The sequence below is a fragment of the Eublepharis macularius genome, chromosome 6 (assembly GCF_028583425.1).
Source record: "Eublepharis macularius isolate TG4126 chromosome 6, MPM_Emac_v1.0, whole genome shotgun sequence".
In the NCBI taxonomy this organism is placed as follows: domain Eukaryota; kingdom Metazoa; phylum Chordata; class Lepidosauria; order Squamata; family Eublepharidae; genus Eublepharis; species Eublepharis macularius.
Genome location: NC_072795.1, coordinates 127846388 through 127970702, shown reverse-complemented (window position 1 = coordinate 127970702; position 124315 = coordinate 127846388). Strand labels below are relative to the sequence as shown.

The following is a 124315-nucleotide window of genomic DNA, read 5'->3' as shown; positions in this document are numbered from 1 at the left end:
CATCACGCAAAAAATGCGGAAGATCGCGTTTTCTCGCGCGAGATTTGCGCGATGTCGCTCCACAGCGCCTCAAAATGGGCCCGATCCATGGCAGAACGGGCCCATTTTGGGAGCTGTGGAGTGCAGGAGCGTCCCTGTGCTCTACAGCGCCTCAAAAATAGGCCCAATCCACGCCGAAATGGGCCCATTTGGGGCACTGTGGAGCATAGGAGCATTCCTGTGCTCCGCAGTGCCTCAAAACGGGCCTGATCCGTGGCAGAACGGGCCCATTTTGGGTGCTGCGGAGTGCAGGAGCATTCCTGCGCTCCACAGCACCTCAAAACGGACCCAATCCGTGCTGAAATGTGCCCATTTTGGGGCGCTGCGGAGCGCCGGAGCACTCCTGCGCTCTGCAGCTGCTGAAAACAGGCTGGTTTGCCATGGATCGGGCCTGTTTCGAGCACTGCAGATCAGTTTTTTGACGTTGAAAAAAATGGAAGCCGAACAGCCTGCAAGACGTCTGAAGTAGAAAAGCCACCTGTGTTCGGTGAGTGGGCCATCCCTTTAAGGACGTGCAGAAATGGCCTAAATCTCAAGATGGTGCATTCCAGTTACAAGCCATGCTGCTGATCTTGGAGAAGTTCACTGTTTCTGCCTAAGTCACTAAGGAAACTGCGAAATGAACTGAATAGTTGGGAGAATGTAGAAGAAAACGACGGAAGCTTTGGGTCCCTACTGAGGAGAAAAGTAGGGTACAAATGAAGTAAATAAATTAAAAAATTAAATAATGTTCAATGTAGAAAAGAATGCTTCTTTAAATGCATATAATTTTATAAAAAATAGACACATATAAGAGCATTATCTTATTGTTTTGGCGGCCTTTTGAGGCTCTGTTACCTACAACTTGCAACTATAGAATAAGCAACTCCTGATAAACTGTTTAGGTGGCCTTTATGTCAATCAAAGGCCATATGGTTGAAGCAAAAAGACACATCTCAGGGCCAAGCTACACGTGACAAATGACACTTGAACAGCAAGTGTATTTCTCCCTCTTCACTTGCCCTCCACACGATCCACTTGCCGTTCAAGTGTCATTCGTCACTTGTAGCTTGGCCCTCAGGCTCAAGTAGACCCAGTCCCAAGGGCCAGCACCAAACTTCTACCCCTTTCCTGTTTCCTTCCCTCATGCTTGGGAAATGTAATAATAATATTCGATTTATATACCGCCCTTCAGGACAACTAACAGTGCAATCCTAGGAAGATATACTCCAGTCCAAGCCCATTGAAATCAATGGGCTTAGACTGGAGTAACTCTTCTTAGGATTACACTGTTAATGCCCAAGCAGAGCTGTGTGTTATTATCCTCACAACAATCACCCTGTGAGGTGGGTGGAGCTGAGAGAGCTCTGAGAGAACTGTGACTGACTCAAGGTCACCCAGCTGGCCTCAAGTGGAGGAGTGGGGCTTGGGAATCAAACCCGGATCTCCAGATAAGAGTCCTGCCGCTCTTAACCACTACACCAAACTGATTACACAAACGACACTACACAAACATAGGAGACCTCAGATATCATGTGGCTTCCTGAGCAGTCAGGGTAGTAATAAAATTAATTTCCTCAGGAGATAAAACTCAACTTTTGTGTGATGGTAGGGAAACATGATCCCCAAACCTAATTTAGATTAGAATAACAGGCATGCTTGGTTAACACTTCAAAGAAAGGAATGGAGGACCCTTCAAGATAAGCCAGGAGGAATCTTCACAACCAGACGTTCATTTACATTTGATAAGCACCTCTCAAAATCCCCAAACAAATGATATCCCAGGAAAAGGAAAGTTGGTAATTACCTGGACAGAGCAACGTTTTTAAGAGGTCTGTTTGGCTCAAATCCAGCAAGCTTTCTGTGGTTTTAGTTTCCTTGTACAGAGAAAACAGCCATTTTGATTTGGTTTCACGATGCCACCATTTATACGAATCAACGTGTGATCTAGACAAGCAGACATGGATGCAATTTGAACACTATCTACTTTCTTTATGCAGTCCTTTTTGAAGACAAGATTGGGGACATGGGCAGAACCTTGTATATATCTCGATAGGCATAGTCTCCAGGTCTGAGGTTCAGGCAATCTGCCTTCCATTGCCAAGGGTTTATGATGAGATTCTTTGGGGTCTGACTCCAAACAAGGATACTCTGATACTGCTTTGGATTATCCAGAAGGGGAATGTGAGTGTTTATCCCTGGATACATCCAGGACAAAGATAGAAAGAGCAGAAATTACATTTCTGTCTCAATGAATATAAAAGGCAGCAGCCACCAGCAGTGGATGAAAAACTGCTTTGTATTCTGCATCATCTCGTCCAATTTAGTCTGCGGCAATGTAATCCTGTTTACTGTTTTATGAGTACAATCGCATCCTGTGGGCTTTGTATGCCTGGAAATGACTTTATTTTCTCTCCCCACCCCACCTCGTTTTTGGTACTGGCCATTCAGCCCGATGAAGTGCCAGAGAACTCCAAACACTGTTTTGTGGCACATACTAGTTTTGGAATATATTTGGTTGGTCCTAATGGATGGTATTACAGACGTCTTTGGGGAATTTATCTATGGACCACTACTTGAGATTTATTTATGCAGTGTATATAAATGAAATTTTAACCAAGGGAAGGGTGGCTTTTAAACACACCACTGTGTACATAGCCAATCAATTTAAGGGGGTTAGAGATACGATAGTCTGGGGAGAATATGGAAAATAATGGGATAAATCCACACACACCCCAATTTTTTCCAACAGAACAACTGGACATTTTCAGGAGCATTGGAAAAAAAGGATTATCTCATTTTAAATTAAGGAAATCTTTTTTTAGACAAAGTTTTGCCTGCTCAGAATGTGTAGTATAAAGATTTGTATGTAAGACAATCTCCTTTAGAGAATGATAATTAATTATAATAAATATATTTTCAAGGAGATGCTGCAATATGTATGATGATAACACTGTTGAAGAATTCAGTGTTTTCAGTGTTATAACGGCTATTTGCACATAGGTTATCTCCCACAAGTTCAATGTGTTTGGGTAGTGCCCCCCTATTCTTCCCCACAGCATGGTGCATTAGTGTATCTCTGTGGGGATGGGGGGGTCCCCCTAAATCTTCTCCGATCTTTCACAAACCTGGGCCGTTTCCGCACGGCTTACCTCAACCCGGAACACTGCGCAGCATGCTGGAAAAAACGTGGATCATGTTTTCTCGCACGAGTTTTGTGCGATGGACATCGCACAAAACTCACGCGAGAAAACGCGATCTTCCACGTTTTTTCCGGCATGTTGCGCAGCGTTCCAGGTTGAGGTAAGCCGTGCGGAAACGGCCCTGCTTTGCTGCAAAGTTTTGGGAAAGTTCATAGTAAATCTCGGGTGGTGGCTCTGTGGGTGGGAAAATTTGGATTTTCTGGCCCACATGGCAGCCATTTCCCCTGACCCTGAATTAGCCATTTCCTTCCTGCGGCAGGCTTTTAATTTTTTAAATTGACACAAAAATATTATTATGTCAATATACCATTGTAACAATAGGTGCAGCAGGTTCTGTAACTTCTCAGACTTTTTTTTATTTTAAGCAAGCCTCTATTCCCTTTCTTTGTGGAGAGAAAAGAAAAGAAAAAAGGCATATCTTTGCAAAAGAAGGAGCAGACTTTTTTTTTGTAATGAAAGCTGGGAATTCAGACAACCTGCTACACCTGATGGAATTATTTTTATTTATTTTTATTTTATCATATTTGTATTCTGCCCTCCCCGCAAGCAAGCTCAGGGTGGATAACAGCATTAAAAACGTTTAAAACATTCCATATAAAAACATTTAAAAGCATCATACAAAAATATAAAAATAGCAGCACTCTTTTTCTTGATGGCGGCAATACAGTTAATAACAGTGCAACAGTACATGAAGAATGAAGTGCATTAGACGTTTCTCAGATTTCATCTCAATTTCTTGACCGCAAGGAAGCCCTTGCTCCTGGGGGTCTGGCACCATAGCAGCTACTTTGGACCCAATATGATCAACTTGCTTTCATGGGCATTCAGCCACCTCAAGACACGATGGTGGAAGCCCTGTGAAGAATCTCCCATCTACTCATCTGTTCTTTTCATGGTGCGATTTGGATTGAGACTGCAACATGAAAAGCTACTCCCTGAGCGGAGGGACAAATAGTAGCTTCATTGGGCCGTGTCAGATTAGGAAAATTAGGGAAATGGTTTACACACACACATCATTCCCAATCCAAATGGGGGAGGGCATGTGTTTCCTTTTGGAAAGAAGATAACCCTATGGAACTCAATCATAGATCACATGTCTACTTTGAGTTATTGAGAGAGTGACAAATACACAGGTTGCTCACCGTATGCTTTAGAGCTTTATGAAGATTGCTTTGTGATGGACACAGCCGCAGGGAATGAGAACTTTACTACAGGGCAGGCAGAGATGTCAATCTGTGACGGGCAAGGCAGCAGAAATGCAGTTGGCAGCAACCAGTTTGGCTTATCCAGCACTGTGGAGTCCCACTTCACAAGCTAGGGTTGCCAACTCTGGGTTGGGAAATTCCTAAAAATTTGGAGGGAGCAGGGTTTGGAGAGAGGGAGGATCGAATCTCGGAAGTCTGTAATGCCGCACAGTCCATCCTCTGACACTGCCATTTTCTCCAGGGGATCCAATCTCTATAGCCCACAGAACAGTTGTAATTCCAGATCTCCAGGCCTCATCTGGAGGCTGGCAACCTGAGCACCAGCCCATTGCAAGATAGTCAGGTGTTGGGGTTGGTAGCCCCTGCAAAATTTCCATTTCCATTCATTAAGGGAAGAGAGCCAGGATCAGCAATGCTGCTTGACCCTGTTATGTCAAAGTGGCATTTCTAATAACCCTGGCGGTGGCAGGGTGGTGGCAGGGAAGGGGGGTGGCAGGGAAGGCAGGGGAAGAGAGAGTGCTTAAAACTTTATATTTGCGGGTAAAGGTAAACTGTTAGCTGATCTCCACTTAGGGAGCATGGCAGCATGACACGGCATGCTCTATTTCCTAGCCTTGTTGCGGCACACGGGGCTTCCCGTTCCTCTGGCTGGTTTCCCCCTCCTTTCAGAAACAAAATCCATCTCACCTCAGAGAGGCATTACTTGCGGGGCTCTGTGCATTAGACAAAGAACGTGGCAACGGAGCACAAGTTCCCTCCACCTTCTTCCTCCTCCCCCTTTCCTCTTTGGGAGGCCCATTGCAAGAGGGGTAAAGGAGGCAGTGCTCAATGGGGCTCTTCCACACCCTTTGGTATGCAGACAGGCCAAGCCTTCCGCCAATGGGAGCCCACTCTTTCCCAGCCAGTGTTATTCTTTCCTGGCACAATGGCTGCCTTGGGGCTCTCTGGCCCACCAGTGGCCGCCATTCAGTAGAGTGACACCTGTTGGCGAGGGGCTGCACTGGTCCCCTCCGGGCCGATGACAAGCCGCCCGCCCGCTGGGAGCTTTGCCGCCAGCCCGCCCGACCCTTCCACCCACTCCTTTCTGTGCCACAAATGCCAGCACTACAGCTGCAAAACACGCTGACCTTCACAGCAGGCCCAGGCCAGGCTGGGGTCTGCTGGAGCAACAGGCTTCCCGGTGGCGAAGGCCGCGGGCCATTGTGTGCCGGTATTGGATGCTTCCCCATATTCATTTCCTCTTAATGAAGGTGCATTCCTGCGAGGAGAAATATTTACATTTGACTTCCCAGGTGGTCACCCCCATACAAGACGACACAGAACCAGCTGCCTCCCAATCAAAACCTCTTTAACGGGCCCCGAGAAGGGAGGGCGAAGCGAGGGAACAAAAGTCTAATACCCGAGACACCAAACGGCCTCTCCCCCTCCCTTCGGGGGAGTCAATGGAAAGTCCATTTCACATGCTAATCCCCACGGCTCTCTTCACAACACCTTTTCCCAAAGTGTTTGGGAAAAATCCTTGTGGCGGGTACACAGCGCCCTGCGGCTTGGCTTCCCCCTTGTTTAGGGCTGTGGGTCTCTCCCTCCAGCAGGGCCATTTACAAGGGGGAGAGAAAAAAAAATTAAACAAAGACTTTGGAGTTCATCAACCTCCCACTGAAATTCACAGCTGCTGAACAAACTAATCCCCTCTTCAGGCCTTTCTTTCTTTCAATGGGTTCTTGGCTTCAAAGACACTTTGGGAAAGGACTTTCTGGGGACTCGCACTGTTTCCTCAATAGAAGTTAGTGCAAGTATTATGCTCAGAGCAAGTGCCTTTACAAACAAATACAGCCGAACACTCCAGTCCCCCCCTCCACGACATCCAACACACACACACACACCAATCTCTCCCAAAGACATTGAGCTATCTCCCAGACACTTATACAGTGGATGTGGTATGTTCACACACGCACCGCTGCTGGCTCTGCAAAAGGAAAGGCATCACCAACAACCATTGGGTTGCACAGAGATAGGACAGCATTTCCAACAGAGGTGCCCCCGCTGAGCAGGGTGGGTAAAAGTAAAGGTGCAAGCACCAAGTCATATACCGACCCATGGGGGGAATTTTCTTGGCAGACTTTTTACGGGGTGGTTTGCCATTGCCTTCCCTAGTCATCTACACTTTACCCCCCAGGAAACTGGGTACTCATTTTACCGACCTCGGAAGCATGGAAGGCTGAGTCAACCTTGAGCCGGCTACCTGAACTCGGCTTTCGCCAGGATTGGACTCCGGTCGTGAGCAGTACTGCAGCTTACGACTCTGCGCCACGGAGCTCCAGGGTGGGTAGACACCACCAATTGGGTTTTTATTATTATTTATGCAATTTCTAACCCACCCTCCCCGCAAGCAAGCTCAGGGTGGATAACAGCATTAAAAACATTTAAAACATTCCATATAAAAACATTTAAAAGCATCATACAAAAATATAAAAATAGCAGCACTCTTTTTCTTGATGGCGGCAATACAGTTAATAACAGTGCAACAGTACATGAAGAATGAAGTGCATTAGACGTTTCTCAGATTTCATCTCAATTTCTTGACCGCAAGGAAGCCCTTGCTCCTGGGGGTCTGGCACCATAGCAGCTACTTTGGACCCAATATGATCAACTTGCTTTCATGGGCATTCAGCCACCTCAAGACACGATGGTGGAAGCCCTGTGAAGAATCTCCCATCTACTCGTCTGTTCTTTTCATGGTGCGATTTGGATTGAGACTGCAACATGAAAAGCTACTCCCTGAGCGGAGGGACAAATAGTAGCTTCATTGGGCCATGTCAGCAAGCAGGCTCAGGGCGGGTTACAATAATACATAAAGATACAAAGATAAAAACATTGACACAATAAAATCAGAAATCTCAATGAGCATAAGTTTCAGATCCCAGGATGGAGCCCCCTTCATTCTTCCCTACCCACCATACACAGGGGAGTGAAGGAAGGTGCGAGTTGATAGAATCCTGCTATAGCTTTACGTGTATGGGGGCAGATGTCCCTCCCCCACTGACAGGAGACCGGTAGGGAAGCTTAGTTGATGGACCTAGGACTGACCTCAACCGTATGCCTGGTGGAACATCTCTGTCTTGCAGGCCCACTGAAAAGATACAAGATCTTGGCAGGCCGAATTATCCTCCAACAGAGAGTTCCACCAAGTTGGGGCCAGGACCGAGAAAGCCCTGGCCCTGGTTGAGCCTCCCTGGGGCCAGGGACCACCAGTAGGTGTTTACTTGCTGATCTGAGCACTCTCCGGGGTACATACGGGGAGAAGTGGTCCCTCAGGTATGCTGGTCCCAGTCCGTTTAGGGCTTTATAGGTTAAAACCAAAACCTTGAACCTGATCTGGAATTCTACCGGAAGCCAGTGTAGTTGCTGCAAGATTGGAATGACATGTGCCCTGTATGGCGTACCCATTCAGGACACATGCAACAGCATTCTGGACCTGCTGTAATATCTGGGTCAGACCCAAGAGAAGGCCCGGGTAAAGTGAGTTACAGTAGTCCAATCTGGAAATGACCGTTGCACGGATCACTGTCATTAGATCATGGGTTTGTGGGATTAGCAAATATTAGTAAAGACTATGGATTAATCATAGCAATAATAGTAAGCTAGCAAGAAGCATAAGATGGATTCTTTATGTTTTAAAGTAACTGGTCTCTGTCTTTAGCCACCCCCACCCTTCTTCTCCCTAGCTGTACATGGAAAGAAAGAATGTCTATCCTTGAAGATAGATAACTGGACACTCCTGCCAGTATATGAACAGGGCAAAGCTAGAAACAAAGGGAGAATTATAAGTTCCACCCCTTCCCCCTTTTTGGAGAAGAGAGTTTGTGTAGAAAAGTAACCAGTTGTGGAATGAAGGAAGATGCTGCTATGGAGACCAAGAAAGGATGGTACATGATGTTGTCGTGAGACTGAACGGTGGACAATAGTCCAATGTAAAGGTATAAAAGTGATCAGGTGCCTTATTCTGAATGTGACTTTCATTTCTCCAAAATGATGTCACAAGCCCTTAAAAGAAGCATGTGCTCCTTTGTTCTGTGGTACATTCTAAGCTCATTTTGTAAGCTGGTACCCTATATTTGCAAATATACTCTGTTACAACAGCCCTTGTCTGTCTCATCTCTCTTTTGCTCAGAAGATTGGAAGGGGCAAAGGGAAAGAGCACTTTTTGTGCAACAGGTTGAAAGATAGGGGGCAAACTGCCTGGCTTGCCCCCTCTTTCACACTTCCACACTTCCCAGTGGAAACGATTACATTTATGTTCTCTGTCCCCTATGTTTCAAAAGTACTGCCAGTGTTGGTCTTAGTCAGCCCCCCATGCTAGTCAATGTCTCCTCCAAATCCTCTCCCCCACCAACCGCTACAGCACTGAATTAGACCAAGTTGTTTGGCGCCAATCTCTCTTTTCACCATTATGTCACCCTAACCCAATCGTAAGGGTTGCCTCCGTGGTGTACCATTAGTTAGTATCTCATATTTTTGAAGCCAGGAAATGACAGAACAGAGTTGGCAACCCCACAGCAGAGCAGCTAGATGCACAGAGTGATATTGTCGGCAGGGCTTTTTTTCAGCGGGAACGTGGTGGAACAGAGTTCCAGCATCTCTTAAAAATGATCACGTGGCCGGTGGCCCCGCCCCCCTGATCTCCAGACAGAGGGGAGTTTAGATTGCCCTCTGCGCCGCTGAGTGCAATTTAAACCCCCCTCTGTCTGGAGATCAGGAGGCTAGGCCACCGGCCATGTGACCATTTTCACCAAGGGTGATTTAAACTTTTAAAAACTCCCCCGTTGTTCCAGGTGACCCAAAGTGACATCATTGTGCGGTCCTGAGTTCCACCACTGAGTTCCACCACCTCTTTTCCTAGAAAAAAAACCCTGATTGTCAGCCTTGCTCTTGCTCTTGGACAACATTGCCTGGATACTTGGGATCCCTCATTGCCTCTTCCCATATTGGAGGGCTGCCTGGAAAGAGCCAAAGGAAATGTTGAGTTATGGTCAGAAGCTGCGACAGACAGCAGACTGTTGCCAAGTAGGCCCCCTCTCCTGCTTTAAAGCCTGCCATGAACTGTGTTAAAGTTTCCTGCATTGCTGTTTCACTGCTGCACCAAAGACTGCTTTGCACGTGTGTGCTCTGATACACGTGTCAGTTTCCTGCCTGCGTGTCAGTTACCTTGCTGCTGCAATAGACTGTGTAGTTCCCTGACTCCATGTTTGGGTGACTGCACAAAGGACTCTCTTTCTGGGCAGCCCTGCCCTGCCCTATATCTGGACTTCCCAGTGTGTGCGTTTGGACTGTGTTACAAATATGCCCCGTGCCTGCATTGCCATCTGCCACAGACCGTGCCTGTTCCCTGCCTTGGACTGTGTTTTAAAGTGTTGTTCCCCCTGCCTCCATGGAAGCCTGCCTCATATGGGCCCAAGCCGCTGCTAGCAGCCGGGCGCCTGCCGGGGAAACCTCCAGCGAGCCTGGCTTGGCGCTCCCTGGTCAGTTCCCGCCTGGAGCCTCCCGCGGGCCGGTCCCCAAGCTTGCCCTCGCTACCGGGCAGCCTGCTAACCAGCCCCAGCTATGCCCAGCCGGCCTCCATGTTCTTAGGCAGCCAGAAGACCCAGAGGAAGAGGACTGCTCTGGGAAGCCATTTCGGCGAAGCGGGCACACCACATCCGCAGCGAGAGTACCTCGCCCCGCTCTGCATATCTTAGGAGCCGCCCCGGAGAAGGAACTAAGTGCCGACCATCCCAAGCACTTAGAGAATGCATCTCAAAGAAACCTCTGCATTCCAGAGCTGATGACATCAGGACAAGCCCTGTCCGCTGGAACATCCTTTCAGCCCACTTGGATTTCCCCCTCCCTCTTTTGTCCCCTCTTCCTGAGGTGTCACTTATCACAATCTGATTACCAAAGTGGCCCATCCAAGCCATTCAGTAGCCCATTAGACCCTTTGTTTTAAACTGTGAGAACCACCAAGTACAGCACCAGCCCCAGGGTACGTTTTGGGGTATTTAAGCTGGTCTCCCAGACCACTCGGTGCTCGTGCCATCCTATCCAGAACCCCTCGCTGTCCGTCTGTGGTCCCAGTGCTGGCATTGGGCCACCCTCGCTGCTGTGTCTCTGCTTCGCTCCAGGATAAGTGAGTATTTCCCCTATCATCGTTGGGAACCAGCTAATGCGAACGTCTCTGTATTTCATACTCTGTATTTCTTAGATCTTGTGTGTTCTCTGTATGCTTGTGCAAGTTTAGGCTTACACCACATTGTTAGCAAATACACGTGTTTGGAACCTATTTGTAGTCTGCCTCTTTTTCACTTGAGTGTCTGGAATCGGGACCTCAGTAGACATAGGTTAAGATCCGCGCTAATTTTAAGTTACAGACTGCCAAAGCTAATTTCCCCTTATAATAAAGAGCAGTTCTGGTAACAAGACGGGCTCAAGCATTCTGCAACAGGGGGCAGTCTATGAACTTGAGAGAGTCAGGGCTCTATGAAGCTTTCCAAATTCCTGTGTGCCAGTTTACCCAGTATTTAATTACTCAGTAGGACCCCCTCACATCCTCCACGAAGACCCATGGTGTTTGCACCTCCAGATCCTTTGGCCGCATGCCAGAGATGCTGGGATGGAATCTATCAAGTGTGGTATTAAAACTGGGTCTCTCAAATAAGGCAGGAATTCCTTATGTGTATGCTTATCAAGTCACTTCAGACTTTTGGTGACCCTGTTAATTAAATGACCTCCAAATCATCATCACTAACACTATTGTCTTCTCATGGCGTGACCAAGTAATATGGCCTCAGTTTATTTATTTACTTAATGCATTCCCCCAATGGGAACCTAAAGGGGATTACATACTTCTCTTCTTCGCCATTTTATCCTCACAACAACCTTGTGAGGTAGGCTAGGCTGAGAGAATGAGACTGGCCCAAGGTCACCCAGCGAGTGTCCATGGTAGAGTGGGGATTTAAACCTGGGTCTCCTCGATCCTAGTCTGGCGCTCCAACCACTATACCATGCTAGCTTTAACTTCTAAGGAGAATTGATTTGATCTATTTGCCTTTTTGGTCAGTCACTTATTTGACTTTTTGGCAATCCATGGTATCTATAAAACCCTCCTCCGACACCTAATTTTTCTTCCTGTCAGCTTTCTTTGTTTTCCCAGAGGTGCTCCTGAGAGGGAGTACCCTGACTGCCCAAATACTCTAGGAAAATGGTAATCAAGGGCCCCTTATTTAGACTCCCAGCACACTTCACACCCACAGCTATAAGCAATGACTCCAGTTGGCAGGACAGCCTAAGGTCCCAGAGCCTTCTCCTGTAATTCAGACACAGGGAAGGCCATCAAACCACTACTCAGTGTTTTTTGATGAGGCCCTAACCAGTCTGCCACTGAGGTAATTCACTCATTCAACTTGATCTCAGATAACTGGATTTCCACTTCCCCTGTGTACACATCATCTTCCACTCACCGAAAATTCAAATCCACCAATAGGAAACAAGAACCTGAACCGTGGTCCAATCCCACCGCAGATCCTAACTGCATGGGATTGGGCCAGTGATGGAACTACCCCATCCAAATCTAGGCAACAATAAAACACATAAAAGGAGCATTTCAAGGACTCTGTCCCCTTCAGAACCATTTCCCAGCCCTATGAAATTACTGGCTCCTCCCCTGTCCAGACAGGCAGGGTACGTTTTCTTCTCTCCCGCTCTGCTTTCCTTTCCAAACCTAAACCTTCATGTTTCCTGCCATTCCCTATCTCTTTTGTCCTCCATCTCCCATTCTTGGCTGTTGTGCCTTCTTAAGCTATCCATCCACTAGCCTCCTCACCTGGTCAGCCACTCTCTTCCCTCTTGTTCCTGTATCCCCCCCAACCCTTTTATCCCACCACACCTTCTAGTCCCTTCATGGCATCCCCTCACCTGTCTCCTTCCGCTTAGTTGGTTTGGTCTGGACTAGCCATGTGGGAGGAACATAATTTGGGTGAACCATGACTTTTCTATGGTTTTAACTTTTTTAAAATAGCAGGTGGTGGTAGGGGGAGCTGACCCCTTTTCCATCTTACGTCTGTATCCTGCTCCCCACACCCATTTTTAGCAGTTTAACCCTTCCTCATACTGAAAGGGCAGTTTACAAATATGGCAATATTACAAACTCCTTTTTCTCACGTGCTCTGAGCACAAAACACGTTGCCTGGCCAGGCAGAACGATTCCCAACTCGGCCAGAGTTGGAAAAATACCAGAACGTGAGTCATAGGCAAGACTGACTAGCAGCCCCACACCTCGGAGATGTGCAAAGATTTAAGGCAAAAAAGGTCTCTGAAGAATTCCTGAGTTAATCTCATCCATACCCTTCCATCTTCCTTCATTCACCTTCCTAATCCAGGCTATTCAGGGACCTAATAAGCCCTTCATGTCTGACTATTGCGGGCTATCAATCACTATTTTTACCTACAGTTCCTCCCAGGTAGGCACAATCAAGCCTTTCCCAAATTATTGTCTCACCTCCAGAGACAGCCATTAAGCTATTGTTTTGGAGGCAGAAGACGTAATTCTGCCCCAGGCCATGTTTTGCACTATAACAGGGCTTCCCTCAGCCATAGCTGTATGTGTGTTCAGGACCCACCCACGAACCCTCAAATGCAACTGAGCTCTCCCCTCTTCTCTCCGTGAAACGCTGGTCATCTTCATTGCTGCATGCATGGAACTTTCTTCTTCCAGACTGGTAACTATTGCCCTCCCTGGAACTGCTTTCCCATTTCCTCACTTACTTCCTAGTTTGCCCTGTGTGTGTGTGTTGTGTGTATTCTCTGCAATTGCTCCTTTACTGCTCCTTTAATAAAAACTGTTCCTGTTGAACACCCACCTGGTTCTTTCAGAGAGTTCTCTAAGGGAACGTCCCTGGTATACATTGGTGGAGATCTCAGATACTCCTCCTCGCTGCTTCTCTTTGTATGCTAATTCCCCCAATTCACAAGGAGACTTCCCCTCCTCCATTTTGGGTAAAACTGCAGCCAGTTCTGACACTAGAAGAGTTTGCTTGCCCCAATAGCGTGTGGAAAGGTAAAATAGGAGACTGTTCTCGAGTGCCTTTGAGATATTAAAAATTAAGACTCCGTCCCCTGCTTTAAGCATTCAACGATGAACAAATGAGGCTGTGTGGAAGAGTTAAGTTGCTCTGCCGCTTGCAGATGATAATGTTCAGAGCAACATCATCACCCAGTCAGCAGGGCAAATGTAGAGTGGTGGCAGTGGTGAGAAATGAAAGAGACCACTGCCAATTCCAGCTTCACTGCCTCAGTAATGGCAGTGGTAAGACCCCCATGCAGCCACAGCCGCCCAGCCCCACAGCTCTGTTGTCTTATCTGCAGCAGCGGCAATGACTCTCACACCCGCCCACTTGGCAGCTTTGATGCCTCAACAATTGCAGCGACTCCTCTCCCACCCACCTGCCACTTCGTCATCTGAGCGGCAGGGTGGGTGGAGGAGGAGGGTTGCGGCTTTGCCTGTGCTTGCGTAGACAATGCTCGTGTTATGACCTTTACTTTCTTTGAGTAGATTTTTTCTTTTAATCTTTCCCTTAACACCCTCTGGGTAGTTTGCTGCCACCAGGAATATATTATTCCAAAATATTTTATTCAAATTTCCCCTTTGGTAACGTGTTTAAGTGTCAGGCTCTTTCGTCGTTCTATGTGGCCCTGAGGATAAGAATGGGATATAACACTAACAGCTACTCTGGGATATAACAAAACAAAACAAACTTTTATTTAGTCAAGAAGCGTATCGGTTTCATAAACGTAGTTCTCGGTTCTTAAAGTTACTTCCTATAAACTCATTCACACAGATCTCTTCCAAGGCTTCACACACAATTAGCCTCTTTCTCTAACTCAATATTTCTCTCACAGAAATGCTTAAAACTCCTCAGGCAGCACACAGCCAGCCTCTCTTTCTCTAACTCCTATTCACAGAAATATTAAACCTGCTCAGGCAGCCCACGGATGGCCTCTCTTTCCCTGACTGAGTGTCCTTTCACAAACATGCTCAGTTCAGGTTCCACACAGGTTATATTTCTCTCATAAACACTTCAATATACTCAGGCAGCACACAGCTCGCCTGCTTTCTCCTGACTGAAACTTTCTCTCTGCCCTGTCAGTCTCAAACTGCATTCACTCCACCCACACTCTGTCATCAACCAGTCCTATCACTCACTCATCCCTCTCTCACCTCCACTCTTCACCTAGCTCACACCAAGCAATTAAAGACACATGCACACATTTACGTGAAATCATTACAGCTCATTTCCAGATTTTCTTGCAAACCTGGGGGGTTCCCAAAGTTTGCAGGAAAATCTGTTTCCCCTCTCCATGATCCTGATCCTTGGATTTAAGTACCCACACACGGCTGTTAGAATATACAAGTGGGGATCTACAAGGTCTTGAAGGGGGCGGGCATTGCATTTCCCACTCCCACGATGTTCTTTGACTTCCCTGCCCGCATAGCCTCTTCTTTGTCCTGCTTCTCTCTCTCCAATCCACCCACCTTTGTCTGCTCGTCGCCATCGTTCCCCCTACCCGCTGGTAGCCTGTCCTCTATATCCCGGTAGTGTGGTGCCAGCTGAGCTGGGCCCACTTGTTTGGAGGAAACCCTGTAAGGACTATTGGGGGCGGGAACTTCGCTTCCCCCTGTATCCTGTTCACCACGCTTTCCCCTTTCTGTCCTCCTGGCAGCCTCCACATGCCCACCTTTCCCTATGCCCTTCTCTCCTGCAAACTCAGTAAACAACTTATCTTTTATCTGCCCCCCCCTTCACCTGTATTTCCCTAATTACTTCATTAATATACTGCCTTTCTTCACAATGGGGACCCAACACAGCTTACATCATTCTCCTTGCCTCCTCACAACAACCCTGAGGTTAGGCTGAGAATGTATGACTGGATCAAAGCCTCCCAGTGAGTTTTCGCAGCAGAATGGTGGTTTGAACCTGGGTCTACTATAGAGTTGCAAGCCTCCTCTTACCTCAGAAATGGGGCATCGGGGGTTGCAAGGCAGGCAACCCCCGACTCCTTGCACATGCATTCCCAGGAAGCCCTGGTGACGTCATTTCTGGTTGAAAACTAGAAGCTACATGGTCTCAACAGGGTCATAATTGGCCACAAGCATTTTAACAATGTTGGGCGTCAATTTGGCGCCAATGACACCCCACCGCTTTCAGTTTTACACCAGAAGTGAGTCATCCAGCCTCTGGAGCATGCATGTGCCATTTTGCCACGTGTTCTGGTGACTCCTGGCCTGCTTCCCCTCTCCTTTCCCCTGCATCCACTGGGGAGTCTGGCATCCCTAGTCTCCCAGATCCCACTCTGAAATTCTTTAACAGTACATCACTGGCTTTTGTGTGTGTGTGGGGAGGGGACGGTGTTGACAATAGCAAGCAGCTGGGCCTGGGTGAGTCATGCAAGTCATGTGGTATCAAATTGCCTAGTGGTTGCCTCTGGGCCTGGCTACGAGTCCTCCCTCAAAGGCCACAGCCCTGAAAAGCGCCTGTCCCCTCCCCACTACCTTTTACTAACAGAAAACAAGCCTGGTATACTGACTAAACTGTTATGGGTGCCTAGCAACAGCCATTGAGAGCAACTGATTAAAGCCACAGGAGTTCCTTTTATTATTTGGGTTTTTATTTAAACCTCCCAATGTATTTTTTTAAGGTGTCATATTTTTCTGCAAACCTGGGGCATTTTTCAGGTACTTAGGAAGATCTTGTCTGTTCCTGGCTCCAGTCTCCGGATTTAAGTATTCTCAGGTCATGACCACTTGGTTGCTAATATACGAGATGATAGCTAGACTACTCAAGAATGTGGGTCTAGTGGATTAAAAGGTCTCCTAAAGGTGGAGGCTAGGAAAATAGTTGCTAACGGAAGTCATCAGGTAGGTTAAGATTAAAGGAAGTGTTAATGCTCTTTGGGGTGTTCTAGATATCCTTGTTCTTGTCACATGTCATTAATATCCACTTTTAAGAACGAATTACTCACTTTAGCATAAACCTGAGTAGTTATGCTGTGGGACAAAAAAGCTTGTTAACCATCGTTACAGAAGTAAACATACATTTTGTTTTTATAATCCTGCCTCGAGTCAGAAACATGTCAACAAACTACCTGAGTTATGTGTAAGAAAACGCATTAATTCTTTTACCTCATAAATTAAGCAACTGAAATAAAGCCTTGGTCGCAACAGCAGTTTCCCCTTCACTGGGCCTCAGAAACACCACCCACGGAAATGGTCGATGCTGAGCTTTTGAAACGTATGGATTTGTTGGCCCACCATTTTGGAGCAGATTCAACCCGTTCAGACATGGGAACTGTGATGCTGAAGTCTGAAATTTTTATTCTGTAGTAACTCATCCCACTTCATTTCCTAACAGTAGAATGACACTGTGTATATGGAATCCAAAGTAGTGACTTCTACAATCAGAGTCTGCCCCGAGCATCGATGGGACAGGGGCATGGCTCACGTGGTTCCCTACTCCCAGCTCTGACACCCCACACATTTGCCTCCCTTCCAAACCAGAACAGAGATCCGATGCAGAGAGAGGTCCAGACACCAGGTTCTTCTTGGGCCAAAAGGGCAACTGGTTGGGTTTGATTTAAGCAAACGTGACGGAAACAAGGAAGGGAAATTAAAAGGGTTGATACTGATAAACGTTGTTTTTAGACGTATCACTTAAAATATTTTATCCCACCTTCTGAGCAGGTCTAAAGTAGACAGATCGGCTAGGCGAGGGACAGAGGCTCTCTCTAACAGTGTGTGGAAAGAGCTTTCGCTAGATTTAGTTCATCCCTTACCTTTCTCACAATTTATTTATTGTTCTAATATCCCCACCATTCCTCTAAAGAGCCGAGTGGCCTTTCTTTGACTTTGCAATTGCCCTGTGAGGTAGGCTAAGCAGAGGGGCAGTATCTTGCTCGAGCGTCATGGCTCCTCCCACAGCCAAACCCAGCACGGAAACTATGCCAGTGGCCCAGGCTGAGCAAGCTTGTCTTCTGCACTGAGAGGATTCGTGGGCAGGACAGCAAGAGAGAAGGAAGCCTTCGTTCACAAAAAGCAGCTTTATTTCATCAGTTTTCATCTGTGCATCAAAGAGATCTGGAGAGACTGGCAATAAGCAGGCACTGGGTGTGTGCATAAGGCAGGGGAGGGCTGAATCCCACACACACAATCAGACTCGTCCTCATCTTCTATGCCACAAGGCTCAGTGTAAGCTCAACCGTAGTCCACCATCATGCATAAAGAACAAGGCCAAGGAGCGAGAGAAAGACCTTCAAAACGTGACCTGCCCTGCAAGTTTGAACACACCGAATGTATTCTTCCAACCCTTCCTGCCCCTTGAAACCATCATCACAAAACATGAAGCAAGTTTGACCACAGGGCAGGGCAGGAAACGACAGGCAGTTCCTTGCACTGGTCTGTCTGCAAAGTTATCCCACCCCCTTTGCAATACTGTTGCTAACAAGCACAAATCTGCAGTGGGCAAGCCCCCTGGCCCGCCCACCCAACTCAACACGGACTGAACTGGAACTACATTTCCCATGTGGCCTGGCAGCAACGGAGACGTGTCCAGGGTGTAAGAAGTGCTCGCTACCAGAAGTGGTTGCCCAGGCTAGTATGGGAAAGCAGGAGCTGCTGGTGGGATGGCCCCAAAGCTTTTCTCCAACAAGGCCCACACTGAAAGGGGAGGCACTTGAGGTCCAATCTGGAAGGGACCTGTTAGGTTGCAAACGAAGAATTGGTTTACAGACCCCTCACCGCACAAATAAAAAATGCACTTCAGTCATTAATAGAAACAGGATGGCCATTACAATTCCATGAGCTAGCTAGCCCTACAAAGTGCCTCTGAAAGCGTTACCCCAAAGGCCCGCCATGCTGGGAGATTATTGCAATACGGCCAGGTGATCTCACACAGCGTGTGTAGTGTGTGTAGACAGGATGACCCCAAAGCCGGAGAACAACAGGAAAGGGGCTTCGGAAAGCGGAGGGGACGAGGAAGTTGGCGTTCTCTCTCATCCTGGCGCTGCGTTTTGTCGTATTTCCTGCAGAATTCCTAAGCTCCCGTTGAAGGACTTCTTGCGAAGAACCCGTGAAAGGAACATGCTCGTGGAGCCACTCCAGCACATGCCAGGAGGGAGGTCCAGAGGAGGTTCTTGTGAATGAGGAGACTGCGGAGGACTCCAGAACAGCCCACAGAGCAGCTCCTTGCCACCTTGGCTTGACGGAGCCAAAGAGCAGTGGCCTGAGCCACCGCCACTTGTGCCCACGGCCCCTTTCAAGAGGAGGGTCAGCATCCAACTGTCAAAAAAGAGAAACTTCCACCAATCCGTGCCATCTCTCCACCACGACGATCCAGGCCACCGGGATGGTGGTTCAGTCTAAACGCTGAGCTTCTGGGCAACGGTTAGGATAGCCTTCAGGACGGGCATAAAGCCAGAGACGTCACTAAAACTGCTGCTGCTCACCACCTGTGTGTGCACCGCTAGGGCCTGTTGGTAACTGCGAGCCTCCGCACAGCGAGCCATCTCATGGAGACCCAGCAGGATGGGTTGGGAAAGCTGGGGAAAAAAGGTAACAGGAAACGTATTAGTTAACCTGGCTGTACTCTCTCTGTCACCTGTCCGAAGGGCCCATGGGATCTACTACATCTTCCAAGGGCTGTCCCTGCAGTCAGGTGAAATTCTTGCAGGTAGGAATAGGGAAAGCATGCTCTGCCCCGCACCCCCTATCCGAGAGCTATTCTGCACACTAACATGCTAGTAAATATGGTGCTTCAAATCAGGGGTCATTTCGTAGAAAAAGAGCTGGAGGAACTCATTAGCATAACTCATTAGCATATGCCACGCCCCCTGACATCACCTATCCCGGCTGTTTTGGATGCAATCCTGGCCATTCAGGGCCGAAATTGGGCCCAAAATGGCCAAAAGGGGCTAAAAATGGCCGGAAAAGGGCCAAAATGGTCAGGATCAGGCCGCTGCTGAGCGGGAGAGTGATCCACCACCCATCACAGAACCAATCCAGGCTGTTTTGGGCCCAATGCAGGACGAGATGGGCCCAAAATGGCCGAGTCAGGTGGGCGGGGCCACCAGACATGTGACCTCTTTGGGGAACTGCCAGAACTGCGTTCCTGCGCGTTCCCCCTTAAATGAGCCCTGCTTCAAGTACATATCATCAACAACTGTTGGTCAACTGCTCGATTCAGCTCCCTACAGTTTTTGCTTCAACTTTTTTCTAGGTTAGAACATAGGAGGGTTTGGCTACTGGGCATTTTGCTGCAGGGAGTAGAAGTTTGGATTGTTGTTCTCCCTGTGTATGAAAAAGCCAAGTAGAAGAAAGCTCTGTGAGGCGCAAAGTGCATCAAAATCTGGCAATGGCGTGGCACAGGGTGATCTGGTGCCCAAACCCCACGCCTGGCTGCCACGCAGAATGTGAGGAATGCAAAATTTTAAGTCAGGCTGTGGGATTTGCTGTGATGCCAACCCAGACTTAGGTCTCCTCCTAAGCTGAGGAGCAGCCAACTTCTTTTAAGCCTAAGAGGTACATACAAGAATCTCCATGTAGCCACAGTTCCGGGTACCCCAAAGCCGTCATTATTGTTGCTTTGCCCAGTTGTGCGTAGTTCTAGCTTTTCTATCATTTTCGTTCTTGAGACTTGTATGTTGCTATCTGGTTTGGGAAGCAGCCATTGCTGAGTGGGAGGAGCATGTGCTGCACATGGAGGAGATCCCTGGGTTCAATCCCAGGCATCCCCAGTTACGATTGATGGGAGATGGATTCAATGAACTAGAGCATTTTTATGTGCCTTGACTATCTTTATGCAATCCAGGGGTCATATAGTAGAAAAAGAGCTGGAGGAACTTATCAGCATAACTCATTAGCATATACCACGTCCCCTTGACATCACTGGAAGTGTGCCATTAACATGACTGATTTGCATATGCCACACCCCGATTTGCATATGCCACACCCCCACACCTATCCTGGCTGCTTTGGACACAATCCTGGCCATTCAGGGCTGAAATTGGGCCAAGAATGGTAAAAAGGGGCTGAAAATGGCCAAAAAGGGGCCCAAAATGGTCAGGATCGGGCCGCTGCTGAGCAGGAGAGTGACCCACCACCCATCAGAGGCCCTATCCGGGCCTTTCGGCCCTAATCCAGGCCGAAACAGGCCCAAAATGGCTGATTCAGGTGGGTGGGGCCACCTGTCGTGACCTCATTGTGGAACTGCCGGAACTGTGTTCCTGCGCGTTCCCCCTCAAAATGAGCCCTGATGCAATCTTAAGTTACTCTCAGGTACTGTTGTAGTATGCTAATGCATTAGGCAGGGGACTAACACTGGAGACACGTGAATGTATACGAAGCACTGGGAACGCTGAGACAAACCTGCTGCTTGCAGTGGAATAACCCAGGGCACTAGAGATGCTTACTAAGCAAGCTTGCTACTAGAAAGATGCACCTGTACTCATTATGCGTTATGCTATGCTTAGAGACTGATAAGGGAAATCCCTTCCGGAATTGCGCAGACCAAATGTAGCCGTAAGAATAATTGAGAATAGACAAGAGAAGCCAGCTGCAAATGGGAGGATCAGAGCACCAGTCCACAGACATTGGACAAAGGAGGGGGCAATAAACCCCTCAGTAAGAGGAATGAGCCTGCTTCCTGTCCATTAGATTAACTGAACCTCCCAAGGCTGTGAGAAGCCCCAAGCAATAAACACGGGGTATGGAAAGTAGCTTTCTGCACATTCCAGAGGAGGGGGAATTGCTCCTCTCCCATAATAGTCAAAAGGGGAGCAAATTCTGCCTGCATGATACAAGGTTGCTGAAGTGATAGTTAGACGCCCTTAGCAAATTGTTACACTCTCAAGAGGCAGGAAATAAGGAGAACTCTATGAATGGGAAAATGCGAGAGCGGGAAGAGATGTTCCTTGAAAAGATAAAACAATACACTAAAATGATGAGCAATGCTAATTGGGAAATACTGTAATTGAGTTGCTGGCCACAATTATTCCTCCAATGAGGTGCCACTGGGTCATTAGAGGTGGCCCCCTGGACGAACCAATAGGGGTCACAACTATGCTTAAGCCAATGGGACCCCAATATTGTAATGAGCCAAAGGGTGTAAAGTATCTTGCACATCTATTGTAACTTTGATGAGCGTTGGGCACGAGGGATCCTTTAACTCTCCGTGTAACTAATGCTCCTCCACATTTAATAAACATAGTAGACTTGCTTCTTTTACAGGACTCTGCGTCTGTCTCTTCTTCGAATTGGCTAAGGGACATTCGAACCACTGATTGCGTGGAACATGATGGACCTCAAGAAGCATGGCTGGGAAAGCCCTGGGCCTGAAACTTCAGTGTCTCGGGGAGGGGCTGTAGCTCATCGGAAGAGCCTGGGCTTTGCATGCAGAAGGTTCCAGGTTCAGTTCCCGGCATCTCGTTAAAAGAACTAGGCAGTAGATGATGAGAAAGACCTTCACCTGACACCTGGGAGAGCAGCTGCCAGGTTGAGTAGACAGGGCTGACCTTGGTGGACCAATGGTCCGAGTCAGTCTAAGGCACCTTCGTGTGTGTATGCGCATGTGTTGCTGTCACTTGACACAGACGTTCGTCATCACTCTTCTGTGCAGGCACACACTAGGACTGTGCTGCTTCAGGAGAGAGCCACAGAGAGAGATTTTCTAGCTCTAAAACTGTAGGGGGGTGCTCTGTCACACCAACGTGCATGTGTGGCGTTTTCCCGCCTTGATGATGCATTGTGGATCAGAGCGCCCCCTTATCCCTCAGAGAGAGAGGTTCTTTCGCTCTTGTTATACTCCCGATGTAGGACCGCACAGAAGAACGACAACTAAAACAGTGTTGCGCTTACTGTAACTGTTATTTGTCGAGTGTCTTCTGTGAAGGCACACATTCCCTCCTTCCTACCCCACTGTGAGGATAAACTTTACTTCTCTGGTGGCTCAGGAGAACTGAGGGATAAGGGGGCGCTCTGATCCACAACACAACGTCAAGGCGGGAAAATGCCGCACATGCACGCTGATGCGACAGAGAGCTCCCTACAGTTAAGAAAATCTCTCTCCGTTGCTGGCGTGCGGCTGCACAGTCCCAATGTGTGGCTGCACAGAAGACATCTGATGAACAATAGTTACAGGTAAGTGCAACACTGTTTTATTCCTGAGCTACATGGATCTGTTGTCTAGCTCAGTATAACAAAACCCCTCCACACCTGCCCCTGCCCCTACAAGTGCTTTTGGACCCAGAACAGAGCTGGAGGCGGGAAAGAAGACAACTCTTCACTAAGCACTCCTTGGCTCCTTGGGTATGGAGTCTTGGGTATGGGATAATCTTGGGTATGGGAAGAAGTGTCACTCTTCTCCCTTTCCCCCCATTCCTGGCCCTTCCAACCCTTTAAGAGGATTCTAAAGCTGCTTTCGCACACAGCTGGATAATGCAGGCTCAATGCACAATAGTAATTGTTTGCAACTGGGTTTTCCTGTGTGAAAGCAGCCTGAGAATCCATGACACCTAGGCTCTTGAGAGACACGCTCTAGGACATACGGCCTGCTCCTGCAGCTTCTCATACAAACACTCCAGCCGCTGAGTTGCATCCTCCAGTTTCCTTCTGGTTTTCTGCAACAAGAAAGAAAGAAAGACAGAAAAGAAGGAATTACCACAATTCCCAATTGGGGAGAAAAAGTCGGGGATACTGTGATAGCACAACGGGTGTGCAAAGTTGTGTCTCGCTTCAGAGAGGAACAGGCCTCTGAAATCTCTAGATCTGGCTGGACTGTACCGCGCTGTCCACATTTGTAAATTCTTTTTTTTAAATATATTTTTTTATTATTTTTCCAAAAAGAAAGGAAAAAAAGAAGATAGATAAAAGGTAAACGGAGCAAAAAAGTTTTCAGTACAATTTCAGTAGGCTTGCTTATATCAACATTACAGTTCTCCAAGTCTTCTAATTAATCTCAATACAATTATGACTGTAAGTTCTGATATTTCATACATTATTGCCATCTTGTTGGATTCTATTCTGTACGTTTATTATTTATCCATGCGTAAAAGGGCTTCCAAGGTGTAAAAAAATCTTCTTCCACTTGTCCATTCAATATGGACGTTAATTTGTCCATTTCTGCGGTTTCCATTATCTTTGTAAATTCTTTGCAAAACTGGATTTCAGTTACAGGTGTGGGGAGATGAAAGACCAAATTCATATTCTAGTACCAATCTTATGACTGTATTTCATAATGGGTGGCATGGAGAACGGCCAAATTTGGCCATATTAGAATACTCCCCAACCTTCGGCAGAGCTTTAGTTTTGCCGTAATCTCAAAAGGGTCTGCAAACGGAAGGAAGAAGCCCCTGGCCTTCATGATCCTAACAAAGTTCTATGTATTGGCCTCCAATCCATCCATACGGGCAAGTCCACTGCTGAAATTCAGTCACTTCTGCAAGGACTACAGCCTAGGAGCAAAAGGCAAGGAAGAGGGTAAACCTGCCCTTTACAGCTCCGGCACTCACTAAGGTAAGGAAAGGGAGAAATGAATGGTCTTTTCCTCCATTTGGGGAGAAGCAGTCCTCAAACACATGAACTCCATAGCCACAAGAGAGGAATATGGCAATCGGCTTTACTGTGCTTAGAGCCCTAGAGCTGAAATGCCAGAGAGAAGATGGAGAAAGATGTAGACATCAAACAAGAGGGGAAGTTAGATGTGATTAGATGCTTTGATGATCAGAATGAACACAGGGGAAAAACAGAGAGGTCAAGTTACAACCTAAAATAAAATAAATTCAAAGAGAGTATGTGTTACAAATGTGCACAGTTCAATGACCAGCACAAAAACAGACCATGGTACAGTACAGTGAACAACACAAAGACCAACCGGGCGCATCTTAATACGGAATAATTATTTCGTTTGGACATTTTTTTCTACAGAATACAACAGCAAATGAAGAGCATTGTGTGCGTGCAGTCCTGGCTTTGCCGCAACAACTGCATTTGATCACATAACACTAGAGGTAAATTTTGATTTAGTATTTTTCTTAAAATAATTCTAGAACATAGTGGTCGACTACACTGAATTAAAAAAAAAATCCTTCCCCCTTTTCCTTTTGCTGCAGCTTTAGATAAAGCATCGGGAGCATTGCATGATTGGTTTCTGAATGGGTGGGTGTGTTTGATTATAAATATTATACAACTGACCACTGAGGAAGGCCTTAGGGCCGAAACACATCTGGTTGGTCTTTGTGTTGTTCATTATACTGTACCATGGTCTGTTTTTGTGCTCGTCACTGAACTGTAATATCATCTGAGTACTGAGAATGTTTTAGCAATTTTTAGCCTGCCATTCAGGCCTTGTGTTTTAAACTCGTTTTTAACCTATATATTGTGTGCATTAATAATAAATACTCTCTTTGAATTTATTTTATTTTAGGTTGTAACTTGACCCCTCTGTTCCCCCCCCCCCGCTTGTTTGGGTTGAGTTTGTGGGGGTCTCCCCCACACCCCCTTTTTTCTTCCTTGTTCAAAATGAACACAGTACATGTTCAAAAGCACTGCTCCTGTCAACTCTCAAGAGAACGTTAACATATAAAGGGAGCAAGTACAGAAAAAAAAACAGCACTTGTTAAAAGCCATGGTTATAGCTGCCCATGCTGTAATAGCGTATGGATGGAAAGATGCCTCTAAATGGACTTCGGAAAGATGGAACTGGTATCTATATGAATGGATCCAATCAGACATTTCATCGATACTAAAACAGGATAAGACATGGGAAGATAAGACGTTAACGATAAGGAAGGAATGGTCTAGATACATAAGATGGGTAAGAGGAGGAGAGACCAACCAAATTATATTAACGAAACTCCAAAGAGTGTGCTCATGGTTAAAGGTATAAAGCAGATGATTCTTACGGTCGTTCCTCTTGGGGGCGGGGCGGTGGGAGAAAAGGGGGAAAACAAGCTTGTATCGGATGTATGGATAGCTAAATTTATTCTATATGTATATGCAGGGCTTTTTTTCTGGGGAAAGAGGTGGTGGAACTCAGTGGGTTGCCCTCGGAGAAAATGGCCACATGGCTGGTGGCCCCGCCCCCTGACCTCCAGACATAGGGGTGTTTAGATTGCCCTCTGCGCCTCAACTCCCCTCTGTCTGGAGATCAGGGGGCGGGGCCACCAGACATGTGACCATTTTCAAGAGGTTCCGGAACTCCGTTCCCCCGCGTTCCCCCTGAAAAAAAGCCCTGTGTATATGTACATGAAGTATAGATTGTATGTGGAGGCAATATTAATGCATACATCAGTACAATAAAAAGGTTAAAATAATAATAAAGGGAGCAATCCTAAGCAGCTCTACTCGGAAGTCAGTCTCATGTTTATTCTCAGGAAACTACCCACAGGATTGCTACCTAAGTTTCTGAAGTCAAACGTAACCACGTCTTCTGGAAATCAAGCAAGTCCTCGAATGGCGGACAAAAGCAGAGCACTGGCTTAATTCTGTCTTCTACCTTTGAAAGGTGTGGGGTGGGGGGGAGAAATAAAGGTGAAGTAAAAGGCTTACAACATCGGTGGCAATGGATAAACAGCGCTGAACCAGCCTTTCAAAGGTGGTCTTCAACACCTGATGTTCGGGAGGAATTTCCTTCTTCTTAATTTGCACCACAGGCAGTTGATGAAGCTAGTGGGAGGCAGAAAGGAGAAAACACCGTTCTTAAAGGAGGGGCAATACACATCTGGAAAAATTTGTCCCACTCAAGGGGAACCACTTCCAAGAGACAAGGCAACCCCTTGACTCACGTACTGCTTTGGAAGTAGCTAGAAAGCCTCCAACTGACATCCCTCGAATGTAAGAAAGGCTCCTTTCACACTGGGTCTTTAAAGCCTTTTCAGTACCTGTTTCGCTTCTCACGTTTGCAAGGGTTTCACACTTGCAAGGCAGTCATGTGACGCAGCACCGGACTTTGTCTGCAGCATCTCCCTGTGGACTTACCACGACTTTATTTTGAATCAGCTGCCGAGTCGCGGCTGCCCCGATTAATGTCAGTTTGAACGCTTTTGCTTCTCCCTCCTCTCCCTTTCCTCGTTAGTTGATTGGTTGGTGTGGATCTAACCACACCCACTCTCCACAGCATCCCGACCACTTTTTCAGCATTTTTTTTTGTATTTCCAAAGGACACTAACGTTTCAGCGTTATGTGGCAGCGCTTAATTTCATAAAGATTTGTTAATAGTAAGCTATTTGCCTCTTCTCACCCCCTCCTTTCCTCCCCCCCTTGCACTGATTTGTCTGTGTGGATCTAACAACACCCACCCTCCTCTGCATCCCGCTTTTTCAGTAATTTTTTTTGTATTTATAAAGGACAGTAACGTTTCAGCCTTGTGTGGCAGCACTTAATTTCATAAAGATTTGATTATGGCAGCAAGAGTACTCTATGCATAAAAATGGAAAACTCCAACATTGCCTACAGTGGAGGAATGGTGGATAAAAGTGTTTGCGTCAATGGCAAAACTTACTTCACTGATTACGGGAAAGACATTCGTTACATTTTTGACTGAATGGAAATTGTTTATACACTTTTTACATGAAATAGATAATAAAGACTTGATGACATCTGGATTTATGGATTAAAAATCATGAACAATAGAAAAAAGAAGGCCCTTACGTTTAACTTAGAATAAGTGAGACTCTGAAAATGATCTATATTTGTGGCGGAGAAAATCAGAACTCAATCTGTACTTTAGTTTTAAGGGTTTCTTTTTCTTTTTTCACTTGTTTATGTATTGTTAGTGTGTCTTTTTTTTATAATGTTTTTTATCCTCTATGTTTGTTGTCTATAGCTTTTATGTTGTTGTTTACAGTTTAAATATAGAAGAATTCCATTTAAGAAAATTTCATAAAATTTGTTAATGGTAAGCATTTTGTTTATATTCACCCCCCTTCCGTTTTTTCCACTTGAGCTGATTTGTCTGTGTGGATCTAACAATACCCTTTTTGCAGAGGAAGAGGTGGGATTTTTTGGTCAGACAAAGTGGTAACATCACAACGTTACAACGCATACTCATACTTTTTTTAAAAAGGTGACGTAAATTCCAAAGCCCGTAAAGCCCACAGTTGAACCGGGGCTTCGAATTGGGTATGAAATGAAAGCCAGGACGCCAAATTGAAACTGCTGCGAACAGTGTAAAACCGTGGGTGCAAAGCCGGAGTGATTGCAATCATGGTGATTGCTCAAAAATGGCACTTTAACCCGTTAAGTGTGAAAGGGGCCAAACTCTCCACATACACAATACATTTTTCTTGAAAGAAAAGCTGGTTCCTTTTCAGAGACTTGTCCCTTAATCGTATCTTGGCAAATACGGATGCCTGAGATCGTCCATAAGCACCAGCTTGGTGAAATGCCTCAATTCTGGAGATTTAGGCTAGGGACGTTGTGGAATCTCTCTGTAGCTAAAGTCTCAAGACTTTAGGGAGCATGGATGCTCTACTCTCTCTGAGGAACTGGGGGCTGAAAATGGTATGGCCCACCGACTCCTCCAAACTCTTGATTCTATCGTCTTAGCCACTGCTCTTGGGCTGTGGAGCAGGAGTAGATGCTTTGTATAGGAAGGATGAACGAGGACAGACTGTAACAATGAGTTCTAACAGTACAGTTGTAGATTTAGATTAAAAATAAATAAACTACAGAGTTTTCAAATGGCCATGATAGTATCTTTAAAAAAAATTTATAATGAAGATAAATGCAATACAAGCATCTTAAAGGAGAGCTCCCACATATAGTCTCTTAAAACCAAATCCATGACCTCTGTCAGACTCATGACCCCTTATGATCCTGGATAAAACAATTTATGTTTAAGGATGTTGTTCTATTTAACTATCAGACTATGGAGGGGGGACCCCTGGGTTGCATCTTGATTCATTGTGCATTCTCACACATAGAATTATGCTTGCAAATTCTGTGGACGGCATAGATGCGATCCCATATGCATGAATATGCAAAGACTATGATGAACAAGGACTGTTCTCTGAGGTTAAGCATTATAAATAACGGCACACAAGATAATGCACTATATTGATTCGAATGGACACCAAGAGTTAGAATGAGCAAAATACTGGGATCCAGTCCTTGAAGTCCGCTGTTCTTTATTTCCCCAGAATCATTTGCTGAGCTCACATGAGTGGATCTTGGATTCCTTTTCTATGCCTTCAAATTACCTGAGCTCTTTAGTGTGCTTGGCTCGCAAAAATTACGAACATTTAGGATTCTACTTGCTAAACAAAACATGAGCGTTAACTTTCCATGTGCCGACAAGCAACGATCTTTACCCAATAAAACAGGGTTAACATACCTGTAACTTATGTTCATCGAGTTCTTCTGTGCTGACACACATGGGGACTGCGCAGGCGCAGGCCAGCCGCCGGAGAATTTTCTAGAGCTTCCATGGCTCCGAAGGGGCCGTTTGTCGCGCGCCTCAGCGACCGTTTTCCTGCCCAAACGGTCACGTGATCCTCCAGCGACCAACGGCCCCTTCCCTCAGTTCTCCCTTGCCGCCGCTTGACCAACACACTTCAGCCATAACACCTTAAAAACACCAATTTCCGTTACAGCCATCACAGTATTGTGCATTGGAGTTCACAGCGGGGTAGGAGGGAGGGTTGTGTGTCAGCACAGAAGAACTCGATGAACATAAGTTACAGGTATGTTAACCCTGTTTTCATCTTCGTTCTTCTGTGCCTCCACACATGGGAGTGTACCAAGCTTCACACAATAAGGAAGGCGGGGGTGAAGTCCAACACAATTTTATTGAACAAACAAGAACAACAACAAATAGATATGCATATATACATCTATGTAAAAAAACTGTGTAAGGACACATAAATACTCAATATTTACATATATATACACCCCAAGGTACATATATACACTCTTTCACTCAAGGGTACCCAGCAGGTACGCCAAGAAAGTCATCCCAAAACTCCCTCAGGAAAAAAGGGAGTGTAAGACAGCCTTGGCCACAGATACATCCTGCTCCGCATTGACATCAACGGCGTAATGCCTGACAAAGGTGTCTGCAGAGGACCATGTGGCTGCTTTACAAATGTTAACCAGGGGCACCCCCCTGAGGAGTGCCGAAGAGGATGCTTGGGACCGCGTGGAGTGGGCTCTGACAGGAAGCGGGCAAGCCACCCCTGCCAGGGAATAGGCCTTGCTAATGGCCGTCACAATCCACCTAGACAGGGTCTGTGAGGAAGCCCTGTTACCCTTGTCCTTGGCCCCAAAACACACAAACAGGTGAGGACAGGAGCGGAATTCCTTCGTCCTATCCAGGTAATAGGCTAGGGCCCTCTTCAAGTCTAGGGAATGAAGGGCCTTTTCCCCCTTAGAGGAAGGTTGAGGAAAGAATGCAGGCAGTGAGATATCCTGCGAGAGGTGGAAGGCGGACACCACCTTGGGCAGGAACCCGAGGCAGGGACGCAGGACCACCTTGTTGGGATGAAACACAAGAAAGGGAGGGTCAGACCGCAGTGCAGACAGCTCACTGACCCTTCTGGCCGACGTCACGGCCACCAAGAATGCTACCTTGTAGGATAGCATATCCAAGGGGCAGGTAGCCATAGGTTCAAATGGAGGCAACATGAGACGTGAGAGTACCAAGGACAGCGACCACTGAGGCACTGGTGCCGACACAGGCGGGTAAAGATTATACATGCCCTTAAGGAACTGGCGGGATCGTGGGTGAGAAAACACCGTAGCACCCTCAATTCGGGTGTGAGCAGCTGATATCGCTGCCAGGTGGACCTTGAGGGAGGAAACCTTCAAGCCCAGGCCACGCAAGTGGCACAAATACTCGAACACAACTCCCAAGGGACTGCTTTCGGGCACCACTCCTTTGGCAAGTGCCCAAAGCTCAAACCTGCGCCACTTGGCCGCATAAGCGCGCCTAGTGGATGGCCGACGAGCGTTCAGGAGGACCCTTTGTACCTCGTCAGTAAATCCTACAGGGGAGGAACGATCCGCCAAGCCGTCAGGTGCAGCTTCCCGGGATCGTGGTGGACTAGGCTCCCGTTCAGGAGAAGGTCTTGCCGAGGGGGCAGACTCACATATGTCTGTTGGGAGATCTGTAGGAGCTTTGGGAACCAAACCTGCCGTGGCCAAAAGGGGGCCACCAGGATGCAGTCCGTCCTGTCTTCCTCTATCTTGCACAGGACCCTGGGGATCAAGGGGAATGGAGGAAACATGTAGTGCAAGCCCTGCGTCCACGTAAACTGGAAGGCATCCCCAATAGAGAGGGGGTCGCTCCCTGCCCTGGAACAGAACGTGTGGGCCTTGGTGGTTGCCGCAGTGGCGAACACGTCTATCACTGGATGACCCCACATCTGAAAGATCGGCCCAATGCACTCTACGTTCAGTTCCCACCCGTGGTCCAGCAAAGGGACCCTGCTGAGGGCATCTGCCCGGGCATTGTCTGACCCAGCCACGTGTATAGCACGGAGCGACACGCCGTTCCTGATAGCCCACTGCCAAGTGAGCGTGGCTTCCCGGCACAGGGCCATGGACACTGTGCCCCCCTGCCGATTCACGTAGTACATGGCAGTCGTGTTGTCCGTCTGCACCAAGACCTGACGATTTCTCAGCAGTGCTGTAAGAGACACAAGTGCGAAACGAATGGCCCTTAGTTCAAGCACATTGATGTGGAGGGTCTTTTCCCTCTCAGACCAGACATCCTGCACAGACACATCACCACAGTAAGCCCCCCATCCCAACAGAGAGGCATCAGTGGTAACCGTGACGTCATGGTGCTGATACCCAAAGGGGGTCCCTTTAAACAAGTTGTCATCAGACAGCCACCAGTCCAAGGAGGAGAGGATGACCCTTGGGACAGAGAATTTGAGGGACGGAGGGTGCAGCAGAGCATCATACCTCCGCACAAACCAGTTCTGGAGCGGGCGCATACGCAGCCTAGCAAAAGGCACCACAGAGGTGGCCGCTGCCATATGCCCTAGTAAGCGCTGGATAGTGCGCACAGACTGGAATCGGTTCCTTTTAAACATGGACACTAGACCCCTTAGGGACCGAGCCCTCTCCAAAGGGAGCAGAGCCTTACCCTCCACAGAGTCTAAAAGTGCACCAATGTATGACACCTTGCAGTTGGGCACCAATTTGGACTTTTCAAAGTTCACCAGGAGCCCCAGGCGTTGGCAAGTGCTAAGTACCAAGTCAATGTCCTGCACCAGCCTAGACTCCGATTCAGCCACGATGAGCCAGTCATCGAGGTACGGAAAGATGGTACAGCCGTCTTCCCGTAGGAAGGAAACCACAGGGGCCACACATTTCGTGAACACTCGTGGGGCAGTAGACAGGCCAAAGGGGAGCACCTTATACCGGAAAACCCTTTGCCGGTAAACAAAGCTCAGGTATTTCCTGTGCTCCTCCCGTATCCCCACGTGAAAGTATGCGTCCTGTAAGTCAAGAACCGCAAACCAATCCCCCTGTTTCAGCAAGGCGATCACAGCCGCCAACGTAACCATTTTGAATTTGGTCACCTCGAGGAAGGCATTAAGGTCCCTCAGATCTAAAATGGGACGTAAGCCCCCATCCTTCTTAGGGACCAGGAAGAACCTAGAGAAGAAACCCTTTACGGAGTCCTCATAGGGCAATTCTTCCACAGCACCCTTGGCCAAGAGCGACACGATCTCCGCATCCAGCTCGACCATAGTGTTATTGACAGCTGTCAGGGGTGAACCGCACCTAGGCAGCTCAACGAACTCCAGCCCGTATCCCAGTTCAACAATTGTTAAGACCCATGAGTCAGATGTTATTGACTCCCACTCAGGGAGGAGTGGACTCAGTCTGTCCGAAAAGTTCGGGGATACGGCTGGCGTGACCCGTCAGTACTGCCTCCCGGCGCCCTGCTGATCCCTCTGCTGGGCCGGTTGTTGTGCCGGACGAGGCTTGAAGGGCCGACGCCTCCTTTGCTGCTGTGCGGGAGGGTAAGGCCGCTGCTGATAGGCAGGATACTGCTGGTAACCCGGCCGCTGCTGGTGGTATCTGCCCTGGTAGTGGTAAGGGCCGGAACGGGGAGCGTACCGTGGCCTGGAGGCGGGTTTGTCCGCAGGAGCCAGACCCAAGGACCGCGCCGTCTGCCGGTCCTCCTTCTTCTTCTTCAGGGTCTCGTCGGTCGATTTGGAGAACAGCGAGTCCCCTTCAAAGGGCATGCTCTCCACCCTGGAACGCACCTCTTGGGACAGGGCCGTCGACCGCAACCAGGAGTGGCGCCTGAGGACCACCGCCGAAGCCATTCCCCGAGCAGCAGTGTCAGCAGCGTGGCTCCCAGCATTCATCTGCTGCTTAGACAGCCTGACAGCCTCTGTCTGCAACAGGGAGACGACAGCCTTCTGCTCAGGTGGGAGGTCTCGAGTGTAGGATGCCAACTTCTCCCAGAGGTACAGCTGGTACCCAGCCATGATGGTCTGGTAGTTGGCGATCCTCAGACCCAGCGAAGCGACAATGTACTGGCGCCTGCCCATGGCATCAAGCTTCTTGCCCTCTTTATCGGCAGGCACCGAGGAGTGACCCGATCGTCGGGGGTTGAATTCCTCCGTGACCAAGGAGGAAGGTGGAGGGTGCTTCACCAACGCCGGCCAGGTGCCCTGCTTGATTTTATAAAGCTGCTCAATCCTCTTAGATGTTGGAGGCTGGTCACAGGGCACCTTCCACACCTTCTCCACGATCTCCTCAATACCCTCGAGCATGGGGAAGCCAATAGACGCTGGATTATCCCCGTAGATCCGCTTGAGGAGCTTGTCCTTGGTCTGGGGGACTGCCGACAAGATGTCCATCTCGAGGGCCTGAGCCATCCTTGCCATCTGGTCGGAGTAGATGCGGAGGTCCTCGAATGGGGAGCCCGTAGATGGCACCAGATCGTCAGCCGGCGATGGCTCGGACCAGGACTCCGATTGGTAGTCGCCGAGGCTCTCCACATCGCCCTCCTCGGAACCGAGCTGGGATCCCTCACCCTGGGTCGGAGGGGGAAACCACGCTTGCTTCGACGTCGAAGGCCTCGGTTCCGACACGGAGAAACCGGCAGGTGCCCCTTCCTACTGGCAATGGTATGGCGAGGGAAGGAAGGAGGCTTGACGATGTCGGGACGCAGCGGACCGGACAGACCGGACACTGTCCCCGGACCGACGTCGCTCACGACCGGCAGCAGGTGGAGATGGACGGGCAGGAGATGGACGGCCCCGATGAGGAGACGGGCTTGGTTCCAATCTCGGCGACCGAAGGGCAGGAGATGGTCGGCTCCGACGGCGCGGGCTCGGCTCCGGCCCCGACGAGAACTCTGCGGGCACCGTCTCGAAGGCCATCGGATCCGGCACCGGCACGGAGAGTTCCTCTGGTTCGGGGGAACCCAGATGAGGGGAAGGCGTGTGAGGAAGCACGATGACCTCCTCCTGGGGAGCGGGATGCGGCGACCGATGATGTTTGGTCTTCTTCTTCTTCTTTGCCGGTTCCGAAGAAGACCTCGGAACCGACGCGCTCCTTGCCTTCGAAGGGGACCTCGGTTTCGATCTCTTAGATTTAACAGGGATTGATCCGGTCGCCGGTTCCGACCGAGGACTCGGTACCAGGATCCTCGGTTCCGATGTCGGTCTCGGATCCGACCTGGTGGAAGATGCGCTACGGGGCGGCCGCACCGGTCCCTGCGCTGGGGAGGCCGCTCTCGACGCCGAGGTACTCGGGGGACGCGATTTCGACCCCGACCTCGCGGAGGCCACAGAGCCAGCTCTTGAGCGCCTTTCGGCAGAGGGGCTAGGGCCGGCCTTAGGCAACGGGGTCCCCTCGGACATGACCGACTGCCACAGAGATGAATTCAGTCGGGCCCTCCGATCCTGCCGGGCCTTGTTGGTGAAGCCCTGGCAGATCTTGCAGGCCGACACGTTATGGGTCTCCCCCAAACAAAACAGGCACAGTTCATGGCCATCGGTTTTGGCCATCTTGGTGTGGCATTGGAGGCAATGCTTGAAGAGAGCCGTTGAGGCCATCTTCAGGGGCACGCGAAAGAAGGGTCAAAAAACAGTCCGAGTCAAATTACCGAGTATTTCGTCAAAGTCCAGAGGGAGATCCGATAGAATAGTCGAGATCCGAAGTCCGAAGTCCAAAAGCCACGATTAATCAGTCAGAAAAGCACGAAGCACAAGCACAGAGCGAAGCTCACACGTTCTCTCCAAGCGGCGGCAAGAAGAGAACTGAGGGAAGGGGCCGTTGGTCGCTGGAGGATCACGTGACCGTTTGGGCGGGAAAACGGTCGCTGAGGCGCGCGACAAACGGCCCCTTCGGAGCCATGGAAGCTCTAGAAAATTCTCCGGCGGCTGGCCTGCGCCTGCGCAGTCCCCATGTGTGGAGGCACAGAAGAACGAAGATGAACTACCAGCTTTTGTTTTTAGAAAGTACTGTTAAGTCTTTAGGAAAACTACCTAACTCAACTAACAGGGATATTAAATGGTTAAACTGAAGTCCACAATTGCTCCCTTGTAGTTTCTGAGCAGAATATTGCCACGCCAAAGTTTCGTGCCCTAGAGAACCAGATGTAAATCAACCAATCTCTAGTGGTGCCAGCAACTTAAAATTCCCTTGCACTTCTGCTTAGGGAACACCCACACTACTAGCAATCTGGATTTAAGCTGGGATTCTCTCTTCTTCACCAAAATTATTTTATTTCTGCCCCAGCTTCCAGTCCAGAAGGGCCTCAAAGTGGCTTGCACAGTCATTAACAGCAGCAATTAAATTAGGGGTGTTTCCGTCCCGTCCATCTTAGCAATGCTCTGGGGTAACATTCCCCCCACATGACAGTTCTCATTAGGCCCTTGCGGATGTTTCCTTTTCACTAACTCTCATCTCCGACTGCTGGCAATTGGAGGATTCATTGCTAGGCTACACTCTCTTACTGTTTTCTCCCACCGGGACTGCTCATTTTGCCACTGTCCCACGGTAGACAGAAAGTGCCTTACTTTAAATTAATTCACCTTGGGAGACACATTGGAAAATATGCAGGCAGCACCAGCAAGAGAATTCCGCGTGCAGGAGGAGGAGGAGTGTTTTCAAGGGCCTGGAAGGCTCTCTCTCCCTCGTGGTTATCCATCCTGTGCTCCTAACCTGCAAGTCCTGCACTTACTTTTTTTATACCTACTGCCCACTCCCTGCGCACATTTTGCACCAGTCAGGTATAAAACCAAGCGGGTCAATGGTGAAATAAAAGCATCTGCCTAAGGTTTATAGACCTGCACCGTTTGAATGCAGAATGCCAAGAATTCTCTGCTTTGCAGGCGTCAGGAAGATGCAGATCTTAAAACCAACACGGGGGGGGGGGGTGATGAATGTGAGAAGCGGCACGTAGCCACACACGAACACATGAAGCTGCCTTATACTGAATCAGACCATTGGTCCATCAAGGTCAGTCTTGTCTACTCAGACTGACAGCTGCTCTCCAGGGTCTCAAGGAGAGGATTTTCACATCACCTGACCCTTTCAACTGGGGATGCTGAGGATCGAACCTAGGACCTTCTGCATATAAAGCACTGGCTCTCCTACGGAGCTACGGCTTCGCCCCTACATTTATCCTTCATGGAAAACTAATGAAGTGCTCAAGCTCACCAGCGTGCCACCTTCTGTTGGTGTCCCTGGAGGCACGCGAACAAACTCCTGGGACGGAGAAAACTGTCCTGGAAGACCTCCGGGAGGCTCCACAGGGAGGTTCCTTACGGGAGTCGTGATTGGGGTGGGAGGGGTGAACCTCTCAGAAATCTAAAAGGAAACGAAGAAAGTACACAGAGGGAGATGAACGGTCCAAAGCACTTAAACACTTTTGTTGACATCCATCCTCGCCCACAAGGATGCAGAACCAGTTGAAGGAGAGGACACTGCTGGGGTCTTTATAAACAAACCACAAAGGGCACTCTGGGAAAGAAAGAACCGCAACAAAAAAGAACCCTTCCCAGAATCAAAACAGTCACTACCAGTATAACAATAAATAAATTTAGTGTTAAAGTGCAAACAGTGCTCAATTGTAAATATAAACAATAATCAATCCACAAATACCATTTTTCAAAAAGATGGAGTAATCCTGTAGAAGGTGCGGTGTAATTGTAGAAGAAGTTACAGCTCACAAGGACGCCGCCTATGGGTTTTGTCGACATAAATTCAATCCATTCTGTTTCGTACATCACTTCTTTATAGGCTTCTCTATTTTGTATAAACACCAAAATATTCAATAAATTCAATGAGTCGCCACCATGTTGGTCGAAGCAGACGGTCTAACGCTGTGACATTTTTGAAAAATGAACATTTACTCATATTGTGATACAGTATTAAGGCTCTTCTTTGGATTGATAAGCTCAGGACTTCATATTTAGACTCCACCTGTTGGATGGTCTTGTGATATTTGTATTTATTGACTATTCTCTATTTGTATTGTCGAAGGCTTTCATGGCCGGAGAACGATGGTTGTTGTGGGTTTTCCGGGCTGTATTGCCGTGGTCTTGGCACTGTAGTTCCTGACGTTTCGCCAGCAGCTGTGGCTGGCATCTTCAGAGGTGTAGCACCAAAAGACAGAGATCTCTCAGTGCTACACCTCTGAAGATGCCAGCCACAGCTGCTGGCGAAACGTCAGGAACTACAATGCCAAGACCACGGCAATACAGCCCGGAAAACCCACAACAACCATTATTCTCTATTTATGCATATTTATTGAATGATATTTATGGATTGGATTATTGATATTTGTGGATTATTGTTTATATTTACAACTGAACACTATTTGCACTTTAACACTAAATTTATTCATTATTATACTGGTACTGACTTTGACTCTGGGAAGGGTTCTTTTTTGTTGGGGTTTTTATAAAGCCAAATACAGGAGAGATTCCAAAGAGGACAGAGAATCTCAGCTTTTCAGTTCTGTTTCTTTAACACAACTGCTGGTAAGCTCTCACGGTATCTAAGACTCAGTTCCCAGCACCTGCCTCTGAACATACACAAACAGTTTTTGGCAACGGGTTTTAAAGTAGGCAAGGCTTTCGCAGCTGACAGCTCCTATTCCAAATTCTTCTATACTTACTGGCCAGGAGTTCACTTACTCTTTTCCTCTGGAGGCTCCCTCTCAGAGCAGGGCTGTTCCAGGACTCCTGAGCTGCAAGGGAATTGACAGCACAGAGGTCAGATTTTTGGAAAGAAGGACAGGGTATGAACATAGGCCACTGCTTCCCTCCCTCTTCCCTTCTTGAGCCACGGGGGATTTAACATGCCCGTTCTGGTCTGTGGTATGCATACACCCGCAACTGACCCAAGCCGAAAATAACTGAGAACTGATGCAGCTGAAGTTTTGGTGAATTTGGATTCTTGTGATGAAGAGCGCATATTCAGCGAGGGAGAGCTTGGCCGACCAATTCGGCAAATTGCACAAAAATGGGACACTAATCACAGTTCAGATAAAGCCACGTCAAATCCCCCCAAAGGTTGATTTTTTGAAACTCCAGGATCCCGTGCCATCCCAGAGCCAATTCTCAGGGCTCAGATTTGGAAGCCCCCCCCCCTTCCCTGAGTTGCAAGCTGCTCACAGACTGAGAGCCAAGCTACAAGTGAGGCCTGACACAGGTTGGACACTTGTCAGCTTCCCTCAAGTTTTGATGGGAAATGTAGGCATCCTGGTCTTGCAGCTGTAATGGAGAGCCAAGCTGTAAAACCAGGACGCCTACATTTCCCATCAAAACTTGAGGTAAGCTGACAAGTGTCCAACCTGTGTCAGGCGTCACTTGTAGTTTGGCTCAGTGAGAGTATCCCTTCTAGATACTCTCTGCAGTTCAACTCCTCCCTCGTCCTAGCACAGGCGACCCACTGCCATTCCCATCAGCCTTCAATGTTTGGAAGCTCTTGCCCCGAGGCTTGGAGCAAATTACAACTTCGGTGGTTTCACTTCTCTTGGATCCATCCCAGTGTAAAAGTTTGACAGTCAGCATTTTTTATTGTCTAGGAAAAGGCTTTTTTTCCCCACCAGACCCTTGCTGGTAAGATCCTGTAATAATCCTTTGGAGTTCTCAGTTTTTTAAACAGCCAGGATGTTTTATTTTTATTTATTTATGTCATTTATAGTCTGCCTTTCTCACTAAGACTCAAGGCGGATTACATAGTATGAGATCAGTACAGTCAATTTCAAGGTTATTTCCATAAACAATGCCACAGGGTAAATAAACACAAATTTACAAAGATAGAGCACTAGCAAGAATGTAATACAGAGATGAAGAAATGCTGAAATAGAACACAAGCAATTCTAGGGCTGACGTTAGGCAACAAGAAGCACAGGTAGTTCATAAGAGCACATATTTCAAGCAACAGATAGTACGTAAGGCAATATAAAGTTGAAGTTTATGGTCCCTAACGCATTAGCGAAGGATCTGGGCAGATCATGAGGGGGGGCCTTCATACATGCCCAGGGTAATGCCGATCGCCACCTTGGGGTCAGGTACCAATCTTTCACAGGCCAGTTTGGCTTGGGATTTTGCAGGTGTTTTGCTGCCTTCTGGGCATGAAGCAGGGGTCACTGGGGCAGTCGTGGGGGGGGTAGTTGTGAATTGTGCTGGGGGTTGGGCTAGATGACTCTAGAGGTCCCTTCCAACCCTATGATTCTATGATCTGAGACCCCCTCCCTACAATACAAAAGCTTTTTTGAATAATTCGGTTCTGCATCATTTGCAGAAAGCCAGGAGAGTGGGGGCTCTCCTCACCTCCTCAGGCAGGCGACTCCACAAGGTAAGGGCCACCACAGAGAAAGCCCATGTATGGGCTGCGTAATTTAATGGTTATCTTCTATAAACTTTCAATGGACCCATCCATTTGCATTTTCACACGTGCTAGCATTCATGTTTACCGCAACAACCTCCTCATAGCATTTTAGAATGCTGTGTGTTGATGTTTTTAAAACTTTTACACATTTGTGCCTCTTGCTACCATCACTGACGCTTTCCTTTAGGCCAAATGACTAGTATTATTTTTTTTCGTCCATATGCTTTCCCTTCAAAAATGTTTAATTACGGCAAGACTACGATCTGCATATTGTACCTCTAATTTTCAGATGATTTGCAACCAGTTGGTCATTTTCTTATATTCAGTTGATTGTTTATATAATTCATGTTAACTCTTCCTCGACTTTCTAAACTTCCTATTCTTCTCCGCTCTTGAACTCTAACAAGTAGGTTTTTGTGGAGCTCAGCTTCTCTACTCACGTCTAGCTTTCAGCGCTTTAAAATTCTGATTCACGCAGAACAGGCTGAGAGAGACGCAACCTCTTTTACTGGACCAACAGAAAAATAAAACTGAAGCGCGTGTTTTCAGTACAGTAAGTTTGTTTAGGCATTTTGTCCAAGGCTGTTCCAAAAACCAAGAGGAAGAATATGGGGAGACTTGGCAATTATAGTTCGAGCTTTAAAGTCGCAGCCGGACACACCAGAATGATAAATAACTGCACAAGCTACATGCTCCAAATGTGCCACATATGTTCACAGTAATTCTTGCATGAACCTACAAGCATAACCAAGGGAAATTCTGCCCTGGGAGTTCACTGACTCATCACTCTTATCTGAGAGGCTTTGCCACCAAGACATGGACCGTCTTCTAAATGGCATACAAATCATTTACTTTTTCAGTAGAGATCAGGCTAGGAAAAAGCCCAGACTAAGGCAGATTAATTTTTCAACCATTGCCACCCGAAGTCACTGATTATTCAAGTCTTTCTTACTTTGGGTTAGTTTGAACTGAACATAAACCAGGAGATGGTTGTTGTGGGTTTTCCGGGCTGTATTGCCGTGGTCTTGGCATTGTAGTTCCTGACGTTTCGCCAGCAGCTGTGGCTGGCATCTTCAGAGGTGTAGCACCAAAAGACAGAGATCTCTCAGTGTCACAGTGTGGAAAAGATGTAGGTTATTTGTATCTACTCAGGAGGGGTGGGGTTGAGCTGAGTCATCCTGTAAGAGTTTCCCAGGGTGTGGAATGCTAATGGCGGGAGGCTTCACTGTATCCTGAGGAGGTTCTTTTGCATATGGATTGGTACTTGATGTGCTAATCTTCTCTGCAGGACTATTGTCGGGTGTAGAGTGTTTTGTTAGCCTGGTTTTTTTCAGAACTGGCAACCATGCTCGGTTCATTCTTAAGGTTTCTTCTTTCCTGTTGAAGTTTTGCTTATGCTTGTGAATTTCAATGGCTTCCCTGTGCAGTCTGACAAAGTAGTTGGAAGTGTTGTCCAATATTTTGGTGTCCTGGAATAAGATACTGTGCCCTGTTTGAGTTAGGCTATGTTCAGCCACTGCTGATTTTTCAGGTTGTCCAAGTCTGCAGTGTCTTTCATGTTCTTTTATTCTTGTCTGGATGCTACGCTTTGTGGTCCCGATGTAAACTTGTCCACAGCTGCAGGGTATACGGTATACTCCTGCAGAGGTGAGGGGGTCTCTACTGTCTTTTGCTGATCGTAGCATCTGTTGTATTTTTCGGGTGGGTCTGAATACTGCTTGAAGGTTATGCTTTTTCATAAGCTTTCCCATCTGATCAGTAATTCCTTTGATATATGGCAAAAACACTTTTCCTGTGGGAGACTGTTTTTCTTTGGTTGTTTGATTCATCCTGGGTTTGATTGCTCTTCGGATTTCATTTCTGGAGTAGCCATTTGCCTGAAGTGCGTGGTTTAGATGATTAATTTCCTCATTGAGAAAGTGCGGCTCACATATCCGTCTTGCACGATCCACTAAGGTTTTCATTATGCCTCTTTTCTGTCGGGGATGGTGATTGGAGTTTTTGTGTAGGTACCGATCAGTGTGAGTTGGTTTCCTGTAGACCTTGTGACCTAACTGAAAATTTGCTTTGCGGATGACCCAGGTATCCAGGAATGGGAGTTTTCCCTCGATTTCTTTCTCCATGGTGAATTGTATGTTCAGGTGGATGTTGTTGAGATGATTCAAAAACCCCATCAATTCTTCCTCCCCATGGCTCCAAATGATAAATGTATCATCCACAAACCGGAACCATACACTAGGTTTGTGGGGTGCTGATTCTAGAGCTGTTTTTTCAAAATGTTCCATGTAGATGTTTGCTATAACTGGGCTGAGTGGGCTCCCCATGGCCACCCCATCCATCTGTTCATAGAATTCGTTGTCCCATTGGAAGTAACTGGTTGTCAGACAATGGTGGAATAAGGCTGTTACATCCTCTGGGAAAATCTGATTAATAAGTGCAATAGTGTCTTTTACTGGAACCTTGGTAAACAGGGATACAACATCAAAACTGACAAGTATGTCTTGTGGATTGAGTTTCAGAGAACTGATTTTGTTGATGAAATCTGCTGAATCTTTGATGTAAGACGAGGTTTTCCCAATGTGGTCCTGCAGGAGACCTGCCAGATGTCTAGCTAATTCATATGTCGGTGAACCAATGGCACTCACAATGGGTCGGAGTGGGACTGAATCCTTATGTATTTTGGGGAGTCCATATAGTCTAGGTGGCTGTGCTTCAGTCTTGCGTAGTTTTCTGTGCGTGTCGGGATGTAGTGAGGAATTCTTGATCAGCGCATTTGTTAGCCTGGTGATTTTGCAAGTGGGATCTCGTTTTAGTTTTTTGTAGGTGGAGGGGTCCAGGAGTTCCTTAATCTTCTTTTTGTATTCCTCTGTTTTCATGATCACTGTAGCATTGCCTTTATCAGCTGGTAGAATGATGATGTCTGGATCTGCATTGAGGGTCTTGATGGCATCTCTCTCCTTGCGTGTTATATTGCTGGTGGGAAGCTTTGCCTTTCGTAGAATCCTGGCTGTCTCTCCTCTTATTTCCTCAGCTTCCTCTTCAGGTAGATGACGGATGGCAGCTTCTACATTTGCAATGATGTCTTCCACAGGAATTCTGGTGGGGGTGACTGCAAAGTTTCCTCCCTTAGCCAAGATGGAGGTTTCTTCTGGTGAGAGTTGACGGTCTGTCAGATTGATGACAATGTCAGGAACTACAATGCCAAAAACGTCCGGAACTACAATGCCAAGACCACGGCAATACAGCCCAGAAAACCCACAACAACCATCGTTCTCCGGCTGTGAAAGCCTTCGACAATACATATAAACCAGGAGATCTGGGACAATACCATTCCCTAACCAAGCAACTGGACACCTGCTCCTCCTCTTCCTGTATCAGTCTCTACACCCAGTGTCCTCACCTGTGGGTGGTGAAGGGAGGTTGCTAGCAGCCAGGGGCTTTGAAGTTGGAACAACAGGACCTCCCGGAGGGTAGCTCACAGCCGCTGGACAACTGAGAGGAAAGGGAGAGAAAAGCATAGCAGACTGGCCCTGAGTGGCAGGGCCGCCGGCTGCAGAGAGCTGGGAACAAGGAACAGATGCTGGAGTCAAGAAGGTGGGTCCCAGAGATAACGATGGAGCAAGAGGCCGGCTGGGTCCAGAGAGGTTGGCGCCGGGCAAGCTGAATGGCTGTGCCAATGGCACGGCTGGAACCAAAAGGGAAATTGCAATTAAATGGAGGCGTTTCCTTTGGTTACCATCACACCCTCTTGCCTTCTTGGGACCCCTTTTTAAAATTATTCATACTAAAGCTTGGGCTCCTTCTCCCTCCCATAAAACAGTCTTGATCCAGCAGGGCATCAAATCATTTGGCATGTGTCCCATTTCACTGTGATTAACTCTGCCCTCCGCTGGACTTCATAGTCAAATGAGAATATACGGTGAGCAGTGAAGAGGTGATGGAACACATGATGTTCAGTGCCTTGAGGACTCTATTCAGGTAAGAGGTGGGGCCAGCAGCACACAAATGCTTTAAAATAAATACATAACGCATGAACAGAAAAGCATAGCCCTTTGTCCCGGGCTTCCTTTGTTTATGCCCTAAGCACTATGCGGAGCAACTAGCACACTATTGCCAAATGTTTAATTGATGCAATCTTCTCAGTTCAGACGGGATGGTCAAAGGAGGTGCCGGAACTCAGTTATGCTGCATTCCGGCTGAATAAAAGCCCTGGGGGTAAGGAAGAGGAAGCGCGGGGAGGCCTTGGGAAACAAAACACTAATCCCTTTGGCTCAACCACAAACACGAGCTGGCCTCTTCTGGCTGAAGGGGCTCCCTATGCATGCCTCCCAAAGTCTGGCAGGGACAGACTCTGTTACAGAAGGCAATACCCTTGCCGTTGCTCTTGTACTCACACCACTGCCAAAGCTCAATAGCACTATTCAAAGGCGGGCCTGGGCAATCCAAGGGCCTTTCTTCTTCCAAGTGATACATTTCAAGCTGGGGAAATGCTGGAACCACTAGAAATGATATCCCAAACACCCTGTAGCCCTCCACTCTTACTGAGGAGGTCCTAAAAACACACAATAAGATACTCATTCCTTGAAATGACATACTCACCAGGCCCAGTAACGGAAGTGGGCACGACACCAGAGCTATACCGGAAATAAGGCGGGGGTGCTCCTCTCGGGGGGAAAGCAGGAGTGGCTGGGGTGGCACTGGGCAGAGGCATTACTGGGGCAGGTGGAGGTGTGTAGGGCGAGGGCACAGGTGGCCGAGCGAGGGCTGGTGGAGTGATTGGCAGCTGGCTGGCACCCTGGAAAAAGAAGGTGCAAAGGGTGTGGTGAAAGCTCAGCAGGCACAATCAGCTCAGAGCCAAGAAGCCGCTACTTGCCTTCTTTTGCTCAGAAACATGTAGGGTTGCCAGGTCCAGGTTGGGAAATTCCTGGAGATTTGGGGGGTGAAGCCCGGAGAGGGCAAAGTTTGGGGAGGGGACGGGCCTCAGAATGGTATAATACCATAGAGTCCATCCTCAAAAGCAGCCATTTTCTCCAGGGGAACTGATCTCTATCGTCTGGAGGTAAGTTGTAATTCCGGGAGATCTCCAGCCACCACCTGGAGGCTGGCAACCCTAGCTACATGCCAAGGTCCCTGGCTAGCAAGACCAAAGGGCTCAGAGAGACACCCCCCCACCATTTCCTTGGCATATATTTTTCTCATTTTCCTCCAGTCCAGCACTGTACTATTAAAGGCCTCCACCACACTCCACTCCTGAAACAGTGCCTCACTTTTTGTCTCCTTCCAACCAGGGTTCTGTTCACAGAGGAATTTCTGCCAAGTGCCCACTTGATGTGGGCAAAAGAGGCCCAAAACTGAGAAAGAGCCCTGCTTGCTGCACGGCAAGAACACCCTGTTCAAAGAGTGACTGTACAGATAATAATAGTAAATTCGATTTATATACTGCCTTTCAGGACAACTTAACACCCACTCAGAGTGGTTTAAAAAGTGTGTTATTGTTATCCCTACAACAATCACCTGGTGAGGTGGGTGGGGCTGAGAGAGCTCTGAAAGAGCTGTGACTGACCCAAGGCCACCCAGCTGGCTTCAAGCGGAGGAGTTGGGAATCAAACCTGGCTCTCTAGATTAGAGTCCTGCCGCTCTTAAACACCAAGTGGGGTACAAAGGCAATAGCCCCTCCTCCTGGCTTGTCCCCTCCATGGCAAGTGAATCAGAAGCTGACAGGAGAAGAGACCCTAGATTTGTCACCAGTCCAAACGCAACGGTTAACCATCCAGTTGGGAAGAGCGACCACAACACTATCAAGTCAACATGGAATGTAGAAAAGAGCAAAAGTTCAGTAGCACCCATAAGGCTAACAAAATTTGTGGTAGGGTATGAGCTTTTGTAAGCCACAGCTCACTTCTTGTATCTGAAGAAGTGAGCTTTTGTTAGCCACAGCTCACTTCTTGTATCTGAAGAAGCAAGGTGTGGCTCACGAAAGCTCCTACCCTACCACAAATTTTGTTAGTCTTCTAGGTGCTACTGGACTCTTGCTCTTTTCTACTGCTACAGACAGACACGGCTACCCGTCTTGATCTATCAACATGGAATGTATGCAGCTGGGAAATCATCCAGGAAGTCCAACAGAGTCACGTTTCATTTCAGACAAGGAAATCACACAGGCACAAAAGTGAAGGGATGAAATAAATGGAAGCTTATGGGGAAACGGCACTTCTGGAGGTCCAAAGGTTAACAAAAACCACTGTAATAGAAGTTCAGATGAAATGTATGTCCCAAAGGAGAAAGGGTACGGAGCAAGTGATTGAGGATGCCTGACTGGTCAAGCGCCAGCACTCGAGAAGGGGGTGCCTTGCAAAACTGACAGCTGTAGAGGACACCTTGAAAGCACAGAAACCCTGCCAGACACAAGACGTTCACTGATGATGAAGCAAGCAAAACACAAATGCAAGAAGCAAAACGAACAAAGACATAACAACAGACAGAGTATTTCTTTAAATACTTCGGGAGCCAGAAACGAGCCAGCAACGGCAGCTGGAGCTTTGGATCATAAAGATGCAAGAGAAGGTTGCAGGATGGTTAAAGGAATTCTTGGTGGAATGGTCATAGATCCAGAGGAGTTAGCCATGTTAGTCTGTAGTTGCAAAATAGTAAAGTGTCCAGTAGCACCTTTAAGACTAACAAAATTTGTGGTAGGGTAAGATTTCGAGAACCACATCTCTCTTCGTCAGATGCTTATGCTACAATAAAGTTGGTTAGTCTTCAAGGTGCTACTGGACTCTTTACTATTTTGGTGCAATGGGTTATTCAGGACTGTTCACCATGGAAGTCGCATGGAATCCCTGTGTTCAGGGATCCAACTGACTGTTGGATGCTGGGAAATAGCTGCTGCTCTTACATCCTGTCCACGGGCCTCATGACTGGGCAGGGCTAGATGGACAGTTTTCAAGAAGAGGCTGGATGAATATTTGTCAGAGATGCTTTAGGCTGATCCTGCACTGGGCAGGGGGTTGGACTAGATGGTCTGTATGGCCCCTTCCAACTCTTATGATTCTATGGATCCTTGGTCCAACCCAGTTTCACACGTTCTGTTCTTCTGCTCAGGGCAGGAGACCACACTGCATTCATCCTCCTCAGCCCCCCACGTGAACTGTTTCCCTTATGCCTGCTTTACCGACAAATGTAACCGAGGCTAAAGACTGAGGTGTGCAAGAGGCAATGCAGTGCAGACCACAGCTGAGCCAGAACTGGAACTGCGGTTTCCCCGACCAAGACTTTCAAACAATGGTAGCTGTACTTACTTGGGCCAGATGCCTGGGACCAGTTTTGCTGATGGGTTCTTCAGGAGCTGAGCCACCCTTGCTTGCTGGGTACTGGTGCTGAGGTGCTCCTGCACGGGCATGTCCCTGAGCGATGGGAGATGGCTGCTGCTCTGCCGCACTTTTGCCCTGTGCATGGCAGAGACGGTCCTGGAGCTGCTCCATCAGGGGCTGGAATAAAGGGAATCCGGGTGTTAGGGAAACGCTGCCTGCTCTGCAGCCTAGTGACCGAAGCCCTCTTCAGCAAAAACCTGCTGCTGCCTGGATCCAGCATGGCTGAAGTCCTGCCTCTGTCTCCATCCGCGCCCAGAGGCAACCAGTTCTGCATGGCTGACAGGCAGTCATTGACTAGTATGTGGCCACAAGGCCTTCATTTAAGAAGCAGGCTGAAATGCCATTTCCCATGGAGTTCAGTTAGCTGAGGGTGGCGCAGAATCTGACCTGCGTCCGTTCTTCCCAGCTGCGGCTGTTTTGCACTCACCTGGCTAGGCGTACTTGGCAGGTAGCTCATCGCAGCTGCCAGGCAGCCCTGGGAAGCCAACAGGCTGGCATACCGAACCATTTGCTCTGCCAAGAGCGGGCCTGGGGGTAGCCCTGGGGTGCCACCCAGCATCTCCATAGACCTGGTCAGCACCATCACCTTCTCCATCAGACCCTGAAGGGGCAGGACAAAGAACAGGCATAATTTCTCACAAAACATTATAACACCGTGGCTTTTAGACCACAGGGATTTCACTGTGCTAGAAGGCAAAAAGAACGCATTTTCTCCATCTCAGTTTTTAGTAGTAGTAGGTTTAATTGTAAAGGCCGTCACCATACAAAGATAAGAACAGTAAAAATAGAAATCTATCTTACAAGCAGAAAATACAGTTACTACAATAATAAAAATAAAATACAGTTAAAATGGGACCTTAATAAATACAAGATAGTTATGGAAAAAAGTTAGGTCTCTGAGGAAACAATCTTGGCCCTAATCTTTTTTGCAGCTAAGGCAAACAGGGATACTGTGCTAGTGACAAATGAATCAGTATCAGATAACAAAAAAACTAATTTGTCAATATCAGAGGTAAAGTTACGCCCCACTAACAAGTTAGCAAGAAATTTAGCTCTAACCTCTGCATACATGGGACAAAATAAAGTGTAATGCAGAAGATCCTCAAGAACTGAGGCGCTGCATATGCAGAGACGGAGAGCCATTGGGGTTTGATGGTATCTTCCTGTAACTAAAGCTGTCGGCATTGTTTGAAAGCGCAGGGAGGCAAGTGATTTTCTGAGATTTTGGGATGTGATATTCACTAAATAAGGAGATCTAACATGATCTCTTTTGATCAGTTTAAACCAGGGGGAAGATCTGGATTGGGAAATTGTAAGACTGTCCAAAAGAGCATCACATCTGTAGACCCAATTTCAATCTCAGTTACTTCGCTAGATGTTGGGGTGAAGGGTGGAGCGGCTGCGGAGAGGAAGAAGTGGAAACGCTCTTCAAAACATCTCCCAGAAGGGATCTCAGCATTGCCTCCCCATCAGTTCAGCACCTTCTATGTGATGCAGAACGCCCGCACCTTTGCAATCTGTGCATTAAACTTGACTTAAGCACACACAGTGCATTTCCATGGATGTTGCTCACCAGTCAGCGAGGCTTCCAGGCGGTGCAAAGGGCTTCCTTTGGCAATTCAACCCCGTCTTCCTAACAAGGATGGTGTCAAGTGCTTGTCACTTCTCCTGCCATGTTTATTTATATCCCTCCCACTTCCTCCAAGGAACTTACAGGTGCGCCTATAAAATCAGCTCCCAAACCAAATCAGCTCTGTGGCACGTGTACTAAGAAATAACGTGTATCTAGGCAGCAGGGCTGTTCATTATTTGTTTCTATGAAACTCATATTCTGTGTTCAAGTTACATTATGAACATATCATATTGTTCTTTACACATCTGGCTGTGTTACACAAATGTTCTAACTATTCTGGTTCCAGTATATGAAGTTTAGTTAGCAGGGTAATGGTTTCGTCCATTAGGGTCCCTGGAAATCTGAGAAGCTAACCTCGGTGGGTCATTTGCTGTGATTTCGAAAGCTAAAACCAACATTTTTAAAGATGTTCCTTTCGAATATTAGGTCTAGGATTTTTTTTATATGAATTTTCATTAAGGATTTTTAAAAAGAATATAAAAAAGATAAAAAAAGAAAATTTAAAAAGAAAAAAAGAAAAAGAAAGAACATTGAAGAAAAAATATAGGAATAATCTGCAATTTTCCCTGTGAAAGATATTTAAGGCTTTTGTCTGATGAAAGTACGGAGACCACTCGGCAGGTAGCCAAGTTTTGCTCCCAAGCAATTAAACTTCCATCTTCTCACATCTTGCCTAGCAATGCTGATGAAGAATTGATTGTAATATCTAACATGTCATCTTAGCCATACTTTGTCTGGAGTTGGGCAAACCCTTATCTCCACTTATAGTAAGTCCTGATTTAAATTGTTAGATGTTAGCTGGCATATTCTGGCCTTTTAGTAGCATTGCACTAGTATGTTTTAGTTTTCGATTGGTCCTGATGGACTTCTTTTAATTTTGCAAGTTAGCGTTTGTTATGAAATTATGTATCCACATACAGACTCGTTACACTCTTGCTGTATTTTATATATGCTATATTCTGGTCGCTTTTATCTCATTCCTCTCTGGTCGCTGACTGTAATAAAGAAAGATGATGATGAAAGATATTTAGATATTACATATTATACACTCACTCCAAAATTACCATAAACAAATACTTCTCCTTTCCCTCTAAACATTTTCGTTTTGCCTCTTAATCGTCAAAACACAAATCATGAGTTCATTTGTTTCCATTTCTCGCAAAAAGCATATAAGGGATTTCCAGGTAGCAATAAATTTTGATAACATCTTTTCCCTAATCAAAGTAGTAAATCTGGCCATCTCTGCAAGCTCCATCATCTTCTCCAGCCATTCCTCTAGTGTAGATGATGTCATAACTTTCCATTTTTGAGCATATAACATTCTCGCTGCCATTGTTGTACAGGAACAATGTACCCTGAGTAGTTTCTAGCTGTTTGTCCATTAGTCCCAGCAAAAAAGCCTCCCGTTTCATTTGTACATTAATCTTTAAGATCTTCTGAATAATTAAATTTATTTGCATCCAATTTTTTTTGCTTTGTTACATGTCCACCACAAATGATAAAATGTCCCCTCCTGCTGTTCGCATTTCCAACATCTGGTCAGAACATTTTTATACATTTTAGCTAATTTATTTGGTGACATATACCACCGATATATCATTTTATAAAAGTTTTCTTTCAAACTACAACTTTATGTAAATTTGAGACCCTTCAGGTCTAGGATTTTTGTTCAATCGAAAAGCTGGCTCTCCCAGAAATCCAGACTTCTATGGGGAACATCCAAAGATTGATGATCCAGCTTGTGAGATCAGGCAACACAGTGGTAGACAGGTGATCCCTGGCAAAACACTTACCTGGAGAGCCAGTGGAGGTAATGTGCGATGGATTTTTACCCAGCATTCCACCAATCTCTCAGCATTCCCCGAGGAGATGTAACACAGGCAAGCTTCATTGGACAGGGTCCCGCCTCCTTCAGACTCCAAACGCGCACCCAGCAGATCTTCAGGGAGGCAAAAAAGCTCAAAGTGAACATCCACCAACTAGGCTGTGCCCCCTGCCAATGACCTTGTGTCACAAGACTGATGTTAAAGTCCAGGAGTGTCAGAAAACTAAACCCCAGAGAATACATGGAGCTTCTATGGAGCGCTTGGGAGCCCTTTTCAAAAGAATAAGGAGCTTCCATCATCCAATTACACCACAGGAAGTAAACTTCATATCCAGAGGCAGCAAAATTCTGAATCCTGGCGGCAGGAGACGTCAGGGGAAGGACTCGGCCTCGGTGCCTTCTTTGTTGAGCCTCCAGAGCAACTGGTTGGCCACTGTTTGAAACTGGATGCTGCACTAGATGGGACGGCTAGTCTGATCCAGCTACGTTCTTGTGATGCAGCAGAGCCCTGGTGCATTATGAGTTAATGTGACAGCTCGGAAATTAGCTCTGCTAACTCAGTGCTCCTGGGTAAAGACGTTCCGATTATCAACTCAGGCCATTGAAGCCGGAAAGTGATACTGCCCGATTTTAGGGAGGGGAGGGGGAGCAAAGAGCACTTACATCAGTGTTCTGGAAGATTAACAGGAACTGGACCCCCCAATTGGTCAGTGTGAGCCGAAGCCTATAACCGCCCTAAGATCTAACTGGGAGGCGAATCAGGAATTAGGACCAACAGAGGGCAGTGACAACAGTCACTCAGTTAGCGGATGAGTTTTGGTGCTTCGCTTCCGTATCGCCCAGCTGCTACTCAAACCCTCTGTGCAGAGGAGCTAAAGAATAACTCCGCTCCAAGTAACAGTCGTAAGACCTAGATCAGAGCGCTTTTTTGTTTTTGTGCTTCAGAACTGCTGAGATTTATACTGGAATAGATTTTAACTGACTATCTAAATTGTGTAATAAAGTACTTCTTTCCTTGTTTTACTTGTATCTCACCCTTGGAACCTGGGAGATGGTAACTGGTAGCCTTGTGAGGGTTTATTGGGAGTTAAGGGGTTCCTCTGACTTACTGGCATGGGGAGTCAGAGGGCACAGCAATGAACGAACCTCCGTTTTTCGTCTTTCGCAGAGCTTAGGCCCTGTTTGGGAGGCGACAGAACATAGAGAGAGTGCCTGGCAAGGGGGCTCGCGCATTACAGTTCTTTAGAAAAGACTTGTGGTTTAGAATGAATCTATTGTTGTTGGGCATATCCTCACTCCCTAAATCTTATTTCCTTCCAGACCAGAACACTGCTACTGTATCTTTCTCAAGCATTCCACACGGCTTACCTGATTCTGCAAAACAGCGAAATCTCACGAGAAGACGCTGTTATCGCGCCTTCTCACGTGATAACAGCGTCTTCGCGTGAGATTTCGCTATTGTGCAGAATAAGGTAAGCCGTGTGGAAACGGCCCTGGTGCCCCACTAAACTAATCCACCATGCTCTCCGTTATGGAGTCCATCTATATTTTGGGCTACGAAGCAGCAAGAAGAACGTGCCCCCCTTTCTCCCTTTCTCATGTGAAAAAGAGTCCGTCCCTGGTGTACAAGTTTCATCAAAACAAGACTGAAAGCAGGAGACTTAAGAACGAGATCCACGTACCACAGAGCTCAGTGTATTCCTTGGGTGTGGAGTACATCAGCAAGATGGCCAGGGCTTCCTTCCAGCTTTGCAGGTTGCATGTACAGATGATATCTTGCCAGCTCTGGAGCACGATGGTGGACAAAAGCTTCGAGAGAAAGAATCACTGAGTACCAGCAGACAACTAAGAACAATGAGTAAAGAACACTGAGCTATGTTGCTCCCTCCATCCCAAACACATTACCAGTCACACAAGCAGACAGAGAGACGAAAGGTTACTGGCCAACCACGGCAGGGTCTGAACTCTTTCCCCCAAGAGACTTCATACAGGGAATGGTTTGAAGGCATGTGAGAATGTCAAACTACAGTCTGGTCGGGGCCTAGATGGGAAACTACCAGGGAAGCCTGTATCTTGCCAGCTTCAAGTTCCAAAGGAAGAAAAATGGGATATAAAATCTAATAAACACTGTAACCAACATTAACCTGGGTGGGTCATGCTAATCATGAAGAAAGTAAAATCAGCCTACCTGCAAATAAGGCCAGGGTGCCTACGTACTAGGGGACTCCCCAGATATGCAGGAAAAAAGTCTTTAGTTAATTAATGAAAAGGGGGGGGGGGGAGGCCAGAGCACAGAACGTTGACAGCTGTAGAGAGTCAGCCAAAGGTATTCAAAATCAAAGATGAATTAACTCATTGCTGACGGAGGAGAAAAACATTATTTAGTAGTTTATATATTTGGTTTATAAGTAACCAGTTTGGATTACATACTTGCCTAAAGTGTCCTACTTTTTTTCCTTTTGAAGTAACATTTCTGCATATTATGTCTTTATTATTTCCTCTTTAATTTTGTGTTTCAGTGAACCAACGTATTATATATATAATAAATCAATCCACTAATTTAAGACTAGACCAATTTTAAGCTATTCAGTTGAATAATGGAATTAATATCAAATAATGGGTGGCAGAATTTAAAGTGGATATAAAATATAAAAATGTTTATAGCTTCATCTCTGCTGGACCTCCAATAGGTGAAAAGAATAACTAGTATCACTTCGGATTATCTGCTTGGAACTGAGGGAGGGGAGTAAAAAAAATCTCATATATTCTATCTATATTTTGTATATATTCCATTTTATTTTATTATTATTATTCAACCCTATTACTATATTGATGCATAATCTTTTAGATGTACTTAATAGTTTTTTGTGTAAGGTTCAATGCACTGTTAACTGTTCTTATTTCTTTAAATAAAACTTAAAATTAAAAAAAAAATCAAAGATCCTTTCTCATCCACTAGCTGGCACTGCCTGATATCTACAATCCTTCTGATACACTGAAGCAGAAAAACAAATGACCAGTACCTTACTGAGTGCTAGAAGCTCAAGATCAGACCCTAAAAACAGATGACCTGCACTTTTATTCTTTTTACTTCACAGGTGGGAATTTCTGTTGGCAGAGTACTTTGTACCAATTACCTGATGTAACAGTCGTAACCAAGTTGTGAGGTGTCCGATCCCTTTCTGCAGGTTGGCAAACCTGACTTCTAAAGTATATGCTTATAATCTAAACCAGGGCTTTTTTTTCTGGGAAAAGAGGTGGTGGATCTCAGTGGTGGAACTCAGGACCGCACAATGACGTCATTTTGGGTCAGCTGGAACAAGGGGGGAGTTTCTTAAAGTTTAAATCGCCCTCGGTGAAAATGGTCACATGGCCAGTGGCCCCGCCCCCTGATCTCCAGACAGAGGGGAGTTGAGATTGCCCTCTGCGCTGCCGAGCGGCGTGGAGGGCAATCTCAACTCCCCTCTGTCTGGAGATCAGGGGGCGGGGCCACCAGCCATGTGACCATTTTCAAGAGGTGGCGGAACTCCGTTCCACTGCGTTCCCGCTGAAAAAAAGCCCTGGTCTCTTCTAGCTCACAGCTGTGTGAGTGAGACACATCTGCCTCAGCTGCATTTGGCAATATTTCCCCTATCATGACAGCAGTATCTCAGTGAAATAAGCAGAGCCACATTCAGACACAAGAGGCTGCTGCAGCATCCCTCATGCTAGAGAAAGAGCTTTTAACTTGCTGGCCACTTACCGGAGAAATCTTTGTTTTCTTTTGGGCAAAGTACTTCTTCTGTGTCTCCTGTAGCAGCTTCTCTCCCCCAGAGATAGCAAGGATGAGGGCATCAGCAAATCGATCTGCTCTCACACAGAGCTCCACGGCGCTTGGGAAGTCCCCAAGTAGCAGCGCTTGACTGATCAGCCCATCTGTGTCTGGAGGAGGAAAAGAGAAAGCACACATGGCACTTCCATCAAGGCCTAAGACCTTGATAGAAGCCAACAAACGTTTACAAAGGGTGAGCAGTTACAGAAAGTTCTTAATATCTTGCCAAGTACTGGGTATTAGCTTGTCCCTGTGTGCATGAGCATCAGTTTTCAGAATTAGAAATCTGCTTTTTAAAAAAGTTTTCTGATGAAAGCTGAAATTTTTAAGGATCTGCGTTGGACAGACAAAGGAGAATAAATTACAGAAAACCTCAAGCTTGCTAGTGCATGGCTCAGAAGATTGCAACCTGTTCTAAGTATCATCTTCTTTTTTTGAGTAAAGATTTTATTTTTTAAAAAAGATATGAGTAACAATAGAATGTGCATAGGAACTTATACAAACATTATATTTGAATTAGATTTAAACTTACAGAAAAATATATTCAAAGTATATAACAGCACAATTAAATTATGATAGCTCTCTTCCCCTCACCTTAGTTGCTTAAACCCAGAATTTAATGTCAATGATTTTTAATCAGTCATCTCTTCTGTATTTTATCTCTATAATCAGGGTTCATTTTGAGGGGGAACGCACAGTAACGCAGTTCTGGCAGTTTCCCAAAGAGGTCACGTCAGGTGGCCCCGCCCACCTGAATCTCAGCCATTTTGGGCCTATTTCGGCCTGGATTGGGGCCAAAACGGCCCGAATCAGGCCTCTGACAGGTCGTGGATTACTCTCCCACTCAGCAGCAGCCCGATCCTGACCATTTTGGGTCCCTTTCGGCCATTTTCAGCTCCTTTTTGCCATTTTGGGCCCAATTTCGGCCCTGAATGGCCAGGATTGGGTCCAAAAAAGCCAAGACAGGTGATGCCGGGGGGGGGGGTGGCATATGCAACTCAGTTATGCTAATGACACATTTCCGGTGATGTCAAGGGGTGTGGCATATGCTATTGAGTTATGCTAATGAGTTCCTCCAGCTCTTTTTCTACGAAATGAACCCAGTCTATAATCTAATTACCTTCATTTATCTTCGTTTTAACCTAGATAACTGAAGAAATCTTTCCATTTTTCCCAGAATTCCGTTATCGGTCTATTGTGCACACAGAAAGTTAATTTAGCCATTGATGCATATTCATACATCTTGTCTGTCCACTCGGGCATGCCAAGGCACGAATCTGCTAAGTATCATCTTTTGATTGCTTCAAATGGAAAATTGGTATATACTCCTACTACACAGATGCTTTCTTTTCTCCCCCCCCCCTTTTATTTTAGTTTTTTTAATCCGCTTTTCTGTTTTCCTTTTCTCCTTCTTTCTTTCATTCTGTTTTTTTTCTTTTTCTTTTGGATTGTATGTTTTATAAATATGTTGGAAATTTTAATACAAGTTTATCTTAAAAAGTTTGCAAACTGTTCTAACAAACACATGCACACAAAAACATACACCCCTTCAACAAAAAACTAAACGAACCTGCAGCCACATCTACAGCTGTCCCACTAATATGGGAGTCCCTGGACTTTTTGAGCATGTGGGCACCCTTGGACTTTCGAGAGAGAGAAGTGAGCACCACCCCGAAATGACCATTGCCGGCGGTGTAGAGTGCCCTCAAGTCACAGCTGACTTACGGTGACCCCCGGTGGGGTTTTCATGGCAAGAGACAAACAGAGGTGATTTGCCATTGCCTGCCTCTGCAACTCTGGTCTTCGTTGGAGGTCTCCCATCCAGTTACTAACCAAGGCCAACCCTGCTTAGCTTCTGAGATCTGATGGGATCAGGCTCACCTGGGATATCCAGGCCAGGGCGACCATCACAGGAGGCAAAGCAAAACCATAAATGGCTGCCAGAGGAGGCAGACACAATACCTCTCTGCTCGCTTTGCCAAAGAATCTCAAAAAGGGGATCAAAACAAGGAAAGCCTGGGTAGAAGGCAGAAAGAGACTGGGAAATAAAAAGAAATGGAAGAAATGCTGAGCAGGAAGGGAGAAAGAGGAGAGGTAATAGATATAAGGAACGCCTGAATGGGGAATGGAACCGCAGACTGATTAATGAAAGTGCACGGAAGGGTGGCCTAGAAGAACCCTTTTATTTGAATGAGGGCAGCCAATAACGAGCTCTGCCTTACAATGGCTCCGCCCACTTTCTGAAAATGTCGGTGTGTAACGGGAAGTACTGGCAGGCACCATGTTGGGGAACCCTGCACTAACAGATATCGCTTCCGTTTAGTCTTCGCCTCTTGTTCTAGGGGACCAACCCGGAAATAATGCCACGAGCTGAGATTAGGTAGGAAAAAGTTTGCTCATTCGAATGCAAAGGTGTAAACCCCTCCCCAAAGTGCAGGTCACCCAGCACCTGTTGAGACCGGAATTTCCAGCATCGTCTTCTCCTTCGGTAGAATGTTGTCAAAGAAATGTGTAGTGGAACCGGCCTTGTCAGTGGAGCTTTTCAGGCCCTGTGGAGGGAAAGAAAGGCACATATAGGTTACCAGTGGGTGAAGCCAATTCCCTCTAGGGCGCCGGTGGCAGCTTCAGCTTGTGACTATGAAGATACCAAAGCCTCAAGTCCAAGCAAAATAACATTTTCGTACATTACTGTCATCTTCTGTCTCCAAGCCCTCTTTTTTGCCTCCATGGAATGACAGTCGGTCACTACAGTTGTACTCAGGGCTTTTTTTCTGGGAAAAGAGGTGGTGGAACTTAGTAGTTTGCCCTCAGAGAAAATGGTCACATGGCTGGTGCCCCCCCCCCCCGATCTCCAGACAGAGGCGAGTTGAGATTGCCCTCCGCGCTGGAGCAGAGCAGCGCGGAGGGCAATCTAAACTCCCCTCTGTCTGGAGATCAGGGGGCGGGGCCACCAGACATGTGACCATTTTCAAGAGCTTCTGGAACTCTGTTCCACCGTGTTCCTGCTGAAAAAAAGCCCTGGTTGTACTTCAGGCTGAATATCACATCCCCCCACCCATTCATTATCATTGTAAAAAACCCAAAAAACCAGTCTTTCATTTGTAAGGCAGGACGCACCAGAATGGCTTGTGTGGTCTGCACAAGGTCATCAGCTTCAGGAAGAGGCTGCTTATCCAAAACGTCATTCTCCAAGTACAATGCAATCTAGAAAGAAAGAACAGAACCCTTCGGTCATATGTGGTGGACATGTAAAAAAAGTAAAACATTTTGGCAGGGGTTCTAGAACAGTTCTATAAGCATTTTATTTCCTCTTACGACAAACCCAGTGGAACCTGGAAGTAAGACTTGGATCTAAGGTTGTTACAGGGTGCAGAATTTGTTTTTCCAAAATTCACGTTTTTAGATATAGCTATTGATTCCTCTTACTTTCTTTTAGCAGCAGCCTAAAGATAAAAGAGAAATCAAGGTGCCTTTTTGTAACTTCACCTGTCACGGGCTGGGCCAGCCCAAGCAGGGTGGTTCAAGTCCAAACCTTAAGGCTAAAATCAAAGGGGAGTTCCAAGAGCAAAAGCCAAGTCAAACCGGTGGTCAGAGCACGAGATAAAGCCAGGAGTGAGTCCAGAGTCCAAAAGCAAGGTCAGGCACAGTCCAAGGTCAGTCACCGATAGTGTCAGGTCCAAAAGCAGGCACGGGCAAGGTTCACAGAACACGGAGTGGTTGCAGGCAGTAGACACGTTGCATCCACGCCCGGCAGTTCCTCCAGACTGGCTCTTATAGCCAGGCATGGTTTTCAGCCAGCTGCTGGGGCTCTATCCTGCCACTACTCATCATCACTCTCCAGCAGCTGGCGTTGGCTTAAGAGGTGAGCACTGCGCCATCTCTCCTGCAGTTCCAGTCTCTGGCGCTGCCTGTGGCGTTCCTTGGGCGTGGGTGAACCTGGGGGGGTGGAGGCTCTTGGCTGCGCTGCTCCTGTAGAAGTCCCTGGCTGAGCTTCCCCTGTGGTGTAGGGGCTAGAGGGTGCTGGTGTCTCAGCTGCTGGCTGCAAGCTCTGATCAGCCAGCAGCTGTTGCTCCTGATTGCTGGCTTCTGCTGAATCAGGGCTAGGGCTGGCTACACAGGGCTCCTCTTCTCCTGAGGAGTCCTGGCTGGCTACACGAGGCTCCTCTCCTCCAGAGGAGACCTCACTCTCAGACTGGGCCATGACACCACCCCTTGCAGTTGTTTTGTTATACAGTGGTGTTCCAGCAGGAAGACAAGAAGGCTTAGGGAAACGGTGCTTGCCTCTGAGCAACTACAGAGTGAAATTATGAAATTTAGCAGAACCTTCCTTCCTGCCCCTCCTCTCTTCAAATTTCTCTGTGATAGAAAGAAATTGATTAAAAACTGACTACAAATTCCTCAAAAGAGGAAAAGGATTGTTGGGTTTCAGGGAGAAACTGGGTAAAGAAGAATTAAGAGAATTTTTCTTGTACGATTGCTGTTGCTGTCGATATGGAGGCCCTTGCCTGGATGGTTGCTTTGGGGGAAGAACCCCGTAGGGGCGAGCACTTTGCCTGTCCTTGCACTTCTGGGACAGGCATTCATCGGTTTTAGCCAAAAATAGGTCCTCTATCCTACTGCATGTCTCCACAGGTAAGGCAGCAGACCACAGCCGTGTGTGTCCGTGGAGCGCAATAGCAGACGCTAAAGCCCTGGATGACGAGTCCACAGAGTTATGTCCTGTGTTTACCTGCTCCTGGATGACGCAGGCAAGGACTTTCTGGTCTTCGGCTAACCGGTCGATAAAGGCAGACATCTGGTTCCATAGGAATATCTGATATGTGCCCATGATTGCCATGTAGTTGGCAATCTTAATATTCAGGGCTGAGGAAGTATAGATCTTTCTTCCTAATATGTCCAACTTCTTCCCCTCCTGAGGGGCTGAGTGCAAGCCTTGCCTGAGCTTTGCTTGCAGCTCCTCTGTTACAAGGGATGACGGAGGAGGGGGCGTAAATAGGAAAGAGCACACATCCTCCCTGGTCTTGTAATAGTTTTCTGCCCTCTTAGAAGTTGAAGTGATGGAGGCAGGCTTCACACACAGAGATGAGATCATATCAATAAAACCCTCGATGATGGGGAAAGCAACATTGGTGGGGTTCCTGGAATAGTGATGCTGGAGAATTTTATCTTTTGGTTTCGGCTCGGTAGAGGCGATCTTGATATCAAGAGATTTCGCTATACGCAGTTGTTGTTCTGTAGACAACCTGTATACAATCTGTAGTCCTCTGTGGGGGAGATAGTCCCCAAGCAATGGCTTCATCAGGGGAAGGCTTGGATGGCCCACTGGGGCTCCTTTCAGGGGAGTTGTAGTCTTGGTCAGTTCCAATAGGTGGTATGCTAGGGATGACCTGGACCTCTGGTAAGTATGTCATTGTGTTTTGTGCTGAGAGAAGCTTTCGAAGGCAGAAGCCAAAGACTCCATCCTGTATGGTTCACCCATATCTAACCCACAGGGAGATGGTTCAGAGTGATGGAACAAGTTCTGGCAAGCATGCGAGCAGCAATTTCTTCCTCAGTGATTCAGGGAATTCTGAAAGTAAGTCCCGTTGGTTGGATCCAAGTCCTTTTGGCTCCGAGTTCTTCGGATCCTACTGTCCGGATCCGGTCGGAGTTGAGTGCTTTTTCTTGCGGAGCAGATGGTCCAGACGTTGGGTCAGCTCTGACATGCTGGGCGACGGTTGATGGACTCAAGATTGCGGAGCCTCTATCAAACTTTGAGTTTCCAGAGTCAGGTGTCAGATCCGAGTTGAAGGCATCATCAGATCCGAGGTGCTTCCTGTCTTCAGCGTCGAAGGACCCGTCGGATCCGAGCCTTGATGATCTTGGTTGATGGGTTTTGCAACCAACGTTAGCATCAGAGTCAGGTGATCTGATAGTCTGGCAACGGTGGATGTGACGTCACATCCCCAGCATCACAGCTGCTGTGATGCTGGGGCTGGCTGATGCCGACAGAGCCCGCTCCCACAGAAGGGCTTTTAGCCTCCTGGCTCTTTCTTCCTGTGCCTTGGGAGTAAAATCCTGGCATTTCACATCTCCCCCCTCCAACTTCCCATGCACTTGCTCATACAGTCACACTTCCATTTGCTCCCTGTGAGTACTCTCACACATTAGGTATCAGTTCCTCCCCCACCTCCCACATCCATTCATTGAAATGCAGATCTTGTCAGTTTCTCACACCTTAAAGAAATGCAAATTGGCAAGTCAAAGAAGCCTACAGTACTTGTTCTCCTAGCAAAAACAGAGGTGAATTGGTGTTCTGCCCTCTGGAACCACTTGCAGATGCAATCTCACAAAGGGATCTCCTGTGAAAGCGGCATTCATGTGCACTGAGCAAGAACAGCCTGCACATGAACTGAGGACCACGCATAAAATCCTGCACTTGAGCATCCCCAGGTAATTCCCAATGTGTATTTCCACTCCTGAGTGTGAGCCCGGAATCCCATTCCTTTGGGCACTTCTGAGGCATCAGCTCCTCCCTCCCTCCTGAATCTGGATACTATGTCGCCTCCCCCAAGACCCTGCCATTATTCATTCCTTTCAAATGAACAGTGAAACAGACCCAGTTTTGGAAAAATACCCACAGCCAGGCTCCCTTTTCAGTACTGCCTTTCTCTCTGACTGGCAATGTCTATCCTGCTTCTGCTGCCCTGACTACCGAGCAGCGTCTTGTTCCCATGGGCTGCTGGTCTTTCAAAAAGCTGAGCTGGAGCCTGCTCACCTTTTTTTGCAAGTCCTCTTTGTTATAGCCCAGCAGCCTCAGCCGTTTGGTCCTGCATTCCGACTCTAAATTCACCTGGACGCCAAAGAATACAGGAATGTGAGGGGGGGGGGGGGAATCAGGACGTAAAATACGATCACACAAAGAGCTTAGCTCCTTTAACTGCCCTGAATAGATTGAGAGGGGCTCTGCTCTTCCCTGGTGGGTTGTGGAATGCAGACCCAGAGATGTGGCTCAAATGGGAAGCTAGCAGCAGCCCAAGTGACAGTTCTCTTCAGCAAGCATGGAAACATTTCAAGACTATAAAAAGTAACACGTGAAATTATGACGGAACACAATTGGAAATGGGAACGAACTGGGAAAAAACTGAACCATGTGGTTCGTGATTTGTTGCATTTCATGAACCATGAACCACGAACTTTCAGGAACCTGCCCCAGTTCGCAAACCAGTTCATTTGGTTCGTCAAAACATCACATTTGGGTCAGCAAATCGTCACTTTCAGGTCAGCAGAAGGTCACTTCTGGGTCAGCAGAAGGTCTGCAGGAAGTCCATCCCCTGTTGCCTAGGAAACTGATTAATCGGCGCCAGGCTGCCTGCAGTGACGAACCAAAAAATGAACCAAACGAACCAGCCTAAAGTTCGTGGCGGTTCGTCAGAAATGGGCACTGACGAACCGCCGGTTCATGAACCACAAACCAGCCTAGTTCATCACGAACTTTGGTTTGCATTTCGATTCGTGCCCATCTCTAGACACAATACATAACAACAAAAAGAGAGCAGCCAGGTGTAGAGGCACGACAGCCACTCTTTGAAACATGGGGAAGAAAGACAGGGACTAGCTCAAGAGCTCCCCAGTCAATTTTGTTCTTCCTCCACACATCAGTATGAACCAGGAAAAGTATGCTTACGTATGCACCAGCACTAAGTACAGCTGAAAAACCTGGTTGAAAACCAACCATTATGAAGCTAGTTTGGCCCATGGTTAGAGCCAAAGTAGAAGTCACCCTACACAATGGCAGCATTCAGGTCTGTACAATGCTACTGATGCCCGTAGTTACAGAACACCAGAACAGGAGACCATCCTCCCATTTAAACGGTGAGAAATGTTTTCACGGGACGTCGTATTATGACGACGACGATGGAAATAATTTGGGGAAAATGACAACTAGAACATATACCATATTAATCTGAAGACAACTCTGAATTTAAGACCGTAAAAAAGGTTATATTAAAAATACTTTTGGAGATAACTGTAACTTGTATGTGAATGTAAAAACGATCGCCTCTTTTTTTACGGCGTGCCTATGAAAAAAAACCCTAGCCATGCAGCTGAGTAAGTACTGCATGGGGGTTTGGTTCTCAAATTAGTTAACATCAAAGACAACTCGCAGACCACTCTGCACAAAATCTGGCAGGTGGAAGATGGCTGAAGTCAAAGAAGTCTGCCTCCGGCCTTTGCCAGAGAGGTTCTACCTTCAGGAAGTTCCAGACGTTCTCTTCAGATGGTTCCTGAGCCGCCTTGATCTTCTTTTGGCAAAAGTCAAGAAGACTGCCTGACTCCAGAGCCTGCAGCAGCTGCCTGGAGCGGGCCAGGAAATCGGCCTCGGTGGTGACTTGGCTGATAAATACCTGTTGCGGCCCCGTCTGCTGCCCTGGCTGTGAAAAGGCCTTGCTGCGGCCGAAGGTGATTAATTTACCTCCGAACTGGGGAAAAAGAGGGTAGAGGAGGACAGATTGAAAAAGCATTGAACACAATTCAGCTAATTCAGAATGCCTTGATTAACGACAGGCACAAGTTGAGGGTCTGTTGTGTGGAAACAACTGCGCCGGCTACCAGTTTGTTTCCAAGTACAGTACAAGGTGCGTGTTTTGACCTACAAATCTATCAACAAAACAAGCACCAGTCGTCTCTGGAAACACGTTCACCCATATACACTTCCCCAGGATCGGCCAATAAAGGCCATGCTTCAGGTTTCAACTCGTGTTAGTAGCCAGTTTGCTTCCTGTGAGGGGTAGGGCCTTTTCTGTTGTAGTCCCAGAACTCTGTAATACTCTTCCACGGAATATCTGGGCCGTTTCCACACTACTCACTGTCATCTGGAACGCTGCGGAACGTCACGAAAAAACCGCAGAAGATAGCGTCTTCTCGCGCGAGTACTCGCGCGAGAAGACGCTATCTTCTGCGTTTTTTTCGTGATGTTCCGCAGCATTTCGGATGAAGGAGAGTAGTGTGGAAACGGCCCTGCTTCTCCCCCGTCAGGCCTCTACAAAAAAGCAAACACAATCTCTCCCATTTTGGCTTTAGCCCAGTGAACTTTAGCCATCCAAGTACACCCTCTTAACATTTTTTGGGCAGACTCCCAAACTCTCCCCTTCCTCCTTCAATGGCAAATCACACAATATATACTGTACCTTTTCCAGGCATGTACGGCAACTTGTGTATATCCCGTGGAGTTTACATGCTATTGACAGTAATCTAGAGGAATCCAGTTCAGTTGAACTGTTCTGGTACTCATATTATAAACCCCGGTGCAAGACGAAAGATACTAGCCTATAGAAAGTATCTATAGGTTGCACCAGGGATAAGGTGGGAGAGAATACAGGTTTGGAACCGTATGGAAAGGAACAAAGATTGTGTTATGCAGAGGAATTGTCCTCCTTGTATTTATCCAACACCTAGGGCTCATTCTCCAAGATCCACCTGTTCTCCTCATACCTAGGCATGCATGCACACACAGGACTTTTGTTTTTGACTTTTTCTCAGGCACGCTTCAGCAACAAGCAGTGAGCAGAATGACGAACACTGCTGTTGCTTTGTGATCACAGCCAGCTGTTCTGCAGTTATTGGGCAACCATGATACACACTCTGTCCTATTAAATGAGATGTTAATAAAAGCCCTGGTGGCCTTGATTGGGCAAAAAGGTGGCATACACGTTTTGTAAATAAAATAAACGTGCACTAGGAAAACGAGCAGAATGGTTCTTTTCATCAAGCTCCTCGCTTGGGAGCTGTGGAGATTCCAGCACAATTCATAAATTTAATATTGAAAGTGCACAGGGCTCAGAAGTGAATAAATACAGGCAAAATATCATCAAAGTCTTATAAATATACCACTATGTAATAAATACTTCTAAGAAATACCAATAAATATCACAAATGTTCGCATCCTATCGATCTGAATGTCCCATTTCTATAGTATCAAAGGACCACAGAAGTTGGCGGAGTTTTTATGGTCCTTTGATACTACTTTAAGGATGTACATAACTGCAGTTTTTCATATATACTTTTCAGGGAGTACATGCCATATTTGTTCATTTTGTAGGCTCCTGTGCATGACACAAGTACAAATGAACAAACGAGTAACAGTAGCATTCATGAATTGCTCCCTTAACCAGACATTTTCTCGTTTTGGCTCCTTTGCTTTTATCCGAGATAGCTGCATAGTAGTTTCAAACCATGCATTTTTGAGAACTAAATAAAGAGCAGCAAAAGAGCCTCAAATTGTTGAGCTCTGTTTTCTTAGAATATGCATTAGAATGCCCAACTAAGCTGGCGTTCTTAAGCTGGAGGAGTTATGGTCCTTTGATACTACAGAAATGGGACACTCAGATCAATAGGATGTGAACATAGTTGTGGAATTTATTGGTATTTCTTCCCGATCCGATCCAAGCCACAAAGTCGCGCCCGACCCTTGGCTACTCCGTAGATCGACCCCCTCCAGGCCTTTCTGTCCTATAGTGCGTTGAGAGAGATCCGCAGAGTCTCGCAGTGAAGTTTTTACCGGGTAGTTCACCATTGCTTTCCCCAACCCAACACACTTAGCCGTACGGCAGCCACGAATGGTAAGTCCTACGTTGCCCCCCCCTTGGCACTTTGAGCCGGTGTGGGATAAGGGGGATTGGTATTTCTTAGAAGTATTTATTATATAGAAGGGTATATTTATAAGACTTTGATGATATTTTGACTGTATTTATTCACTTTTGAGCCCTGTGTATTAAATTTATGAATTGTAGATAAGAATCTATTATCCACGGAGGTACCTTTTACCTATATAAGAATCTATTATCCACGGAGGATCGGTATCTTTAAGTAGGAGCCTAGGTTCCGTGGTGCCCTTTATTTGTGTGAGGTTCCAGGACGGCCAGATGCAAAATGCTCTCCAGTCGGTCCTTTCCCCCGTACTTTTCTTGGAAGAGTGCTGTATGCACTTACTGCAAACGAAGCCCCTGTTGGTCTGCGGATCCATCTGGGAGGCTTTTTCAAAGGTGGGATGAGGGATGTCTGAGCCACACGTTCTGGCACTTGGAGAGGCAGAAGGCTTTGTCCTGTGTCAAAGGGGTCCAGGTGACTGAAAGAGGAGGAGATCTGAGATCCAATGGAAAGAAAGGTTTACTATGCTTCCCAAATAGCACTACCAGGGCTTTTTTTCAGCTGGAATGCGGTGGAACGGAGTTCCAGAACCTCTTGAAAATGGTCACATGGCCGGTGGCCCCGCCCCTGATCTCCAGAGGGGAGTTTAGATTGCCCTCCTCGCCATCAAGTGAAGCGCAGGGCAATCTAAACTCCCCTCTGTCTGGAGATCAGGGGCGGGGCTACCGGCCATGTGACCATTTTCTCCTAGGACAACCCACTGAGTTCTACCACCTCTTTTCCCAGAAAAAAAGCCCTGTGCATTACCATCCGGTCAACATGATTGCCTTTAACATGCGGTGAACTGTCTAACAGTACAAGCTTCCATGGCAGGGTGGGTATTTGAACCCGGGTCTCCCAGATCCTAGTATGGCCCTTTAAGCACTGGCTCTTGTGTTTTGATGTTATACAGTTCCTAGGTCCTGTAAACCTGGAAGCTCATCTGCATATGTTATTTTATATTCCTCACCCTTCCTATTAAATTCAAGACATCTACCTGAATGCCAACATCTCGTTATTGAAGAATTGAATAACAGATTATGGTGGCAACAAAATGCCAAAGAATCTTACTGTTAAAAACCCACCGAGAGCTACCTGGAACCAACAGGCAAACCAAGGGACATGTAAACATCAATAAAATATGAGATGCAGATGCAGACTCTCTCTGTAATTCCACAGCACCTGCTTGTAGGATTTGTATGTGGGCAACTGCATTATTACCAGAAACTGGTATTCAGCATCCCGTTCCAAGAATTACACATGAAACCTGACCTGGAAATCTAACAGGGGCTGGAGTGCATGCCCTTTTAGGACCCTTGCTGCTCTCGCTATTTGACACGCAGGCGGGAGTAAACACGACAAAGACCACTATTCAGAAACCCTCAAGGGTTCCTAAGTGGAACTGTTTGTCCTTGGAACAGGACACTATTCCATGCTGAATCACAATCAGCTTTTGAAATTCCTCCAAGGCCTGCTAGTCTAGAAAAGGGTCGCTCCAGCGTTTTACTGTTTTAATCTTATTACATTAGTATGGGACCTAATCACTTCTGCTTGAAGCAGCAAGGGAAATCCGACATAAATCTTATTTACAGAAGGCATAAAAGAGAGGCTCTTCATTCAGTGTACGTAACGAGTTCTCCCAGAGGCATCCAGCCACTGTCCCTCAATCATCCGCCAATTTAAATACTGCCCACTTCCCAGTGTGTATCCAACCATCCATGGATTTCATGTAGCTGGACCTTCCTCCTGCTCCCATTCCTGCTGCAGCTCGCTGACACCCCCCCCCCAAATTTTATTTCTGGGGATCAGCAGGCTCTGAAAAATACATAAGGGGCGAAGTGAAGCCTGCCGTGGGAGGAAGGAATCGGCAGAAATCCCTGCCTTCTCTTCTGCAAGTGGCAACACCTTTCCATCAGAGGCACAGGACAGTTGTTGGATACAAGACCCTGTTCTCAGCCCATTTGGAAAGCCTGAGAAACAAAAGAGAGCTGACTCCGAGCCAAAACACACGTTAAGAAAAACCTAGGTTCAGCACGTGTTCTCTTACCTCAAGGTTTGCCGGGATCTGTAGGAGTCCTGGAAGCTTAAAGATCTGTAGGGGTCCTGGAAGCTTAAAGTCGTGGAAGCTTAAAGGATCTGTAAGCGTCCTGGAAGCTTAAAGGCGTCCTGGAAGCTTAAAGCTTAAAATACAGGCGCCTGTATTTCCCTTTCCCTTTTTGCTGCTCTGTAAATGCTAAACTTTAAGCTTCCAGGACGCCTACAGATCCCAGCAAACCTTGAGGTAAGAGAACACGTGCTGAACCTAGGTTTTTCTTAACGTGTGTTTTGGCTCTCCAAGACCATTGTAATGACATTATATAATTTAGTGAAGTGTGCTGGCAGCATAGCAAGCTTTAGGGCCGCACAGAACTCTTTCGATCACTTCCATAAACAAGCCACAGGAATGTACTTCTTGTGCCTATTTTGTTCCAGCCACAAGACTCGTAAGCATAAAACTGCACACTAAAAAAAGCCAACGAAACAACACCGCTCCTTGATTTTTAGCATACCCGCTCAATGACAGTTTTGTGTGTCTGTACCTTGTCAGCCTGGGTTTTCTGTTGTGCCTCCAGGCTGCCGCCCATAACAGAATAAACATTGAGCCACCCATTAAAAGAGGCAGCTGAGAAAACAGATGGATTCCGAGGACACCACTGGACATCGAAACACCACTGGGTCTGTGTGTGCAACTCAAAGACCACCTAAGGCACAGAAACAAAGGACGTTTCAAGGCAGGTCTTTCTTTTCTTGTTTTAAAAAAAATCGACAACCTGCATTTTCAAATTGTGACATTGCCCTTTTTCATTCTGACAACTTTTTTCCTGACAGCAATTTGTGGTGCAAACACCATGGTGTTTCCACTCTCCCCTGAGGTGGTTTGCAAAAATGTAATTTAATTAAAACTGCATGACAGAAAACAAAGACAGCAAACCCAATCAGATCAACCAGACAAACAGAAAGCAATAAGGAAAAAAAAACAGGTAAAACAGCAGGAACTCAGTCAGCACTGGACAGGCCTCTTATACCATCTGTCATAGTTCCAGAGGAGTTAGCCGTGTTAGTCTGTAGTTGCAAAATAGTAAAGAGTCCAGTAGCACCTTTAAGAGTAACCAACTTTATTGTAGCACAAGCTTTCGAGAACCACAGCTCTCTTCACCAGATGCAATATAGTAAAGAGTCCAGTAGCACCATTAAGACTAACCAACTTTATCGTAGCATAAGCTTTCGAGAACCACAGCTCTCTTCACCAGATGCAATATAGTAAAGAGTCCAGTAGCACCATTAAGACTAACCAACTTTATCGTAGCATAAGCTACTGGACTCTTTACTATTATACCATCTGCTTTCCTTCAGCGGGCACAGCAACACCATCTACCTCCTGTGCTTCGGCTGCCCCTATTTCTTTTCTTTCTTTACATTATTTATAGTCCACCTTTCTTGCTGAGACTCAAGGCAGATTACACAGAATAAGTCAATACAATCAACAGGATGGGGCATCCAATGGTCTGACTTGTAGAAATCTGGAACCAACCAGAGATCAAAGGCAGCGGTGAAGCAAAATGCAAGCATCTTTTGTCATTTAATATGACATTTTTATACAATGAGTAAAATGTTTAAAAAAACATACACATAAAATGCACGCAAAAAATATCAGAATGAAATGACGTAATGTTTCCCTCTCCACCTTCATACGTACTTAAGATACTTTGTTTTGTATTTTATATTCAACATTATATTCAATCTAATTATGTTTAGCATGTTAGCATGAAACTTAACTATTCAGCAAAACGTTAAGTATTAACATGACACATTAAATGATGAAACAATTTCATGGTGGGAACCTACTTACACCAACAGACTTTACAAACTATATACAGTGGTACAGTCTATAATCCCTAACCCTTTACCCCAAGCTTCTTTCTGATTCATTTTGTTACGGCACAACCCTCTTTCCTGCACAAAAAGCCCTCTTGAAAAGCTCCACAACAGACCCACCTCCACCCCCCGACATTCAGGGACCAGGACGGAGTCAGGGAGCCCAGAAGGAAGTCTCAGACCCCCTACCCAAGAGGAAAGTTTCTCTGGGAACATTAGAATCGAGGGATTGGATGCACCACTATTGGATCTGCCAGCCTTGACTCCCGCAGGAGTTCAGGCTTTGCCTTAAGCCCAGCCAGGATCCCACTAGAGCACTGGGAAGGCTGCGGTGGGCAGACAGGCAGGCAACCAAACCCACCATTGATGCTACTGCCCAGCTCCGAGTCTCTAGTTCTTGCAATCACCCACAGCTCCCTGTTGTTCAGAAATCAACCCCTGCGGGCTACTGACTCCAGCCATGCTTGCTGGCCATCTCCCTTTGATTTCCAGCACTTTACACGTGGCCAAGAGTCTAGACAACTGGATGGAAACAGGGCAGCCAAACCAGATGCAGGACCGGCAGCTGTAATTCTGAACAATTATTTTTTAAAAAGCAGGGGTTGATTTCACATTGCAGCTGCCCTCCACCGCTGCCCCATTTCCCTACAACTTCTCTACTAGGTTGAGCTCAGATAAGAGGGACTTTAGAGTGAGGCGAAAAGAGCTAAGTGCTCAGGGAAAGGGGATGGAGGAAAATGATCAGTGAGCGTGAAAAATGCGCCCATTTTTCTGTTAAAATTGGACACCCCCCGATCCACTTCTATATTGATTGAGGCAGTTCTGGATTTAATCAGAAAGACCTGCACTGGCTGCCCATTTGTTTCTCGTCACAACTCAAAGGGCTGGTTCTTACCTTGAAAGCCCTAAACGGTTTGGGCCAGGGTACCTGAAGTATTGCCTTCACCTGTACTGAACAGCCTGCCAGTTGAGACCTTCTTCTGCCTTCTTCTTAAGACCCTCCCCTGCCCTCAGAGGTGAGGTGGATGGCAACCAGAGACAGGGGGATTCTTCTTTGGTGGCATCTCTCCTTTGGAATGCCCTCCAACAGACCGATACTCATATCTACATGCCTCCAGCTTCCACCCTAAACATACCACTCGGTCTATTGTCTACAGCCAAGCCTTACGTTACAACCGTATCTGCTCCCTCCTTGAGACTCACTCAGTCCCTACCTACCTTTCTTCTAAGGACTAGGCTAAAAAACCTAAGGGTTTTTTTTTCCTTTTTAAATGAGTTATGGCCTGCTTCTGGCCTGAAGATCATTTCGTTTACATCGTTCTAGGCTGCTCAGAGCGCATTTTGTGCTGTTATGCCCTGGCTTGTTTGAATGGTTTTTAATGCTTGTGTTTTAATAGCTGTTGTATTAGTTATAAGCCACCTGGAGAGCAGCTTGCTAAACAAATACACGATCGCAATCACATTCAGCCTGGTCTCACTATATTCCTTAAAGCGAGCTTTGAATGGGAGCTTCCTATATGGTTGCTAGGTTACCTCAAAATACTTCATCTACTTCAGAAAAAGGGCCATTCAGGACTGCAGTACATTGATGGTGTGCCCAGAAAGACAGGCACCTGGGGGTCTAAGTATTGCCCATATGGTTGGTTACCCAGTGCTGCTTGCTGTCCCAGAGAGTTGAAGATTTTTTTTTAAGGAAGCAAAAAAGTCCCATAACCCACAGCAGGAAAAGCTCACACTTCCCTCTAAGAAGTGCTCATATCTGACAGGCCCCTGGGCATTGAGTAGGGGGTCACTGGGGGAATGGGGCAGGGTAGCTGTGAGTTTCCTTCATTGTGCAGGGGGTTGGATTAGATGACCACTGGGGTGCCTTCTGGCTCTATGATTCTATTTTTAAAAAGGTCGAAAAGCCTCATTCTACATGACAAAAATGAGACAGGAGTGAAATGGAACTTATGACATTCAGGGGAGTACACAGGTACAACAACAGAGCTTCTGCATTGCTTAGGGGAATAGCAATCAAACATGTAACTCACTTCACTGGTGCAGAGATTCCAGCACAGGATCCGGCTGTCTTTGGCACTGGTAAGCAGCAGGTCAGGGTCTGCTTGGCACCAGGAGAGAGCTAAGATGCCCCTGAAAGGCAACATACTTCCTAAAACTGAATGCATGTCGTCTGGCGTGACGGTATTCTGCTAATTCAAGACTTTAAGAACGTAAGTCAAGCAAATCTGTGTATATTTATTTCCCCGGAATTAATTCTACTTCTTTGCATCAAAATGTCAAAGACACTGGCACTTGTGACAAGTAAAGGGCTGGCACAGACTTAACGGAAGGGGAGCCCATGCAGCGGATCGGGAACAAAACTTGTGCAAGAGGGAGGCGGCTCCAGAAGCAATGAAGCCGTACGCACGCCCTGCCACTCCTGCCTCCGTAAGCCCTGATCAGCCTTTTTCTGGGGCCCAAATTATCCACAAAAATTCCCAAGAGTTCATCTTTGCACGGCAAATACACACACCGCCCCGCATACGAGTCACGCCACACTTTCTTTAAGCGTTTTAAAAGCGGCCCAACTGGTTCACTGCTAAGGGTCTTATGGTGCAATCCTAAGCAGAGTTACACTTTTCTATATCCCCTGAAGTCAATGGGCACGGAAGGAAGCAGCTCTGTTTAGGATTGCATGGTGGGAATCTCTAAGATCGTGATGTCACCAAGGAACGGCCACAGCAGTTGGCAAGCCCGTGGAGGCCAGGGAGTGAGCTGGCCTTTAACTTAGGACTGTTTCCAGGCACGTGCTTTAATACCCATCTACTCTCCTCCTAAAAAAAAAAATTGTTAATGAAAAAATTCCATCTCCCGTATCCCATCTAGGTCTTAAAACCAACAGGCTGTTCGACCTGAAAAAGATAGCAAGATAACTAGAAGTTACTGATTTTCAGTATGATGCTGGGAGGAAAAGAACTGCAGTACAATGTAACTGATGTATTAAATGATGCTTTTTATTTAAATGCATCAAGTAATGCAGAACAACATGCGTTCAAGGTGCAGGAACAAAATGGGGAAACATAATTAATATATAAGAGCGGCCCCCTACCCCCTGGATCAGGCCAAATGGAGTCATCTGCTCCAGCATTCTCATTGAGAGCCAAACTACAAGTGACGTCTTACACAGGTTGGACACTAGTCGGCTTTCCTCAAGTTTTGATGGGAAATGTAGGCATCCTGGTCTTGCAGCTGTAATGGAGAGCCAAGCTGTAAAACCAGGATGCCTGCATTTCCCATCAAAACTTGAGGGAAGCCGACTAGTGTCCAACCTGTGTAAGGCGTCACTTGTAGTTTGGCTCTCAGACGTCGCATCTGGGAAGTCCACAAGCAGGGCAAGATGTGCCACACTTCATGTTAAATCGTGCCCTTGGAGACAGACTGCCTCTGAACATGGAACTTTGGTTCAGCTAGCTGTAATGACGGGTAGCTAGGAACCTGCCTGATTCTTTTTGAAAAGCCGGCCAAGCTACGGGCCACCAACCCATCTGCTGGTCGTGAACTTTCAGCATTTCACTCAGCTCTAAAACATTCTTTGTCACCTGGACGTGGTTCCAGACGGTCTCCCCCTCTCAGTAACGGTTCGCTGAAGATGGGATTTGTTTCGCTTCTCCACAATCCATCATCCTTCAATAATCCGTCACAATGTTCCCTGCCCAACTGTTATTCACTGTCCCACCAGTTATTTGCTGTTTTCCTTTATTTCAAAAACAGACAAACATCCCCGTATACTCAAACAAAACTTATAATCAATTAAAGAACCATCTTTCCAGGGCCCTAAACATTGGCCAAATGATTTACATTGGGCTTTTAGAGTTCTATTTAAAACAAATCATATTACTCTGTTAAGCTCCATTATATTGTATGCCGACAGCAGGCATTGTTTTTTGTAAATACACATAGAGTTCAGTATATTATATCTGACTTCCCAATGGTTAGGGCCCTGGAAAGATGGTTCTTTAATTTATTATAAGTTTTGTTTGAGTATACGGGGACGTTTGTCTGTTTTTGCTATAATTACCCGTACCAGCCCTTTCAGTGTTTTCCTTTATTTAGCAATTGGTTTCTAAAATTCCTTTCCCCTGCTTTGCTGTCTATTAAAATTTGTTTTCCCAGAGTCTGTGCTTTTTGTTATTGTCCTTATCTGTAGGAGACTTATTCCCTTTAAAGGAAGCCTTCCTGTCCTTTTGTTATGGCTTTTGTGACTCAATCCTTTTAATCATGTTGGGTTAACCGTAAATACAGGACGTGGATTTCAAACACAGAACGTAATACCACCTTTCCCACACTTAAATTATACTCTGGAAGGACAAATCTCCCCGCAAGCTGTTTCTAAGCATCCAGTGAAGACTTCTCTCGCAGTCCAGCTTGGAAGACGTGAACAAGTCGAGTTCTTACCTTGTGTGGCCCTCCAGCTGGCTAAGGGGAGAGGTGGCAAACCGCAGGTCCCATATCTGGATCACCGGCAAACGGTCATCTTCTGATGAGAGGACCAGCTGGGTGGCGATTTCGGGATGCCAAGCCATTCCTGAGCAGCACATCTGGGGGCAAAGCAACTTGGGCTTAAATGCGGCAGATGTGATGAGCAAACACACATAGAAGGACAGGGCCAAGTTCTCTTTCCGAGAGCTCAGTGGGGGTCAAAGGATGAAAGAGCAAATAGCTAAGGGAGCTTGATTTACGGATGACAGCTGGGGGTGGGGGGGAGAGATGATAGAGAGAAACCACAAATGCTCGGGCTCTCCTGGACAAAGATGCTTTCCAGAAAACACGTAGAAATGTATCTCCGTAACTCTAAGGGCAAGGGATTTGCACATTCTTACGGAACATGAGCCAAGTTAGCATCTATATTGCTGACCTGCATGATCCGGGCACAGAAAGGAGGCAGAAAGCAAGGGTAGCGGTAGGGCATCTTAAGACGTCCTCAAATGGAGAGGAATACACAGAACACTGCCCCGCCCTATGCACACTCAAGCACTTCTCACTGAACACAAGCAGCTGTCATGATAAACGGGTCTCCAGAGGACAGCACGCAGCCTACAGAGACGCCGCCAAAGGGCCGGCACAACGATGTAACATGGAGACTGACACACAGACGACGACAACCGAATGACAAACACTGCTGCCGCGTAGCCCTCCCGGGTCCAGCCCAGGGCTGCTCCCTCGCTCACTCTGTTGCTGTGGTCACTGATTTGGATGACGGGCTCACTCTTCCGTAGGTCCCATACAACAGCCTTCCCGCTGGGATGGGCAGAGGAGAGGATGTGCTGGACCTGCTGGTTCCAGGCCACCACGCTGATGTCCTCTGGAGGCTGCCAAAAAGAAAAAGAAAAATATTTAAAAACAACCCTCAGAAGCCAAGCGCTGGAAGGCAGAGAGGGCAGGGATGGTGCAGTGGTTATGGTGCCGGATTAGGATTTGGGAGACCCAGGTTCGAATCCCCACTCTGCCACGGAAGCTTGCTGATCGGGACAGTCACAACTTGCACTCTAACCTACTTCACAGGGTTGTTGTGAGGATAAAATGCAGAATGATGTACGCTCTCCGTCGGGGAGAAAGGTGGGGTATTAAATAAATACATAAATAAATGAGGCATCCAAAGAAGTCCTCCAGTCAAGGCTCTCGAGTCCTGCACTCCACAGACTCCAGGCACACACTTCAGGGGACTTTTCTAAAAGGCTTCCTATGAAAGGGATAGATCAAGATGGGTAGCCGTATTAGTTTGCCTGTAGCAGTAGAAAAGAGCACGAATCCAGTCGCACCTATAAGACTAACAAAATTTTAGATGCTGAAGAAGTGAGCTGTGACTCATGAAAGTTCATATCCTACCACAAATGTTGTTAGTTTTATAGGTGCTACTAGACTCTTCCCTCTTTTCTACTCCTATGAAACGAACTTGGCAACTTCCCCAGGAAGCTTGTTCCACAGCTGTTTTCCAACTGTTTTAACATGCTCAGCAGATTATTTTTTAAAAGATGTTGAACTGGTGTAGATCTATGGCTCCAGCGCACGTCAACCTAGCTGAGATACCAAGGATATACGCGGGCCCAGATACTTAATACTCCTACAACTGAAGCCCTCAGCCTGGACTGATCTATGGTGAGAACTCCCATCAGGTTTTGATTCCTACACATATATGAGCTTGACGCGCCTGCACAAACTGAAGATCAAAATTGGGGGGCAGACTTATTTTCTGGGACGATCTCATGATTTTATCCCAACTAATTAGGGAGGATGACAAGCGTAAGCTGCTTGGTGCTTTGTAACTAGGATTCAGCTTTCCTACCAGGGCCAGAAGGCGGTAGATTCAACCGAAGCAGCAGTTGGCATTGAACTTAATCCTGAAGTTTCTGGGCCTTCAAACTGCTCTCACCTTTCTTCTGTCTTCTTGCCTGTTGAAAAACTTCTAAATCTTTCTCAAACCTGCTTTGTTTGGTTGCTATGTGGGTGGAAAAAGTTCAGATTTTCTTGCTCCTGCCCACCCAGTAGCCATTGCTGCTGTGGTAGCCATTTCTCCTGCCTACTGCAGAGTTTTTTTCTTTAAAAAATCAGTGTTTTAATAGCATTATATTGATATACCATTATACCCAGAGGTCATTTCGTAGAAAAAGAGCTGGAGGAACTCTTTAGCACAACTCATTAGCATATGCCACACCCTTGACATCACCGGAAGTGTGTCATTAGCACAACTGACATCACCTATCCTGGCTTTTTTGGACCCAATCCTGGCCATTCAGGGCTGAAATTGGGCCCAAAATGGCAAAAAAGGGCTGAAAATGGCCGAAAGGGGCCCAAAATGGTCAGGATTGGGCTGCTGCTGAGCAGGAAAGTGATCCAACGCATGTCACAGGCCCGATCCAGGCCGTTTCGGCCCCAACCCAGGCCAAAACAGGCCCCAAATGGCCGAGAGTCAGGTGGGCGGGGCCAGCTGACATGTGACCTCTTTGGGGAACTGCTGGAACTGCGTTCCTGTGCGTTCCCCCTCGAAATAGGCCCTGATTATACCAAAATATGCATCATGGTCTCTGAATTTTCAGCTTTCTTTCTTTTTTTCTTTTTTTCTTTCTTTAAAGACGTCTCTAGCCTCTTTCTTTGCAGCAAGAAATTTCTCTGAATTCCCAACTTCCTTTTTTTCTTTCTTTCAAAAAGGAAGTGTCTAGCCCCTTTCTTTGCAGAAACATACAGATCAAAACATCTCTGCAAAGAAATGGGCAAGAGACTTACTTTTAAAAAATGAAAGCCGGGAGTTCTGAGAACATGATGCGTATTTTGGTGTAACCGTATATCAATATTAAATTGCCATTAGAAAATACCACGGAAACCTGCTATGTGGAAGCTCTACTGCCCCTTTGCTGTATTAGCAGTTGCAGCAGCAACAGGCAAACTTATGCAAGCCTGTCCCTTTGTGGAAAGTATCTCTGATACCTGATGGCACTACCCTGAACTTGTACTAACTTTGGCAAGATACGGGAGTTAGGGTTAATCTCATTTTGCATCCTTCACTGAATCTTACTTTGAACACTTTCATTCTAGAATCTCTCGTCTCTGGCTCCTTGGATTAGGTACTTTGGATTCTTAAATCTACTTTGGTGGCTAAAAGGATAATCTTGCGTTACTGGAAGTCCCATCTTGGCCTACTGGTACTTATAGATATTTGTGCCGGTGGGGGGGGGGGGATTATGTATGACATCTCTGACAGATCCACATTTATATGATAAGCTTTTCCTCTGTGTTGCCCAGTTTCCTCTGCGGCTGCATTTTCCCTTTACCTCTTTCCTGTACTCTTTTCTTTTTCTTGCATGCTTATTCTCTGTTCTTCTCTTATTATATCCAGTTCTAGTAGCTCACCCTCACCCTTAGGTGGTCTAGGGCAGAGGAAAGAGAAGGTGGCTTATGTGGGCCACCTTTCTGACGGTTTTTATTTGAATAAGACTAATGATTTATGGATCACTACAACAGGACTACAAAAACCAACTCTGCAGTAGCAGAGTTTGGGTTCAGATACAACACATTTCAAGCTTGTGCGATCTCAAGATAATTAGTCATTTTTGCTTTTGTACTCAAGCTAGGAAACTAAAACAAAGAGCAAAAAAAACCACAATTTGGAATCCTAGCTTGCACGGCAAGCACAAACCATAATTTGCTGGTTGGGGTGTAACGGCAAACTATGGTTTGCTGAGAAAGCAGAAGTAACTATCTTTCTCCTGGCAAAATCTTCATGACTAGAAATAACTCTAGCTTTTTTTAAAAAAATGTTCATGTTGCTCTCCACCTGCTAAGGAAGAAAGGAAGGGGTAGCAAGGATCAGATGTGCAAGCCTGAAGCGCCTTTAAGGCAGAAAACTACGGCTAGTTGTTCTGTCGTAGCTAAAGCCATGTGCTCTACTCTACTTCGTAAGGGCAGTTGAAATGATTTGTTAGGAAATGTTTGGGCAGGAGGAACAAGTGTGGGGACAAATATCCTAGAACAACACTTTCAGGACACTGCAGCACGTAATGGACTGGATGTGAGGCCATTAAAGTAGTGCAATTAAAGTCCTATTAAGAGAAAATACCTGGTGCCAGGGATGGACCAGGAATCTAGGACCGTTCCTTGTCCAAATTCTGCTCTTCCACCTGCCAATGTCGTTTCAGAACTGCTGGGTGCGGGCAGAAAGAGAATAGACACACCTGAGGCATACATGATAATTTTATGCAGTGCCTGGACAGCTCCCCGGATCAAGCCACAAAGCTGAAAAAGGCTGGCTGGCTGGAGGCTTCCGCCAGTGCGGAGCATCTTGGCAGAGGTCCTCTACTGGACTGAGCGGCTTCTTCTATGGGTGTTTCACACAGTCTGGGCTGGCTGAGCATGTGATCAGCCATCAGAGCTGCCACAACGCAATGGAAGCAGGCAGGTGAACAAGTCCGCAGGCCCAAGACAGTGAGAGATTAGCCCGTAGATGAAGAGAAGCAGCTGCCCCCTGACCCTGGGGAGAGAACAGAAAGTGGAAGAGGGACCACGTGCACGGCTTCAGAAGTGCAGCGAGATGGAAAAGGCGACGGCATTACGGCCTCATGACAGCCTCCCACTGTTAGTCTGCAACAACAGAGGGAGGCAGAGCAGAAGACACCAAGGACACAACTGGACAGGACAGCAGCCGCACCAACTTGGGCCCTGCTCATTCTCTATAAAGCCAAGAGAGCGACATGCCTCTCTCTCTCTATGTGTGTGTGTGTGTGTGTTACAATTTCAAGTTCCGCAAACGTGTGCGCAGAGGAGCAAAGCCTTCCTTTTGCCTACAATATCCCGTCCAAGAGCACGCTTTAAAAAGTGGTATTTTCTTAGCCGGTTCCCTGGAGAGGCAACATAAAAGAGCAAGAGTTATTTCTAATCGTGGAGATTTACCAGGAGAAAGACAGCTTTAGAAAGGTATTTTGGAAGGGCGGAGCAGGGATTTGGATCAGCCCTTCTCCACTGCTGGGATTCTGTGGCAGACGCAGGGTTTCCTATGATCAGCATAAACTTCTCCAAGGCTGATCCTCCAGTTAAGAAAAAGACATAGATCCAGGGGCCATTTCACAGAAAAAGAGTTGGAGGGACTCATTAGCATAACTCATAAGCATGGCTGATTTGCATACGCCAAACCCCCTGACATCACCTATCCTGGCTGTTTTGGACCCAATCCTGGCCATTCTGGGCCGAAATTGGGCCCAAAATGGCAAAAAAAGGGCTGAAAATGGCTGAAAAGGAGCCCAAAATGGTCAGGATCGGGCTGCTGCTGAGCGGGAGAGTGATCCACCACCCACCAGAGGCCCAATCCGGGCTGTTTTGGCCCCAGCCCAGGCCGAAACGGGCCCAAAATGGCCGAGTCAGGTGGGCGGGGCCACCTGACATGGGACCTCTTTGGGGAACTGCCGGTACTGCATTCCTGTGTGTTCCCCCTCGAAATGAGCCCTGCATAGATCACAGCACTAGCTGAGAAAGTGGCTGTTGTTAGAGACGGGAAACACCGGGCGTTTCCACTGTTTTAAAACTACAAGGGATGCAGGTTATTGGTCTGAACGTTCACCATCAGCTCTCCAGAATCCCTTTTGGGATCCATTCAGCCGAATCGACTTGGCAGGTTCTAAAAGGCTTCTCTGACATCACACACTATATTACACATCTATCTAGGCTTGCAACAGCATCACACCATGTTGGCACTGGAGTCAAGGAACAAGTGACAAGCCTGAAGGAGCCTTCTGAAAACACACTGAGATTGAGTTAATCAAAATGCAGGGACATCCAGCTGTGGAAGCTGCCGTTCTGTCTCAAATCAGAACTGGTTTCTGGTTAGCTTCCAACACTGAACTTTAATTTTTTTTTCAAAAAAGCAGGCCCAGTCACTGCTGGCTGCTAGCCTCTTGCACTGGAGGAAAGCAAAACCGAGACTGGAATGGTATGTAGTACCCAGTTCTATGGGGTCGGCACATTTTGCCATTGCAAAAACCAACCTTGGAAGCCCCTGGCCTTGCATGCTGTGCTGCCGCCTCCCTTCCTGTATCACTCTGGAATTTAAAATATCCTGGTTTGCAATGAAACTTAGACATTTTCTTGCATTTTTCTTCTATTTTGTCTGACCTGGATGAATAAAACAAACTGCTCTCTTACAAAGCAAGATTCCAAATAGTGGCGTGCAATTCAGGTTCGGTATTCCTTGAAAAATACCAATTTTTACCTGCTTTGGTAAAATTTTGTATTACCGAACTCAAAAGGGAATACCGAATCAGATTCGGTATTCCTGAACTCAAGTTTATCGAATTAATTTGGATTAATTTAGTAAACTTTGGAAATTGTGGCTGGGCTGTTCCTTTGCTTTTTTCACAGATGGGTGGGGGAGAAGGGAGGGGGGAGTGAGGCAGAGTAGAAAGCAGTGAGTGGGGAGTGAGTGGGGAGTGGACAATCCTTGCGGGAGCTCTCTTTTTTTGGCCAATGAGATTTTCTAGAAAGAGCGTGCCTTTTTAAAATTGCCCTACAAGTAGTTAAATATGCAGGCTTGCCTTAGAACAGGCTCCAATTTGTATGCTCTGCACTCTCTCTCTGTGGTCTGGCTTGGGCCTGGTCTGCTTTGGACTCGACAGAGACGGTGACTAGATCCTGCTGCCCAGTGGATTCCTGCTACTGCCTGCTGAGACCTGCTACTGCTGCACCTGGAGGACTTCTGTGGCTGCCAGGTTTGAGAGTAATAGACTCACTGGGTTTTTTCTGTCTTTGGGGAGGTGGGGGTTGCCCTGCTGTCTGGGTGGGATAGGGGTGAGGGGAAAAGGAATTTCTTTCCGTTTGCATTTTAAAAACTGTTTTTTTGCTGCGTGGGAAGATGCAGTTTGGTTTGACTTCTGTGTGTTGGGGGGTGCTATAGTTTGGCTTTTACTTATTACAGTTACGTTCATTTTGCTCTTCTTCTGGTGGGGATTCCTCTGTTTTATTGTGTTGTTGGGTGCTGTTTGCTGTTTTATAGTTCCTTCCTCCTTATTCTTGGGGAAGCTGTGTTTTATTGTGTTATGGGTGTTTTGTTGCTGTACATCCTTGAAACCTGGGGGGGGGCGTATTTTAAGGCCAGTTAAGAGTATGTCCCCTACAAAATGCTACCCCCAGCAACCTGGATAGCCCCCAGATAGTTTCTCCCATAAGAAATAATGGAGATTGGAGGTAGCTAGGGGCACCTTCTTTGGAGGGCCATAAAATGACCCTCCCGGGGTCCAATCTCCATGATACTTAGGTCTTTAGAGGACAGTCAGGAGTAGGTCCCCTGCAAATCTGGTGAAAACGGTCAAAAATGATCCCTCTAGGCCACCAGAAAAAACTCAAATTGAGTTTCCCATAGGAACCAATGGCCAAATTCCACTGAATTAACTCTGGAATACCAAACTGAGGAATTTACCAATTTTTTTCCTGTGCATACCCCTAATTCCAAACACAGATTTCCTCCCCTCCCTCCCAATTGTTCCTAGCAGATTTCTCTTTGCCAAAGGAGCTCCGCACCTGTGATTTAGTCCCTGGAGTCATTGGTATATTGAAGTTATTCAAATCCCAGATGTATATCTCAGAGTTGTTGGCTCCAGAAGCCAGCAGGTTGTCCTGGAAAAGAAAACAGCTATTAGAAGAGTGATAGACTGGATAGGCAGAGCAAAAAAAGAACCTGCAGATCTCTACTCCTTACCAGAAACCTTGCAATTATATAACATATGAGGGTTACACAGCCTTGATTTGGGGCTCGATTAAAGTCTCACCCTAGGTGTACAAAAAGCTCAATATTCCCCTTTGAAAGGCATGTTATTTGTTTTATACTGTAGTGTGTACGTGCAAGTTCTGAGGACATTTTCTGAGCAGGAGTCAGGGACAGCAGCCACTGATGCCAGCTCAGGAGATAGACGGGTATATGCATGCTATATTTGTCAGAGATGCTTTAGGCTGATCCTGCACTGGGCAGGGGGTTGGACTAGATGATCTGTATGGCCCCTTCCAACTCTATGATTCTACGAGAAGAACCCCTCCCCAACTTAAAAAGCACACAGCACACTTATCATACAGTAGTTCTTTCTCCATCCCCAACACAACATAATGTGACCTCTTAAACGGGTTTTGGAAGGGAACATGGGAGACGTTCGCTGTTTGATGGGCAGCATTACAGAGCCCTATGGAAACTCCACCCGTCCCCAATAAGAATCAGAATTGCCAAACTCATGGGCTGCACAAGTGTGTAGAATGAGGAAGAGAAAAACCAGGCAGCAGGGAAAGGGACGTGGGCTTTTGTGGAGTGAAGATGTTCTCTTTCCTATCAGAAATTCTGTCCCAGCACTGTAAGCACTGTAGAATTCTAGCACTGTAGAATCCTAAAGAGGCTATACACTGTAGAATTCTAGAAAAGAGTCCAGTAGCACCTTTAAGACTAACCAACTTTACTGTAGCATAAGCTTTCGAGAATCACAGTCCTCTTTGTAAGATGACGAAGAGAACTGTGATTCTCGAAAGCTTACGCTACAGTAAAGTTGGTTAGTCTTAAAGGTGCTACTGGACTCTTTTCTATTTTGCTACTACAGACTAACATGGCTAACTCCTCTGGATCTATGTAGAATTCGAAGCACTGTAGAATTCTAAGGAGCACTGTAGAAATTCTAGCACGGTAGAGTTCTACAAAGCACTGAAGAATTCTAAGGAGGCTATACTAGAAGCTACATCCCACATTTATGGTATAGTTATTTATCACCATGAAGAAGGCAAAAAAATCTTGATCCTAGCTCAAAGCACCTGCAAATAAGCAGCCCAGAAATCTGAAAGCAGCGTTGTAGTTCATGTGCACAATAAAATGTTGGGCGTGGAGAATGCAGACCCACAGGCTTAAAGGTCTCTTTATGCACTGCCTTTATTTTCACTTGAAAAAACGGAACAACGAAGCAGGCTCTTACAAAAAAAACTGCACAGATAATAACCATATTTGGGAAATCAACTTGGGGAATGGAAAACTGAAGTACATTTGCCTAAATCTTGTATGTGAATAATTCGACCACTCTTTCAGCGTCAGTGACCCCATCTGTAAAAATTCGGCTAACACGCCTTGTACTGATAAAAGGGTGCAAAAGCACAGCGCTTGATTGCAGTTTTTTTGTTCTTTGGCTCCCCCTGATGACCAAAAGGTGTACTTACAGCTGATAATTTCCATTACACTTTTTTGGAGGTGTAAGTTAAACATTTTAAATTTAAGATGTATTTCACCCATTTTAAAGACAGCATTTGAACCCTTACTGAATGTACCCTTCTTAAGAAGTTGTAAAATACCAGGGATAATCAATGGTATTATTGTAGTAAGATACCTAAGTAGAACCAATGTTTATATTATATAAGAATTCAATACACCAGGCTGTATTACAAAGCTGCAAAATATTCTAGCTAGCCTTTAGGGTGGGGGTTGTGATGTTGATTAAGTTGTGTATTGGTACTCCCAAATTTACAAAAAGTGCTTCTACTAGAAATTAGTTTTTACACTGCAGACTACTAGTTCTTTAGAACTTTGAAAATGTATTTCTGGAAGAAGCTTTATATTCTGGCTTCTCGTCTGAAGGTTTTAAGATATTGGCTGCCTGAAATGCTTGATACTATTACCAGCTCTGAGAAACTGCAGATTTGTATTTCTTTAATCACATACCAATACATGGAAGAATTCAACAGACTGCTGAGGCTCACTTTAAATTGGCCCCTGATAAAAATTATCTGGAAAATGGTTCATAGACTGGCTACTGATCAGCACAGTGATTTTATTTATTTATGTCATTTATAGTCCATCTTTCTCACTAGCACTCAAGACAGATTACACTAAATTTTGGGAACTTCCAGATCCATTGGATATCAAATTTACCAGGGTTTTTCATCCTGACCATGTGCAACTAAAAAAAATCTTTAATGTCAAGGACCTTAACACTGTGGATCTCTGCTCCAATTCTGTACCTCACCTCAATCCGTAATTCCATTCCTTGTTCACTCCATTTTTAAAACACTTTTTGGGTTCTACCTCACAGGAAACAACTTTGCTTTTTGCTTCTTAAAGCAGCTGGTATTCAGATAGCAGAGAAGCTGGAAGTTCATCACTGAGCTGGGAATAGAGGAAGATTCCTAACAGATGATGTGAGGGGATAGACTGTGAGAGAGAACCAAACATGCAAAGCTGGAAATGAGTCTCTCAACACTCATTCAGGCACCTCAGAAACACAAAAAGACTGCGTCAAGTACAGAGGTATGGCGTGAGGTTAGGAAAAATAAATACCCTTAAAAGGCAGTCCAATATTAAGTAAACGCCGTTCTCGGCAATTAGCATTGGAGCTTTAATCAAAGTTTGAAAGGTCGTTGTGTTAAACCTGGCACTCTCTAAAAGATGGTGTGTGTGTAAAGTTCCGTCAAGTTGCATCCAACTTATGGTGACCCCTCGTGGGGTTTTCAAGACAAAAGATGAGCAGAGGCGGGTTGCCATTGCCTGCCTTTGCGTAGCAGACCCTGGACTTCCTTAGTGGTTTTCCATCCAAGTACGAACATTGGCTGTTTCCCCACGTCTTAAAATTGTGCGATGTTCATGGGACGCTGCCAGCTTCCTCGCACGATTTCTGACATTACCCAGAGGCAGGCAGTAATTCCGTTATCGTGGTGGCGTCATCACGGCCTGTCTCTGGGTGACGTCAAAAATCGCGCGAGGAAGCTGGCAGCGTTCCATGAATATCGTGCAATTTTTAGGACGTGGGGAAACGGCTCAGGTCTAATCCTGTTGAGCTTCCGAGATCTACAAGATGGGACTAGTGTGCGCCTTACAGATCACAGCATAAATAGAAAACAGCACACTGACATAGGCCAAAGGACACCTTGCCCCACCCTTCAAAGAGCCATCTTGGGAAGCACAGCTCCGTAACTCAGCTAGCAGCACAGCTGTTGCTTAGAGCCACTGTAAACAAAGAAACTAAGCGGAACGCCACTGCAGGCAGGCTATATCATACCAACAATATACTTTATGCCAAAAAGAACTGTATAACCTTGTGTAGAAATAGAGCAATACCCTGCCCAGAGCACTACAAAACCCAAAGCTCAATAGGGATAGTAGCCCATGTTCAGAAGGGTGAAGAAACATTCAAGCAAGCCCCCTCCTGTTCCTTTGGCCTGGTCTCAGGGAGGTTGGAAAATCCTGCAGCCATCCAAAGTCTCTGCCACCCCTTTCCCTTACTCCGGGGAGTCACCAAAAAAAACCCTGGGTATCAACTGCTGACACCAGCCACTGTGAGGGTATCTCTTGCTAGGCATAGTTGCACATCTAGCACTCTAGATCTGCTTTGCTGTTTAGTGGCTCTGCTGATTTGCCAAGTCTCCCACTGGCTCTTATGAGCAAGTATGGGGGCGATCTAGTGCAATGTTGCAGTTTGAGCTATCACGCTCCAGGGATTATGAAGTGACCTGCAGCCCCACCGTGATACCACAATTCAGAAAGAATCACCAAATAGATGTGTGTTTCCAGAGCTTAAGCTCAGTGCATTCAAAATAAAAGGAAACTCAATATGTGAATAAAAAGAATATACATGGTCTATTCAAGCATTCAGGCTGTGCAAGGGTACAAAGAAAAGGTGAAAACACGCAGTCTCCTTTCCCTACACTTGGTACTTATTATATATGATGTATCACCTTAGTTCTTATGGCTGGGGCTTCTCCCTATTGTCCCTTGCCACATGGGCAAGATGGGAGTCCCTAGATAAAGGTTTAGTCCTTCATGGCTTGCGGCTCCCTGGTCAGAAGCTGAAAAATAAGAACACGTCTTCCCTGTGTCCTGAGAATTTATAATCTTCCTTTGGGGTCATCTTGATTTTCTTGCTGCCTGGAGGAAGAGAAAACTTCCTAGCCATTTGGCTGTCTCTTACTCTGTTACTTGAGATGTGACCAGGGCTTTTTTTCAGCGGAACGTGGTAGAACGGAGTTCCGGCACCTCTTGAAAATGGCCACATGGCTGGTGGCCCCACCCCCTGATCTCCAGACAGAGGGGAGTTTAGATTGCCGAGTGGCATGGAGGGCAATCTAAATTCCCCTCTGCCTGGAGGTCAGAGGGCGGGGCCACCAGCCATGTGACCATTTTCGCCGAGGGCAATTTAAACTTTAAAAAACTCCCCCCTTGTTCCAGCTGACCCAAAGTGACGTCATTGTGTTGTCCTGAGTTCCACCACTGAGTTCCACCACCTCTTTTCCCAGAAAAAAAGCCCTGGGTGTGACATTCTAGCAAGGTGTGAGCTGGCCAACCAATGTTCTATTTCGGCCAGAGCCATTAGACCAAGAACTCTGTGCTTGGGCTTGATGGCTCATCCCCCAGCCGCCTCCTTCCTGCCAGTTATGAGCTTGCAGCTGGGTTCCAACTCACAACCAGAGTGCAGTCCCACTGGTTGAAATATTGAGATGAATTCCAGGGCAGAGGGCATTCCTCCGCAAGATACTGAGAGTCAAGTCAACCAAGGGATCACAGCCCACTTTCACCTTAGTCTTGGGGGTTGCATCTGGAAGGTCTAAAAATATGCTCTAACCCTCACCCCTTCTGTACCAATGCAAACTGTGGATATTAAACAAGTAAGAAAATTCACACACTTCCATTGTTTTGCTAGTTCAATTAAGCAGAAAAGAGGGCTTGCGACGGCAGAGGTCCTTTGGAAAGAACAACTCAAGAGAAACAAAAGCCCATCAGCAATTTCTTACAAGTTGGTAGGCCCCGCCATCCCTTTTTTGCAGAAGTATACTTAAAGTGCAATCCTAAGAAGAGTTGATTTCAATGGGCTTAGACTGGAGTAACTCTTTTTAGGATTGGACTGCTAGTTCACCAGAATGAAGCCAGGTAGGTAAGTGTAGCCAAGCTGGAATTCCAGCCCCTCTCTCTCCAGTGCAGCCTCTAAACTAGGGACTAATTTTCCTGAGTGGCCGCTAGGAGAGCGTCCTCTCAAATCAAGTTGCTGCAGGGCACCAGGTACCTGGAAAGGGTTGAAGTCGAGTGCTCGAACAGGGCCTGTGTGCTTCTCCACCTGGGCGATCACTGGCTCTTTCGCTGAAGTCAGACTGAGAGTAGCGTCATACAGGGTGATCGCGCCATTATCCCTTCCGCCTGCAATCACTCCAAAAGAATCAGATCCTCCATTGGCAAAGCTGCCCCAGATGAGTTTGTGAAATCTAGCAAGGAAAAAGAGGCTGACTGCAGAGCTGGATCAGAGCTGAATTCAGGTCCTCTAGGGCTTAGGCAAACCTGCAGCTCAGCTGTTAAGTTCCAGAAATATACTGAGGCAGGGCTTTTTTTCAGCCAGAATGCGGCGGAACGGAGTTCCAGCACCTCTTGAAAATGGTCACATAACCTGTGACCCTGCCCCCTGATCTCCAAACAGAGGGGAGTTTAGATTGCCCTCCACGCTGCTCCAGCGGTGCAGAGGGCAATCTAAACTCCCCTCTGTCTGGAGATCAGGGGGCGGGGCCACCAGCCATGTGACCATTTTCACCGAGGGCGATTTATATTTTACCCCCCCCCCCTTGTTCCAGCTGACCCAAAGTGACAACATTGCACGGTCCTGGGCGATTTAAACTTTAACCCCCCCCCCCCCGCTTTCCAGCTGACCCAAAGTGACGACATTGCACGGTCCTGGGAACGTGCACGCACTTTGCGTGTGCGCATGTGGTAACAGGGGCACCACCTCCTGCCAGGAGTTGCCCCCTGTGCTGGCAACTCACTGAATTCTACCACCTCTTTTCCCAGAAAAAAAGCCCTGTACTGAGGTATAGCTCTATTTAAGCTGACACAAACTGCGCTATCCTTATTTTCAAGTGCCCTTAATTCTAGACCAAACCACAGATGGCCATTGAGATCATTGTTTTATTTTAATTTATTTACAGTCCACGTTTCTTGCTACAACCCGAACAAAATTACACAGTGTAAATCAATACAATCAACAAGATGAGGTATTCAATAAACAAGGCAATAGGGTTTGGATTGCAAAAAATCGATTAGGAGTGATGAATACATACACTGTATTACTCTGTGTACTGTTTGTCGCTGTAATTAATGCTCCTACTAGGCAGTTTAAAAAGGTAAAGGTAGTCGCCTGTGCAAGCACCGAGTCATTACTGACCCATGGGGGGACGTCGCATCGTGACATTTTTTTGGCAGACTTTTGTTACGGGGTGGTTTGCCATTGCCTTCCCCAGTCATCTACACTTTACTCCCAGGAACCTGGGTACTCATTTTACCGACCTCAGAAGGATGGAAGGCAGAGTCAACCTTGAGCCGGCTTCTTGAACCCAGCTTCCTCCTGGATCGAACTCAGGTCATGAGCAGAGCTTGGGCTGCAATACTGCAGCTTACCACTCTGCACCACGGGGCTCCTACTAGGTAGTTTATGTGTTGTTTAATATGTAATGTCAAAAACCGCTTATGCTTTGTTTCAGTTCTGCATTTGGTTTTCTGCTTGTTTTCTAATTTTTGCAATCCATACCCTATTGTATTTTTTTACTGAATATCCCAGCCATTGATTATATTGGCTTACACTGTGTCATCTGCCTTGAGTCTCAGTGAGACTATAAATAATGTAAAGGCATAAATCAATATAATCGTATAATCCTGTATAACGACCACCCTGTGAGGAAGTACTGCTCTGTTCTCTCCCTACTCCAGATGAAGATCCGAGGATGAAAGAGAACAATGCACTTCAGGCCTTGGGAGTTCACGGCAGAGGTGAAATTCAAACCCGGAACTTTCCCATTTGTCGCTCAGTCTTTTAGCCACTATGTGAAATCCGTTCTCAGATTAACACGAGCAAATTATGCACAGTATGCCAAGGCTAATTTAAAAAGCAATTCCTGGAGGATGTATCGAAGTTTAGGTAGCTTCAGCAGAGACACTTTAATCTGTGCTCCTGCCCTACCTTTTGCCCACTAGGTTAGCTGCTCTGTCTCAGTTACCAAATTGTGCAAAGCAGTTGAAGGGAAAAAAGGGAACAGGATTTATAGGATACTGGCAAGCAGCTGCTGACACTGGAATTAAACTATAAAGGTGTCCATCTAGAGATGTAAATGTCCAGGATGAAAAAAAGAGGGAAAATTCAGAAAAAAATTCCACACCATTTCCTCTCCAGGACTTTTTTTCAGTTTTCCCAAAGAGAAAACATGAGAAAACTGGGAAACAACTGGGGGGGGGGATCCCTTTCAATTAATGAAAAAACAGGGTTAACATACCTGTAACTTATGTTCATCGAGTTCTTCTGTGCTGACACACATGGGGACTGCGCAGGCGCAGGCCAGCCGCCGGAGAATTTTCTAGAGCTTCCATGGCTCCGAAGGGGCCGTTTGCCGCGCGCCTCAGCGACCGTTTTCCCGCCCAAACGGTCACGTGATCCTCCAGCGACCAACGGCCCCTTCCCTCAGTTCTCCCTTGCCGCCGCTTGACCAACACACCTCAGCCATAACACCTTAAAAACACCAATTTCCGTTACAGCCATCACATTATTGTGCATTGGAGTTCACAGCGGGGTAGGAGGGAGGGTTGTGTGTCAGCACAGAAGAACTCGATGAACATAAGTTACAGGTATGTTAACCCTGTTTTCATCTTCGTTCTTCTGTGCCTCCACACATGGGAGTGTACCAAGCTTCACACAATAAGGAAGGCCGGGGTGAAGTCCAACACAATTTTATTAAGCAAAACAAGAACAACAATAAATAGATATGCATATATACATCTATGTAAAGATACTGTGTAAGGACACATAAATACCCAATATTTACATATATACACACCCCCAGGTACATATATACACACTTTCATTCAAGGGTACCCAACAGGTACGCCAAGAAAGTCATACCAAAACTCCCTCAGGAAAAGAGGGAGTGTAAGACAGCCTTGGCCACAGATACATCCTGCTCCGCATTGACATCAACGGCGTAATGCCTGACAAAGGTGTCTGCAGAGGACCATGTGGCTGCTTTACAAATGTTAACCAGGGGCACCCCCCTGAGGAGTGCCGAAGAGGATGCTTGGGACCGCGTGGAGTGGGCTCTGACATGAAGCGGGCAAGCCACCCCTGCCAGGGAATAGGCCTTGCTAATGGCCGTCACAATCCACCTAGACAGAGTCTGTGAGGAAGCCCTGTTACCCTTGTCCTTGGCCCCAAAACATACAAACAGGTGAGGACAGGTGCGAAATCCCTTCGTCCTATCCAGGTAATAGGCTAGGGCCCTCTTCAAATCTAGGGAATGAAGGGCCTTTTCCCCCTTAGAGGAAGGTTGAGGAAAGAACGCAGGCAGTGAGATATCCTGCGAGAGGTGGAAGGCGGACACCACCTTGGGCAGGAACCCGAGGCAGGGGCGCAGGACCACCTTGTTGGGATGAAACACAAGAAAGGGAGGGTCAGACCGCAGTGCAGACAGCTCACTGACCCGTCTGGCCGACGTTACGGCCACCAAGAATGCTACCTTGTAGGATAGCATATCCAAGGGGCATGTAGCCATAGGTTCAAATGGAGACAACATGAGACGTGAGAGCACCAAAGACAGTGACCACTGAGGCACTGGCGCCGACACAGGTGGGTAAAGATTGTACATGCCCTTAAGGAACTGGCGGGAGTGTGGGTGAGAAAACACCGTAGCACCCTCAACACGGGTGTGAGCAGCTGATATCGCTGCCAGGTGGACCTTGAGGGAGGACACCTTCAAACCCAGGCCACGCAAGTGGCACAAATACTCGAACACAACCCCCAAGGGACTGCTGTCAGGCAACACCCCTCTGGCAAGTGCCCAGAGCTCAAACCTGCGCCACTTGGCCGCATAAGCGCGCCTAGTGGATGGCCGACGAGCATTCAGGAGGACCCTCTGCACCTCGTCAGTAAAGCCTATCGGGGAGGAACGATCCGCCAAGCCGTTAGGTGCAGCTTCCTGGGATCGTGGTGGACTAGGCTCCCGTTTAGGAGAAGGTCTTGCCGAGGGGGCAGACTCACATACGTCCGTTGGGACATCCGCAGGAGCTTCGGGAACCAAACCTGCCGTGGCCAGAAGGGGGCCACTAGGATGCAGTCCGTCCCGTCCTCCTCTATCTTGCACAGGACCCTGGGAATCAAGGGGAACGGAGGAAACATGTAGTGCAAGCCCTGCGTCCACGTAAACTGGAAGGCATCCCCAATAGAGAGGGGGTCGCTCCCTGCCCTGGAACAGAACGTGTGGGCCTTGGTGGTTGCCGCAGTGGCGAACACGTCTATCACTGGATGACCCCACATCTGGAAGATCGGCCCAACGCACTCTACGTTCAATTCCCACTCGTGGTCCAGTAAAGGGAGCCTGCTGAGGGCATCTGCCCGGGCATTGTCTGACCCAGCCACGTGTATAGCACGGAGCGACACGCCGTTCTTGATAGCCCACTGCCAAGTGAGTGTGGCCTCCCGGCACAGGGCCATGGACACTGTGCCCCCCTGCTGATTCACGTAGTACATGGCAGTCGTGTTGTCCGTCTGCACCAACACCTGACGATTTCTCAGCAGTGCTGTAAGAGACACAAGTGCGAAACGAATGGCCCTTGGTTCAAGCACATTGATATGGAGGGTCTTTTCCCTGTCAGACCAGACATCTTGCACAGACACATCACCACAGTAAGCCCCCCATCCCAACAGAGAGGCATCAGTGGTAACCGTGATGTCATGGTGTTGATACCCAAAAGGGGTCCCTTTAAACAAGTTGTCATCAGACAGCCACCAGTCCAAGGAGGAGAGGATGACCCTTGGGATAGAGAATTTGAGGGACGGAGGGTGCAACAGAGCATCGTACCTCCGCACAAACCAGTTCTGGAGAGGGCGCATACGCAGCCTAGCGAAAGGCACCACAGAGGTGGCCGCTGCCATATGCCCTAGTAGGCACTGGATAGTGCGCACAGACTGGAACCGGTTCCTTTTAAAAATGGACACTAGACCCCTTAGGGACCGAGCCCTCTCCAAGGGGAGCAGGGCCTTACCCTCCACAGAGTCTAAGAGTGCACCAATGTAGGACACCTTGCAGTTGGGCACCAGCTTGGATTTCTCCAAGTTCACCAGGAGCCCCAGGCGTTGGCAAGTGCTAAGTACCAAGCCAATGTCCTGCACCAGCCTAGACTCCGATTCAGCCACGATGAGCCAGTCATCGAGGTACGGAAAGATGGTACAGCCTTCTTCCCGTAGGAAGGAAACCACAGGGGCCACACATTTAGTGAACACTCGTGGGGCAGTGGACAGGCCAAAGGGGAGCACCTTATACCGGAAAACCCTTTGCCGGTAAACAAAACTCAGGTACTTCCTGTGCTCCTTCCGTATGCCCACGTGAAAGTATGCGTCCTTTAAGTCAAGAACCGCAAACCAATCCCCTTGCCTCAGTAAGGCGATCACAGCCGCCAACGTAACCATTTTGAATTTGGTCACCTTGAGGAAGGCATTAAGGCCCCTCAGATCTAAAATGGGACGTAAGCCCCCATCCTTCTTAGGGACCAGGAAGAACCTAGAGAAGAAACCCTTTACAGAGTCCTCATAGGGCAATTCTTCCACAGCACCCTTGGCCAAGAGCGACACGATCTCCGCATCCAGCTCGGCCATAGTGTTATTGACAGCTGTCAGGGGTGAACTGCATCTAGGCAGCTCAACAAACTCCAGCCCGTACCCCAGTTCAACAATAGTTAAGACCCATGAGTCAGATGTTATTGACTCCCACTCAGAGAGGAGTGGACTAAGTCTGTCCGAAAAGTTCGGGGATACGGCTGGCGCGACCCGTCAGTACTGCCTCCCGGCGCCCTGCTGGTCTTTCTGCTGGGCCGGTTGCTGTGCCTGACGAGGCTTGAAGGGCCGACGCCTCCTCTGCTGCTGTGCGGGAGGGTAAGGCCGCTGCTGGTAGGCAGGATACTGATGGTAGCCCGGCCGCTGCTGTTGGTATCTGCCCTGGTAGTGGTAAGGGCCGGACCGGGGAGCGTACCGTGACCTGGAGGAGGGCTTGTCCGCTGGAGCCAGACCCAAGGACCGCGCCGTCTGCCTGTCCTCTTTTTTCTTTTTCAGGGTCTCGTCGGTCGATTTGGAGAACAGCGAGTCCCCTTCAAAGGGCATGCTCTCCACCCTGGAACGCACCTCCTGGGACAGGGCCGTAGACCGCAACCAGGAGTGGCGCCTGAGGACCACCGCCGACGCCATCCCCCTAGCCGCAGTGTCAGCAGCGTGGCTCCCAGCATTCATTTGCTGTTTAGACAGCCGGACAGCCTCTGTTTGCAGCAGGGACACCACAGCCTTCTGCTCAGGGGGGAGGTCCCGGGTATAGGATGCCAACTTCTCCCAGAGGTACAGCTGGTACCCTGCCATGATGGTCTGGTAGTTGGCAATCCTCAGACCCAGTGAAGCGACAATGTACTGGCGCCTGCCCATGGCATCCAGCTTCTTGCCCTCTTTATCGGCAGGCACCGAGGAGTGACCCGATCGTCGGGGGTTGAATTCCTCTGTGACCAAGGAGGAAGGTGGAGGGTGTTTCACCAACGCCGGCCAGGTGCCCTGCTTGATCTTGTAAAGCTGCTCGATGCGCTTGGACGTTGGAGGTTGATCACAGGGCACCTGCCACACCTTCTCCACAATCTCCTCAATACCCTCGAGCATGGGAAAGCCAACATACGCCGGATTATCCCCATAGATACGTTTGAGGAGCTTGTCCTTGGTCTGGGGAACAGCCGAAGAGATGTCCATCTCGAGAGCCTTGGCCATCCTTGCCATCTGGTCGGCGTAGATGCGGAGGTCCTCGAATGGCGAGTCCGCAGATGGCACTAGCTCCTCAGCTGGCGATGGTTCGGACCAGGACTCCGACTGGTAGCCGCCAAAGCTCTCCCCATCCTCCTCATCGGAACCGAGCTGGGATTCCGGAACCTGGAGCGGAGGGGGAGCCCACGCCGACCTCGATGTCGAAGGCCTCGGTTCCGACACGGAGAAGCCCGCAGGTGCCCCCTCCCATTGGCAACGGTATGGCGAGGGGAGGTAGGAAGCCTGCCGGTGCCGGGACGCAGTAGACCGGACTGATCGGACACTGTCCCCGGAACCATGCCGCTCACGACCGACCGGAGGTGGAGACGGACGGGCAGGCGACGGACGGCTCCGACGAGGGGACGGGCTCGGTTCCAGCCTCGGCGACCGAAGAGGAAGCGATGGTCGGCTCCGACGGCGCGGGCTCGGCTCCGGCCCCGACGAGAATTCCGCGGGCACCGTCTCGAAGGCCATCGGATCCGGCACCGGCACGGAGATGTCTTCTGGCTCCGGGGAGCCCAGATGAGGGGAAGGCGTGTGAGGAAGCACGATGACCTCCTCCTGAGGAGCGGGACGCGGCGACCGGTGATGCTTGGTCTTCTTCTTCTTCTTCGCTGGTTCCGAAGAAGACCTCGGAACCGACGCGCTCCTCGCCTTCGAAGGGGACCTCGGCTTCGACCTCTTAGACTTTATCGGAATCGATCCGGTCGTCGGTTCCGATCGGGGACTCGGTACCAGGATCCTCGGTTCCGATGTCGGTCTCGGATCCGACCTGGTGGATGACGCGCTACGGGGCGGCCGCACCGGTCCCTGCGCTGGAGAGGCCGCTCTCGACGCCGAGGTACTCGGGGGACGCGGTTTCGACCCCGACCTCGCGGAGGCCACTGAGCCAGCTCTGGAATGCCGTTCGGCAGAGGGGCTTGGGCCGGCCTGGGAGGAGGGCAACGGAGCGCCTCCGGACATGACCTTCTGCCACAGGGAGGAGTTCAGTCGGGCCTTGCGCTCCTGCCGGGCCTTGCTGGTGAAGCCCTGGCAAATCTTACAGGCCGTCACATTATGGGTCTCCCCCAAACAGAACAGGCACAGTTCATGGCCATCGGTCTTGGCCATTTTCGTGTGGCATTGGAGACAATGCTTGAAGAGAGCCTTTGAGGCCATCTTCAGGGGCACGCGAAAGGAAGGTCAAAAACAGTCCGAGTCAAATTACCGAGTCCACAACAAAGTCCAAAACGAGATCCGAAGAATAGTCGAGGTCACGAAGTCCGAAGTCAAAAGCCAAGCAATCAGTCAGAATAAAGCACGAAGCACAAAAAAGCACAGAGCAACGAAGCTCACGTTCTCTCCAAGCGGCGGCAAGAAGAGAACTGAGGGAAGGGGCCGTTGGTCGCTGGAGGATCACGTGACCGTTTGGGCGGGAAAACGGTCGCTGAGGCGCGCGACAAACGGCCCCTTCGGAGCCATGGAAGCTCTAGAAAATTCTCCGGCGGCTGGCCTGCGCCTGCGCAGTCCCCATGTGTGGAGGCACAGAAGAACGAAGATGAACATCATTGTCATATGAGCAGATGTGGACCCAGAGACCTCGTACAAGGTTGCTCTTTTTGCCCTTGCAGCAGGGAAAATTCGAGAGATGGGCCCTTTTAACACTGCTTATCTTCACTCGCAACGACGCGGAAGATCGTGCAAAAAACGCGGAAGATTGCGTTTTCTCGCGCGAGATTTGCACGATGTCTCGCAAATCTCACTCGAGAAAACGCGATCTTCTGCGGTTTTAGCGCGATGTTCCGCGTCGTTGTGAGTGAAGGTAAGCAGTGTGAAAAGGACCAAGGTCATGACAGCACAGGGCTGTCAATAGGCTGCAAGCACAATAGCGTAACTCTTACAGTGTTTTATTCAGCTTATATTGTATATTTTATCTGTATCATCGCCAGGGCTTTTTTTTCTGGGAAAAGAGGTGGTGGAACTCAGTGGGTTGCCCTCGGAGAAAATGGTCACATGGCTGGTGGCCCCGCCCCCTGATCTCCAGACAGAGCGGAGTTTAGATTGCCCTCCGCGGCAATCTAAGCTCTCCTCTGTCTGGAGATCAGGGGGCAGGGCTACCAGCCTTGTGACCATTTTCAAGAGGTTACGGAACTCCGTTCTACTGCGTTCCTGCTGAAAAAAAGCCCTGAACATCGCTTATATTTTTGCTATTGTTTTATTGTTTGCAATGGCCTTTGGCCCAATGCAATAATCCTGAACTGAACTAGAATTAAATGTTTTCTCTTTTAGAATGAGTGAAATACTTTTAAAAACAAAGTTTTGTGTGAATTATGTGCTTCCAACTTATGGTGACCCTATGAATTAACTACCTCCAAAACATCCTATCACTGACAGCTTTGTTAAAGCTTTGCAAACTGAAGGGCATGGCTTCCTTTATCAACTTAATCCATCTCATGTTGCGTTTTCCTCTTTTCCTACTGCCCTCAACTTTTCCTAGGGTTATTGCCTTTTCCAGTGAGTCTTGTCTTCACTCAAAATCTACAGTATGAAGATTCTGACATCAGCACAACAAGAAGTGAATACTGCAGACACATGCAACGTATTTTCAAAAATATGTTCATTGTTAAATGTGACTAGTTTTGTCTACGACTAATTCACTATATTGTGTATGATACTATGGAAGAGTTCTGTGCTATACGGGTTTCGCTTCGGGTAAAGATACCCGAAGCGGACCCGATTTGGAAAGCTTCAGTATTCCCAAAGCGGGAATATTCGGAAAGCTTCAGTATTCCCGAAGCGGGGCCAGCATACCGAATATCCCCACCCATGCACAGCCTTAGTTCTGAGTTCTCAATGTTATAAAGTCTAATTTTGTATCTAAATATGCCGCAAGCCCTATTGTGATTGTACAGGACAGTTTCTGTCCCTATTACATATGTCCTTTTTATTTCCTACAAAATTTGCCTTTTCTATTTTCAACATTTATTTTTTTCTTACGTCTCAGATGGCAGAAGCTAAGATGTCTATGCCAAGGTTGCAAAGGGTGTGGCAGTTTGCAGCACCCTAGCTCACATTCGCTGGATGTACCGTTTTGACTGTAGAAACTGACCAGGCAATCCTAAACAGAATTACACCCTCCTGAGTCTGTGGAGGTCAACGTGTCTAGAAGGGTGTATTATCTGCTAAGGATTGCACAGTAAGACATTTATGCTTTTAAATTCCATAAATATGCCAATTTTTCATGCTAATTCTAAAGTATGCACTTCTAATGTTTTTAAAGTAGTAAAATAAATCTGGGTTTGACAAAAAAAAAGCTTAGTATTGCATATATTTCAATGTTTCCCAAAAATTCTGGTGTTTTCCACAGACCCCAATTTTTAAATTTACTTTAAACATTTGTATGCTGCCTTTCCATGCAAATACCCCTTTTCTCCCCCACGGCTGGGAAATTCCCAGAGATTTACATTGCTTAGTTCTCCTGAGGGACACTGGAAGCACAATCCAGATGCCATCTACCCAGATTCTGCATTAACTTTTTAAGCAGTAGCACATAACCATGAAAGTTAGAAATGTACTCTCCTTGAAAAGGAAACAGCCGGGATCTTCAGTGCCGTATGCCTGTGTTCCCACCAGGGCTTTTTTCAGCTGGAACACGGTGGAACGGAGTTCCGGCACCTCTTGAAAATGGTCACATGGCCGGTGGCCCTGCCCCCTGATCTGCAGACAGAGGGGAATTTAGATTGCCCTTCGCGCCTGGCGTGGAGGGCAATCTAAACTCCCCTCTGTCTGGAAATCAGGGGGTGGGGCCACCGGCCATGTGACCATTTTCGCCAAGGGCGATTTAAACTTTAAAAAACTCCCCCCTTGTTCCAGCTGACCCAAAGTGACGTTATTGTGCGGTCCTGAGTTCCACCACCTCTTTTCCCAGAAAAAAATCCCTGGTTCCCACTATCCATGCCAGTAACAGCTGGATCCCTGTTTACTGCAGGCCTAGGGGCACTTCTGACAAGGGCCAGGATTCCATCCAGCATCAGCCAGCGTCAAACCAATCTCCAGTCTCTTCCAACACCTCCCACCCCATATCATCTGTGTGGACTCCGTTGGTCTCAGCTACCAAATTGTATCAATTCTGCTCTGGCCGATTGCCAAGAAATGGGGAAATAAGAAAGGGCCCTCACTACAAAATTGGTACAATTCCATCTGGAACCATTTTATATTGGGTAAAGTGGATTGCTCTACAGGCATTCAGAATTTGGAAGCTTACCGAAAATTTTTTCAAACAATTTGGTTTCCTATGGTGCAATTTTTGCAGGAAAAAGAAATTGTTTCTTCTAACATTCATTGTCAAGAACTATTGAATTTCTAGATGTATGGAACTCCTTAGGAGCTGTTACATTTTGGGTTTTGTATGGTTATGTTTTAAGGTAATGTGTACAAAGGAGAAGTTTGTATATACACTGGTGTTGGTTTGGTATTGTCATATTTTTTTTAAAAAAAAAATTCTGCTCTGGCTGGCACAGACAATTAGTTTTCACCTGGAAAAGCTGCCCGCTCTTCTGCTCTTTCCAACCCTGTCAGTAACACTGAAAGAAGGAAGGGGTGAGAAACGGGAAGGCTCCATTACCGATTTGAGGTGGGAAGGCTGCCTCTACATTTCATCTCCAAAGAGGGGTCTCTGAAGTCCACTTCAAAAATGTCCAGAGTGGCACTGGTACTGAAGGACGCATCGAGCTGCTGTGCAGATGTTCCTGGGTCGGGACATAAGAAAGAAAGGACAGATAGCCAACAGAAACCAGTGGGAGAACACTTCAACCTACCAGGACATTCCATCAAGGGCTTTTACATGGAGATGCCGGGGATTGAACTTGGCACTTTCTGCAGGGAAAGCACTGGCTCTGATATTGAGCCCCAGCCCCGCAAAGAGAAATATGGAAGCATTTAACAGACAGGAGGTGCGGGTTTACAGGCATGTCTGCACAACACCACCATGGAGAGACTTGCTTTGTAATCGTCAGAAAGAGAAGATGGAAAGGGTTTATTGTCCTATATCTGAACGTGCTATGGATCATACTAGATGTGACAATGTGTGGCTGCCGCAAAGACACAGTTGCCATTTTAAAGTCATTTCAAAATGTCACGAGGGCCTGATTCTGACTGGGCCTGAAGCACAGTAGGCTGAGGGGCTCTCCTCTTCCTCACCTTATCAATGGCCGAAACAGCCCCTCCCCAGCTGTTTCAGCTCTTAATATTGACTCACCTTGCTGCAGGCTCAATCAGGATTGGGCTCTCAACGCGGTTTAAAATGACTCAAAAATGGCAACCATGTCCGTGTGGTAGCCACAAGGATGTCATCGCGCCTCGTTGGGCCCTGTGCTTGCGGCATCACTGAAATTCAAATTCCTAAATGCAGACTGTTAGTATTCAGGGCTCATCGTACTCTGCCACAAACCAACAGGTTTTAGCTTCAAACCTTCTGGCGCTTGTGGCCACAGATACGCTCTAAAGCTAAAGGGACAAACACTGCTAATGGCTGGGAAACAGGGAGACAAGGGAAGGAGCCCAGCACCAGCACAGCGCAGCCTCGATCGCAAAGGGAAGTTGACAACGTGGCAAAGTATTATTGGATCTCGACGTGTGAGCACCATCAGGAAAAGAAGGTCGCCAAGTGAAAAGGACGAGGCATGGCCGTAAAGAGGGTTTGAGGAAGCAGCCTCAGCAAAGGACACCCTCCTCCCGGCAGCATTCATGAGAACCGTACCTGTTGCCAAGTGGATGGGGTGGTGGCTTGCAGGACTCCAGGCTTGGACTGCTGTTCGCTCCACCTCCTTCAGCTTCATGGTGGCAGATCTAAATGAGAAATGAAGATTTGCATGGGTGTTGGGATAACCACACGGCCCATAAGAAAATGACTGAGTCTCTCTCTACACAGGATCTGACACATGTTCTTCACATGCCAGGAAATGCAATGTTAGCTGGGAAGCGTAGTTTTAAAAGACAGAGCCGGCAGATTGCTCAGGAGGGGATGGATCCTCTCACAGCCCTCCGTCGCCTCTGGGTTGCTGGACTGTCTCCCCTTCTGGAGCCTTTGCCCTGCCAAGGCTCAGTTAATTCAAAGTTTTTAGCGGCGAGGGTGGCAGGGTAAAGCTCCGGAAGGGAAGACAATTCGGCACGTCAGAGGCGACAGAGTGCTACGAGAGAATCCATCCCCTCTGGAGCGATCTCCACCGGCTCTTTCTTTTAAAATGACACTTCCCAGCTAACATGGCATCTCCTGACACCTGGCGAATACATGCTCAGGCATCTCTCGTAGATAGACTGTGAGATCTGCCTGTTTGAGAAAGAACACCCCATCTGCAAGGTGTAGGATTCTTCAGGGAGCAAAAAGGAAGTCTTATGGAATTACTGTCTCATGGCCAGAATATTGACTCAAGCATCCTTAACCAGATGGTGTTCTCCTTTGGGTTCTGATTACAGTCTATTCTGGATGCAACACAATAGGACAGGTGGGTATGAGGGGTACCCCCTGGGAATGCATGTGGGTGCTCCGATTTTTGGAATTCTTCCCTCCTTTAAAAAATAAATTCTTCACAAGTAGAAGACAAGCATGGTGAAGAGCAGACTGGATTAGGACTCCATCCCATGTGTTTTTTATTTTAAAAAAAACTACAAGGTTTATTTTACATGGGTGTGTTAAAACTGTATTCCCTTCACTTGTTCAATGCAGCTTGATTGGTGCAGTCCATGCTACCACTTTAGGTCCAAGCTAGGGACTGGCCAGAGGCAGTGTGGGCCAAGGAGATGATGCTGGTCACTTCCCACAGTGCTGACAGCCGGGAATGATCAGAATTCCTGGGCCTTCTTCAGTGTGCCTCCCAAAGGATTCCTTGGGTCACTGGGCTATGCTTGCATAAGCTCAGCTATAGACAGGGCTCATTTCGAGGGGGAACACACAGGAACACAGTTACGGCAGTTCCCCAAACATGTCAGGTGGCCCCACCCACCTGACTCTCAGCCATTTTGGGCCCGTTTCGGCCTGGATTGGGGCTGAAACGGCCCAGATTGGCCCTCTGACGGGTGGTGGATCACTCTCCTGCTCAGCAGCGGCCCAATCCTGACCATTTTGGGCTCCTTTTCAGCCATTTTCAGCCCTTTTGCCATTTTGGGCCCAATTTCGGCCCTGAATGGCCAAGATTGGGTCCAAAACAGTCAGAATAGGTGATGTCAGGGGGTGTGGCATATGCAAATCAGTTATGCTAATGACACACTTCCAGTGATGACAAGAGGTGCGGCATATGCGAATGAGTTATGCTAATGAGTTCCTCCCGCTCTTTTTCTACGAAATGACCCCTGGCTGTAGAACAATGTTAGATGCCCTTAGCACACATTCTGGCCTACATCAGCAGCCTCTGCTACCAAGTAAATTGCCTGGTCACTCCAAATGCTAACCTGGAGATCAATTTATTTTATGGAGTGGGGTTGGATTTTGCAGTTCCACAAGTGCCTCCTTGACTAGAAAGAGAAACCTGTGAAATAGGTCGGAGAACTTTGGGCCCCTGAGTTACAGCACTGGATTCCTCCACATCCTGTGCCCACAGTTATGGTTGCCCTGAAGGCCTGATGTGTGTGTGTGTTATGTGCTGTCCAGTTGCCTCTGACCTATGGCGACCCTATGAATGAAAGACCTCCTCAGATCCTGCGAACTGGAGGACGTGGCTTCTTTTAATTGAGTCCAGCCATCTCATTTTAGGTCTTCCTCTTTTCCTACTGCCTTCCACTTTTCCTAGCATTATTGAAGGCCTGGTCTTGTCAAAACAGAAACTAGTACACCTCTCTGCCCGATGAAAGTGCCACTTGCCTGCTGGTCAGTAAATGCTGACTCTGTGCCTTTCAGAATGAAAGAAATCTCTTGCACATGTTCAATACAGAGAAATGCATGTTTTCCTGAAGAGCCAAGTCTTCTCTTTTGCATCAAGAACAAATGCACACACAGTCTTCAACCTGAATTATCCTGATCAAAGGCTGTGCAGCTCTTCCTACGCAGACTAACGCAACCCCCACCTTATTAGAACATGGTGCTTGAGATGATAAAAGTCCCAGGTCCCCTAAGCGCAAGGCTACACCTGTGTAGTCTCAGCCCTAGAATTAGGTTTTGTGCCCTCGATGCATTTTCTGGCCAGCATCTGCAGCCTCTACTGCCAAGAAAATTACCTGCTTGTTCCAAATGCGAATCTAGAGATCAATTTATTTTATGAGTTCCCATCTAAACATGCTGTTAGTGTCCTACCTGTAGAAACATTCCAGAATAAAGACGGCATGGATAGGCCAGAAACCCATCAGGCTCTAAACAGAAATGGGGCAATGCTTCTTAGAGCCTGACACAGGTTGGACACCTGACGCCTGACACAGGTTGGACACTTGTCAGCTTCCCTCAAGTTTTGATGGGAAATGTAGGCCTCCTGGTCTTACAGCTTGGCTCTCCATTTAATTGAAGTTTACAGAAACTCACCCCCACACACCCAGCAGACGGGAAAGGAGGTGCTTGGTGAGAGCCCAACGCCTGCTCTCCGCTCCGGACCGCATGTTCTCCCCCCCATAGACTGCCGCTCTGTAAACTTCTCAATCAATCAATCAATCAATCAATCAATCAATCAATCAATCAATCAATCAATCAATCAATCAATCAATCAATCAATCAATCAATCAATCAATCAATCAATCAATCAATCAATCAATCAATCAATCCTTTATTGCTTCAGCACAGCCATAGCAAATAACAAGAAAAGTACAATATTATTAATACAAATTACTATATCATAAAATTTAAACCGAAATTGACAAAACTCCATCAAGATCTTTAAATCCATAAAATCCATAACAGCATGTAATATAATACAATACTACTAAAGGGAACTTATTAATACCTTCAAGTAAAATAAAACTTACTTCCATAGTCTTAACTGTATTTTGTTTACCGATGTTACAAACTTTGCCACTTGCATTGTAACCCATTTATCCTTATCTGCAAGCAGCACCACCAATTTATCTTGCTCTGACCTCCCTGGCACCCGTTGCAGAATATTTCTAAGATATTTCTCCCGAATAGTTATAAATCTCGGGCACTGAAACATAACATGGGACATACCTTCAATGGATTTATGATCGCAAGAGCACACACAATCAGCAAGCTTTGTAAACTTCAATTAAATGGAGAGCCAAGCTGCAAGACCAGAATGCCTACATTCCCCATGAAAACTTGAGGGAAGCTGACAAGTGCCCAACCTGTGTCAGGCGTCACTCCACAGCTCAAAAGGCATTGCTGTGGTTTGATGGCCTGAAAGGTCTCGAGGCTGGGAACCCTTCCCTCCACTTCCTATGTAGATCCACAAGATACAGTCCCTCAACTTCAAGACTAGCATCCCAAACTAAAAACCTATTACCTTCTCTTCACATGCCACAGGCAAGACCTAGTAAGAATTAGTTTAGTTTAGTTTTAGTTTAGTCCGCCCTCCTCTCAAGCAGGCTCAGGGTGGGGTACAACAATAATAAAATGTAAAATACAGGATAATAAATAGCATACAATAAAACAACACAAATATACAATGGCACAATCTACAATACCAAATTAAACAGTAATAGCCACTTGGGTGGCAGCTGCTAAACACGTCCAGACAGAGGCGGTTATAGATGACAAGACGGATAAGGAACGGCCACATAAATCTCCCAGAAGATCAGGGTGGGGAAAGCAAGCAGAGGAGATCAAGAGGATGGACGGCCATCATCTCAACCATCAGCCCGGTGGGACATCTCTTGTTTTACAGGCCCTGCGGAACTGCAGTAGATCCCGCAGGGTCCGACTCTCCACTGGGAAAGTGTTCCACCAGGTCGGCATCAGGGCCAAAAAAGCCCTGGCTCTGGTTGAGGCCAGGTGAACGTTCTCAGGGCTGGGGACAACCAGAAGATGTTGATCAGAAGACCACAAGGTCCTCCAAGGGACATATAGGGAGAGATGGTCCTGCAGAGTAAGTTCTGGGGGCAGAGCCCTCGCCCAAATGAACCCCCTCCCCCTTTTTGGTCATCAGTCAGGAGTTGCAATGGCCAGTCTCTGATCTGCTCAGAGGCTGTATCCCAGTGAGAGAGGGGGGCCTAAGTACGTGTTGCAGGACTGGCCTTGCACGGTCGACTCTTTCTTCTGCATCTGGGTGCACTGCACATCTGGCCAGGCTGCCTTGAGAGGGCCGGGTGAAAGCTCTGCCCTTGCCTCTTACTTATTAAGAATATTTGTATGCTGCTGCTTCCGAGACCTGCCTGAGGTGGCTTACAATGAAAAACAAGCCATTTAGACTTAAGACGCTTGAAAACTTATCGATAAAAAAGAAGCAGAGCATTAAAAAGCTGGTAAGATAAACCCCCTAATTCAAAGCCTGGGTAAAAAGAAGCGTTTTAGCCGGGCGCCTGAAAAAAAGTAAATTAGGAGCCAGGAGAGCGTCAAGGGGAAAGGCATTCCATAGGCCGGGTGCCTCTACTGAAAAAGCCTTGACTCTGGTTGCCATCTGCCTCTCCTCTGAAGGCTGGAGCACAGAGAGCAGGGCTGAAGAGGCAGCTCTTGTGGGCTGCATACTATGGGAAGAGGCAGTCTTTCAGGTATCCTTGTTATGCCAATATAGATTAAAATCATATGCCGATAATCAATACTGAACAATACTAAGCCTAGCTTCTGTATTCTCTAGATGAACTTTTAAACTTTGCATGAACTTTCAGTGTATTTTTTCTATGTGTAAGGTAATTCAGCAGGTGTGCTTTCATCCTTTGACAATTAATTAAAATAGTGGACTCTACCGAGATTGATGTTCTTCTGAGATTCAACCAATGGTGATCGCCCAACTTAACTTTTTCTTGACACTTGTCAGAGATTTATAGTATTCTCTTGCAGATCAGACTATGACATAATTTTTTAACTAATTGGAAGGCTGTACTATGAAATTATGAATATTCAGTGAAGTGTCAAACCAATCATTATTTGTTTGTGCTATCATGTGAATAGACCCTAAATATTTGCACATGATTAGGTATATAATTGCAAACACAGATAGAATAAGCAGGGTACTGATGGAAGAGATCTCTTGGGAGAATCTAGGTGAGAACCTATTTCTACCTATGTATTTCATAGAAACTTTGAGCAATGTTAAACTTAGGATTTATTAAGAAATGTTAGTGAACTCATTTCTTATTGCCTTTCTATGTTCTGTTGTTATAGGATTCATATTAATAGCCATTTATATTTTGATTACTTGCTTCATTAAAAAACTAGGGTGTATTTTCAGTAAAGTGAAATAAACTCTAGACTGGTGTCTGTGTGTTTGATAAGGAGTTGCAAAGCAATATTGAACCCTATATAAATAAATGTACTGATAAACAGCTGGTTCAAAGAACTCATCTGTTTGACAGGTCTAAAGACTAACTGCTTTTGGCTTCCCCGGAGAGAGATCCATCTTTCTCCTGGCAAGTTGAAGCTTAGTTTTAGACACGGGCAACAGGCCCGCTACATCCTGGCCCCAAGCCATTTAGGCCCTTAAAGGTAAGAACTAGCACTTTAAATGTATCCAGAAACAGGTTGCCAGAGCAGATTTTTCAGCACAGGCATGATACGATCCTTATAACCACCCTGGCAACGGTCTGGATGTCACATTTTAGACCAATGGAAGTTTCCAAAGTTTCGCCAGCAGTAAGGTTCACAGTTTCACGTGTTTTGGGTGAGTGAGCGTTTGGGGAGCCCAACAGGCGGAGTGGAAGAGGGCCGAGTACCCGGAGATGGATAAAATGACAAGAAAATTGAGAGACCTTGACCCGGGACAGTTTAACACGGACTGGGAGAGGCTGAAACGATATTTGGTGAAAAAATGGGAGGTGGGAGGACTGTGGCAGTTCGATAATTACTGAAATATAACAAAAGGAGAGGGGAGTGACTATACCGGGGGGAGAGAGTTAAGTGAAAAAATTCTAAGCAATTATTTTATTTGATCAGTATGAATAGTTGGGTATCAATAGTGTTATTAACATAAGGATTATAAGGATAGAATTTAAATAATTTTTTATGCCAGTAGATAACTGTACAATGGAGAATGAATATACATTAGCATACAGAATGTGGGTCTAATTGATAGACTTATGCTGAACGTGTACATGAATTGTTTGTTGGATAGTTTTATAATGGAGAAATTAGTTAATTAAAAAGGACAAGATATGTTAAAGAAAGTAAAGAGTAACATACAGAGTATAAGTCAAATTGATTGATTTATAATAAATGTATGCAATGTTTATAGAAGTATTTGAAGTTATGCATAAAGAGAGACAAATTGTCCCATTTTGAAGTAATTAGAAAGAGTAAGATAGAGTACAGACTATCAAAATGATTATTATTATTATTATTGAAGAAGATAAGTTAAGATTGTTATACTTTTACCCATTTGGGAAGGGAATTAGAGATAGCACTATGTTACTATAGATAAGCTTAGAAGAGTTTGAAAGTATATTATAATAAGCATAATAAGTTTGAAATGAGTAGAGGGAGAATAGATAAAGGGTTGGAAAACTGTTGGAAGTCAACAAAAGGGGGGGGAAAGGGAGGGGGTTAGAATTGGAAAATTTAAGGGAACGTGATTGTAATAAATTTTATATGTGTCTAATCCAATAAAAATTTTTATAAAAAAAAAAAGAAGAGGGCCGAGTACCACGACTCCGTGGGCAGGCAGTGGGATCAGGACAGGGGAACAGAGATTAGACACCTAAAGGCTTTCATCCCCCAGCTGGATCCTACTCCCTTCCAATGCTATTTTGGCTCCTGACAAGATCCCTCCAGGTCCAGGTCTGGGAGCGCTACTGCCAAATGCAAAGCCAATCAATAGAAAGACCTGCATGAGCGAACCAGAGATGCACCACTGGGGTTAGCTTGTCCCAGTTTTGTCCCAGCGAAGCAGCAGCAGTGCACGGGCACCCAAAGTTTAAGGTCCAAAGGTTGCATTGTGTGTGTGTAAAGAGCATCATGTCACGGTTGACTTAGGCCACCCCATAGGATTTTCACGGAGACGATCAGAGGTGTTTTGCCATTGCCTGCCTCTGTGTAGTGTCCCTTGGTGGTCTCCCATCCAAGTAATAACCAGGGCCAACCCTTCTTAGCTTCCGATATCTGATGAGATCGGGCTAGCCTGGGCCATCCAGGTCAGGATGGGTCATATTGAGATAACCGTTATTCGGTCGGGTCTGCCCTATTTCTAGGCCATGAATGCTCCTGCTGCTCTAGGACATGTAAAGGAGAACAGAGTCTCTTCTTGATAGAAAAGTGTAAGGGGCATGCATGGCGCTGGCTCCGTATCACTTTTGGTACTTTGGGTTTACATGTGAACATCCTGTTGGTGGCACAGAACTGACTCTGCTTTCCGACCACTGGGTGAAACGGTTTCATGCGCCAGCAGTGGCTGGCAGGCCATCCTTTGAACATCCCTATCATGAAGGGAAAGGAAGTGGGGCTGCAATAGTCAACCATGATCCCATTTCCCTTTCCAGTTTCCCTGTTTAGCAATCACCTAACGGCAAGTCTATGTACTAGCGGATGGTAGGTTTGCAAGACAGGATTCTACTGATCTACAGTCCACCCCTCTGCCTTCCAGCCTGAACCCATTAGAGGTTACACTGGTCTGGAAGATCTCTGTTCAGACCAAGGAATCCTTGACGAGCATGGAGACAAAAACAGCTTAAATGGCAGCAGAGGAAGACTTGTGATGAAGCCGACAGCCGTGGGACAGAGCCTCCTCTGAAACCTACTCCACGGTGGCGCATAACAGCAGAGCAATCTTAAATCACCAACACTGGCCAGCTGATCCATTCTGAGTTGAGAGAAGGACTTTTTACAGTTGGGCCCTCAAGGAGCAATGGTGGCCACATCCATGACTTGCTGTGAACAGTTTACTTGGAAGATACAGTCACATCCATTCCAACTTTGGCTCTAATTGCAGGAGCAGTTCTTAGCATCCCTTTGGCCTTTTCTGCTTTGTATGGAATAGTTTTCAGACTCGGCAGCCAGACAATGTGGAAAGGATCCTTGGAAAGACAAGGCCTGCTACTCACAACCTTTGACTCTTGCCATTTCAGGAATTACAGGTAGCAACGTGGAATTACAGCAGCCAGTGGAAGACTGGCCAGATGCTGCTCAAGAGCTGGGTGGTATTAGCATCTTGATGACGTGGTATCCTCTTTCAGATGCTAGCTTCATGGGTATGTTAGTGCAGAAGACCAGAAGGATCTCTGAGGAACCTCTTAAGCCAACTTCAACTGTTTCTCCATATTTATTACCTGGATCTAGGGTTCCCAGGTCCCTATACTCTCCTGGTTGGGGGGGGGGGGTGTAACCTGGTCCTTACTGGGAATCTTCTCCTTGCGTGTGTATACTCCCTGCACAGACGTGATGTCGTCACTTCTGGAAGTGACATCGTCGCGTCTGCCAGGAGCGTTCATGCCGTGAGAGTTGTCCGGGTGCCCGGTGGTGGCAAGCGATCTCCGAGCAGTCTGAAACCTCCAGGTAAACTGCTAGGAGATTGCCCACCACTGGCAGGAACCTCAGATTCCTTCCTGGATCCCTTTAAATCAGATTTCCGGCCCTAGATTTGGGGCCAGATTTGGAACTGTGTGGGACTGCTTGTGTCTAATAACCACAGGAAGAATCCCGTGGTCAGCCTAGCAGATACGGGCATTGGGAGGCACTGCCTTGCAGTGGGTTCATTCTTGAAGATGAGTCTCAGCCATACTTGGGAACTGCTGCTCACCCCGCAGCCTTTGGCTGATGGGGTTCTGCAAAGCTTCCTCTTGTCTACTGTGCTCTGTAATATCTCCATGAAATTGACATTGTCTGGACATCTGGTGTAGAGCATCACTGATCCTCCTGACACGATCCAACTCTTTCTTTTCTCCCTTGGCTGTGGAAGATCAATGATGGACGAGTAGGGGTTAGCCAAGACAACTTAGAACGGCCAATCCAGTTTATTATTATTATTTATAGCACTGCCAACATGCAAGACAGTTCACAGAGTAGTCCAGAAGATAGGGCTTCTTGCTTGAGTTTTCAGGGTTCATATGGCAGCTATCAAGGCTTTTCACAGATTGAAAAAGTTCTGATTTTATAATTATTTGTTGCTAACACCATCAGGATACACGGCACTTTAACAGAGAACAAGACAACTGGTCCCTGCCCCAGGGAGCTTACAGTCTAAAACTGAGACAAGGGAGGGAAGTAGGGATAAATGGGAAGAATTCGCATTCATTCCACTTACATACCTCTGGGCTCAGTTGACAGCTGAGGATGATGAAGCTAGCAAAGATCACTAGTCAGAGGACACGACAGCAGGCGGGTAAGAGAGAGTGGGGAAGGCCATGTAGGGTACGGACGAAAGAGCAGCCAGGAAAGCCAGTGAAAGAGTTTAAAGCTGGACGTTCTGTAGTCAGAGCAAGGAGAAGCGGATGATTTTGGTGGCAGAGTGCTAGGTGGAGGTGAGATGTAACAGCAAATGGCCAGAAAACAGGTTACAGTAGTCAAACTGAGGAATTGCTATAATATGTGGTTTTGGAGCGGGGTCAGAGACAAAAGGCCACGCCTTGGCAATGCTGTCAAGGGAGAATGGCATGATAACAAACTATATGGGAAGCAAAAGAGAATGAAGAGATGGAGATAACACACTTTGCGCATAGGATTTCAGAAGTCAGCAACCGTTTATAATTAAAAAGCCAAAACGTCAAAAATCATAGGAACAACTACGGAAAATATACAACTAAACGCTAGTGGTAATTGACATGCTGATTAATAATCCATAAAGTTCCGCAGCCTAAACACTGGCTGCTGTGAGTCCTGTATCAGGAAGTGACACACAGAAGATGTCTCACAATTAAGTAGTAAGTGTACCCAGAAGTACCTCCCTATAACTTTGTTAATGCACAGGCGTATAACTGCACACTTGGGTTACAGGACATGACAGCATGTCAGGATTACAGGACACTAAAATACTGGACAACACTTCCGACTACTTTGTCAGATTGCACAGGGAAGCCATTGAAATTCATAATCATAAGCACAACTTCAACAGGAAAGAAGAGACTTTAAGAATGAATAGAGCATGGCTTCCAGTCCTGAAAAACACCAGGCTAACAAAATACTCTACATCTTACAATAGCCCTGCAGAGAAGATTAGCATATCAAGCACCAATCCATATGCAAAAGAACCTCCTCAGGACACAGTGAAGCATTAGCATTCCACACCCTGGGAAACTCTTACAGGATGACGCAACCCAAACCCACCTTCCTGAGTAGATATAAATGACCAGCCAACACCTTTTCCACACTGTGACACTGAGAGATCTCTGTCTTTTGGTGCTATACCTCTGAAGATGCCAGTCACAGCTGCTGGCAAAACGTCAGGAACTACAATGCCAAGACCACAGCGATACAGCCCGGAAAAACCACAACAACCATCTCTAAGAAGCTCTTTAAGTCCTGTAAGAATCTTTGCTTGCCATTCCCTTCACCTAGCCACTGTTGCAGCAACTCCCTATCCCCTCAAATGTATCTTAGCTATTTAATTGTCTTCTTGAAACCACAATTTGCAGACTCCTGGGTTAAATTGTTCATTGGGAATATGGGGAAAGCAGGTCAAGAATAGGAAAGGAATGAACTGAAAGTACAATGAAGGAAAGTGACAGAAGAAAGAGGGGCAACGCTTCTGAGAAAGCAACCAAGTCCATGGATATCAGGCCATGGAAAGTGCAAGAGGCAGTGTGGGAAAAGCAGAGAGTGTGCCATATCGCAGGAGATGATCAGACAGGACATATTTCATTAGCAGACTGACCATAGCCAGTGAAATTCCTAGTGAAGACAAGATCAAGGCAGCAGTTTTAACATTTTAAAAATATATATACATGTTAGCAGTTTTGGGGGGGGGGATCCCACTGGCGAATGGGAGAGATTACAATGTTTAATATTTATCTTGTGTTTACTGTCAGCTGAGTGTATTAACTGACTGTTTTGCAAATTGTTTGAAGTTATATTTACTGCACTAAGCCGTAACTGAAGCTGCCTGCTCAGGTCTGCGATTTACACACTCATCTCATGATGTTGCACACGTCAAAGTGTGTGAGCGAACCACAGGCTTGGCATCCTTCCTATTCTGTTTGTGGCTCAGTAAATATCAAAAGCGATCAGGTTTCCTAGGGCAACCACATTTCTAGGGCAATCCCAGTGCAGGTCCTGACAGTTCCATTACAAACAGGAGCAGCAGCAGCAGCACCTGTTCTTCCAGCACTCCTGCGATAAGAAGCCCCACAGCACACAAGAAAAACCCAAGGCACTTCTTCCCACGCATGCATAAAACCTTGGGACACCGGCCACTAGAAACGCCTCTCTCGTGGTCCCAAACTTCTCACGTTCCTCACGGTGGTGCAGACAGAACCGGCTCCGCTCATCCTACGCCACTGAAGCAACACAAGAACCCGGCCTGTACCCTTGCCCTGAGCTGAAGCAAAGCTGAAGTTCGTGGAAACACCTTCTGCTTTGCTTGCGTCGCCCATTTTCCTCCTCAAGCATCTAAATTTAGATTTCAAGTCACTGGGGGCAGGCACCTGTCTTTTGCTTGTCTTGTTAAGTACCGACGCACTCTGACACAGCTCTTGAAATAAAGCAATGACAATAATAATAGTAATAGTGTTATGCCTCCAATGCTCAGTCCTGGAGGGAGAGCACCTGGGTGGCAGAGACCCACCCGACTGCTGGAGCAGCATCTCCTAATGAAGCTCATGGGGCAAGCCTCGGCCAGCTTTTCTTTCTTTCTTTCTTTCTTTCTTTCTTTCTTTCTTTCTTTCTTTCTTTCTTTCTTTCTTTCTTTCTTTCTTTCTTTCTTTTTCTGCTTAACGTACCTCACAGGTAGTTTCAGGTAGGCAGCTGTGTTGGTCTGCAGGAGAACAGCAGGATTTGAATCCACTGGCAACAGGGCCAACCAGATTTTCCAGGTATGAGCTTTCAAGAGTCAAAGCTCCCTTCTTCAGATACTGGGAAGAATGGAAATCCTGGAGCTTTAACATCCCAGTCAGGAGGTGGGAGGGGTGAAGCAAAGAAGGGAAGATAGATCAAATGCTGTTCCCTGTATCTGAAGAAGTGAGCTTTGACCCTGTAAATCTTGTTGGTGTCTAAGGTGCCACTGGACTCCAACTCTGCTGTTATACCTCACAGGGTTGTTGTGAGAATCAAAAAAGGAGGGACAAAGCACTTCAATTCCTGCCTTGAGCTCCTCATGGAAAAGGATGTTTTTTATTTTATTAGTTTTATTACTGAATCGTATGTCTACTTACAGTTTTAATGTAATTCTACTGTAAATTTTAATACTGAAGTTATCTGCTCTGAGCCTTTTCGCAGGGAGAGTGGATTATAAATCCAATCAATCAATTATAAAGGGGATTTTAAGAATCTGGGAGACCCAGGTTCGAATCTCCACTCTATGGAAACAGGCTAGGCGCCCTTGGACCAACCATAACCTCTCGTCCTAACCGACTTTACAGGACTGTTGTGATGATAACAACTTCACATTGTTGTAAGCCGCTTCGGGTCCTCAGCTGGGGAGACAAGCGGGGTAAGCAATCTCTACCTCCACAATACAAGGGTATTCTCCGCCCTTCTGGAGGAGCTGACGGCCCAGGAAGCTCAGAGCCCGAAGTAAACACGAAGTAAACCGGAGCGCGGCGAGGGCAGCAAGGAGGAGGCGAGGCGGGCGCCGCCTTAAAGGCGAATGAAAACACCCCTCCGCGGGTTCCCATTCCGGGCTGCGGAGCGAGGTTGGGTCGAAGGGGCGGAGAGGCGCCGCCCTGCCCTGGTCGGGGCCGGTCAGGAAGGCCCACCCGCCCCGGCCCCGCGCGGCCGCCCTTACCGCCTCAAGCTCTGCCGCCGCCGCGCAACCCGAGCCCCGCTGCTGCCCCGGCCCAGGCGCGGCGGGCAGGCCCAGCAGGCGGCAACGGCAAGCGGCAGCGGCCAAACGGCCCGCGCTCGCGACCGCCCGGGCTCTCTCGGCCTCGCTCGCCGCTTTGGTCGCGTGTCGGCTGGGGCGCACGAGCGCGGCAGGGGAGCGCTTTGGAGTTTCTGCCTCGCGAAGCCTGGCGGGTGTGTGTGTGCGTGTGTGTGGCTGCCTCGCGGAGTGGGGTTGCCAATCTACAGGTGGGGCCTAGAGGCCCCCTCCTTATTAAAGCAAATCTCTAGGCTGGGGAAGCCATTACACGGTAGATACTAGGCGAAACCCTTCTGCAAAAAATCCCTTCACAGGAACAGCCCTCGCATTTCTCAACTCTATGCTATAGTGTTGCCAGCTCCAAGTTGGGAAATTCCTGGAGATCTGGGGGGGGGGGTGAAACCTGGAGAAAGTGAGGTTTGGGGAGGGAAAGGACCTTGGCATGGCGTAATTCTACAGACTCCACCCCCCAAAGCAGCCATTTTCTCCAGGTGAACTGATCTCTGTGGCCTGGAGACCAGTTGTAATTCCGGGAGATCTCCACCCCCCCTGCCTGGAGGTTGGCAACCGTACTGTGCTACTGAGGCAAGCAAACACCCTTCTTTCTCCTCTGCGACTGAGAGATCCAGAGGAACTTGGCAGTAGCTAAAGGCCCTGCTGGTGCAACACATGCATTCATTCAGCACTTGAAAATCCCTTTTAGGATGGGTGATGTACATGGTTCTCCCCTGTTCTGCTCACAACCACCACCCTATCAGGTAGGCCAGTTTGGTGTAGTGGTTAAGAGCGACAGGACACTAATCTGGAGAGCCGGGTTTGATTCCCCACTCCTCCGCTTGAAGCCAGCTCGGTGACCTCGGATTGGTCGCAGCTTCTCGGAGCTCTCTCAGCCCCACCCACCTCATAGGGTGATTGTTGTCATGGAAGCTCACTAAGCCATGGAAGCACTTGGGCCAGTCACACACATTCAACCTAGCTTGGGTTGCCAGCCTCCAGATGATGGCTGGAGATCTCCCGGAATTACAACTGATCTCCAGGCCACAGGGATCAGTTCCTCTGGAGAAAATAGCAGCGGACTCTATGGACTTTATACCTCATTGAGGTCCCTCCCCTCCACAAATCCTTCCCCCTCCAGGCTCCACCCTGAAAATCTCCAGGAATTCCCAACCTGGAGTTGGCAACCCTAAGCTTAGCCTACTTCACAGGAGTGTTATGCGGATAACTAGAGAAGATGTGAGCTGCTCTGGGTCCCCACCAGAGTAGAAAGGCAGGGTATAAACAGGGTTGCCAGCTCCTAGTTGGGAAATTCCTGGAGATTTGGGAAGTGGAAGCTGGAGAGGACAAAGTTTAAGGAGGGGAGGGCCCTCAGTTGGGTGTAATGCCATAGAGTCCCCCCTCCAAGGCAGCCATTTCCTTCAGGGGAACTGACCTCTGTGGCCTGATAAGTTGTAATTTCAGATCTCCAGCCACCACCTGGAGATTAGCAACTCTAGGTATAAATGAAGTAAATAAATTGACTTCACCCCAGCCAGCCAAAGCCTGAGTGGCTTGTGCAACCCTTTTCCCAAGTGCAAGGAGCTCTGGCCTCCACAGCTACTTCTGATTTTACTGGATGGCAGCAGACCCTCCACCTCAGCTATTTCAGGTCTGCAAAAAGGTGTCATCTGGCCAGTCTGCTAGGCCCACAGCTGCTGGCTGTTCAGGCTTGGACAACCACGCCCCCAAGTTTGGGCAGCCAAGTTACATTTTCACTATTTTTCTGTGAAGGGCCTTGAGTCTCCGTGAGAAGGGCAGGCTATTAATCATGAAAATAAATGATTTGAGTTGGAAAAACGTTCACGAGCGGCTGTTTTGAACTCTAAATACACAGGAGATCTGACCAAAGATCTCCCGCTGTTGTCTGGTTTGGCATTCAGGCACATCAAAACCAAAGGCTGCCCCTTTAAAGACGGTTAAAACCACTGTCCGGCTTTCCGCTGATGACGTTCTAGATTCAAACACTTGAGAACTGCAGCTATAAACCATGAGGAAAGTTAGGTGGGTAGCCATGTTGGTCTGCAGTAGAATAGCAGGATTTTCGTCCAGTGAGCTTGAAAGCGGACACTCCAAAAATCTTGTTGGTCTCTACAGTGCCACTGGATGAAAATCCTGCAGCTAGAACCCAAACCACCATGATGGGAGTCGCTTCAAAAATATGGCAAAAGACAAAAAGTTGCTGCTAAACCGCACTTTCAACACAATTTAGGAATTACTTTCATACACAATGTAGTTTACCATGTTATTGCTAACAGTGCACAAGATGTCAGGTGCTTGCAATCACCTCATATACCTGGTCTGCTTGCTATGTGCGTAGGCTGTGTTATGAATACACATTGGAGCAAATGTTACTTGTTCCCGTTGTGTGAATTTCTCTGCGTCCTCTCTCCTTCACTGGGGAGAGGCGCCTGAGTGACCTTGGAGGCTTCTACATCATCCCTGCTATTTCCCCCACTTTGCTGGCAGTTATACAAAGGGTGGGAGGTTAGGAATTTCCCCCCTTTGCTGATCATTAGGGGAGGTTAGAAACTGCCCAAGCTTGGAAAGCCTATATATGTTGATGCTTGCATGTAACGGTTATTCCTGGCAAAGATGGTGTTAGTGTAGGATACTGGCTGCCTATCAATAAAGAGTTTTTACTACTCATAGTGAAGACTTTTGAGAGTTGCTTGGCCTCCTTACACGAGCGGGAGCTTGACTGGAGCCAAGAGGGCTGCCCCGTGATATACTCATAGCCAGGCATTCTCCCCAATGGGGATCCAAAGCAGTTTTAAGTTTTCCTTTTGTCCTCCATATTATTCTCACAAGCCAGTGAGGCAGATTACTAGATAGAGGTGGTCAAAGGACCAGCGGGAAGATAAATTCTTCAATACTATATATACTATAATAGTATATAATACTATATATAATATAATGAATGATATATTCATTATATAATGAATGATAAAAATGCTGGGAAATGATGTTATATGATGTAATTATGCATTATTGTTAAAATCACTTGAAAAGGGTTATAAACTGTTGCACTATAGTATGGCGGAATCTTTCTTCCCGATGGTCCTTTGACCACCTCTATCTAGTGACTGAAATCGGGAATAGCCTTATCTTTTGGCAGCAGTGAGGCGGATTAGGCTGAAAGTATGTTACTGGCCCAAGGTCACCCAGGGAGTTTCCATGGCAGAGTACCTGGATAGCCCAGGTGAGCCTGATCTTGTCAGATCTCAGAAGCTAATCAAGGTTGGCCTTGGTTAGTAATTGGATGGGAGATGAAGTCCAAGGGTTGCAGAGGTAAGCAATGGCAAACCACCTCTGTTAGTCCCTTGCCATGAAAACCCCACTGGGGGGGGGGGGTTTCACCATAAGTCAGCTATGACTTGAGGGCACACTCCACCACTCCCAGATCCTAGTCTGACAGACTGCTACATAACTCAGGCTCTCACAGGTATCTCTTGGCTCCGATATAGCCTCTGTAACTGTTTGAAGGGAGTCAAAATAACGTGTCACTGGGTTGAAAGGCAGTGTTCGGAGATCCCCGCCCCATTTCTCTTTTGCATCCAAGGTGCTTGCAAATGCAAAGGAGAAATTTTGTGTGTGTGTGTGTGTGTGTGAGAATGGCTCTTCAGCAGGGTTTTTTGACCTCCCGCTTTGTCTAAGGGAAACATCTCACAGCAGCGCCTCAGCTCCACTGACAGGCACCAGTTTCCCAGAGAAGCCAGCTCTCAGCAGAGCCGAGGCATAGCATCCAAGCAGGCAGCTGCAGAGAACGGAGATTACGGCTGCCAGGGAGGTGGGCTGTAGGGCATATGCACTGCATCCAAATTCCCTGCTGATGAATATGAAGCTGCGGGGCAAGAGGAGTAAAGATCTTTGTACTTTTACTAGTTGTGGAGTTTTTTCCCCACCTTAAATGGCCTTTTAGTAGCTAAACTGGAAGAGCTTTGTTGAAAGAACCAATAGGCTTCACAATCAATTTGCTGATATTAGCACATCAGTCGTGGGCTTGGAACCCAGAAGGGAGAGTCCCAGTTCTTGGCCATCATGGGATGGCCTTGGACAAATTCCTACCCCTCAGTACCTACTCACTAAACACAATGTTCCGAGCTCTACCGACAAAGACAGGTGGAACATAATTACAAATAACTTATCTGTCATTGAAAAATGGAATTTGTACAAGGCCTGCCCGAGAGCTTCACAACTGATGCTGGACTTCTCATACACTAGAACTAGCTGGCCCAATGACACGCCAACGGAATGTGTTATACACACTTCTTGCCTCTGAAGATTCACATTTCCTTTTCTTCACAGCACTGAGGGATCCCACACCTAGCATACTTAAAACACGCACTTCAGCTAACACGGCAGATTTCTTCTCTCAAGCTTAGACTGCAAGACTGCGACTACATCGCAACTCTACACGGCTCACTGTAGTACAGCGCCCTCTCCTATGCGGCCAATCAGTGGTCCCCAGTCTTTTCAAGCCTGTGAGCTTCTTTGGAATTTGGAGGCAGGGGCGCCGGCACCAAGACAAAAAGGATGCCACAGCAGGTACAGCCAAGCACAACATGGCTACCATACGCAGCAGAACCAGGCACACACATAAGAGGAAGGTTGTGTGTGGAACACAAACACAGAAGGCGGCCAAGGATAGTGATTACACACAGAAAACCACCAGTGGGAGAAAAGGAGGATAAAACACGCAGAAAGAAGGTGACTGGGGAGGGCGTGCGCCACTGCTCACTAGGACCCACCCCCATACAGCTGATCCGCAGGTCCTGCACCCTTCTGCACTGAACGGTGTTCCGGATCCAAGTGAAAAGCCCTTTTATTTGTAATACATCAGCCAGTCACTGGCTCTGCCTTCACAGTGCCACTGACTACTTTCCTGAAGCACATGATGGAGGCCTATGAACCCCACGGTGATCGTGATCGCTGTGCTGGGAAACCCTGTGCTAGACAAACCCCATGAAATAAAGATGCCACAAAATAACTTTTTATCATTTTTCTCCTATTGGGCTCTTTTACACAGCAAAAGTAACATTGCAGCAGTCAGTCCTGCAGACAGGAAAAAGGAATGCCACAGAGACAGGAGTCCTCAGATCTCGTAGTTCTTCTCCTCTGGTGGCTCTTGGTTGGGATCCCCGCCATTTTCTAGATACAGATTGTTGTAGGGATACTGTTTGGGGCCCTGCAGAGGAGACACATGAAGCAGCAAGGCTGAAACAGCGACAGACTCCGTGTTCAGGTCCCTTACCCTGATTCTGACCTTCTCCCACACTTCTGAGGCTCCTCAGTCACCACGGGGTTTCCAAAAAAGACAACTCAAATATAACACGCTTGCAGGGGGAGGAAAGAACTTGTTCCCTCCTGAGCAAGGGCCACAGAAATGCAGTTAAATTAAAGACAAACAAAAAGCATGCAAAGAGTAAATGTCGGGCAATGGTTATTGCCAGTCTAGACCCAAGGAAAGCCTTGCTTGCATCCGCACTCTAAGGGTGACCTTGAACTTGCTTTCAGGATTGTTGTGAAGAGACAACTTGGTGGGAGGAGAAGAAACCATGATTGCCACCCCAGCCTCCTTGGAGGAAGGCGAGTTAAAAAAATATAATAAACTCCACAGATCATGCAAACTGTTGGGAGTGATTGCTGGGATCCAGGCCTGCTCTCTGGAGCTTCGCAACCAGCTCATAAATTCAAGAAATTTGGGATGAATTAAAGACCCTCTCAAGACTCACCACTGGTTGATATGATGGATAAATCTCTCCAAGGCCAAACATGAACAGCATGAAGCCAATAAAGCCCAAGATACAGTTGCGCATTACATGCCAAGGAAACATCGTAGGGGTGGTGTCAAGCCGTGTCCGAAGAAACATGTCAAAATCCCAGTGCACCTAGCCACAAGACAAGGAGAGGCTGGATTATGTACTGCTCTAGATGGCCAATTATATAGCTGTGACGGAGATCAGCCAGAATAAAGATATGGGGAGGGGGTTATACGTTTATTATTATTACCACTAATTGGAATTCTTGACAGAACAGCTCAGAAGTAAGTTCACACCAGAAGAAACAAACCTTCCCATACAGAAGAAAATATTCAAAAGAATGCCTAGAAATATTATGTAATTCAGAGAATCACTCTCTTCAAATGGTTAGTTGTTAAGACAGAACAGGTAAGACGACATTCAAGCAGACGAATCATCTCCTGGTGTTACAAGTATGCAGATTTTCAATCAACAATGTGTGCAAGGTTGGTTTAAGACTGCAGCCTATTCTGGGCTGCATGCATTGTGCTCGTTTGTGTCATGTATGGAATCCAGACTTAAGCATTTTAAGAACTGGCTTCTCTCCAAACACACCTTCTCACGAATAAGCCCCACGGACAAAGAGCAAATGCATATACTTCCACCAAGGCAAAGGTCCCTCCACCCACCTACCCTCGGCAGTCCTTCATGGGCCTGTCACATGCTCACGTCAGCCTTTAAAAGGGCATCAAGGGGCAGCTCCTGAGATCAGAACACTATTGCACAATTACACTCATTCTTACTTATTTTGATGTTGAAAGAAACAGATTCCATGCAAGACAGCAACAAAGAACAGTCAACTTTATTGTGCAGCTTATGTTTATAGCAGTTTAAATGATCCTCACGGCTCAAAATGGATCGCAATTTCAATGTATCACAACTGTTCTATTTGTATTGACCTCTGAGCCCCCCTTTCTCCTCCACTACACATAAACCTATCAAGCTTCACAGCCACTTCACACCTCCTACTGTAACCTATGGACACATGCCACAGGAAATTGATTCATTTTCAAGGGCTGCAGGCAAACAGTGGAGACTTTATGGCACTTCCAGATCAAGGCTATGTGTTCCAAACACCCAATGGCTTTCAAGTAGTCATATTGAAGCTTTCATTCAATTCTTGAATAAAACATATCAACAACTCAGTCTTTATTCCCAGTGTCTGTATAAAAAGGGATGGTCAAGCTTTTTTTTTTTTTTAAAGTGGAGAAAGCACGCAACTTAAAGTAATCCCCTAAAAATGACATTCAAGCAAAAGAGTTCCAGGAACATTGCAAGAATCTCCCTCCTTCAGCAGGTACTGGCATGGGTGGACCCAACAACCAAATCTTAGCTGATACAGTATATCAGCCTGCCTACGGTTCTTGAGAAATGCCTTTGAGCACTGTCAGAATACTGGTTTGAGCTCAAAGAGTCTGTTCTCATTCCGACAACTCTTATAGCTGTGACCCAGACCTACTTTAAAGTGAGGTCGGCTCTAAAAGTTACTGCGTAAGGGCCACAAGACTCTTGGACCGTGAAAAACCAGTATTTTGTTTAATTTCAGGTGAGTTACCGTATTGGTGTACAATAAAAGAGCAAGATCTGAGTCCAGTAACAACTAAAAGACTAACAAGATTTCCAGAATCTTTTAAAGAATCAAAGCTCCATTTTATTTAAGTTTTTCTCTGAAGGGCCACATAAGCTTACAAACCAGATTAAATGCTGACATAAATGTAGATATAAACGGGGGGCCCATGGCCCCCCCAAACGTCATTTTGAATTGGGTACCATCAAAATTGCAATTTTGTCACAAACACAAACAAAATGTCACATACCGCATACACACTTGGGACACCAGTTCTGCTTCATAGGCCTCTGGGCTGGGAACTGATATTATAGGTTAAAATTCCATCATCCTTACCGGTTCTCCGTAGTTCCGCCTCAGATCACTGTGGTCCCAATTGTAATAAGGATCTCTCTCCTGCTGGGATCGGTCAGGGAGTTTTGGATAATCACCGTAACTATGGAAAACACAAACCACAACAGCAATGTAACTGTTGCACTGGATCGCTTAAATCATCATTAGAGGATATATTTATTACATTAAAACCCGGCCTTCCTTCCACTATGGAAGTCAAAGCATCAAGTTCCCAGCCAGTTCCTCCACGCGGGCACTGACTGGGTCCAGAAGCGCAAGGCTGATTGCCATGTGCAGTCCATGCACTCCCCACACCCCTGAGGAACAGAGAAGAAAGCTATTAGAACAAAACTGAGATGCAGCCTCCTCCTCCTTTTATTTAAGTACTTTTCAAAGGAGGCCACAACGACAATGCTGAGGCAGAGGAACACCCATAAAGTTAGGTCATGGTTACCCTATAACTGGGACTTGGATTGCTTTCCTAAACCAGGTCACATTCCTTCAGTCTTGCGTGTTGTCCTATGTGGACATCCATCAGTCATGGATTCAAGAGGCTGCAGATTGTGATTCCAAATGAAAAGTAAAATAAATATACTACAGTCTCTACCGAGCACTGTTTGAGCGTAGCTAAAATTCTCAAACGGATTTTGAATTTAGGGAGCACTCTTGGCCCTTTCACCACTCCAGTGCAATGAGCTGGAGTCCTGCCCTCATCTCATGCGGATCACGTTGATTCAGTGTGGCATGGATCTAGGAGAGCCAGTTTCAAAACTCCACTTGGCCATGAGTGACCTTGAGCCAGTTTCACTCTCCGAGCCTGACCTACCTCACAAGCTTATTGTGAAGAGAAAATGGGCAATAGAGAGCCATGCGTGCCACCCCAAGCTCCCTGAAAGAAGAGCGAAATAACCTGCTAGATAAAGAGGCACACAGATCTCTTTCGTTTCAATTCCCCTCCATGAAAACCAGGAACAATCATTCCTAAGACTGTTGTGCAGGGACAATGCCAAAGCCAGTCTCTCATGTACCCCATGTTACAAAGATTACAATATCGAAGCACCTCAGCTTTGCAAAATCCCAGCCATCTTATCGGGTCCAAAGATTTGGAGCTTTGTATACATTGAAGTACAGTTTCTTTTTCTTTTTGCTATCTGCACTGGGAGATGACTCTGGAGGAAGCAACACCACAAATACGTTGTCTGTAGCCCCAGCTACCACACCCCTCTTCCCTTTCCTCAAGCACCCCTCACCCCATGCCATCATCCGGGAATGGCTCGTAGTCTTCCACCCTCAAGTTGTACTTCTTTGCAGCAGCAGCCCGTTCCTCTGGCGTCCTGGGATAAGGCCCTGGCCGCAGGTCCTTGGGCAAGCCCGAAGCTGGAGAGAGAAATGCCACTGAAGCCAAGGAGAACATATGGGGGATAGCCATAGCAAAGGACGGGGTTGCAAACTGACAGAGGCACCATCACGATACGGTACAAGAAAAAGCCAAGCCTGTTTGGGTCTGCAGGAATGGATTTTGCAGCCTGGGAAAGTAAAGTTCAGCTGAACATAGTGGAGCAGAGCACAACTAGAGGCAACAGTGAATGTAGAGAGGAGAATTTAAGACTGCCATCTTTTGTGGCAGCCCTGAATCCTCCCGTCTTCCTGTGCAACATATAGACAGGAAAGCCCTGCCAGGTGCCACTCAAATTCTTCTGATCTGCCAGTTGCCTATCCTGGCCCCATAAAGTGGTAGACTGCCTCTAAACACAGAGGCTCCATTTTGCCAGCACGACTAACAGCTATGAATAGACCTCTCCACCCAGAATTTCCCCCTCTCCATCCTCTTCCAAATTCAGATAAGGCTCCAGTTTGTCACTACATCCCGTGGGCAGCCAGCTCTGAAATGGTGAAGGCGTTTTTGAAATGGCCGGGGGCGGGGGGGGGGGGGGAGACAGCCTTGGGTAAGCCACTCCTCGCAGCCCCCAGTTGTATTGTGGGGATAATAACAACACAAACATGTCACCACTCTGGGTCAAGCACTAATCTATCTAGAAGAGTGGTATACAATTGCAATTGTTGTTGTTGTTATAGTAAGTGATATAAAAGGCGATCTGAAACCTTGGAGCTCCGCTGTCAGTCTGAGCAGACAATACTGATTTTGATGGTCCGATTCCATACAAGGCAGCTTCACGTGTTCAAATTACGCCCCTTGTTAATTTCTACATCTTCTGATTCCAAACTAATAGCAGAGAAGAATGAGAACGGAGGAGGGGATAGATCGGAGGGCCATAGTGTATGGACTAGAAATTTTTTTAAGAGAAGGAAGGTTGCAGAGGCAGGCAATGGCAAGCCTCTGCAGTTTCAAATCTGCAGTTTCAAATCTGTCTAAAAGAGTGGTATATCAGCAGAGTTATTTATTGTTATTGTTGTTGCTATCATTATTAGGAGGAGGAGGAGGTGGTGGTGATCCAGACCGGGAAATCTAATCTAACTTTGGGGGGAAAGCCCTGGACGTGGAGCGGTTCTGGTTCGGCAGTGCAGGAGGAAAGCGGAGGAGAAATAAAGGACGCGGAGGCCACGCGTCCATCCAAGGGCAGCGAAGGCAAGGGCAGCTCCAGCAGCGCCCCACGAACGCGCCCGGCCGCCCGAGGCCCCGCCAGCCCCCCAAGTAACGCCGCCCCTCAGCCACAAAGCGGCCGCAAGAGCCCCCCCCCCCAGTCGAGCCGGCAACTCCCGAGCAGGCTGAGGGCGAAAAGGGGACCCCCCACCCCGGCCTCCCTGCTCCCCCCGGCACGGCGACTCACGGACCGGCCCGGGCTCCGCTCGCAGCCGCCGCCGCCTTCCACCCGAGGGGTCCCCGGCGGGCCAGCGCCCCCAAGCAGCGCCAAGCGCCCCCGGACGCCATGGCGGCCCTCGCACAGCGCCTGCGCCCGAGCCGGGGAATCACAACGGAGCGGCCACTTCTCGCGAGAGGAAGCGTCCTGAGGCGCTCGAATGCCGGCGCGAGGCTGGGCGTTGTTTGGAGGGCCCCGCTTGTCTCAGGCGGGGAAACGGGGCCTTCCCCTGGCGCGGCCTCCTCGCACTCGGAGGCAGAGGCTCCCTTTGGGCTCCTTGGCTAATAACCGCTGATAGGTCTCTTCCTCATGACTCTGGCGTAGGGTTGTCAGCTCCAAGTTGGGAAATTCCGGGAGATCTGGAGGGTGAAACCTGGAGAAAGTGGGGTTTGGGGAGGGAAAGGACCTTGGCATGGCATAATTCCATAGTCTACCCCCCAAAGTAGCCATTTTCTCCAGGGGAACTGATCTCTGTGGCCTGGAGACCAGTTGGAATTCCAGGAGATCTCCAGCCTCTACCTGGAGGCTGGCAACCCTACTCTGGCGGATCCCTTTTAAAGCTGGCTGTGGCTGTGGAGAGAGATCAAGAAGTTAGTCTGTCAGTAGAAAAGAGTAGGAGTCCAGTAACACCTAGAAGACTAACAAAATTGTTGGTAGGGTAGGAGCTTTCGTCAGCCACAGCTCGCTTCTTCAGACAACCCATCTTGAGCTATCAACTGGAGATGGCAGGGATTGGATTGATCGACCTACCTACCAAGATGGGTAGCCGTGTTAGTCGGTCTGTAGCAGTAGAAAAGAGCAAGAGTCCAGTAGCACCTCGAAGACTAACACAATTGGTGGTCGGGTAGGAGCTTTTGTGAGTCGCAGCTCACTTCAGGTACTTCAGATATTTCTGAAGAAGTGACTCGTGAAAGCTCCTACCCTACCACCAATTTTGTTAGTCTTAGAGGTGCTACTGGACTCTTGTGCTTTTCTACTGTGGCTGCAGCATATCCTCTGGAGATTTGGGTGCTGGCCCCAGGGTGCAGATTTCAGTTCTGGTTCTGGGAGAAGGGCTGCCTTTTCTATGGGACCTGTCTGGCCCTCCACTCTTGCCAGCTGGGTGGGATGGGAAAGCGCCCACCTGAGGCCAGGGAGGCAATTTAGCACATTCTTTAGCACATTTCCAACATACATTTGAAGCATCCTTACACATTCTAGCAAGTTTTTCAGGACTCCTATACCAATGAGAGACATCATCTTGTAGAAATTTCCTTTGATACTAGTTTAATCTACATTTCAACCCCCTTGTCCACATATTTTCCCATTGCTCCATTAATATGTCATGTCCACAGTTATTTGCCCATTTAATCATACATTCTTTTACTTGCTCTTCTTCTGTCTCAAACCTTAACAAAAGGTTATACATTTTAGAAATAACTTGTTCATCATTTGTACAGAGTGCAATTTCAAATTCAGTTTTAGATTGCTCAAAGTCATATTGTTTAACTGACTTCATATTGACTTCAGTTTAAATCTCTTGAGATTTACATATAGGGAACACTGGCAAGCATGCCCTTCTGTTGCTAAATCCTCTCTCGATTTGATTTTAACTTGACCTTGAGAAAATTCCAACAAGTCATAGTAAGTTAACCATTTAGTTGGACTCACCATTTCCCTTCTAAAATGAAATTCTTGCGACAACAACCAAAAGGATATTTTCGAACAAAACCTAGGTTTGTATTTATTCCATACTTTTAAAATGGCACGCCTTACATAATGATTATTAAACTCTGCATTGGCCTTAACTTTGTCATATCATATGCAAATTTGACTCTGTCAAGCTGGGACTGAACAGAGACTATGAATGGTTATCACATTATCACCGGTAACAGATTCCCTTTACAGAGG

General features: G+C 47.1%; 2 protein-coding genes across 2 annotated transcripts; both read right to left on the bottom strand.

The window, feature by feature from the left end:
- Positions 1 to 17536: 17536 nt before the first annotated feature.
- SEC31B (SEC31 homolog B, COPII coat complex component) lies at positions 17537 to 111812 on the bottom strand. Its single transcript, XM_054983959.1, has 26 exons — positions 111519 to 111812; positions 98603 to 98691; positions 97469 to 97592; positions 86077 to 86272; positions 80585 to 80680; positions 73756 to 73896; positions 72983 to 73125; positions 70579 to 70678; positions 67210 to 67371; positions 64934 to 65086; positions 62194 to 62424; positions 60720 to 60794; positions 57080 to 57166; positions 56412 to 56511; positions 53894 to 54072; positions 51834 to 51960; positions 50120 to 50265; positions 47121 to 47294; positions 46622 to 46810; positions 43923 to 44118; positions 42724 to 43008; positions 37622 to 37674; positions 36141 to 36290; positions 26052 to 26168; positions 23051 to 23122; positions 17537 to 19048 (listed from the first exon to the last, which is right to left on the bottom strand). Exons 2-26 carry the CDS (start codon positions 98679 to 98681, stop codon positions 18869 to 18871), a joined length of 3555 nt encoding a protein of 1184 aa, XP_054839934.1. The 5' UTR covers positions 98682 to 98691; positions 111519 to 111812; the 3' UTR covers positions 17537 to 18868.
- A 5064-nt stretch (positions 111813 to 116876) lies between these two features.
- Positions 116877 to 122553, bottom strand: NDUFB8 (NADH:ubiquinone oxidoreductase subunit B8). The gene is made up of 5 exons (XM_054982142.1): positions 122400 to 122553; positions 120857 to 120983; positions 119610 to 119709; positions 117641 to 117796; positions 116877 to 117093 (listed from the first exon to the last, which is right to left on the bottom strand). Exons 1-5 carry the CDS (start codon positions 122494 to 122496, stop codon positions 117001 to 117003), a joined length of 573 nt encoding a protein of 190 aa, XP_054838117.1. The 5' UTR covers positions 122497 to 122553; the 3' UTR covers positions 116877 to 117000.
- Between the last annotated feature and the right edge of the window lie 1762 nt (positions 122554 to 124315).

What these genes read in the sequence shown, in the direction of transcription:
- SEC31B (XM_054983959.1), bottom strand. Translation starts at nt 98,681, where the DNA reads ATGAAGCTGAAGGAGGTGGAGCGAACAGCAGTCCAAGCCTGGAGTCCT. An exon ending in CAACAGGGGCTTCGTTTGCA is followed by an intron (nt 62,425 to 64,933) that starts GTAAGTGCATAC and finishes CTTTTTCCCCAG; the next exon opens with TTCGGAGGTAAATTAATCAC. An exon ending in GGAAATTCCGGTCTCAACAG is followed by an intron (nt 54,073 to 56,411) that starts GTGCTGGGTGAC and finishes TTCCTCCTCCAG; the next exon opens with ACACAGATGGGCTGATCAGT.
- NDUFB8 (XM_054982142.1), bottom strand. Translation starts at nt 122,496, where the DNA reads ATGGCGTCCGGGGGCGCTTGGCGCTGCTTGGGGGCGCTGGCCCGCCGG. An exon ending in TTCCCGGATGATGGCATGGG is followed by an intron (nt 119,710 to 120,856) that starts GTGAGGGGTGCT and finishes TGTTTTCCATAG; the next exon opens with TTACGGTGATTATCCAAAAC. An exon ending in GGCGGAACTACGGAGAACCG is followed by an intron (nt 117,797 to 119,609) that starts GTAAGGATGATG and finishes TCTTGTGGCTAG; the next exon opens with GTGCACTGGGATTTTGACAT.